At 57.0% G+C, this 127,674-nt stretch overlaps 1 protein-coding gene across 1 annotated transcript; it reads right to left on the bottom strand.

The window, feature by feature from the left end:
- Nucleotides 1–14,737: 14,737 nt before the first annotated feature.
- ARMC9 (armadillo repeat containing 9) lies at nt 14,738–120,803 on the bottom strand. Its single transcript, XM_036022727.1, has 25 exons — nt 120,298–120,803; nt 116,977–117,064; nt 115,552–115,677; nt 113,708–113,878; nt 112,804–112,959; nt 109,609–109,701; nt 105,644–105,668; nt 100,218–100,375; nt 97,836–97,934; nt 86,537–86,571; nt 85,108–85,219; nt 84,697–84,789; nt 81,644–81,734; nt 79,918–80,041; nt 77,207–77,346; nt 75,885–75,961; nt 72,695–72,769; nt 67,252–67,342; nt 64,091–64,146; nt 40,125–40,229; nt 35,169–35,284; nt 29,352–29,488; nt 25,141–25,270; nt 16,038–16,210; nt 14,738–14,904 (listed from the first exon to the last, which is right to left on the bottom strand). Exons 2-25 carry the CDS (start codon nt 117,025–117,027, stop codon nt 14,882–14,884), a joined length of 2,457 nt encoding a protein of 818 aa, XP_035878620.1. The 5' UTR covers nt 117,028–117,064; nt 120,298–120,803; the 3' UTR covers nt 14,738–14,881.
- Between the last annotated feature and the right edge of the window lie 6,871 nt (nt 120,804–127,674).

The following is a 127,674-nucleotide window of genomic DNA, read 5'->3' on the forward strand; positions in this document are numbered from 1 at the left end:
ACACAGACATTCTCACATTCAGAGACACATACAACGCATACACATGTAGGTCAGACGCACCCAGACGTGTTCACACAAAAGCATGCATGTTCAAGAGACACACACATGCACTCATAGCAATATACACTCGTGCACATGAGATATATGCACATATATGAAGAAGTACATGTGCACACACACATTTCCAGTGAGAGGTATACATGCACACCTAGGCACACCCACAGACACACACTCATCACACACAGAGACACACACCTTCGCACACACACTGGCCTATGGCCTTTCCTGGGTGGGAGGGGCCTCTCCCAGCCAGCTCCTCTGCTACTGGTGGGACCCTGCCTGGCTGGCCCTCGGGAACCTGGGAATGGGCTCTGGACCCGGCAGGTCCCACCTGCATCCGTGACTGGCCTCTTCATCTGCCCCGAGTCCTCCAGCCTGGGTCTCCAGCCCGGCCTCCGGGAGCCTCTGGGTGCTGCCCACAGGCCCGTAACACCACCCCCACGTGGCCACCTCGGCCTTCCCCTCCCGTTCAGCAGGACCCCAGCTGCCTCCCGCTCCAGTGCACTGCCCCCTCCTCTGAGCCTACTCATCTCCCACAACCTGCCTCAGATGTCCCCACCCTTGGAGTGGGTGCTCCCCGCCCCCCCGGCCGGCATCCTGTCTGCCTGTCTGTCCCTCCTCTACCTGTCCCACCACACCAGCAGGACGGAGAGCGGGGACAGGCCTTTCTGTGTTCCTGACGGGGCGGGGGAGGGGAGGCACGGGGACCTGCCCGTGCAGTGGCCCAGAGCGTGACCTGCCAGCACTGGCTGCCTGGAGGAGGCCCCGGCGGGGGGCCGTAGGGGGGGGCAGCCGAGCCTCGGCCACATTCAGGGGGTGGCTGGGCGTGCCCGCCTCAGGGAGCCTTGGGCGGACGAGACTCCGGCCCCACCCCCAGCACACGAGTTCTAAGTCACACTGACACGCATTCACACGCGGGTGGGCATCGTGCCCCCTCGTCCTGGGCAGCTGGGCCGCCCCTCCCCCCAGGCCACCAGTGACTCACACCCTCGCCCGCCTGGCGGCTGACTCGGGCACACACAGCCTCCTTTCAGCCCCTCGGCCTCAAACACTGGCTTAGTCTTCCCTCCCCGGCGCCGCCCCCTCCCCGCTGAGCCGGCCTGGCCTCCCAGCCCAGCCTCTCAGCCCCATGGGGAGGCCACCTTCCTCTGCAGAGCACAGGGCTCCTGTCTCTCGTCACTCGGCGCTGGTCCAAGCCAGCCCTGAATGGCTGCCTTCTCACGGCCCGCAGCCTGGCCAGGTGCATTCTGGGCAGCCTTGCTCCCACCAGTGCGGGCCGGAGAGCTGTCGCCCTGGCGCTGCCCCCACCGAGGGGCCAGTGAGGCTCAGAGTCCTGAGGTCCCTCCCAGGCTTGGGTGCGGGCCGCCTCAGTCCTACAAAGAATCTGCTTCTCGTCCTGGCCGGCGTGGCTCGGTTGGTTGGGGCGTCATCCTGTGAACCGCAAGGTCTCGGGTTTGATTCCCGGTCAGAGCGCATAGCTAGGTTGCAGATTGCAGATTTGGTCCACAGTCTGGGTGCGTATGGGAGGTAACCCATTGATGTTTCTCTCTTTCTCTCCTCACCTTCCTCTCTTTCTGCAACAACAACAACAACAACAACAACAACAACAACAACAAAGACTCTTGACCTGGCTGGTGTGGCTCAGTGGACTGAGCACCAGCCTGTGAGCCAAAGGGTCACCAGTTCGATTCCCAGTCAGGGCACATGCCTGGGTTGCAGGCCAGGGCCCCAGTGGGGAACACACGAGAGGCAACCATACATTGATGTTTCTCTCCCTCTCTTTCTCCCTCCCTTCTCCTCTCTCTAAAAAGAAATAAAATATTTTTTTTAAAAAAGACTCTTCTCACATACCTTCCCGTCTGCTTCCCCAGCGGCCTGAGTAGCTTGGCCAGGCATGGGTTGTATTATTCCCATTTTCCTGGGGTGGTAGCTGAGGCCCAGGGAAGGGTCAGCCCGTGGTCAGTGGTGGAGCTGACCCCGAGGAATTTCAGTGAGCACAGGGAGGTGGCTGAGCCTGTGCCCAGGAGAGGGCCCCCCAAGTGGGTTTTGTATCCGACACCCCTCCCTTCTCTAGTCTCAGCGTGGGACCTTATGCCCCTTCCACTCTGACAAGGGGTGGGCCTGTGACCTGCTCTGGGCCCACCAGGGCTCTGCCCGGGGAGTTTCAAAGAGAAACTGGGAGAGGGACCTTCCTTTGCCATCTGGTCACGGAGCTTTTGAGGGTGCGATTCGACATCCTGGGGACCGCAGCACCGCATGCGCCCGCAGCGCCTCCCTCTGCAGTGGGGGAGAAGGAAACACTCAGGGCAGAGCAGAAACGGGTGGCCGGCAGCCACACGGTGTGTGGGGGGGGCGCGCCCTCACCCCCAGGCCCCGCGGCTGTGTGAGGTCGCCGTCACAAAGGACGCAGGCGCAGAGGCTGGCCGGCCTGAGAGTCCAGGCGGGCCCCGTCTATCACAAGAGCCTTGGAAAGCAGAGCAGCTTCTCTGGCTGGGAGCAGCGAGATGCAGCGAAAGGAACATCAGGGAGATTGCAGGTGTGAGAGGGGTCTGACCCGCCTTTACTGGGTCTGAACTACAGGGACCCACGTGTGGCCCCGAGAGACCAGAGGGAGGCCTCTGGGACCTCAGGGCGGCCTCCGGGCTGACAGCCAGTGAGGAGACGGGGGCGTCAGGCCTGTGACCACACAAGGAACCGGAGTCTGCCCGAGTCTCCCCACACGAACGCAGCTGGCCTGCAGCTTGAGCTGAACCTTGGGGAATTCTGAGCAGAGAAACTGGCTGGGCCAGCCCAGGCTTCTGACGTACAGAAGTGCGGGGGAAGCCTGGGCTGTTTCAAGCTGCCGCGTGTGCGGCGGGCGAGAGGTGCAGCGGCGTGAGAAACACAGCCCACCCGGAGAGCTGGGGCCGCCCTGCCTCCCTGCCCTCCTCGGCGGGCGCCAACAGCTTTTTGCTGGTGGTTTTCTGTCACCCATGACCAAAGACTCCTGACTGATGTCGTTGGTTTTATGACTCCTTCTCTGGTTCCCAAGCCACCTGCTCTCACAGGCTGGGAGAAGGTGGGGGTACCCAGAAATTGGGGGTAGCCACCCCCAAACAGGCTGGCGGACAGCAAAGTGTGATGGAGGGCGGGGGAGATAGGCCCTTTTGGACCCGAGCCTTTGAGAGTCCGAGGCGGTCCTTCCAGGAGGCTCAGGGCACCAGCGCTGCCTCGTCCTCACCAGGCTGGACTGCTCCCTCCCCCAGGTGGGGCCGGGGTGGGTGGGAGTGGAGCCGTCACCTGGGAGTCAGGGAGAAATGACTTGTAGACCAGCATCCTGCTGTGGCTGGGTCAGCACCTGTGAGGGTTGGCAGTGGTGCCGCAGCTGGGCTGTTAAAAAGAAGAACGGCCCCAGCTGGCGTGGCTCAGTGGGTTGAGCATCATTCCACAAAGCCAAAGGTCGCTGGTTCAATTCCTGGTCAGCACCCGTGCCTGGGTTGCAGGCCTGGTACCCCCGGTTGGGACTCACGTGAGAGGCAACCGACTGATTTTTCTCTCTGTCTCTTTCTCCCTCCCGTTCCCTATCTTTAAGAAATAAATACAATCTTAAAAAAGAAAAACAAGATTGAGGCTCTGGGAGGAAGTTTGTGGTTCACAGGGAAGGCACAGCCTAGGTCGCTCCAGAGCGTGGGGAGCTCAGGACAGAGCCCCAAAAGGAGACCCAAAGCCCTGGTGCTCAGGGTGTGTGGGGCCCCTGGTAGACACGCAGGTGCCAGGCCCCCGGCCCCGCCCTGCACAGGCGACTCCCGCACACTCAGGTCTGAGCGTGTGTCCACCCGGACAGGGCCATGTGGGGAGCAGCCCAGGCACAGCTGCCTTCTGGGAACCAGCCAGCAAGGACCCACGGTGCGCCTGCGTGATGACGTGGAGGGCAGCAAAAGTCTCCCGGTGTCCCAGCAGAGGCCCAGGCAGTGGGGGTGCATGGGAAAGGGCAGGCAGGGGCCAAGGCACATGCTGGCCAAGGAACTGGAGCCCAGAGCAGCCCAACCCCTTGTCTCCTGGGGCCAAGGCCTCCCCAGGGCCTTGCCGGCCTCTGTCCTCAGCCAGTTCAGCCCCCACATCGCCCACCCCTCTGCCGCCTGGCTGCCGGGCTTGCATCCCTGGCACGGGGTGGGGTCTCAGAACCTGGAGGGCCATGTCCAGAAAGTGACAATGCAGACACCTGTGATACACGTGTCGGGGCTGTGTCCCTGTCCCCTGGAGGCCCAGACGGTGCCAGTCCCTGGGAGGGCGTTCCTCAGCTGGGGTGGGGGGAGGGGAATGACAGGCAGTTGAGTGGGGAGCATGCTGAGACGGGGGCTGGGGGCGGCTCTCCCCACCCCCACACTCCGGTTGGCCCAGAGCAGCTGGGCACAGACAGAGTCATGCCCTGTGTCTGGAAGGTACGTGGGCTGCAGGAAGGTGTGGGGTCTCCCGGCCACCGCTGGGGTCTCAGGCTTTGCAGCACAGAAGGAATGAAGCCGTGAGGCTGGCCTTGGAGGAGTGGACCTCCCTCGAGCGTATGCTGGCTGATCCTGGGACCCTGGCAGCTAAGCCTGCTTGGTGAAGGCGGAGCCCCAGGCCCACACTTGCTTGACCAAGGAAGCCCCCAGCAGGACAGTGACAGCGGGGCCCCCTTCCCACCACCACCCCCCATGGACAGAGAACCCTCTAAACAGCCTTGGGCCTCCTGCAGGAGAGCCGGGCCCTCGGCCTGGGAGCCGGAGCTGCTCCGCTTCCAGGGAGGGCACGAGCTCAGAGCCCCCCCTCCCCACTCCAGAGTGACGTCTTCCCCCCACTCCCACCCGTGCCGCTCTCCCCGTCTACACAGGGAGGGAGGCCCTGCTTCTGGGAGTCACTTCTTCTGGGAAACTTCCGCTCTCTGGGGTTTGTGGCCGAAGCCGCGCTGGCCCAGGTGCGGACGACAGGTCTGTGGCACAGTCTGCTCCTGCTCTGGGGCCGGCCTCGGCCCCAGGGTGCCCTCTGGCTCCCGAAGGTTTACGGAGCAGGGGCCGGAAGGGTGGCAGCAGCCCCTGCAGATGAGAGAGGAGGAATGGCGTCCGTGCAGGCAGGGGAGGAGGGCCAGGGGCGGATGGGTGGTGTTTTCAGAGCCAGGGGACCCAGGGTTCCAGAGAGTGGGGCCCAGGATCTTTCCTGAACGTGGGAAGGTCCCTGCAGGTGTGGCCAGCCTCTGATTACAGATGCAGAAGAACCAACAAAGGAGAAAAAAACTGATCCTGGGTTTGGTGCTGTAACAGTGGAAGCAGACCAACTAACTGGGCCTCCTGAGTGAGGTCGGGGGGCTGGACCCGGAGCCCAGCGCCGGGAGGCCTGCTCTGGGGTGCACTCGGAGGGGGCGAGGCCAGAGCTGCCCCAGGTGGGGCACAGAGGCCGCTGGGGCATCTCCATGCCTGCTGCCCCCTCCCAGGCGGCTGTGCGAAGGCTCGCATTCCAGCGGTGAGCTTCTGTGTAGTTCAGCCCCGGGCCAGGCAGTTTCTGAGAAGCTGTATTTAATTGCAACCATAACCTTGAACTTTTCAAGTCCAGTTTGCTTGGCCTGCTGCTGCTCCTGCCTTACGCTGACCTTAGAATCCTCACAGGAATCTTGATCCACACTTTCCGAGGCTGTGCAGTGGGTCTGCGTGGAGAACAGGACCAGTAAAACGGCGGTGGTTGGGTTAAGACAGCATGAAGCATATAAAACAAAGTGGAGTCGCTTATGCTAACTGAAACGGCTGTCTGTCGGCCATGACACTTCGGTTCCAGAGGAAAATTCCCTAAGTCAGAGTAAGCGCTTGTGGCAAGGAGACAGGTCTGCCCACGTGGTCGGAGCAGAAATATGTGGCAAGGAGACACACTACGGTATCTGCACACGTGGTCAGAGGGGCTGTGTCAGCGGAGTGGGACCACCCACAGCTAGGCTCCTGGGCACATCCCCCACTTGCCAGCAGGGGTGCCAAGACATTTATGGAAAGGACCCAGAGGGGTGGAGGGCACCACTCTCAAGGTATCACTGAGGCAGGCTCCAGACCACTGCAGACAGCTGAGCTCCACACCCCAGAGTGCAGCTCCCCGCCACGCCGATCTCCCTTGGCATTGGCTGCCGGAGGCTCTGCCCTGCTGGACTGAGGATGTCTCCAGCCCTGCTGCCCACCTGGCTCTGGGGGTCCTTCCCTGCAGGACGCTGATGACTCCCGTGCCCACGGTGCCGACCCCTGGACCTGCAGACGGAGACCCTGGGACTCGGGCTCCTTATCCCCCTCTGATTGCCGTGTGTGTGTGTTACATTCCTCTTAGGTTGTTAGCGTGTGAGCAGGATAGTAATGTACGCTGATGGTCTACTCTGAGTGACCCTGCATTCAGTAGACGCTCAGTGAACAGCGTAGTTACTGTGCGTGACTCTGGTCTACTCCTTGGCCGAGCAGTTGCCTGGCTGACTTAGAGGAAAGACTGTATTGCAAACAGACGCTCGTGACAGTCTGGTCCCCCAGGAACCGTGACCGTGACACAGCGGCATCACCATCGGTCCCACCTAAACTCCCCAGCCACCTGGCCTCATGGTCACCTCGCTTGTCCCTCGCTAGTCGTCACTCACACCTGTCACGGAGGGGAGCCTCGGCATTTGGGAACAACAAGGAAGGTGGAACATTGTTCTCACAGGAACAGAGGGTGCGGGGGTCTGGAGCTTCACGAGCGACACGTTTGCTGCACAGAAACCGAAGGGACCCCCACCGGATGCCGTTTCCCTGTGAGGACCTGGGGCTGAGGGCAGGGCCACTGGGCAGTGTGGTGGGGGTGGGGTGGCCACACCATGAAACATTTCTAAACTGGGGTTACCGATGTTTTGTTTTTTGTTTTTTTTTTTACCAAATTTCCTTTTCTTTCTTTTTTTAAAGATTTTATTTATTTATTTTTAGAGAGGGAAGGGAGGGAGAAAGAGAGAGAAACATCAGTGTGTGGTTGCTGGGGGCTGTGGCCTACAACCCAGGCATGTACCCTGGCTGGGAATCGAACCTGCGACACTTCAACACTTTGGTTTGCAGCCCATGCTCAATCCACTGAGCTACGCCAGCCAGGCATTACAAATGTTTTGTCCCAGCTACTAACTTCAGGGGGGTTTGAAGGCAGGCAGGGGGCCATTTGATACACAACCCCCAAGATTAGGTGACAAGGGTCACTCTTTTAGTTTCAAATATTTGGATCACTAGTGGCTCCCAACTTGAAGAATCGTTAAAAAGGAATAATAAGGCCCTGGCTGGGTGGGTCGGTTGGTTGGAGCATTGTCCCTGTACACCAAAAGGTCACAGTTTTGCTTTCTGGTCATGGCACATACCTACGTTGTGGGTTCGATCCACAGTCAGGGCACATACAGGAGGCAACTGACCAATGCTTCTTTTTCACATCAATGTCTCTTTCTCTTCCCCCACCCTTCCTCTCTCTCAAACCAACAAAAATGGCCCTGGCTGATGTGGCTCAGTGGACTGAGTGCCCACTTTCAAACCAAAATGTTGCTGGTTTGATTCTAGTCAGGGCATGTGCCTGGGTTTTGGGCCAGGTCCCCAGTTGGGGGTGTGTGAGAAGCAGCTGACTGATGTATCTCATCCATGTATCTCTCACACATCGATGTTTCTCTCCCTCCCTTCCCCTCTATCTAGAAGGAAATAAATAAAACCTTAAACATAAATAAATAATTGAAAAATCAATAAAAACATATCCTTGGGTGAGGATAATAATAATAATAATAGGCAAGGACTCGTGGCCCAGATAAGCAAAAAAGGACCCGTGTCGCTGGAGACAAAAGCCACCGGAGGCTGTGCAGCCACCACCTCCACCTCTCCCTGGGTGGTGCCTGGTGCTCCCCTCTTGCAGATGGACACGTGGTCCCTGGCGGCCAGCATCGGTGTCGCTGCCCAGGGATGGTGGTCGTGTCCTCACTTCATGCCCCAGCATCTTCTTTTAAAAAAGTACAGTTGACGTACAAGATTACATCGGTTTCCGGGGGCTCCAGCCTCCTCTGCCCACCCCCACTCTTCTTGCCTTGGGATCAGACACTTTATCCATCCAGGCTCCATGCCCCACCTTCCACAGGGAGGCCCATGGTCCCTGTAAAGCCAGTCCCTGCCTCTCTGGACCAGGGGGTGCTGGCAGGAGCAGGGACTGGCAGTTAGGAGCAGAGCCACCCCTGTCGGCGAGCGGGCAGTGCTTCTGTGGCACAGAGAGACGGTGGAGGTGTGAGCAGCAGTGTTCTTCGTGGGATGGTGTCCAAGAGACACCACGTTAACCATCATCACACAGTCCGGGGAGAAGGGCCACAGCCGAGTTCCTGTACGGTGACAGCCAGGACTGAGACAGTGCTGGCACTCCAGGCCAGCACCGGAGGTCTGAGCGTGCGTAGGAACAGGTGTGGACAGAGGCTTCCAGGACAGCTGCCGGTCCACTGCCCATGTCACCCTTTGTAGGGGGCCCACACCATCCCCAGCATGGTTCCCGGTCTACCCAACCCTCAGCCTCAGCCTGCACCTCCTTGCACACTCCTCTGCCCTGGGGCGGGCTAGGGAAAGTTTAATGACCGGCTTTGGCTGGGGGAAAGGGGCGAAGCCCTAGTTTGTCACGTAGTGTGGCCAGTTTCCCTGGTGGGAACATCCCCAGCACGGCCAACTTCCGGCTGCCAGAGGGGCACGGCGGAGCGCAGAGCTGGGCCGAGGTGCACGGCGGCGTCATCATGGCACGGCCTCCTTCTCCGATGCAGCAGATGCGAGTGACCTCCAGGACACAGACAACGGTCAACACAATACAATAATCAGAAAGGGACGAGTTTTGAGTATTTATTATCTTTGTTTTTTTAATTTTGTTGATGTTTAGAGAGAGGACGGGAGAGAGAGAAACATCAATTTGTTGTTCCACTTTTCGATGCATTCATTGGTTGATGTTTGTATGTGCCCCGACCAGGGATCGAACCCGCAACCTTGGTGTGTGGGGACGATGCTCTGACAAACTGAGCCAGAGCCTCACCTTTGTTTCTAATAAAATTTCTTTCTTTCTTTTTTTTTAAAGGAGATTTTTTAAAAAGATTTTATTTATTTATTTTTAGAGAGGAAAGGGAGGGAGAAAGAGAGAGAGAGAAACATCAATGTGCGGTTGCTGGGGGTGGTGGCCTGCAACCCAGGCATGTGCCCTGACTGGGAATCGAACCTGCGACACTTTGGTTTGCAGCCCGTGTTCAACCCACTGAGCTACGCCAGCCAGGGCTAATAGAATTTATTTCATTGTGAGTTTATATAACCTGAGTTTCAGTAATGGCTACGTTCGGCACCTGAGGGTGCAGGCACCCGCTGGCTCGGCACACCCTGCCCTGCTCGAATCCCAGAGAAGTGCCTGATGGCCCCGGGCTCCCTGGCTCCACTTCAACATCCCCCCCCCCCCCCCCCCTTAGAGCTCATGCCATCACCTTGCCCCTTTTCCTTCACCAGGACCTCCCCCAACCTCAGTGCCTTCCGCATCCAACTCCTCTCCTTAGCTTTTCCAGGGGCCAGCTGACCTCCGGCCCGACACTCTGGGGGCGCCGCTTTCAGGCAGCCCACCTCTCCTCCGTCTCCTCCCGCTCTGGTGACCACGGTGACCGTCCTCCACCCTTCCAGCCTGGCGCTGGGGCTCTGCCCTGAACGGCGGCCATCTGCAAAGGCCAGGAGTTCTCCCTAGCAGACGGGGAGCGACTCGAGGGCCCGGGAAACTGCGTCTCCTGTTGAGAGTTTCGCTGGAGGGCTGCCGATGCTGCTGCGGCAGCGACCCCCACTTTACGTGGCCTGCGGGGCCTCGACCGGACGCCGGCCCTCCCGCGGCGCAGCATCCCTGGGAGTCAGAACAAGCGTCAGTCCCTGGAGTGACTTCCACAAGGCCCCATCATCATCGCCACGCCCCCACCTCCCGGGGGTGCACCCCTTAGATGAGACCACCACAGAGCAGCAAAATCCTCGCCCTCCCTGGTTGGAGTGGACCAACTCGGCCGCAGCCCCGCAGCCCTCCTCCTCAAGGCGCATGCCCGGGTCCCGCTGCCGGCACTGCGCCGCCGGAGCCCCGCCCCCCACGCCTCCCCCGACCCCCCCCCCCCACCCGCCTCCCCACGCGGCCCTGGAGGCGAGCCGTGGCTCCTCCAGGACGTGAGTAACACACTTCCCTACTGCACGCTTCCCTGCCGTCTTCCACCCGGGGCTCCGCCTGACAAATATTAACTTAACGAAATCACAACACCGCCCAGCCCAGGGCAGAGCAGCGCCGGGCCGTGGGGCGTTTGCTGGAGGGAGCTGAGGTGGGGAGGACACCCGCGGCGGGAAAACAACCCCGGGAGATGCGGTTCTGACACGTGAGGAAGTTCTGGGCGCCTTCCAGATGGTGGGCTGCTCCCACCACGCCCAGGTTTGTTCAGCTCCCCCGCAGCCTCGTCCTTCCGCCCAGGCCTTGGCCTTGGCCGTGGGACCTGCTCTGGCCAGTGGGAGAGCAATAAGCATGTGAGTAGGAACTTCAATGCACTTGGGCTTGACCTCTCTGACTGCAGTAGGAGCTCCGAGACCGCCGTGTGCATGAGCCTAAGCGAGCTTGCTGGAGGAAGGTTCTTCCCCCAAGGGGGAAGAACGCAGGACCCAGCCAACATCCTCTGCCCGCTGCGAACGAGGGCCTTGACCGCCTTCTGCCCACAGACACACGCCCGGGTCCGGCCGAGCCCAACGGCTCTGCATGTCTGAGCCCAGCCCCGCGGCCGACCCACAGAACTGTAAAGCTGGTCAGCTGTCTTTAGCTGCTACGTTCTGGGGGCAGTGTACGTGCAAAAGCGAACGTAGTCCCATAGCACAACTTACCGCTGACAGTGTCTGGGGAAGTGGGGGTCGGCAGACCCAGCCTTCCCCCACCCCCGACCCCGGCCTGTGGGCACACTGGGGGGACCAGGAGCAGCCCCCAGAGCCCAGATGGGGACAGGAGGCAACTTGGGGAGCATTGTACACAAAAAGGAAGGGGGTGCCCCCAACTCAGTAGCCCAGATAAATATTTTAGTGCCATATTTAAAAAAAAATCAAACCAGTAAATGCTGGCCCGTGGGCTGGCTGCCTGTGTTTGTGATAAAAGCGTTGTTGGGCTCGGGGCTGGGATTGGGGTTTGGCCAAGCGAGGTAGGGTCATGCAGGTGCAGGGTGAGAGCATGTTTTTATGGGAAAGTGTAATATTTTGTCAGGGATTATTTTGGTATCATTTTTATTTATTTGTGTGTTTTTCTCTTTTTATTTTTTAAAAAAGATTTTATTTATTAATTTTTAGACAGAAGAGAATGGAGAGAGGAAGAGAAGGAGAGAAACATCAACGTGTGGCTGCCTCCCACGGTTCCCGCACTGGGGACCTGGCCCAAAACCCAGGCGTGTGCCCTGACAGGGAATTGAACTGACGACACTTTGGGTTGTAGGCTAGTGCTCAATCCACTGAGCCACACCAGCCAAGATTGTTTTTTTTATTTAGCTCTTTTTTTTTTTCAAAAGATTTTATTTATTTTTCGAGAGGGGAAGGGAGAAAGAGGAGAGAAACATCAGTGCGTGGTTGCCTCTCGAGTGCCCCCTATTGGGGACCTGGCCTGCAACCCAGGCCTGTGCCCTGACTGGGAATCAATGGGCAACCCTTTGGTTCCCAGGCCGGCACTCAGTCCACTGAGCCACACCAGCCGGGGCTTATTTAGTTCCTTGGATTTAGGCCAAATCTTCCCCAACTTTCTGAGGGACCCCTGGGAGCAGACTGGATTTCAGACCTCCACCTGACTGGTATGTTCCCACTCGGGGCCGCCATGTGTGCGGTTTCCAGGCACCCCCACCTGCTGTGAATTAAGCAAATGAGACGGAGACCTACTCCGGAGAAATCGGGGGCCAGGTGAGCAGAGAGCTGGGCTCAGCTCCCAGGGGCGGGGGAGCCAGTCTTCCGGAAGACCCGCCATTTTTCTTTTTCTTTTAAAAAGGATTTTACTTATTTATTTCTAGAAACAGGGGAAGGGAAGGGGAACGAGAGGGAGAGAAACATCAATGTGAGAGAGAAACCTCAATCGGTTGCCTCTCGCACGTGCCCTGACCAGGGACGTGGCCTGCAACCCAGGCCTGTGCTCAGACCGTAGATCGAACTGGTGACATTTTGGTTTGCAGGATGATGCCCAACCCACTGAGCCACCCCAGCCAGGGCCCACCATTTTCCAGAAGCCCCACGGACTTCTCTCTGTGGCTTCCCCGGCAGCTTACGGGCCAGTCCTAGGTGCTGGATGGTAAGATCTCCAGGTGACCCGGAAGCAATTGGGTTTATTTGTGTACTGGACCCCTTGCTTTTTCAAGTTTGATTTTACGGAAGTCCTATCCCCATGTCTGCTTTCACTAATCGGAAGAAATCCAAGGAGGATTTTCCCTGTTGCAATAAAAAGGCAAACAGGAAAAAAGGTGTTCAGAGTCCAGCGGGGAACCCTTACAGAAGCGGCAGCACCAGAGCGGCAGAAGCGGCCCTACCACGCTCCTTCTCCGGGACCCACACTCAGCATCGCAGCATCCGGCTGCTGCGGCTTCCAAGGCTTCCAACTGCGTCTGTGAGTACCTGGGCTTTACCTCCAGTTATTCTGTGCATCTGTTAGCAAGACGTGTCCTCAGGTATCAGGGAAACCTAAGGGAGAATGTAAAGGTTGCCTTTTGTGTGCCGCCCCTCCCCCCGCAGGGATCCAGCCCACAACCCAAGCATGTGCCCTGACTGGGAATCGAACCGGTGACCCTTTGGTTTGCAGGCCAGCACTCAGTCCACTGAGCCACGCCAGCCAGGGCAGATAGCTCTATTTTCGCATAGCGGGGGAAACCTGCAGTTGGTTGCCTCCCTCCCCTCAGATCTTGCTCAAACCCAACCGCGGCCAACTCAGTGAGACGAGCAGATAGCTCGGGTGCTCATGACTAAGTTGCTGGCACTTCACAAAGCCCCCTTCTGGCTGTCAGCCTCAGGCGCAGAGGTGCGAGTCTGCACCAGGACCCGCCGGGTGTGGCTCGGATGCCCGGGCACCCTTCACCTTCCCCGGGAGAGCCACCCGCTGCTCCTGATGAGCTCGGTTCAGTTTGGCCCCGAGTAGGATACTCCCCTCATCTGTAAAAGGCCGTCTATTCCACCCCCCCCACCCCACCCCCGAAATGGCCAGACATTTCTAGATCAGACTTCAGCTCATCTGACGGCTGGAGGCAGAAACAGCCTGCACTCCTGCACTCCGGGGAGTGCTGGGCGCGCACGGAGATGCCGCCCACCCCCCTGCAGCGCGGAGTCGGCGCTCCCATGATGCAGCGGGGGAGACGCAGGGGGAAGGCCGTGCCAGCGGGTGGCTGCCTCCGAGGAATCTGGAGGGGGAGGGCTGGCTGCGGAGAACCGGAAAAACTCTTTTCCATTACGTTCCCCTGCCTTCTGCACGGTTCAGCCGGAAGGGAGCCCACTTCAGGGACCCCGTCTCCTCCACTCACACCCACAACCCCGGAGACGAGCCTTTGTGTTTTCCCTTCCTCCGCCTTGGGACAAGCCGGGAATCCCGGGTGCCTGGAGGCTGGTGGTCCCTCGGCGGCGGGGGCGGCGAAGTGCACCCCCGCCCCCCCCCCCCAGCTTCTTCCCCGGGATCAGGGAGGGGCCCGCACGTTTCCCGAGGACCAGGGTGTGGCCGCAGCGCCAGTCCCACGGCCGTGAGGTGCCGCCGTGCCAAGGACCCAGGAGAGTCACCCAGGTGCCGGCCCGTGACCAGGGTACGGTCATCTCACGGGCCGGCTGGCCCCTTGCCCGCGCTCCCGAGCGGTCGGAAGGCCACGGGACGCTGCGAGCTTTTCCTCTCCTGACGTCCGGTGGGGCACCGACGTCTGCACACGGGGCCTGGCCGGGGTGGATGGAGTGCCCCAGGGAAGTCATGGTCACACACACACACACACACACACACACACACAGGTGTCCTCTAAACACTGGTTAATTTATTCCAATATTTCCATTCCAGGAGAGGTCAGGCGCTGCTATTAGCTTGGGTGCCATTTTGGACGCCCGGGCCTTGGTGGCTCTGCAGGAAAGTCCCCTTCCTCCGCCCTAGGACTCGGGCTGTGATGTCACCTCGGCAAGAGGTGCGCACAGGCCTCCCACCGCGGGAACCTGTCATTTTGCCAGCGGGGCTGTCTGTGGTTCCGGTCGGAACGGAGGTGAGGAAGCAGGCTGCGAGCTGGTCGAGCCTCTGGGCCTTGAACCTGGCACGCAGGAGCACAGGGCGGCTCTGGGTCAGCCACATTCTGAGCCGTGTGTGGGAACCAACCACGTTCTTCCCGGATTTTAAAAGAGGAAGACAATATCAAGACTGCCGATCAGGAGTACGGCTTGAGGAGGGTCAGTTCCTCTTACTCTAAATCACTGCTGTCTCCTCACATTTGGTCGAAGGACGGAGAGCCGGTTCACGCCGAGGCCACAGCTGGGCCCTGGGGGAGCTGTCTGGGTCCCGGGTGCACAGGGGCCGGCTCCCGATCTGGCTTGTGAGCCCTCAGGGAGGGACACGGGCAGGACGTCCCAGCCCACCCCATCTGGCCACGCCAGGAGCGGACACGGAGCCTGGGTCACGGAGGCGGCGGTGGCAGGCCTGCTCTGCAGCTGTCTGGAGAGCCGTCCTCTCCTCGGTTCCCCCCGGGGCTCACAGACAACTGTCACTTCACATCTGTCACCTGCGGCTGCTGGCCGGCCAAGAACGGGAAGCTGGCTGGTCCTCCTGCAGAGGGACGGTGGCGCCAGGGAAGAAACCCTTCTCACTTCCTCTGAGAGTGGCTGCCTGGAGAGGGAGAGCCAGAGCGAGCTGCCAGCGCCCAGGCCCGCTCCGTACAGAGCCCCTCTGTCCCTCACAATTCCTTCTTTCAGCCGGCTCTGGGCAAACGAAACACGGGGGACCTCCCCTCCCCGGGGTCACCTGCTCTGCAGCCAGGGCACGGCTTGTTTGGCCACACGCTGTCCTCACCGGAAGCAGGCCGCGTGGTGCGGGGCGTCAGTGAGTTTTGCTGGCAAGCGCTCCTGTGTTCGTGGAGGCCTCGGGACTTATATTCACGGCTCCCTGAGCCCGCTGCACCGGCCTGGGACATGCTGTGCTATTGGCAGCGGCCGGGCCAGCCGGTCAGCTGCGGGGTGCTGCCCCCACCCCCAGAGTAATGTCAGTGGGGCTCCCGCTGGTGCAGCCTAGCCCCTGGCAGGTTAGACAGGGGCTGGTCTTTCCTGCAGGGCTGGCCTGGGAGAGGAAGCCGGTGGCCTGCCCCGAGGGCGGGGCACTTGGGGCTGGGGCCTTGCTGTGTTTCCCAGCAGAGAGGCGTCCCAGTCCCAGCCGTGGCCGTGAGCCACACTTCCAGCCCAGGGGGTCCCCAGGTGGCCGGAGCGCCGCCTGGGCCACGCCAGGAAGGGAGCTGGGGGGGTGGGGGCAGTGCAGTCACAGAAATGCGCATATCCTGAGTGTGACTGATGGACTCAGCGGGACATTCTTTTGTTCTGCTTCTCTTTTGTTCCCCTTATTTTTACCAAAGCTCCGTGGGGGAGTGGAGGAGGGTGGCCAACTGGCTGGGAGGGGACAGAGAAAGGAGAGGTCTTCACTGGAAGCAAAAGGGCGGGAGGGCAGCCCCCCAGGGACAGTCCCTCTGGTGGCACCCCCACCAGCCTGCCTGCAGGGAGGCTGGGCACTGCCAGGCCCCCTTGGTTTGGGGGTGCACCACAGCAGGCCCCACAGGGGGGCTCCTTGTCTCTGAGTGGCACCACCTGGAGGGTCCCACTCCACTGGCCTGTGTGTGAGACCCTGAGGCCGAAGGCGGTTGCAGAAATGGAGAGAGCAGTGAGGAGCCGGCCCCCAGGGCCAGGGCAGACTGACCAGGGCCCTGGTCCTGTGGGCAGGGGGAGCCCACAGCCCGTCCCCCCAAGTGGACTCACTCTGCAGGCCCCTCACGGAGGACGTCGTGGAGCCAGGGCGGCTGGCCTGCTGGGGGCCACACGAGGAGAACTGGGGGGCCAGAGCTGAGGTCTTGGCCTTGGGTGGGTTCAGGTCCAGGATCTCTGAGGTGCGGGGGGTCCGGGGCCTGCAGGTCAGGGCTGATGAGAATTCCCTGGAACAAAACGTGCGATCTAGGGTCACAGCTCCTGCGTGGCTGGGCATCGCAGGAGGAAGGGAGGACCCCTTTCTGAACGCAGACAGAAGCCAGCAGGGCAGGGAGCTGGTGTGGGGATGGGCAGAGCAGGACACCCAGAGGCTTAAGTCCCTGTCCCCAAGGAGCTGCCATTCGAGAGAGAAACTGCGCTAAGGGGGAGATAAGCAGGGAAAGGGAGGTGAGCTTGTGGAGACCAGAGTGTTGGGATGGCTTGGGAGGGTGTGGTCGCAGGGCAGGGGCGAAGCCGTCCAGGTCCTCCTCCCTGGGATTGTACGTGACAAACGGGAACTGAGGTTGCAAATCTGTGGACTTTGAAACTGCTTACCCTGGATTTTGGGGGTGCGGCCCCAAATCACAGGGGTCCTGAAAGTGGGTTAAGGCTGAAGAAGAGTCAGAGAAATAGGCAGGGCCAAAAAGAGATGGACAGAGATGCTGACTTTGCAGACGGAGGATTCCGCCCCCCCAACCCCCTCACCCCCCCCCAGTCCCTCCCTCACCCCCCCTCCCCCACAGAGTGAAGCAGCAGGCGGCCTCTGATAGGGGACTCAAGAGTCGGAAAATTTTAGTTTAAGGTAAACAGTTAAGCCTAGGAGGTGATGCATATGTTAAAGCTCTCGGTTCAGGAACTGCGGGTGCGGCCTACCCTGACTCCTGGGAGAGGCAGCTGGCCTGCTGGGCCCCGCTAAAGACCACAGCTGGGGCACAGCTGGAGACATCCGACCCATTGTGTTCTGTTCCAGGGAGAGACAGAAGACCACCCTCCCACCGGCCCAGGGGACAGCTAGCTGCCTGCGGCGAGAACGCTGCAGTTTTTAAATCTAGTTTTCCCTGAATTTCAAAACCCCTTTCACACTTTGTTCCCGGGTATAAAAAGGCTGGCCTGGAAGGAAGTGTAACATGGTCTGTTAGGGTGCGAACCCAGTATGCCCACCCCCTGAATAAAGGGCCCAGAGATTCAGTCCCTGCCTTTGCTTGTTGGGTCTGGTTGGTGACAGGCAGCTCGAACGCCGGCCTTTCTGGTTTCACCTCTAGAGCCAGAAGAAGCGGGAGAGAGAACCTCCCAAGAACTCTGAAAAGGAGCCTGTCCTTCGGACACCTTGATTCCGGCCCAGGGAGATCGGGGTTGGGCTTCTAACCCACAGAATGGTGAGATGACAAAGGCGTGTCGTCCAGGTCACCACACGTGTGGTGACCTGTTATAGGAGACACATTTCAGGTGGGGCAACCAGGGAAGGCCTCGCTGCAAAGGTGACCTTTAACCCCCAGATGATCCTACGAGGCAGGCACCACCACCCCCTTTCTCAGATGCAGAAACTGAGGCTCCACATTTGTGAACTTTCCCAACACCGCGCACACACAACCAGCAGGTAGCGAGGCCTAGGTCTGAACCCAGTGGGACCCTCACCCTGGTTGTCCACAGACACCCTCTGGGGCCCAGCCCCAGGGGCTGGCCCTGCAGAGTGTGTGCAGCAGCCGCAGCTCAGCACTGTCAGGCAAGAGGTCTTAGGAGTGGGGTCCTGGCTCTGCGACCTCCCAGCACGGTGGCCAGGGTTCGGGTGTGACTTCCCCACCCTGCCCTTTGCTCCCTGACCTGCACACACACCCACCTCTTGCTCCCACTTGACTTCTGGGGCCCCTTCCATCTGTGTGCCCGTTTTCCTGACTCTAAGCCTGAAAGCCCGAGTCCCAGGCTGTCGTCACCCAGGGTAGTTGTTACCATTGAACAAGCAGTGCCAGGCACGAAGCAGATGCTCTGGCAACGGTAGGTCCCCTCCCTCCCTAAGCGGGTGCCTCAGGCTGGGGGCTGCACACAGCTGGCGCAGGGACGGCGCAGGGACGGCGCAGGGATGTTGAGCTTGGCGAGTGAGGGTCCCCCAGGCCAGGACACAGGGCTGGCCAGCAGGCGGTGGGGGTGCGCATGCGTGCAGGTGTGCTGGGGTATGGCGTCGGAGACGGTGGGAAGTGTGGGGTCCAGCGGCCGGGAGGCGGCAGTCGCCTGGAGGGTCCGGGCTCGCAGTCCGGCTCGGCTGCTAACTGGTACCTGACCAGGAGCCAAGCCCACGGGCGTTCGGGAGCCTCAGTTGCCCCACCTGCACGATATCTGCAGGACAGCCGCGCCCACGCAGCGAGGCTGCGCCCAGCGCCCGGCTGTGGTAGAGGCCCCCAAAATGGGGGTGATGGCTCTGGTGGTGGGACGTGGGAGAAAACTGAGATTTTCTATTTGATTCATCCCTATGTTACTACCTGCCTCCCTGTCACTTTTTACATTGAGACTATACTGCTTTAACAATTAGAAAAATACAACAAATATCTCAAAGTCCCCCTAGTCAAATCTAGGAAAAGACTGGCATAAACACAGCCCATACTTCAGGCGGGAAATCTTTCATGTCAGGCTGAAAAGGGGAGAGCAGATTCAACCCTAGCACATTTTTTAAATTTTTAAGATAGTTTTTTCTTTCAAAACAAAACGTACTTTTATATCACTCATATCATTGCCCCGAACGCTTTTCGCGTTTCCACACGCGCGTGTCCTCACACGGCCGCAGCCGTGCACGCTGCCCTGCGCCGCCCCACTTTCTGAGCCTCGCCCCCCTCTGTCTCCACGGGTCCGAGCAGCCTCCCCCGTGGTTACTTACAGCGGCTGCGGGCAGTTCCGCCTGCCCACGTGTTGCAACTCACCACGCCCCGCCCCTAACCATTCGCTTCTCCTTCCCTCGTTGACAATGCGCGTGCGCACTGAGCTCTCTGTCGGGCACCGGGGACCGAAGACTGACCAGGTCGAATTCCTGCTCTTGGCGTTACTGTGCAGGTAGTTAGCGAATATTCATAAGAAGGCGGGGGGGGGGGGGGCGAAGGGAGTTCAACATGGAGCCTGATACACTAGGAAACGGAAGCCTGTCGGCCTCTGCAGGAAGCTGCACTTCACACCCCGGGGACCACAGCGACAGGTGGATTCACACTTGTCCCCCCTTTCGGTAATGAGTTGTTGGGGGGCGCAGGGGCCGGCTTGACCGTAAAGGCCTGTCGGTCTAACGAGGGGGTGGGCCCATCAAAGAGCCCACGAAAGCTTGGGGAGTTCTCTGGTTGTTTTGGAAAAGCACCTGGCCTTTCCCAAATGCACGCCAACGTAACCCCAGGGGAACAAAGAAGCTCTGTCTGTCTGTCTGTCTGTCCGTCCCTCTCTCGCTTGTGGCCTGCACTCACCCTTTGGTCTGTGAGCTCGCTCAGCTGGGAGCACCAGACCCCGTAGGCCCAGCAGCTACCAGGGCCCACAGCAGACTGCGTGGGCTCTGGGAGACTCGGCTGTGCTATGCAGCAGGGACCCCGGACACTGGCTTTGTCTCAGCCTCGCAGAGGACACAGCGGGACTTTCTCTGTGGCAGGATGGAAGGAGATGGGACATGGAAAACCCAGTGGGCAGCTTCTGTCTCCTCCGGAACAAACCCGGCCACACCGTAGTCTCCCGTGCGTGGGTCCTTGGGAGGCTTTCCCCGAGACCCTGTGGACCAGCCCGATTCCCACCGACCACATCAGGAAGCTCACCAAGGGGGCTTTTGGGTCAGGAAACAGAGACTCTGACACAGCGAGGTGGTCGCACCGCTGGTGCTTTCTTACCCAGTATTGTCTGATTCCGATGATTTTTTTCCAATTTTTCTATTTTAACCTTGATTTTTTTAAATCATTATTTTTAAAAAAGATTTTATTTATTTTTAGACAGAGGGGAAGGGAAAGAGAAAGAGATGGAGAGAAACATCAATGTGTGGTGGCCTCTCACATGCCCCTTACTGGGGACCCGGCCTGTACCCCAGGCATGTGCCCATGCTGGGAACCAAACCGGCGACCCTTTGGTTCGCAGGCCGGCACTCAATCCACTGAGCCACACTAGCCAGGGCTTTTTTTTTTTTTTTTTACCATTCTTATAGCAGTTAATTATTTTTAAATTGCAGTGAAATATACATGACATAAAAATGATTGGGTGACCACCCGAAGAGGTAGCTGCACTACATTTTAAAAAGGAATGTCTGGGAGAAATTGGTAAAAAGGCCTCCGGGCAGTGGTGATGGCGGAGGGCGCGCCTCAGGCTGCCTGGGGATGTCCCACCCCGCGGTCACAGGACAGGGAGGCCAGGGTCTGAGGGGCTAGCCGAGCAGACCCGGGACGGCTGGCCAGCTTCACCACGTGGGGCCTTGAAGCAGCAGATGGGCAGTAAGGTCAGGATGCAGGGGTGGGGGCAGCCGAGCGGAGCTGGCGAGGAGAGGAGCGAAGGAAGAGGACAGCCCACACAGCAGGGGCTCAGGCGTCCGTCAGCTGCCAGCCCCAGGGCGGCCGGGAAAGGGCCGCATCCCTCAGCAGCGCAGCGCGGTGGGGCGCGTCAAAACCCTTCCGTGCGGGTCAGTGTTGCTCGTCAGCGTGGCTGGGCCGTGGCACCCAGGTGGCTGTTCGCCGGTTACTCTGGCTGGTTCTGTGCAGGCATTCTGTGGGTGAGAGTGCCATTTCAACAGGGGGGCTTTGGACAGAAAGCAGATTGCCCTCCGTTACGTGGGTGGGCCTCGTCCAATCAGTCGAAGGCCTCAGTAGCAAAAGACTGACTTCCCCTGATCAGGGAGTTCTGCCATTAGGTCACCTTTGGACTAGAACTTCAGCCCGTCCCTGAGTCTCCAGCCTGCTGGCCCACCCTGCAAATTCTGGACTTGTCAAGGCTACAATCACGTGAGCCAGCTCCTTAAAATAAAACTCTCTCCCTCTCTCTCTTTCTCTCTCTCTTTTTTTCTCTCTCGCTCTACACACACACACACACCCTGTTGGTTCTATTGCTCTGGAGAATCCTGAGTAACACACCTTAAAAGCCAGCCTCCTTTTTGCTGGAGAACATGACCTTTGTTGGCAGGGGTAGCGTTGCTGCGGCGGGAGAGAGCACCCTCACACCGGGGCCTCCTCTGGCTGGCTCCTCCCATTAGCACTGGAGGGAGCAGCCTTCTCGGAGCACCAGGCAGCTACCGCTTGTTGCCAGGCAGAACACCTCCCCCGCCTCCCACTGTGAGGTCCTCCAAACCACCCAGGGGCTGCTGTGGGAGGGGCAGTGTTGACCGAGGATGCCAGTCATTGTCATTAAACTCTGCAGGGATGATGGTGTCAGGGCCTTCTGGGAAGGACACTGGGAGGCACAGGGGGGGATGGCTGTTGGGAAGGGTCAGCCTGGCCCCCAGCAGCCTCCGCCGGGCTCCCCATCCCCCCAGCACGGTGAGCTCAGCGGCCTGGGCAGCCAGGAGCCGCAGCCAGGAAATGGCGATGGTTTGGCAGCAGATGAGGCCAGATTAGGGCAGAGCAGCAGCAGCACGTGGAAAGGAAGTTCAGGTCGGCAGTGCCCTGTGACTTACAGAGTAATTCGCTGCAGAAACGCGTGGTGCTGGGTACTAGATAGAAAGGTAAACGCCAACATATGTGCAAACTGGGAGGTGTCCTGAACGGCCGGTAAATGTTTGCTGAAAGGCCCAGCCCACGGGAAGGCCCTCTGCTGTCAACAGAACCTCGGGCGGGAAGGGAAGAGCAGTAAAGGCTCCTGGAGACACGGAATCTCCACCTGTGTCTGGAACGGCTGAGTCACCATCCCCAGGGCAGAGGCTCCTGCGATCCCTCCCTGCTCCCTCTGCGTGGAGGTGCACGTGAGGGTCCTCAGGGGCCCGCAAGGGCCTCTGCTGTCTGCCTCGGTCACTGCTGAGTGTGTTTCCCCGGGCTGCAACAAGCCCGGGGCAGGGAAGGGGGTGGGGTCTGGGGAGAGAACACGGCGTGAAGCAGGAAAACCTGGTGTGAGGCTCTCACGTGTAGGTGCGCGGCCCTCCCAGCCCCGTTTCCTGGCCTCCCGGGCTGCAGCTTCCTTTGGCTGGAAGCTCCCATATTCGTCGTCGAGAACTGCCGTGCATCCTCTCGGGACAGATGTGGGGGGGGACACGGCACATGTGCAGATACATGTAGAACTCCCCTCCTTGCTTATTTTTTTAAAAGCTGAAATACTTGTAGAAGAGTCATTTCCTGTCGGTGGCAGGTCAGGGTCTCTGACACTGTTTGCCTCTGACCCTGCCCCTGGCCTGGACCTGAGACGCCCATCCCTCGCGTGACCTGAGGCCACCTGGGGGAGCATCCAGGCAGAGGCCTTTCCTGTCCAGCTGGGCTCTAGTCCACGAACCAGCGCTTCTCTCAGTGGACGGTACGCGGACCGAGGGGTGCTGGGCAAGACCGTGCGACCAACCCGGGCAGTATGGTCCACCACCTTCCCACAGGGGATGGCTGGAAACCACCCCCCTGCATGTTCCAAGGTGCAGGGGCCCTCGTGGTCTGGACTGACAGATTTCACGGGGGAGCCCCTTGGCTCTTTTTAGTGAAATGCTTCTTAAAAAAAGTTTTTTTTGAAAGCCTGGTTAACAGTATTGTTCCCCAGCTACTCAATGATAAGGAGTCTAAGAAGCAAATTAAAAAAAAAAAAAAAAAAAAAGCAGCAGCAGCCCTGGCTGGTGTAGCTCAGTGGATTGAGTGTGGGGCTGCGAACTAAAGGGTTGCCGGTTCGATTCCCAGTCAGGGCACATGCCTGGGTTGCCAGCCAGGTCCCCAGATGGGGGCACATGTGAGGGACAACTACACATTGAGGTTTCTCTCCCTTTCTTTCTCCTTCCCTTCCCTCCTCTCTATAAATAAATAAATAAATAAATAAATAAATAAATTTAAAAAGGAAAACCGAGAGCCACTATCCTCATCCTTCCTCCGACTGATTCATCCAACAAATATGCTGAGAGCCCGCTCCGGGCCAGGCGAGAAAACACGGGGACAACCGTCCTGCACGTAGCCCCAGTCTCTGAGGACGCTGGAGCTGGTCACGGGTCACCTGACCGCAGTGGGCCCTAAGGCCCTGGAATTCATGGACTCTGGGGTCAGACAAGAGGGAGGACCAGTTAGCTGTGACACGGAGCAGCCCGGGGAAGAGGAGGCTGAGCCATGGAAAGAATATTCCGGGCGGGGTGATGACCCGTGGGGGAGTGGACAGTGGAACAGCAAGATACTGCCCCCTCTTCCATCCTCCTCTTTCTCAAACAGGGGCCCCCACCCCCAATAAGAGCTGAATTCAAGTGATTGACATGAGGGAGAAGGGCACCCATGGGTGTGACCCCGAGGGGGCATTTGTGCCCAACAGAAGCTTGGAGGGCCCACTGGGTAACCCCACTGCGGGTGACAAGGGGAGGTGTTGCTACAAAAAGAACCTTCGAGGTCCCCTGTCTGCTCTGGAAACACTTCTTTCTGGGGAGAGAGGAGTGCCCCAGAGGATGAGTCTCAGAAAGACACTCAGCATCTACAGGAGGGAACAAGGCCGGGCCCTAGCAGGGCCGCTTTGGCCTGGCTGGGCCTGGGACCCGGGAGGCCAGGGCAGCGGGGGCCCAGCCTCGGCACTGGCCCACCTGCTGAGGTCTCTCATTTTGAGCCCCCCACTTCAGGAGGGTGACTCGAGCTGGAGAAAGCTGACCGGCTGGGCCTCGGGCATTTCCGGCCTCAGAGCTCATCTTCAGCCACCTGGAGGGAGGTGGGTGCCCAGGTCCCCCTCGTGCCAGGCAGGTGTTGGGATGGAGGAGACCAGATGCCTGGTGCCCCTGGTCCCTCGCTCCCGCCCTGCCCCCAGCCTCGGGCTGGCCCTGCCTTCTCTGCGCCCTCTGCCCCCTAGCTATCCAGAGAGGAGTCCCCACCACAGCCCAGGTCCCTAGTCCGTCCTGCTCAGCCCCTCCCGGTTCGCGGTCCGAGGGGAGGGGCTCCAGTCCCTCCCGCCCCTCCTCCTTCCCCTGCCCCTCCCTCTGACTTTCTCCACCGCGGGTGCCCCGCAGGGCCCCTGCCTGTCCTCGGTGGCAGCGGCAGCTCCGGGTGTTCCTTCAGCCTCTGGAACTCAGCAGAAATTCCTGTGCCTGTGGGTCCCACCAGTGGGGCCTGCGGGATGGCCAGGAAGGGGAGGGCCAGCGGGGCCGGCTCCCTGACCCCTCTACCCTGTGCCTGGGCGGGGCGGGGGTGGGGGGGTAGCATCTGCAGGGGGCGGGGGGGGGGGCTTCAGGCCCGGGGCCTCCAGGGTCAGACCCCGCTCCCTGAGGCCCCCGCCGTCAGTGGGCACGCTGACGAAAGTGCTTCCCCAGTCTGGAAACACGTGGGCACAGGGGGCCTGCCCGGTTGCCATGGCGCAAAGCCTCTAGCTCAGAGCCTGCGGGGCGTGGTCCCACTCGAAGTGCCGCCAGCCCGGTGCTTCCGCGCAGTAGGTTGGCCGCTTGGACTCTGCATACTCAGCCTGCCCGGCTCTGCGCGCCCAGGAGGAGGTGGGGGGGGGCAGCTGGGGTGCCTGGCGCTGCGGAGACGGGCTGGGTCTGAGGCTCCTCTCTCTGAAAGGGCCTTTCTAGGTTCTAAAAGGCCCCAGAGTGACCCATCGAGGTCCGGTCTGTGCTCATTTGGGGCCGAGGAAGAGAAAACATCTCCTTTTTTTCCTGCATGGGGGTGGGGCTTCAAATTCCGTGCGAGGAAGCTGCCAACCCACTTCACTGGGCTCGTTCTCCATCCTTCTCCCCTCCGCCCCACCCTCGCCCGGGCAAGCAGCTGAGACTGGACGCTGCCCTCACGGCACCCTGCATCACACGTCGTCCCGCACGTGTCCGCCTGACAGTTCTTAGAACTAAGAGCACGTTTAGGAGCTTCCTCTCCTTCCAGTCTGAGGACAGACGGGCCCCTCTGCTCTGAGGTTACCGGGAGTGGTGGCCGCACCCCAGAGGTGTCTCGGCACCTGGATTCAGGCCCCAGACGAACGCCCCTTTCCTTCCACCGTCAGAGGCGGGGCCTCGGAGGTGCCTTCTCAGGACCACACCCATCCCTACCTGGTGGTTCCTCCGCTGCTGCCCGGGGCCCAGGGCATCCCCCTCGGCTGGGCGGGGTTCGTCGAGGGCGGTGGGCGAGGCTCTCCCCGATGTCCTGGCGACCACTCCCCCGGCTTGGCATCCCTGGAGGCTGGGAGGAGAGAGGGCTCAGTGGGCTTCTGCCCCGGAAGCTCTTGGAGGAGGCTCTTTCCCGGGCTGGGCCGCAAACCCTAGAAAAGCACGTGCCTCGGGCCAGCCCCTGATGGGTCCCAGCGGCGACGGATGGGGACCTGTGTACTGGGGCAGCCTGGGAACTCTCTGGGCAGCCACTTGATGTACAGCACTTACAACCTGGGGGCGCGGCGGGCGTGCTGCCGGAACACACGCAGCACAGGAACGCGCGGACCACCAGCCCCCTCGCCCCCCCAGGACCCCTCTGCGTCTCAGGGAAAAGCCACGACAGCATGGGACTGTCTCCGTGGGCCTCTGCCCGGCACCACCACACAGGAGCACAGACACACATTGAAAAACTACTGGTGTTTTTCTGAAATGCAGGTTTGCCTCGGTGTCCTGTGTTTTCATTGGCTGAATGTGGCGAGGAGCTCCCCTCGGGCCTGGGGATAGAGGACCCGCCCCGCCTCTCTCCCCTTTCCACAGCCAAAGGGTCCGGGGCCCTGTCGGAGCACTGCTGCGGCCACGTCTGGCTTTGCTGCTTCCTCGACGCTTCCCGTGTCTTTAAAAACCGCCAGCGTGACTGAAATTGGCAGTGTGGCCCCCGCTTTACCTTAGATATAAAAGAGTCTCTCTGGCAGGTCGCCCCAAACCTGCAGCCAGGGGTGCAGCTGACCCTCGGATAACCCCCTTTCGGCCCACACGAGGAATCTGTTTCTGGTAGGAAACCCAGTGGGCGGCTCTCCTTGCTGGAGCGTCTCCACTGAGAGCTGGGCCTGGAAGTAGACTCGCCGCCGTCTCTGATCCGCTCTCCTGCACGCGCCCGCCCCCCCCCCCCCCCCCCCCCCCCCCCCCGCTGGCCTGTCCCAGCCCTCCGCTCAGCGGGCTCCGGAGGCCGGGAGGCCAGACCTAGGTGTGGGGGATCCTAACTGGGCGGAGCCACAGGCAGCGCTGGGCTCCAGTCACTGGTGTTGTCAGAGGGCACCCGGGGGCAGGTGGCCCCTCCCGGACCACGGGCTTCCTCAGTGGTGGGGGGTGGCGGTGGCTGGGAAGGCCGCCCCACCCCCACCCAGCCCCCTTTCCCGCTGGAGGGAGGAGGGACCCAGCTGAGCTCTCCCTTCGGTTGCGGTTCAGTTGCCGAACAGCCGTCGCCCCTCCTCCCACTGCCGGCGGCCGGTCAGAGGGCTGGCTCACTGCAGGACGAGGGGCCCAGCGTGGCGGGAGCCCGGGGAGAAGGCAGCCACCTGCGTGCCTCCAGGCTTCCCGGGACAAAGCCCTGTGTTCCCGTCCGTTCCTTTCCCACAGGGCTCGGCTGGGCCTTTGAACTCCAGTCCCCTGACTGGCATGTGATGTCCAGATTCAAGATTGTCTTGGTTCTTGGGGAAATGAGAAAAACTTCCCTCGGGCCACACTCTTGGCTTCTTCCCTGGACAGCGATTTCCTTTTGGCACCGGGGGTTGCGTCGGGCCTTGCGTTTCACTGATCCCGACGCTTGAGAATCCCCGGGGCTCCTCATCGCGAGTCCTACCTGTCTGTCGACTGAAGGCACAGGTGGGAGGGGGGCTTCCGTGCAAATTCACGGGCAGGTCGTGGTGCTGGGCTCCCACTCAGGGTCTTGAGATGGGGCATTCATCCCCCCGTGTGGGTAAAGGCCAGGGGGCCGGCCCAGTGGCCAGTCACCTGTGAGGGCACCTGTGGGGAGTGACTGGGCGAGGCCAGAAGGGCTGGGGGGACCAGGTGAGCACGACTCGATATGTGGAAGAAAGGGCTGGAGACGCAGGACCATGCGGACGGGAGGGCCAGGAGGAAGTCGGGTCAGGCTCCCAATGGGGACGGGACGGACAAGAGACACCGAGGGTCAGGGTGGCTGGCAGCCCACGCTGCCCTCCTCCACCCCTTGCTCATCGACACGGGGCCGGCGAGCCCGGCTGCAGCCTCCCAGCCTGTCTGCACACAGCACCCCGGGCACCGCAGCCGAATGCCGCCCCTCCGCATGCAGAGGCTGGGTGGCCAGGGGAAGGGATGGCGGTGGCGAGACCCTCTGGGAGCTGACCCTGGTCCAGGGACAAGCGTCCTGGGTGGGGGGCGGGGGGTGGCTGTGCTGGGCCAGCCTGAAAAAGGGCAGCAGGAAGAACAGAATCCACGCCAGACACGGAGTCAGTGCCCTGGAGGCTTAGGCTTCCCCTGGGAAAGGACTCCTGTTGAATAAAAGGATTTCAAAGGGGAAATGCGGCACCACCCTGAGACTGACTGATGGCTGACAGCAGCCCGGCTGGTGGTCTCGTCTATCAGGTGGGGGACAGACAGGGGTCCATCGAGGCGGGGGCAGGGAGGAGTGGCTGGGCAGCGGATGCACCCAGAGAAAACGGGAGTGGGTGGAGGGTGGGTGGGGCACACAGGATGTGGTCCCTGTGGCCTTCGGAGCAGGCAGACAGGTGCACTCCCGCGGGCCTTGGGGAGCACAGCGGCTCTGGCTCCCCCTCGTGCATCTGGAGGGGCTGGTGAGCTGCTGCGGCCTCCCAGGGGGGAGACACGGGACTGCTGGTGATCGCCGGGGCTGGGGCCCCGGTGGGTGCCCACTGCCTTTATCCGAGGAGCCAGGCCTTCACCTCGAAAGGGCTAATATCAATTGTTCTAGAAAATAACATGGATGTCCACGCAGCCCAACACAACATCAGCGGCCACTCGGCCCTCGCTGTCCAGGACCACCTCCCACACAACACCTTTCCGAAGGACAGGACACACTGGCCACCAGTGGAGGACAGGGCCACCCTGGCGGTCATGTTGCTGACACTAGGAGGTTACCGATAAACAAGTTACTCTAAATGCAACGTTTTGGAGGTCCAGGCCTGCAGAACTTGAAACCATCTAAAACTCGGTGGCGTTAGGTCAAATCCGCGAGAGGGGTTAGACCGCCCGCCACGTGCGCCCTGGCGGCGGAAGCCTGTGGACAGGTGGAGCCCATCGCCTCTGAGGGAAGGTGTGTTCGAGTTCCCAGCTGTGACAGAAAACAGGTAAAACAACAGATGACCACAGTGGCAGGACCTGTGAAAGCGCTCAGCTCCGGGAGGCCCTGCCCCCGAGCCCACACGGCCTGGCCTTCTCCGCACTCTGTGACCGACGGGCCTGCTGCTCGAACCCGGGCCCGGAAGCGTTTGGGCCTGACAGTGCACGGAGGGTGGAAGTTCTCCGACGTCCCTCACGCTGGAGCCTGGCCCGCTCCCCTGCTGTTCTTCCTACTGGAACGGAGGTTCGAGTCTTGTCTGGTGTGCTCATATCCTTTTAATTTCCTCTTGAGAATAAAAAACAATACTTTGTCCATGTCTGAGGCGATGCATGTCTGTTTTCTCTGGCATCTGAAAAGCCCTTTCATCCTGCACCAGTCGGTCTCTGGCGAACTTGACCAGACGGATCGGGTCTGGAGACCAGCCCCGCAGTGGCTCTCGCTCCCAGCCACACACGTCCGTCGCGTGGCTGCTGAGCCCTCAGCTCCGAGCGCGAGGGACCCACGTGGTCGTAGATCTACATCGTTCTGAGGGTCCCACTCGGGGGCCTCACGTGAAACAAGGCTTCCCCAGCCCTGGCAGGCGTAGCTCAGTGGATAGAGCGCGGGCTGTGAACCAAAGCATCGCAGGTTCGATTCTCGGTCCGGGTACATGCCTGGGTTGCAGGCCATGGTCCCCAGCAATCGCACATGGATGTTTCTCTCTCTCTTTCTCCTTCCCTTCCCTCTCTAAAAATAAATAAATAAAATCTTTAAAAAAAACAAACAAGGCTTTCCCCAGTCGGAGATCTGGCCCAGCCAGCTTGCAGACATGAGAAGAGGTGGATGCGGCGCTCTGAGAGTCGGGGGTCTGGAGGAATAGCCACGGCAGGTCTGGTGGGGGGACCGCAGGCCCACGGCCTCGGACACAGGGGCAGTGGCGGAGCTCCGAGGGCTCCCAGGAGCAGGTGCGAGGCCCAGGCTTTCTGCATCTGTACCTGTGGCTGCTTTGTTCCATTCTAGAAGTCAGCCCCCCAGCCCCCCCCGCCCCCCTGCCACATGCTGCCAGTGCTCTTACGTGAAGCCGACACTCGGGGCTCCGCAGCACCCGGCTGCCCCCACCTGCAGGCTGGACGGTGGGCCCTCGGCGGGGACGCGAGGCAGCCGTTCCTGGGGTGTCGGGGCGGCTGGGGGGAAACGGGATGGTCTTCCGGCCTGCAGGAACACAGCGAAAACCGTGGTCAGCGCAGAGAGCCGGGCTCACTGGACCGCTGACCGCCTTGCAGCGTCATGGGCACACACACAGGAAGGGGAAGTACCCAAAATTCTTTGGCTAAACTGATGCTGGCAGATAGTTCACCTTTTAAAAAACTTTATTCATTTTTAGAGAGGGAAGGGAGGGAGAAAGAGAGAGAGAGGGAGAGAGAGAGAGAGAGAGAGAGAAACATTAATGTGCGGTTGCTGGGGGTCATGGCCTGCAACCCAGGAATGTACCCTGACTGGGAATCGAACCTGCGACACTTTGGTTCGCAGCCCGCGCTCAATCCATTGAGCTACGCCAGCCAGGGCAGATATTTTACCTTTGTGAGGGTCCTGGCAGGAAGTAGGAAGTACCCTCACCTCGCTCACATTAATTAGCTCTTACACATTTACAGTGATAATTGACTCGGCATCTTTCGAAGGGGCGATGCTATCTTTTGGCTTTGGGGGACGTGGGGCATGGTATTTCCACCACTTTGAGGCACAGTCTGGTTTTTCTCCTCCAAGGACGGAGCAGATTAGTGGAGGGAAGAATCTGGTCAGAGAAGACGGGGCATGTCACATCAGCCATGACCCCGGGAGTGAGGTGGACACAGGGCCGGGAAGGGCTTGGTCTCTGGGACTCTGCCCACGTGGTGCGGGCGTGGCCTCGCTCGGCACCTGGGTGGGGGGAGGCAGAGACCCACTCACCCAGGGGGCATCTCGTGGGTGTTTCGCTGCTCCCGCCCCCAGGCCAGGCAGGAGGGGTGGGGCCTGGGCCAGTACGTCACAGAGGGGCAGGCAGGGTGCTCTGGGTGGGCCCTGTAAGCGCAGCAGCACCACGCTCGGTCCCCTCAGCAGGGAGACGCCAGCCGCCTGCTCCAGCAGGGGCTTCCAGGGTGGGCCACATCGCAGCGAGCCTGTGCCCGCCTGTCCTCGGGGCGGGTCCCACGGAATGGCTGTTCTGGAATGTCAGTGCCAGCAGCGAAGACAGACAGCCGCCCTGAGAGGACAGCAGGCACCGTGTGTGTGTGTGTGTGTGTGTGTGTGTGAGTGACTCAGCCAGCCCTGAACTCTGACCTGGGCCTGCCTGGGGCCCAACGAGGGATACTTTCCCAGCAGAGGTGATGCCATGAGCAAGGTGAAGAGGCCAAAGAATTACTCAGGCTGCATTCATACGGAAAGAGTTAAGGCCCAGGCTGGTGCAGCTCAGTGGATTGAGTGTGGGCTGTGAACCAAAGGGTCACCAGTTCGATTCCCAGTCAGGGCACATGCCTGGGTTGCGGGCCAGGTCCCCAGTGGGGGCCATATGAAAGGCAACCACACATGGATGTTTCTCTCCCTCTTTCTCCCTCCCTTCCCCTCTCTCTAAACATAAATAAATAAAATCTTTAAAAAGAAAAAGACTGAAGACACCACCCAAACTGGCCGCTGCAGGGTGCAGGGTGTCTGGGGGAGCTTCCAGGGCTCAGCTGGGGGAGGGGCCCATTGGGAAGCACCCCGTGGGCTGGGTTTGACTGACTTTGAGCCCTCAAGGAAAGAGGGGTCACAGGAATGACATTCCATGATGCTGTGCCCGGGAGATCACTCATTCTGTCTGTGCTTCTGGAGGGTGGGCCGTGGCGGGGAGGTCGCTGGAGGCCCTCCTGGGCCCGGGGCCGAGAGTGGCTCTGGAGGGCAGAGAGAAGAGCCAGGGCTGGGAGAGAGCACGTGGGACATGGGGCGCGGAGGGCTCCGGGTGCAAGGGTTGGATTCTGGCTCGGGTGCCTGGGGGCAGCATTAATGCCCCGCCCTGAAGCCGGGGCCCAGAGGACGGTGGTGTTCATCTAGGAAACACTCAAGGGGGGGTGCTGGGGGGACAAGTCTGGGCTACAGTTAGAGATGCATTGTCAGCAGTGTGTCATGGAAACCAGAGAACAAGCAGGATGGGGACGGGGACCTTAACTGGGCCTGCAGGACACGGCATTCAGGAGGGAGAAGGGCAATGGGCCGGGGGCGGGGGACCAGCCCACAGTGGTGGCGTGGTGGCCAGACTTGGAGTGGGGAGAGCTACCAGGGGAGGGGTGTCTGCGGTGGCCTCTGGGAGAGATTCGGAGTAAAGGTCAGAGCAGGAAGGCCACCGCAGACTAGCCTGGGCAGCAGTGACTTGCTGAAGTCATGGCCAGACCCCTCCCCTGGCAGGGGTCCCCGTGGGGAGAGGGGAACGGGCCAGGGAAGCAGCCAGAGGGAGGCCCAAGGTGAGGCAGGCGGGAGGTGCGGGGAGGCAGCAGGAGGGCAGGTTGGAGATGGAGCAAGAAGTGTTAAATGCTGGGGCCACGTTTGGGCCCTGAGGGGGGTTGGGGTTCTGGAGTGCACGGAACAGGGAGGCTGGGACCTGAAGGAAACGGGCTGAGAGGGTGGGGGTCAGCGAGGGGGGGGAGGCGTGCCCCCCCATGTGGGGACGGGGACATCCCTGCACAGGGACCACTGGGTTTGTTTTCATTTCTACCATTCTCTCCTCGATCATAAAACCTGTGCGTATCATGAAAAACCAGGAAAACACAGAGAATCTTGCAGCATGGCCTGCCCTCCCAGCACCTAGACATAAACACTCCTACCATTTGGTATCTTTTAAAAAGTGCAAATATATACACTAGAAAAATGCAAAAAACTGGGGATGATTTTAAGTCCGTAGGCTAGTAGCAAGTCAGTAAGGCCAATAGGCTAGATCCACACTATTTTTTTCCTTTAAGTTGAATTTACTCAGCTGACACTGGTTAATAAAATTATATAGGTTTCAGGTGATCCACATTAGTCTTAATTGGCTTTTTTCACTTGGCTATCGTGAGGCTTTCCCCACGCATTAAATGTTCTTCTAAAACAGCATTTTCAATGCTGTTTCGTGTGACTATATCGTTTATGTCATCAGCCTCCTGCTTTGGACATTTAGATTATTCTCGTTGTGTAAGCGACACCCTTTCCTATGCATCTGCACAGTTCTGATTCTCCCCAGTATGAAGTCCTAGAAGGGGGTCACTGTCTCCAAAAGTGCCAGGACCTCGGACGCGTGTGTGACGCAAGTCATCAGGGTGTCCCGGCAACGCCATGGTCTGGGGCGGGCCAGTGTGCATGCACAGTATATCCACTTTCTCAGGAGGCCGACCTAAGGCCCCGGAATGTTCCTCTGCCACCCCCTCCTGACCGGACCCCACCTATCGTCTCTCTGTCCCCCCCTGGGGCTGCTGAGGCAGGAACCCCCTCACTTAGTCTGCACCCCCACGGTCGGCACACCCTCTGGTGCGGTCGGGCACACGGGCGTTGTTGGGCGTGCCCAGCGGAGGGGGCCGGGGCGGGCACTTGCTCCGTTCCAGCGGGAGGGCCCGCCGTGCAGGACGAGGTCTCACACCCCTTGTGGTGACCGCTTCCACAGTCAGGGGACACCCGTGCGTGCTCCCCAGGCGTGGAGCAGTGTCCTCGTCTTCCTCTACCAAGGAGAACACGGGACTCAAGAATTAACTGTGCCCGTTGGGCAGATCGGGTCTTTATTAGGCTCCTTCTCCGCTTCTCTCGGATTACAATATCCTCAGGTCATTCCTGCCTGTCTGTGAAGCCAGGGTGTTCGTAATTTTAAAAGATATTTTTAAAATAATTTTTAAAATCGATGATTTGGTGTCCCCTTTCCCATGTCGACCAAGATGAATGTTATTCGTTCCTGTAACGTCTCATTCAAAAAGATGTGATGTTTATAAACTGGATTTACTAGCAGCTGACACTTGGCTATATTCTGGATCGAACCGCCACAGCCCCGGCAGGTGTGGCTCAGTGGGTGGGGCGTCATCCCGTGACCCAGAGGTTGCAGGTCTGATCCCCAGTCAGGGCACGTGCCTTGGGTCGCAGGTTCGGTCCCCATTGGGGTGTGTACGGGAGGCAACTACTCAGTGTTTCTTGCTCACATCAGTGTTTCTCTCTCCCTTCCTCTCTCTCTAAAATCTATAAAGGTATCCTTGGGCGAGGAGTTAAAAAAATCCACCAAACTCCTCAGCCATAAATGACATTCTGTGGACAATCAGGGACCCTGGACATACTCTACAACATTATTAAATTCATGCTCCCTTTCTCAGGTGAGATAATGTGGTTAAGTACAGGACGTTCTTAGTGGCTTAGGGGATGCATGCTGAAGGTCTGCAACCTTTCCCCGAACGGTTCAGCAGAAAAGTGCACACGTGTATACAATGCACGCAGAAAAGAGCGCGAGTGCGAAAAGCTGAGTGTGCAAAGATGGAAAATGTTAACAGCTGGAAGTGCTTCATTGTAATACTCTTTCAACTTCTCTGAGGGCTAAAAAATACTAGTTGTCGGTTTAAGAGAAAAAGGTGTTATGTTAGCTAGTATATTACTAGTTAAAAATAAAAACCTTGACATACGAAGGACACAATGACTAGTTTTGAAATCAAATCAAATGGGATTCAGAGCGCCGACCCACGGCGTGGGCCTCGACATGACAGGCCAGGTGCCGGACGGGCATCGGCGCTCGGCATCCGCGGCCCCGTGCACGGAGCTCCGTGAGAACGGGCGTTTTCTGGGCCTGCCCTGTCTCCTGAGCCTGGCTGCTCATTACAAATTATTGAGGAGTAAAACTGGAAACAACCAGGACGCCCAGGTCTAGGGGATTTCTAAGTAAAACAGAGCGTATTCATTGGAGGTATTTTATGGCCAGTACGTGCTGAATGAATGAATGCAGCTCTTTCTGCTTGCTCTCTCTAAGCCCCTGTTTGTACCTGTTTCTCTCCAGCATTCTCTCTAGACGGGAAGAGGCCACAGAAGACACATCTCTCCTGCTCGTGCTGGGCTGCCCGGACTGGTGCTCCCCCCGCCCCTCCTGAGCACACAGGCGTCTGTCTAGGCCCTCGGGTCCCCAGGGAGACCAGAGGCTCTGGGTAACCAGACTGAAGTTTTGTTTATGTAAACAGGGGAAAAGCAAGGCTATGAAGAATGAATAAGGCTTGGCAGCTAAACACGCTTATAGTTGCTTTAAAAACCCATCTAGCCCTGGCTGGCATGGCTCAGTAGATTGAGAGCCAACCTGCGAACCAAAGGGTTGCCGGTTGGATTCCCAATCAGGCCACGTGCCTGGGTCGCGGGCTAGGTCCCCAGTAGGGGGCGGGTGAGAGGCAACCACACATTGATGATTCCCTCCCTCTCTTTCTCCCTCTCTCTAAAAATAAATAAACAAATCTTTAAAAAAATCCATCTAAATATAAGTTCATTTGGTGTCTTAACGTGTGGCACTCTATCAAAGAGCCTCGCGCTGCAGCGACAGGCTGGGGAGGAGGAACCACCCCTGTCCCTTCTGGGTGGACCCGCGACTCCTTCCGGCCCCTTCCTGTGCAGTCACGTTGGCCCACACTGGGCTTCTCCTGGGGGGGGGGGCGACCAGAAGCGGCCCCGGAGATCCCAAAACCCGACCACTTCTCTTTTTTGGGGGAAAAAAACCTGGGAGGGGGAGGAGTGGGAGACTCGAGCTCCCTTCAAAAATCCCCAAAAGGTAAACAATAAGCAGATAAATGCTTTTCCATAGGAACAGTTTATTCTGAAACTTCATATACACACATCTTACACTGCAGTTAATGAAAATGAAGCTTAAGCAACCCCCCCGCCTCCGTCCGCCTGGACTTACGCGGGGTACCCGCTCCGGTGGCCGCCGGGCGTGACGGGCCGGCGCAGGGGCTCGTCGCCACCCCACTGCGTGCCAGGTGGCCCCCTGCGCCTCGTCTTCCCTGTGTTGGTCATGATCTGGGGGAAAGAAAGAGGAAGAGGGGCTGGAGAAAGCACCTTGAGAGCTGACCTGGAAGCAGAACTTGCTGCGTGTAATAAATTAGTCTGCGGTGACGCGGGGCTTTGCCGAAACATGAGGGAGGATCGTGCCACAGATGGCGGAAAATTTCCCCTGAGGTTTGCATGGTAGACCATTTAGAAGTATAGATTTTTAAAAAAACAAACCGTGGAAAAACGGAGACGAAAACAGTTAAATGGAGTGATATCACGTCTCTGCAGAGGACTGACTTGTGAAAGTGAGAGGGGGAAAAAGAGATCGAGTTTCATGAAAAATCAACATTTCCACGTAGACAAGTATTTTAAAAGGAAGCCAAATTAACAGGTAAACGACATACTCACAAGAAATCTTCGTGGTAAATTTAACCGATTAAAGGTTAGAATCTGCATTAGATAAGGAGCTCTTACAACTTAGTAGGTAAATGACTAAACAGATAATTGGGCAAAGGGTTCAAATAGCTAAGCCGTAAAACAGGAAATACCAGCAGAAAACAGAAAAATGGTCAACCCCACGAGTGAAGAACAGAGTGAAGACACATAATATGAAGACACCAGAGTCCAGTGGCTGCATTACTAAAACCCAGTAGGTTGAGGCCTGAGCAGACGACTCCGTTCTTGCTCGAACTGGCCTGGGAACGTCAACTCTTGAACTCTCCGGTCCTGCGTTCCTGCGTCAGCGCCTGGGTCTACGTCAGACGGCCAGATAACCCCCTGCCCCCGCAGGGCTGGGGAAGAGTGTCCAGCATCCAGACCATGGGCCATCCAGAGATGGTTATTGTTTCTGACCAGTCCAGCGTGCAGGGCCGGCTCTTCTCAGGAATGTACTTTTCACTGTAGGAACGAACCAACCAACCTTCCTTCCTTCCTTCCTTCTTCCCTCCCTCCCTCCCTCCCTCCCTCCCTCCCTCCCTTCTTCTGAACACTCCAGGTCTTGCCTAGTTGTGTGGCTGGTTTGCAAATCCTAAGACCCTTGAATAAATCTTTATCAGTAATTTCTAGCCAAAACCTCTGGGCTCCTTTTGAGTTTTCAACGCAAATAATTACCAAGAAGAACGCATTCAATAAGTGACAATTAAAGAAATGGTACTCCCCCCCCAATGCTAGCAGTGGTTTGAAACGTTAGTGGCATGGAAGTTTGAGACCAATCTTTTGGAAAGTGATGTGGCATTTTATATCAAGAGTTGAAGCCTTGCTGGTGTGGCTCAGTGGATTGAGCACCGGCCTGTGAACCAAAAGGTCACAGGTTCAATTCCCAGTCAGGGCACAAGTCTGGGTTGCGGGCCAAGTCCCTAGTGATGGGGGGGGGGGGCGAGGTGTGAGAGGCAACCACACATTGATGTTTCTTTTCCTCTATTTCTCCCTTCCTTCCTCTCTTGAAATAAATACATTTAAAAAAAGAGTCGTAAAAATGTTCATATCCTTGGGTGTCAATTCTAGTAAAAAAATGCAAAATACGGAGAATGTTAAATAAACAAAGTTGCTTGTGACAAAATTATTGTAGAGCAAAACTGGAACAATCTAGCTGTCCCAGTGATAGGGGAATAATTAGGTAAAATACGGCATATTCATTCGAAGTATTACATAGCCATTTGCCATGATGAAGACTAGGCTATAAAGAAAATGCTCATTCAAAACGTTAAATCAAAGTTGACTTACAACCCTGCACACAAAGGCTGCTTTCGATCACGCCACGAGCGCGCAGAGCGCGGAAGGACTCAGGGCGACACGCAGAGGTCACGCAGGATGACAGAACCGAGAATAATTTTTCTCCCATTTGCCAAGGTTCTGTGAGGTGGTCGTGTTATAGTAATAGTGAGGACAGCTGCTGAGCAAAGAAGCCTCTGCGCAGCGGGTGAGGTCCGAGAGAGACGGCTGCAGCAGCGGACCTAGCCGGCAGCAGGGGGCGGGGCTACAGCCAGGACGGCCCGGGGGCGCCAGAGGGGGGTGGGGGCGGGGCTCTGGGTGAGGGCGCAGGTGAACTCCCCACACTGTTTTCCCAACTCCCTATATGATTATTTCCAAGGAAACAGTTACATTTCTTAAACTGGAGTCACACCGGTGATTTCTTGGCTTGTACTGAGAAGTCATTTGGGTTTATATACTACTTGGAGGCAGGGAGAAGAAAAAAAGGGCCACTTTCCTGCGGCGGGAAACATCAATAGGCGTCGCCTGGGCTGGGGCACAGCTACCAGCTGGGGCAGCGGGCAGGCGGGGCCCAGCCTGTGGGGGCCGAGGGGGGGCGGGCGGAAGGAAGTGGGAAGGGAAAAAGACAGGAGCGAGAAGGGGGGGGGCCCTGGGGGGGCCCTCCCCCCCCCCGGAGGAAGTGGAAGGTTATGAAGCTAACCCGAACCCTCCACCCTCCCCTCCAAGCTAGTAGTTTCTCGGTGGGTCGCTGGCGTGTACAGTAGCGGATCCTGGGAGGTGTGGGCGGGGCCTGGACTCTTTTTAAGCACACTGGGCAGTCTGGGACTCGGGGAAACCCTAGGCTCTCTCTGACATCGTGGGGCAGCACCTGCTACCCCCCCCCCCCCACTCCTCCCTGCTGTGCGGTTCCCTCACCAGCAGCGCGGTGTCACCGGCCCTGGGCCTCCCGTGTAAACGTCTGGAGGGCCGCGGCTTCAACTTTTTCGGCTTTTTGCTGTGTGTTAGGCAAAGGGCACCCGTTGAACAAAAACTTTTTGAATGTAATTTTCTGACACAGTGTTTCAAAAAGCCATTATGTTTGGAATGACCCTGAAAGATCTGCCTAGACACTGACTGGGAGGCGTGAACGACACTTTGGGGGCACGTGCTCCCCAGTGAGGTGTCTTGTTTGTGGCCCGCCCTCCCATTTGGCACAGGCGGCTGCGAAGATAAGAGGTTAAAGCCCTTCCGTTCCCCATTAGAGCCAAAGGCGTGGCAAGCAGGACTCCTCCTTTGAAACCACTGGCCCAGCGCCCAGAGGCCGGTGATTTCAGATCAAGGTCGGGTGGGTGACGAGGGAGCACAGGCGGCGCACGAAACCGGGCAGGCCCCGCAGCCTCCGGGACTGCGGCTCGATGGTCGGGTCTCTGGTGAAACCTGTCTCTACCCTGAGACCCCACGGGGGCCTCACGCGGCAGGCGGAACGGGGGCCCCCAACAGATGCTTCCTCGTGCCTGAGACACCCCCCCCCCCCCCCCCCCGGTATGGAAGAACGGTCCCTGCAGATCTGACCCAGGGAGGAGCTCGAGGCAAAGAGCTCATCCTCCACTGTCCCAAGTCCAATGGCAGGTGTCCCTCTGAGACGTGAGAGAGGGCAGAAGAGCAGGAGGCCGTTGGGGGGGGGGGGAGGCAGAATCTGGAGGCAAACAGCCCCAGGCCGAGGAGCCCCCTGGGCCCCGGGCCCCTAGAATCTTCGGAGGCGGGCGCCCACGCTGGCACCTTGGTTTCTGGAGCCCGGCCCCTAGAACGGCATGAGAATGAACTTCTGTGGCCTTAAGCCGCCCTGGTTATGACGATTTATTCCTGCAGCCCCAGGAAACGGATAAACTGGACCTTCACATCCGTATGGTGAATTCTTTCCGTGCTCATCCTTATCACTCACGTCCCCGCTGGAAACACCCGACCCCGACCAGAGGAGCAAGGCCACGGGGAGCCTTCCTGCGGGCTTCAGGGCGCTTCCTCCCGCCAGGAGGGCGGTACCAGGCCCTCGGGAGAGCCAGGGCTGCCTGCCGTGCTGAGGCGACACCTTTCCTGGAGGCCACCGACCGGGCGATTGATGGGCCGGTGAGCTCTGTCCCTTTGTGCCTTGCCAGTCTGCCGATTAAACTGGTCCCAGCGGGCTCCGGTCTTGTTTTTCGTTAAAAGTCCTCACTGTATCGAGGGAGGCTGTCAGCCACGGCGGTCCCCCGGGTGGAGGTGCTGCCAGCTGTTTGGCCGAGGGGCCGTGCTCCGGCTGTTGTCAGCACAGCTGTGTGAGGGCCTGCGGACCCGCACACGCCAGTGCGGGTGTGTGTGGGGAGCTGGGTCCCGAGTGCTGGCAGTGCCCTCAACAGCTACTTTTCAGAATGCAGGTCCCACTGCACGGACCTCACCCTTTTCCGGTCCCTGTTAGCTGGTGTGTGCTCAGCAGTGGCTCCTGGAGCCGGCGGAGGGTCAGGGCCATCGGGAGCTGAGTTCAGACTTCAGCCCGGTCATACACACACGACTCCACAGGCCACTCAGACGCGGGACCGGCCTCCCCGTCGACCCCGACACACCCCTCCCGTCTGTCTTCGGAGGCACTGCGCCCCCTGCTTCCCCTCGAGCCTCACTGCTCGCTCTCTGCCCTCCCACTCCTGACCTGCCGGCTCAGCCTCTGTCCTCAGCCCCGCCCTCACTCCCTCTCCACCCTCCGCTCTGCCAGGCAACCTCCTGCGTCCGGTGGTTTGGGCCATCAGCCGTGTGCCAACGACCACCGCACCCACCTCGATCCCCGCCCCCCCCCCCCCCCCCCCCGCGCCCCCAGCAGATGAGGCGCACGCACAGGAACACGCTGCGCGGCCAGGTGACTGCTGCTGAGGACGGGCAGGCCTGCAGATGTCACGAAGGCCCCTGGCGGGCACCCCGTGGCTACAGTCTGACCCCTCTTCTGCTCACCAGCAGGTCTGCTTGTGGCAGGGAGCAGGACCACTGGGGACGTCAGGGCCCCGGGAGCAAACTGGCCAACAGGGAGCTTCCCGTAACCATGGCGTCGCCACAGACCAGACCAGACCCTCGTGTGCCACGGCAGAGCCTCTGTCCGTCCACGGTCCCGCTCTCCTCCCTACCGCAGGACCCCGCCCCGCCACGCGGTACTCACGCCCAGGTACTCCGTGGTCAGGAGCTTCTCGCCCGAGAGCTCTCCGAGCTGGGGCTGGATCAGCTCGTCCTTGTCCAGGTCGGCCTCCATGGTGTCGCGGTCCTCCTGTTTCAAGGGAGACACGGGTGACTGCTCTGGACCCCCTGCTGCAAGTTCACGGACGGCGGGTCCCCCACACGGGCGCCTGCCACGGACGAGAGGGCCTTAGTCCAGCCACCGCAACGCGTGGGTCGGCATTCCAAAGGGTCTCGGGGCCGTGTGCCCGCTGCCCGTGGCGTCCCCATGACGATGGAGGGCGGACGCCGGCCCACTCGTCGGGACGCTGGGTGTCTGCAAGCGCTTCCACGGCCGCAGCTGTGAAGAGGGTCCACCCGACGCCCCCAGCCCCGCCTCATCACAAGTTCCAGACTTTCTCTCTGCACGAGGTCAAGGTGCCACCTGAACAGCCGAATCGGTCGGCCTGCAAATCACTACTGAGCACCGTCCCCATGCAGAGGACGCAGAGAGCCTAGACCACGCGCACACCACTAGCGGGGACACACAAGGGCCACGGCCGCCCAGGACGACAGCACGGCGGTCTCGCAAAAAGCAGCACGTGCAACACCATGCCCCTCCCCCCCCGAGCGAGGGGAACTGTCAAACACACGTGTCTGCACACAAGCGTTTATGGCAGGCAGCCTTTCTTCGCACCCTCCACGAACTGGGGGTGACCGCTGTCCTTCCAGAGGAGGACGGCTACACAAAGGCGGTGCGCCACACCACGGACTCGGGACACGTGATCGAACCCGGGCGAACCTCCGGGGGCAGGGCTGTGCGGAAAAGGCCAATCCTTGACGGTTATGGACTATTCCACGTATACAACATTCTTTCTTCTATTTTTAAAAATATTTATTTTTTGAGAGAGGGGAAGGGAAGGAGGGAGAGAGGGAGAGAAACATCAATGTGTGGTTGCCTCTCATGTGGCCCCCACCGGGGACCTGGCCCGCAACCCAGGCCTGTGCCCTGGCTGGGAATCGAACCAGCAACCCATTGGTTCGAAGTCCACGCTCAGTGCACTGAGCCACACCAGCCAGGGCAACATTCTTTTTTTTTTCTTTCTAATATTTATTTATTTTTAGAGAGGGAAGGGAGGGAGAAAGAGAGAGAGAGAGAAACATCAATGTGTGGTTGCTGGGGGTCATGGCCTGCAACCCAGGCATGTGCCCTGACTGGGAATCCAACCTGCAACACTCAGGTCAACATTCTTAAAAAAAAAAAATGTTTAGCCCTGACTGGTGTGGCTCAGTGGATTGAGCATGGGTTTGCAAACCAAAGGGTTGCTGGTTTGATTCCCAGTCAGGGCACATGCCTGGGTTGTGGGCCAGGTCTCCAGCTGGGGGCACATGAGAGGCAAGCACACATTGATGTTTCTATCCCTCAATTCCCCTTTCTCTAAAAATAAATAAATAAAATATTTAAAATAACTAAATAACAAGTTTGTTTATTTTTAGAGAGAGGGGGAGGGAGGGAGGAAGAGAGAGAAACAGCGGTAGGAGAGAAAACATCGGTCAGCTGCCCCTCCCACGAGCCCCAGCTGGGGACTGAACCCACAGCCCCGGCATGTGCCCTGACCAGGAGTCGCACCGCGCCGGAGCAGGTGACCTTTTGCTTTGAGGCACGGTGCCTGACCGCCTGAGCGCGCTGGTCAGGGCCACGTCTGTAACATGCTTGACGAGACAGAACTTTGTGGATGCAGAGCAGATGGGTGGGTGCCAGAGGAGGAGGAGAAGATGGAGGGGGAGGGAAGTGGGTGGGGCCACAGACACCGGTGATGGCAGGAATCTTCTAGGTCTGGAATGTATTGATGTCGGCATCCCCGTTGGGGAATCATACTAGTTTTTCAAGGTGCTACCACTGGATGGAACTGGGTGAAGGATACATGGGGTTTTTCTGTATTATTTCTAACAATTGCACGTGAATCTACGAGGATCTCAAAATAAAAGTTGCCGACTATAAAAAGAGAGGAATTACAAACAAAATATTAGCATACATGAGATGTTACATGCTTGTGCACAATCAAATGCCAGCTGAGCACTGTGCACAGCGTCAGGGACCCTGGGGTCCTGTTCGCCACCCCCTGCCAGGACTGCGGGGATCGCGCTGTCCCTTGCAGGTTCAACGACAACGGTTAGTACGAAGCAGGCCAGACAGACCTCTGTCTGACCGAGGCACTAGGGGAGGGCTGTGTTCCCATGCGCTCCGGGAGCTGGCCTGCTGTGGAGGTGGGGACGTGGGGGAGGGGGCGGGTGGGCCCTGGAGGAAGCCGGCAGTCCGAGTGCCGGTCCAGGTTCGGGGTGGAGGGGTGACCCCAGCCAGCACGCCCTGGCGACAGCGGGCCCTGAGATCATCCGACTGATCCTTCCTGACTCCCCGTCCACTCAACACCCTGCAATTTGGCTCCTCTCAACCTGCCAACAGGAAGAGAAAGCTCTGTTCTGCAAACACGAGTGCCTTGTTTTATTTTCAAACTAATTTCCAGCCATCCCGGATGCCCTTGTCTTTGGTGAATTGGATTTATCGGAGTCGGTTTCCAAGGGATGCCAGGGTTCGGATTCCCCGGAGGGCGGCCCCTGGGCAGGGCCCTTGCTGAGGGGGGCGGGGCTGCAGCCCTGTCTCTCCAGGCTCTTTTTAGGGCCCAGACAGTCGGCTCCTTGGGCCATCACGAGACAGCATCACCCAGGACGAGCTGTCTTATAAACAGGGGATTTGACTTGTTCTAGGTGGTCCCCAAAGGCAGACCACAACCAGCGGGCTCTGGACCAACCCAGAACCCTCCCTGATGGGCGGCCGGTATCACCGGTGGCCTGGGCCGCTGGGACACCAGCATGCACACCCAGAGAGTGTTTCTGGGCGCCCTCTCGCCACAGAGCCTGCGAGGGGCCCACCTCGCATTCTGCAGAGCTTTGCACCTCACCTCTCACAGCGCCGCTGTGCGGGCCCTTCCACTGTTACTCTGTCTCCAGCAGGAGCCGAGCCCGAGAGAAGCGACAGTGCACGTGGCAGCCCGGCCTTGTGGCTGGGCCACGGGGGGCCCTGCAGGGAAGCCCGTTTCTGCAGAGGCACCGGGTGGGCTGACCAGGTCTTCTGAGGCCTGAGGGTCCCCGGGGCCTGAGCTCAAGGGGACAGGGAGGAAGCGGAGGGCCGCCGCGGCACCCTGGAGTCCCGGTCTCTTCCCGCTCCCTTCCTCCGTCTAAGCACAGAGCAGCCACTCTGGTCCTCCCCGGAACCCCGGGTGCAAGGTCAACCTGACCCCTGGTCCTGACTCACTCTCCCCCAGCAGGGCAGCGGCCTCGTCCTGCGCCCTCGCCCGCGCAGGCAGCTCTGCCAAGCGCTGGGTGCCCACCGTCCTGAAGTTTCACTCGGGGACCCGCGGTGGTAAGGTGATCTCCGAGGCCCTCCCCGAGGTCGGCACGGGGACGGCTGGGTGAGACCCGCCCCGCCGCCGTGGCTCCGCGTTCAGCGCGCTACAATGCCCACCCCTCGGAGGAGACCGAAGACCGGGCACCACCTGTGACGACTGCAGGGAACGGCTGCTCCCTGGGGACCGCGCAGCGGGCTCCGCGCGGCGTGAGCGGCAGGGCGCTCTGGGCCGCGGGGGAGTGTTTCAGCGCTTCTCCAGGGCGCGAAGCCTCGCAGGCACCGGTGCCTGGAGCGCGGGGAGCGCCAGATCTCACAGAGGTGCCGGTGACGTGCCGCTTCCCCGCCAGGAAGGGACCCGAGATGTGTGGGGGGCAAAGCCAAGGTCCGCACCCCGCTTCGACGGCTCACGGTGGTCGACGGCTCGCCCTGGTCACGGCCGGCGAGCAAGTCAGGCTCTCTGCCCTGGGCCACGGGCACCTGGGCGAGACCCTCCCCTGCAGGCAGCCCGGACCTGTGCACCCTGGGAGTCCACGCGAGAGCCTGACTCACCCACTTGTTCAAGCACGAGTGGGTGAGAGAGTCACGCGAACCTTCATTTAATTTTGTTTTTCAGTTAAAAGTACTGTAGAGTTGGGTTCACTGGTAATCGATTGGCCTTCCCTAACCTGCAAACACACAGGCCGGCTCTGCCTTCGGTCCCCAGTACATTCAGCCCTTGGATGAGGGTTGGCTCCGGCTGCCGCTGCGGTTGGCCGGTAGGTGTGGGGCTGGGGGAGGAACCGGCGCCACAGCGACTCGGAACCCCTGGGGAGGTTGCGAGCTCTGCCCCAGTTTCTCTACGGAAACACAGGCAGGTGCTCTCCTGCTTTGGAGAATATACCGTGTTGACCTTAAAGGCATGCATGTGAGAAGACGAACGGGAGGCTCACGTTTACACGGACGGCCCTGGGGTGAGGAGGGCTGGAGGCGGGACCCGGAGGGCCGCGGCTGTGCCCAGTGCCGCGGTCCCTCCACCCTGCAGATGAGACCATCTCGCTGACCCCTTTAGAACCCCAACTTACTGCCGGAGGGAACTCCTTCAGTTCTCTGATTCTGAAAAGCCACACACTGTACAGACACTAACAAGTCACCATCACTGTTTTTCCGAGAAGCGCTACTGTCGGTGGAAAGCAAATGGAGGCGGCGTCAGGGCTCCCGAGACCTCGAGAGCCACAGCCAAGCGCGCCGAGCCGGCTGGGCTGGAAACTGCAGCTGAAGCAAGGGAAGCACAAGCCCAGTTCAACGCTATTCGCTCCAGCAACACCTGGGAACCTCCCCGTGGATGGGAGGGCGGAGGAGACCGCAAGGGGAGGTGGACGTGTGGGCACGGGGCCCACTAGGGACGCGGCTGTGGACGGCAAGCCCTGTGGCCCAGTGGATCGGAACACCCGAGGACCACGGAGAACTCGGCCACGGGCGATCCAGGGTGCATCCAGTGCAGTTACAGCTTAAGCACGCGAGCTGGGGTGGAGGCAACGACTTCAGTTTCGCTGCCCCCCCCCACAGCCCCCCCCACAGCCCACCCCGTGTCCATGGGCGGGACGTTCTCGCCTCACTCAAGGGCGCTGATGCCTGGGGGCCGGAGGAGGAGGAGGAGGAGGCCGGTGGGAAAACGACACCAGCCACCCTACCTAACCCTCCTCCCCCACCAGCTGCTCGGGAATGCCAAACAAAACACATTTTGAAGTCTCCTTTGGGAAGGAAGGAGGTGATGAATAAGGAAATACTCCGAGAACAAACGCCTCAGTGGGGCGAGGTTTTAAATGCCATTGTTGGGAGGAACGGGACCGAGGCGACCGGGTCCGCATGCACCTGAGCGGTGCGCATCAGATTTCGGCGGGCGGGCCTGGGGGACAGCCGGTCGCTGCGGGGGACCCAGCGCGCCTCGTGGAAAAGGCACCTGAGGTGAGATGAATTCAGGTGTTCTCACACGAGGCTTCCCCGTGGCGGCTCGGCGGGGTCTCATGACACGAGATCCTTACCCGGAGGCTCCCGATACGCGATACTCCAGACAAACCAGATCCTGAGCCGTCGTCGCCCGAACACAAAACCGAGGGGAACCACTAAATGCGTCTGAAACCCCAGATTCTCAGAGATAGGGAGAGCGTGGAGAGCAGAGTGGGTTCAGGGGGCTTCACACGTGACAAGCGAAAGTATCGGGTGTGTCCTCCCCTTGAAAGGACCACAAGGCCGCTGCCCACTGTTTGAATTTGAGACCCCTGGGCACACTGAGCTGCAAACCTGCCTCTCTGCGGCCTAAGGGGGAAGCACTCCACACGGGAGGGAACGGGTGGGCCGGGGTGACGGGGCGGGCCACGGGGCCAACGGGCGGACCTCTCCCCTTTCTGGGCGTGTCTGCCCGGGGCTGGGGGCTGGGGACGCAGCGGGAAGCTCTGAAGTTGTCCTGACAGCTGGAGGGGTGAGGAGGCCACTCTCCCGAGCCGGCCCGGCTCGGTAAGGGCCACGTGATGGGAACCCGAGGAAGCCCGAGACCTCCCCCTCCCTGGTCCTTCTGATCTAGCCCGGGGTCTCAGCTGCTCGCCTCGATGGCTGAGACTGAGTCTGAAGTCTATGTGAAAAGAGTAAGACGCAGGTGGTGAAGGCAAACCGCCCCCTGAAGAGCCAGGGTCATGAAAACACGCGACACACAGGGGACTGGCGGGCTCAGCGGGGCCGGGAGGGACCGGCAGTGGGAGCTTTGGGGGCACGGGGGGGGGGGGGGCGGGGGGAGGGGAGAAGGCCGCCCTCGCAACAGCATGCAGACACCAGGCGTTGCTGCTAAACAGAGGTCACCTGACTGCTCAGCTGGGGGCGGTTCAGCGGAAAGACAGACTCAGGGACCAAGTGTGCCCCCCCGCCCCCCGCCCCTGAGTGGGTAGAGGAGGCGGCAGACCAACAGGAAATTGCACCCTCAGCCCTGGCTGGTGCAGCTCAGTGGATTGAGCACCAGACTGCGAAGCAAGGGGTCGCTGGTTCAATTCCTAGTCGGGGCACATGCCTGGGCTGCAGGCCAGGTCCCTGGTGGGGAGCACTCGAGAGGCAACCACACACTGATGTTTCTCTCCCTCTCTTTCTCCTTCCCTCCCCCTTCCTCTAAAAATAAATAAAATCTTTAAAAAAGAAACTGCCCCCTTCCCCAGAACTGCAAACACACCCCTGGCACAATGAAGGTAGTTTCTCACACGCCTGCAGGAATGTCCTAAGGAAAAACTATTTTACGATGAACCACGTATGTTCTGAAATAACGTTTAGGCGAACCTCAACGTCCTGAGAGAATCTGGATGAAGCAGATTTGAAAAGTAAGGATTTCTCAGTGTTTCTCAAGCTCCTGGGCCATAGTGGGGAGTAACTGTGTGTGGGGGGGGGGGGGTAGTAGGAGTTTGAACTTGGTTTTTCAGGAAAAACCTCACAGGCCGGCTGTTACTGGAAGTCCACACAGAACAGCCTCCCTCCCCTCCTTTTGCCCACGGGGGGCGTCCAGCCTCTCCCTGCTCCCACCCCAGCTCTGCCCTGCCCACCCGCCTGCCCCAGCGCCAGCTCTGGCTGGGCACCGCACGGGAGCCCCCACTCCAGCAGCTTCGGCCAGGGCCCGGCCAGTCCGCCTCCAGACTGTGGCGATGGCGTTAAAACTCACTGCAACGTGCGCCCAGCCCGTGTCATCACCGTCACCCGATGAAATGGGCACAGAGAGGCTTCTGTTCCCTTTCTGTTCCCTGTCACCTTGGACTTGGAAGCAGGATCACATGCACACGGGATCACATGCGCACATGATACAAGAGTCCGACCCAAGACCCCGTGAGCCGGCCTGCCAAGGAGACAGCTCTCAGGGACCCTCCCCGACAGCGCCCCGGCCTTGCCGCTGACACCTACCCGAGTCCTGGATGAGACTTACCCGCACGGCTCCGGGGGAAGGAGGGGCTCGGGACTGCCGTGTGGACAGAAAGGAGGGAAATGAAACTATCCATTTCGTGTGCCCGTTGTTTGCCACAGATTAACTCGCTGATCTCACAATTCTGTAGTGAGTATCTATTTATTCGTAGAGAGAAAGAGGAAGGGAGAGAGACAGAGAGGGAGAGAAACATCCATGTGCAAGGGAAACCTCAATCGGCTGCCTCTCTCATGCCCCCAACTGGGGGCCTGGCCCGCAACCCAGGCACGTGCTCTCACTGGGAATAGAACTGGCGACCTTTCGGTTTGCAGGCCGGCACTCAACCCACTGAGCCACACCAGCCAGGGCTGAGTTCATTGTTATGGACGGAGAAACAAAGCCAGTCATGTGGAAGAAAATGTAAAGGTGGCTGGGGTCTCACTCAAAGGGACTTTGAATGCTGCCTTTAACTTGAGTAGGTGACGACGGGCACAGGAGTGAGCTTCGAAGGGGCCGTGTGACGTGTAATCTAACGGGGCACTTGGCGGCATCTCGTAAAGACGAGATGCTTGAGCCCCCCGACTCGGCAGTTCAGGGTCCGTGCGTGAACCTCAGAGAAGTGCTCGCTCACATGTGGGCACTGCACCAGGAAGGGGGGACGGGGAGGCTCTTTGCTGCTTGGTGACCAGCAGGAGCAATGTGCCGTCTCTCAGAAGGGACCGGACAAAGCACGTGGTTTCGTCTTACAGTGGACATTACTGCTACTGTTACTATTACTACTGTTATTCGGCATTTAATGGGCAAACTCGGGCAGCGTGCACTGGTGTGAATAAGTCTCCAACATGTAATGTGGAATGAAAGAAACGCAAGTTGGTAAATGAATCCTACAGTACCATGCGGCTTACGTAAAACTGGATACCACGAGACAGAGTGTATATTGTTTATGAAAACACAGGTATAGATTGAGCTTGGGCCTGCAAACCAAAGGGTCGCTGGTTCGATTCCCAGTCAGGGCACACAACTGGGTCATGGGCCAGGCCCCTAGTGGGGGGCATGTGAGGGGCAACGACACATCGATGTTTCTCTCCTCTCTTTCTCCTTCCCTCCCCCTCTCTCTAAAAATAAATAAATAAATAAAATCTTTTTTAAAAAAGCCCCAAACATACAGGTCTTACAAAGCACAGAACTCTTCGTGGAATTCGCACCACCTTCAGGACAGTGGTCACTTCTGGGGAGGGAGGGGTGGCAGGCAGATGAGGGAACAGACCCCCCACTGTTCTGTTATTTTTTTCTGTGCTTTTTGGAATGTTTAAGACGTCCCCCAGCTTAGAAAGGACGTGATCACGTCCCGAGTGACCCAAGCTCTGCTTCAGGAAGGTGGTCTGGGGGCCACGTGCAGGGCAGGCTGGGAGGGAAGAGACGGGGGCGGGGCAGCCCGCAGAGAGGTCAGGCAAGGCCACTCCAGGACGTGCTGTGGAAAAGGAAGTGAAGGGGCAGGTGGACGTGACCTTCAGCATGGTGGGCCGCAGGGCCCGGGAGACGACAGTATGGGGGAGAGGGGACCATCACAGATCCCCGGGCAGCCCACGGACGGGAGCCCGGGGCCGTCGGGCAGCCGGTCGACTGACCTCGGTTTTGGTTCGCGCCGCCCTGGGGTTGACGCCATGTACTGGATGCACACCACGGGTGTCCGACTCCCAGCTGAGCGCCGCGCCGGGTCTCAGACGTTGGGGGCTGGCCCGTTCACGGAGAAACCGAGGCTTGTGTGTGGCAGAGTCAGGACCCCAATCAGGGCCCCTGATTCCAATGCCACCTCAGCCTAGAAATTCTTGGGGTCCACAGGCCGCCTGGCCCCAGTGCCTCAGAGCTCAGTTCAAGTGCAGGAGTGACGAGGGCCATCAGTGCCCTCCTGAGTTCACGGGAGGCGACCTCGGAGGGTGACCCCGCACGGGAAGAGACGGAGAGCAAGGGGGTGGGGGTTGGGGGGGGCAAACGTGTGGCTGGACACGCACATGTTTTCTTTCCTCGAGCTCCTCTGAGACACCGATGGTTCGCAGCTGAAACCTGTACCACGGGCTTGACAACAAACACAGACACGGTGCAAACGGCCACGGGCGCACGAAAGGGGAAGGGAAACAGAGGTGCACCGGGGCGGGGTCTCCTGTCCCACCAGACCCCGGCCAGCACTTGCCCACAGTGGGCTGTGACAGATGCCAGGCGTGTACGAGATGCCCAGATCCGACTCAAAAACAGAAGGGCAAATACAGCTAAAAAGCTGAGTAGTTAGAGTGGCGTGTTAAAACTTTGTTTAGCACAAGAGAAGGCAGGAGGGATGGAGCAGCACACAGATGAGATCAACAGGAAACAGAGGGCAAACAGTGGAATCAAACCCAACCATTAGGTTAGTGTGACAACCCAATGGTTGTCACACTAACTGTTAACGAACAGGAAACAATTCTGAAACAGAACGAAGTTGGCGGACTCATTTTCAAACCTACTGTAAAGCTGCAGTAATGAAGGTCACGGAGTTCCGGGATACAGATACACATACAGGCCGTGTGGACGGACACGGGGTCCAGAAACCAACGCTCACACTTCCGGCCGATTAACCTTCCCCCCGGGTACCACTGCACGTACAGCCTGACGACGTTTAGTCCAGTGGATCGAAGCTCAGCCTCCTCGCCGAACGGTACCCGGGCAGCTGGGTGTGACGCGCACACAGGTTAGCGTAGGTGTCCGTCTCGCCCACACACGGAAACTGACTGAGAACCATCCTCGATCTCAACTAAGAGCCAAAGCCACAAAACTCGCGCCGGGAAACACAGGAGCAAATCTCGGCAGCGCTGACTCAGGCCCGTGGTTTTCAGCCGGGTGTGGTTTCGCCTCGCCGGGGACATTCGGCAATGTCTGGAGACATTTTCGGTGGTCCCAGCTTTGGAGCGGGGTGCAGGACACGGGCGTCTAAAGGGCAGAGGCCAGGGGTGCTGTGTAACCGTCCTACAATGCACGGGACAGCCCCCGCCTCATCTGGCCCAGAATGGCCCTAGTGCCAAAGCTGATCAACTCTGGGTTGGGCCAGGGGTTCTTAGATACAGCAACAGAAGCACAGATTGTAACAGGAAAAAAAAAAAGAAAAGATAAATTAGACTTCACCAAGATAAAAAACTTCTATGTTTCAAAATGCACCACTCAGAAAGTGAAAAGACAAGCCACACATCGGAAAATATTTGCAAATCGTGTATCAGGAAAAGGACTTGCACACAGAGCATATAAAGAACCCACGTGACTCACTAAGAAGACAACCACCCAGTTTAAGAAACGGACAAGAGACGTGAGTAGGTGGCTCACCGAAGGGGACGGATGGACAAACGGCCAGTGTTGGCACCGGGTCGCGTCCGCCGGAAGGGTGTGTTGAAGTCCTAACTCCAACACCTCAGAACTCGACCTCAGCAGAAAACAGGGTCATGAGTTGAGATGAGGTCATGCTGAAGCAGGGCGAAACCTTCATCTGGCCCATGACTGGCGTCCTCACAACAAGATGGTGTGAAGACACGGGAGGCAGAAACGCCACGTGCGAGAGAGACAGAGCCGGGGCTATGCAGCTGCAAGGGGGGGGCCTGCGACCCCAGGAGCCGAGGGAAAGGCAGGAGGCGGGCTCTCCCCGAGAACACGGACAGCCTGACGACCACCTCGATTTCGGGCTTCTGGCTCCCAGAACCGTGAGACGGTAAGTTCCCGTCGCTGTAAGCCTCCCGGTTTGCAGCACTTCGCTGCATTAGCTCCAGGAAGCTAATTCAACCGGTGAGCACACGCAAACCGGCTCAACGTCCTGAGTTATGGGGAACTCGACGTCCAAAACACGGCATGATAATCTTCTCCTCACAGCCACCAGGATGGCTACGGTTCCAATGACAGACAATAAACTCCGGTGAGAATGCGGAGAAATCGGAACCTTCATAACTGCTGGTGGGAATGTAAACGTAAGTACAGCCACTTTGGAAAAGAATCTGTTTCTTTAGAAGTTAAATGTAAACTCGCCGTACCCCCCGGAATTCCACCCCTGGGCAGTTAACCCGCGGGGAACGGAGGCGGACGGCCACACGAAGACCTGGGCACAGGCGTGCGGAGACGCGTTACTCGCGGCAGCTAAAGGAGGGTGGACACAGAGCCAACGCCTTCCGACCAGCGAGGGGATGGACGGAGAGTGGCAGATGCCTGTGACAGAACTATTCACGGTAGAAAGAAATGAACCGCTGTACACGCCACAGGACCGTTCAACCTCGACAGCATCACACGCAGGGAGAGCTACCAGACGCCGAAGACGACGTTCTACACGGAACGGCCAGAAGAGGCTCGTCTACACCGAGAACAGCTTGCGCGCAGCTCGGGCGCGGTGGGGAGGGGAGGGCGGGCGGGGCCGACTGCGCAGGCGCGCGAGGGGCCGCTCCGCAGCGCTGGAAACGCTCGCAGGTGAAGTTGCGGCGTTGTCGGTGCGGCTCCGCCAGTGCAGCGACACGCGCTGAAACGCACACTTCGGACAGATGGACTTGATGGTGTGTACAGTATACCTCAGTAAAACTCCTGAAAAACGTAACTGCCCTAAAGAAGCGCTGCAGCCGAAGGCAGAGACTGTCAGAGGGATAAACGAGCAGCCTCCGGCTGTATCCTGTCCTCAGAGAAGCGCTGTCATTCCAGGGGCACAGGCTCTTGAAAGAAACGAAAATGCACCGTGCGGCGGGGACAGCCGGCACGCAGCGTGCACCGGGAATGTCCCCGGAGACCACGGGGCTACTTTGTAACAAGGGAGGGGCCAACCTTGGGGGACGATGCAGCAACGGCAAACCCACATGCTTCAAGCAAACAACTCCACACTGATAGGACTGAAAGCAAAGGCGGGCAAAGCCACCACACAGTCGGAGAGTTCTCCGCACTCCTCTTTCGGGAGCTGGTGGCACCAGCAGACGGGAGAGTCAGCCAGGACCTGGAGCAGAACCTGGTGCAGAACCTGGCCCACGACGGGGGCTGAACAAGCATTTGCTGCACAGATGAGTTCTCGCTGAGTCCGTTTTCGTGAGAGCCCCAGAGCCCACCGCGACCTGCGTGCGGCGGGAGGGAACACGGCGCTTCTGCACCCGGGCTCCCTGCTCGGGTTTCGTACCGACTACTTCACGCACTCCTGCCAGCTCTCCTGTCTGGGTGCTAGAAAAACACAGAGTTTCTGATATCAGGGGCTGAGGGTAGCCGTGGGTGAGACTGGTGCAGGGTGAGATTCAGGCTGAAATGGGCCGTTGGGTTTTCCCGCTCGGTGAAGCTTTGGTGGAAACACAGTCGATTTAGATTGCTAGAACTCTCACTTCAATTGTAAACTTCTCCTTAGGGGTTTTTTTGTATGTGTGTGTGTGTGTGTGAGAAACCACAAATGTTATTTGTTGCGTATGGAAAGTCTGTCCTAAAAGGGTTTGTTCCGAGCCAAGTCTCGCCTCGGTCGGGGGATGAGCAGCCACAGACACCCCCCCCCCCCCACACGCCCCTCTGCAAAGCGGACCAGCCTCCCACGCCGGGGTGGAGTTGTTTCCTTGCCTCTTTCATCTGGGCTGGCGGGGCCCTTGACCAGTAGGACGTGACAGAAGCGAGGCCCCGAGCGTCCCAGGGCCTCCGCCCTCTGGGCGAGGGTGGTGCTAGAAAGATGCCCTGCAAACCCACTGGAGGGGAGAGGCCCAGCTGCCAGACCCAGAGGGGGGGCCCCCCAGGACCTTCCCGCTCTGCTGACCCCCAGCCCGAGGCAGCCAGGGGAGCGGGGTGGAGCGAAACCAGCTGAGGGAGCTGCTCGGCCGACCTGCGGACTCAGGAGGAAAAGGCTGCTGCTTTTTGCAGCCGTCAGGATTTGGGGGGGTTTGTATCGGTTAGCGAAGGCTAGTGGTGCACTCACAAACACGAAGCCGCTGAGCGACTCAGAGCACCTCAGCCTGAGTGATCCCCTGACACGGACCCGAAACCAGGGCGAGGACTTGCGGGGCCTCTAACGGCCCGAGTGGCGGCGACACCGCTGCGTGCGCTCCGTGAAAAGTCTCTGGGGCTGGGCTGGGTGGCTCTGCCTGCTCCCCCCGCCAGCTCTCGGGGGGCTGCTCTGCGGAGAGAAGCGGTCAGGGCTCCGCCCTGCGGTCTGCTGTGCGCCTCTGCCCCGCGAATCCCGTCAACAGCCAGTGTGTGCCACGGCCACGCCAGGCAATGGGGACAGGACACAGCGGGCACTGTCCCTGCCCTGGTGGCACTTCCAGGTCACTGGTGGAGAATAAAAGGCAGTGTGAATAAATGGCAGCTAAAAAGAAAAAGATGAATCCGTCACACAAGACGCTGTCAAAATCAGTGCCGAGAAAGAGCACGTGGTCGGCCGCTGAGTTCCAGAACCCAGCCTCCGGAGAGCGCCCGCCACGGAGCAGCGTTCACTTCCTTCCGCTCTGCCCCCGGGGTCCTCCCATCGCAGGTGCGCTCACCCCGACCCGAGACTCAGCAGTCCGACCCGAGTCTGTGCGGCTGCTCTTCGTGGCGCCCCACAGCCGAGGCTCCATGCACCGTGGCTCCCACCTGCCGACACGTGCCCATTTTGTAGTTTCTGTCCTTCTGCAAAAATGGGCATCACTCATGTTGTTCACTGTGAACCGAGAATGGCTGCTACTTCTATGCTTTCTAGAGTGCTCACCAGCACTTTGCACATCACGTGTGGCACACGGAATTCAGGCACAGGCAAAGACACGTCCCAAGTGACGCAGATCCTGGGTCCCCACCACCAAGTCACGGCGATGCAGGCGAGGGTCGCACTTACTACCTGGGACTCCGGGGTCTGAGACTCTGTCTGAGGTTGGAAGGGATTGGGGGGGGGTCACGTGCTATTTTTTCCCCCGAGTCACATTTCCAGACCCAAGACACTAAGTGTTTGGTCTTTGAACGGCAAGCGAATGATCTGGGTGGGTAAGCAGAAACAAGCTTATCACAAAAAATTGTAAAGTGCAATAAGGGAGAATGCACTTAAGTGTAAGGATGTATCAAACAGGCCAAAATTAGAAATATACATGTCTAACTACAAAAAAGTACTATTATTCCAAAAATCGGTGTTAATAGGAAAAAGCCATGCACTGTTTTGGTGTTTGTAAAAAAATTAGATAAGAAAAAGTTTATGTAGAGCACTGGTCAACCCTTTCTGCCCGTTTCCATGGAGACAGATGGTGGGCAAATAAGGTGTGTAAATGCCCCAGAATCGCCAGGTGTCTCGGAGCCGCCACCTTGTTTTGAGCCGTCGTCTGTCCCCATGGAAACTGCTGTGGAAAGGGGGGCTGTGCCATGAGTCAGCCTGTCGGGGGGCTCCTCCCCGCCAAGGTCTGAGCGCACGGGAGCCGTGTTCCAGAAATACACGAGTTTAGAACCAGGAGAAAGCAGAAGTTTTAATTGGGAACACTGTTTTTTTCCGGACGTGGTTGAATAATGGAAAGGCCCGGCAAGCAGTGCCGACACCGGGCAGACGGTGCTCTGCCAATTAGGTAATGGAATTAAAAGCGTGCCCGCACCGCGCCAGGCAAGCTGACCCCAGCGGGGCCCAGCGGAGTGGCTCATGGGGAGCAGCACGAGGCTGGGTCTCCGGACGCACACCTGAAGCAGCTTCAGGTGGGCCGGCCGCCTCCCAGCGTAGGCGCAAAGGTGGCTGAGGAGAAAGGGGGCCCTGGCGGAGCACTCGACCTTGACCTTGACCTCGGCAGGGGGGCACTGGTGAGAAACAGGCTGGCTCTAGGTCCCTGTCATCATCTGTTCCAGCCAGATAACAGCGTGTGCCTCCCACGTAAAACCAGCCTCCCCCTGCCCACGTCACGCCCCCCACCCCAGGGCAGCACCGCCCTGCCAGCTCTCCGGGGTCCGAGGTTCCAGCCGCAGTGCCCAAGGACACGCCCCGTCGGTCCCTCGTTCCTGCTGGTCCTCCCCCCTTCCCCACCCGGGAGCCCCTGCAGACCGTCTCCCTGCCATCGGCCAGGGCTGACCCCGCTGCCCGCGGAGCCCGCGGGAGAAGCGGGGCGGACACACAGGCTGGCACATCGGCCTGGCCTTGACTCTCAGGAGGGAGTTTCCGAACCTCTCTCAACCGGTTTCTCAGCCACAAAGCAGGGCACACGATAGCACCCACTTGGCAGACGGGGTCTGAGGAATCCATGGAAGGAAGCTGGGAAGCTCCTGGCCCCGTCCTGCACCCCGGAAGCACTGCTGAGAGTTTCTGAGCTTTCTGGGCCTTCAGCTACGTGAACACTGGCCCCAGCTTACCCTCCCTGAGCTGCGGCCCTGCTCACACCCCCACCCCCGCCCCCGGCCCACAGATGCTCAGTGTGTCTCCACTTTCAGCAGTCTGGCTCCAGACCACCTTGCCTGCTCATCTTCCCCCCACCCCCCGCACTGCGTGCCCCACGCTGAGGCCAAAGTGAGCTGCCCTTGGCTGGTGCCGGCCCCCAGCGCCCCCCCCCCCCCCCCCCCCCGCCCAACTCAGCAGGGGTGCCCACCTCCTCTGCCCCACAGCTGGGCCCGAACAACTCAGACGCTCTCTTACTGGCTGAGTTTTTAAATCAAAGCTCCTTCGGAGAGGCTTCGGCCTTGAACGGCTGGGGTGAGTACGGAGTGGCTCGGTGTGAATCTCCGGATACGGGGATGGCAGGGATTGTCCCCGACCGGGATCCGGCAGCAGCGACGGTGGGTGGGGTGGAGGACGAAGGGAAAACCGCAGGGAAGGTCTGAGACCCCAGAGGTCCCCGAGCCTCGTCCTGCTCACAGAGTCCGTTTCTGGGAGGAGGGGCGTGAGGCCAGAGAGTTCGGCGGGCCGGGCTCTGGGAGCCTCGTGGGTCAGCCTTGTCATTCATCTCCTCCGTTCTGACACCGACGCCTGGGGCCTTCCTGACCCTGGAGGGACCGCCCCTCCCGGGCCGGCGGGTTCCTAGGGACAGTCAACAACTCACTCGGGAGCACACGTGTCAGACACCAACCGACCCATCTGGGGCCCACGCCCCAGCCACCGACCGTGGGCTCCGGGCCATTGCCCACCTGCCCTGACCACCGAGGACAGGCGCTAGCCAGCCAGGGGCAGCCGTCCGCCCGGGGCCCATGGAGCTCGCTCACACCAGCCGACCCCGAGCCCGTCCCCCAGCCTCGCCCCGTCTGCTGCCACGGAAGCCACGACAAAGGCTGCTGGCCGTGCCGCCCTTCTCCCCCTCTGCCTCTCGCTGACCCTGGTGCGACCCTGCACAGCCCCCAGGATGTGGCAAGCCCCGTCTCTTGAGAACCGTAACAAAGTGTCTCTTCAAAGGCAGCTGTCTTTTGATCTGCTTGCCTCAGGGAACCTCACGTTTCCTATGAACAGACTACACTGTAGAGCACCTGAGGCTGCATCCCTACCTGAGGCTCCTCTCCGGCGCCCACGCTCTCCCAGAGCCCGAGCACAATGGGGCGCCCGGTGGGGGGACCCTGGGAGTCGAGGTAGTTCCCCACACCAGGCGCGGGGCCCGAGGGACAACGGTGCCAGTGCATTGACGACCGCAACGGTGTCATCGCTGTGACCAGGTTACGGGGGCTGACAGGCACCCAGGGCCTGTGGTGCTCTGTGCCCAGCGCTGCGGTGCCGCTTCTCCTCGGCAAAGCCAGGCGCAGCTCTGCTGCCCGGGGCTGCGCTTTCCGTGCACACGTGCCCACCCAGGGCCTTGTACGGCCAGTGCCTCTAAGGAGAGCACCGCATGGAGTTTGACCTTGAGAATCAGCGACACGGAGCTTTCGTAAAGGAACAAGTGGTGCTTTAGGAAACATGACTGAGAGGAAAGAAAGCCTGGTCTTCCTGTGTCACAGTCAACCACGTGAGAAGGTCACCGGGTCCGAGTTTACCGCAGACACCTGGTGGGCGGGGCACTCGGCGGCAGACCCAGCCACCAGCCAGCCTCCGGCCTGCACCTGGCCGGCTTCCTTTCTCAGAAGATGCTCACACCACCAAACCACGCTCACGACAACACACCGCTATGGTGCACATCGCACAACACAACACGTTTACGTGTTTATCACAACTGCACTTCAGGGTCCGAGAGTCCGAACCACGCTCACGACAACACACCACTATGGTGCACATCGCACAACACAACACGTTTACGTGTTCATTACAACTGCACAGCATAGAACCATACGTGGTTATTTCCGTGCAACAAGCGGTGTCTCTCTCACTGCCTCCTCCGTGGAGCGACGTTTCCCAGAGGCCCCAGGACAAGCGGCGCTACGGCTCCGGCGGCTCACCTCAGGTGTGCCCTGGTGTCCCCGTGTCCTCTGAGCATCGCTCGCCTCTCCTGGCTGTTTTCTGTCATTCCACTGTGCCGTTCCTCGCAATCCTTAGTTGTATCCGCTGTCATCTGCATGCTTCCTCATCACCCAGCGGTCAGCGCTTCGAAGTCCCGAAGTTTTCCTCCTTCCTCTGCAGAAGCAGGCGCGAAGCACCCTCCTTGCTGTGTGTGACGCCATCAGAAAAGTTCTGACGAGACTCACGGAGAACTGACCTCGGGGTCCGAGCACATCCCGTCCAGTGCGGCGAAGAAACGGAGTGCTTAATGCCATTTATTTTTGTGTTTGATGCGCAACTTATTATTCATATTAAAATAATATTTTTATATTGTTCTTGTAATTTATTTTTACATGTGACACGTTCTCAAAGTGTTTTTATAATCAAAAACAAACTTTTTCTGGGCCTTGAAAATTTCTCCAAAACTGTGACTATTTAAACATTTAAGGCTCATTCGTTCCAAAATAAAATATAAAAGAAAAGAATCTGTTCATGATCATCTCTGTCTGACTTTTAAAGGGTGGGTCACGGGTTTCAAAAAGGGGCGATCGGAGGGTCTGCCTTCCTCGCCTCGGCCAGCCTGCGCCGCGGACGTGAAAAGATGCCTGAGAAAATGGACCTGACTCATCAGAGAGCTCTCTGACTCATGCAAGGGAGGGGCCGTGCCAAGGGCGAAACCGCAAATAAAACCCAGAAATACGATGGACACCGTCCCTCCCTCCGTCTCACAGATGTCAGTAACTGACTTTACGGTGTCGTATGTAACAGAGCACAGGTGAAGGGCGTTATGAGCCGGTTAAAACGAGGTATCCTTTGAGGCCCACGAGGTTATTTTAAAACCATCGACACGCTTAGATTTCCTTTGCCTCCCTTCTTCACCATTCTCTAGAATCACGCTGTCCCGAGGCCCTGGGATGTTCGCTGACCTCGGAGACCAGCCGGTGAGTGTGCACGGCGGATTTCACCCGGCATTTAATCCTGTGTTGCTGAGAGGGGAGGACATCTGCCTTACAATCCATCTCCGGAGTGGCACGGGAAGGCCTTTCATCCCCAGCAGAAACCCACTCTCGAGCCGACCCGCGGAGACCCGAGCGCTCTGGAGCGAGAACACGGGGCCAGGGCCCCTTGGGGGGAGGCGTCACCCACGGCTCATGCAAACACAGATCGCACTAAACCCTCCACTTCTTCACTGTGTCGGACGGGATGTGCTCGAGCCCCGCCGAGGCTGCCGCTGTGTTAGCCCGTTCTCCTGCGCGACCTTTCCGAGCGTCTGCGATGACGGTTATGATGTTTCTCTGGAGGTTTAAATGGGCCCGGAGCTCGTGGGCCAGGAGGGCGCAGGACGCGGTGCAGAAAGGGACGCAAGCCCTGCCCCGGCGCCAGCCGCGCTCTCCCCTCCTGCCTGGGGCGGTCAGGCCCCCGCTCTCTGCTGGGTCCTTCCCACCGGCACTTTTTTAGAGCTAGAATTTTTTTTCAATCTTCACCTGAGGAAATTTGTATTGATTTTAGAGAGAGAGAGGAACAGATACGTTGATATGAGAGGAACATTGAGGGGTTGCCTCCCGTATGTGCCCTGACTGGGTATCGAACCTTTAACCTACCTATGTGCCCTAACCAAGGAATGAACCCCCAGCCGGGGACTGAACCCCTGACCTTTCGGTGCAGGGACGATGCTTCGACCCGCTGGGCCACTGGCCAGGGCACAGCTCCTTCCCACCAGCATTTTAGCATGCTTAGGTCTCTCTCAAATTAAAACAAAACAAAACGCTCGGTCCCGCTACCACCCAGCTCCTCTCATGCTCGTGGCTCGCCTGATGTGTGCAAAGACCAAGAGTGTGCACACACTCACAGCTCCATTCTCTCCCTCCCCACGTGCTCGGCCTTTGCCCCATCTGTCTGACAGGGGCATCTGACCTCCAGCCCGCAGCTGTGCGCCACCCAGGGTGGCTGGGATCGCGGCCCACCACAAAACCGTAAGTTTACTTCAAACACGATGAGACTTCTCTGTGACTGTGTGTCGCGATGGATTTAACGTGTGGACTGAAACAACTCTTCTCCTTCCAGTGTGGCACAGAGACGCCAAAAGTCTGGACACCCCTGGACAACAGTGCCCAGGACCTGGCCTCCGTCCACTAGCCCCTGTGCCCTGGTCACGTCTCACTGCCCACCGCACCCACGCCCAGAGGGCCGGCCTCGCCTCACCGCGCACCCACACCTCGCCCTCCCCGCCGCCCCACGGACGCACGTCCAGTGTCAACAGCGAGGGAGTGGCGCCCACGCCTTTCCGCTCCACGGCTTTACGAGCACACACGTATCTCATAATCCATAAGGACGTGTGTGTGTGTTTGCCTTTCCTGAAGTGGAATGGTACTGGGCGCAGTACTTTGCACCTGCCTTTTTCCACCTGACGTTATATCCTGGACGGCCTACAAGGCAGAGGAAGAGGTTTCTGGCTCCAGCTTTAAATTTTTAAATTCTGGCACATGCATGCATGTGTGCATACTCGGTCATAACGAGGTGTTAACGTTCAGAATGAGTCGTTCCATTTCTAGAAATTAGAGGGAAAACATCAGCTCTCGCACCTGGCGGGGCTCTGGAGGGGGTCCTCGGAGCTGGACGGGCGGCCGAGGCTGTGGGCGTGTGGGCTCCGGCTCCCGTGAGGTGCGGCGGGCAGGACGCCCCGGCCTCCGGCCCCTCCCAGCACAGCCGCTGCCTCCCGTGAGGGCCGAAGCGCCCACCGCAAACAGCGGCTCCACTATCTGTGTATTGGTTCTAAATATTGACTTAAAACAGTATTTTATGTTGCTGAGCAGGACGACGGGTGACTCTGAGGCTCTGAAAACCACTGTGTAGCCGCCGTCACCTTTGAAGGCGCCGCCTTGGGAGGTGACAGCCACCTTCCAACGACAGGGCTACCTGCTGCTGAAACGACTTTCGGAAATTTTCCTTTCGTCCAAGCACCTTTCATTTTCTTTCCTTCTCTCTGATTTCAGAAGCAGCGCCTGCCCTTGGTGGAAGCTGCATCCAGTAGACCGGTGGCCCCGGCCAGTGCTCTGCGGCGAAGGGTCAGGGTGGGTGAGGGGGGACAGCCCAGGATCTGCGGGCCGGGGCTCATCGCAGAGAGTCCCGTTAGGGCCCCAGACGACGGGTCCTTTCCTTAGAGTTTCCCAAGTAAACCCCTCCCAGGAGCCTTCTGAACACTCGAGCCACCACGACAAGTACCCTCAAACCCAACCCTCTTGAAATAAAAATCTGTAGAGTTGCAAAATGTCCAGAAAGTGAAAAGATCTCCATATTCCTTCATTTATACAGCATAATTGCTTCTATAGGGAAATTTCCAAAAGCTGAACTTCTACCATTAACCAGAAAGCTGAACCAAATGAATTTCCCCATTGCAACACAAAAATAAAAGTGTTAATAGCAACAACACGAACCCCAAAGCGGGTAACACAGGAAGGGGAAAAAATAGATCTTAAGACCAACTTTTTGACACAATGACCAAAAGCTACTGAAATTAAATAAATATTGACTCAAAATACAACGTAAAACGGTGCTGAAGGGCCGGGCACAGAGCTGGGGTCTCACCCCAGTCCCGGGGAGGCTGACGGGGTCAGCGCTGGCTTCGCTTCACGGGCTGGCCAAGCATGGCTCTCGGGCTGAGAGGACAGTCAGTCAGATGCTGGGAAAATTCCTTGGCAAGGTGGAACAGGGACAGTGAGACAGATGGCTGAGCACAACAGCCAAGCGACCCGACAGCCAGGTGCAGCCAGTCACCAGGCCCCAGCGCCTAGCACAGGGGGCGAAACTAGGAAAGCAAGGACCTCCCCGCAGGGCAATCTCTTCCCCTTCAGAGATAACATCTAGGCCTCAGCTGGGTGTTAGCTCCAGGCCCAGAAAGGCAGCAAAACCAGGTGGGTGCCGGAACCAACCGCAGTGACTGAAGATCCCGGCCACTGACCAATCAGTGGAGACCATGGCCCTGGAGGGCCAGACCTGGAGAACTGAGGAACAGTCTGTGAAACCCTCCCCTGAGACCTCCCCTGAGCTTCCCGCCTGCAAGAGGGAGATAAAGGCCTCAAGACGTGGATGGATCTGGAGAGCATTATGCTAAGGCAGGAGGTGAGAGACAAGTACCATATGATCTCACCTTCAACTAGAACATAATCAGCAAACAAACAAACAAAATATAACCAGAAACACTGAAATTAAGAACAATCTAACAACAGAAAGAGGGGAGGGGGAGGGTGGAAGCAAGGGAGGGAGGGGGTTTGGAGGGGGTGGGGACAAAATGCAGACAACTGTAACTGAGCAACAATAAAGTTAAAAAAAAAAAGAATCAACCAATGAATGCATAAGTAAGTGGAACAGCAACAAAAGCCTCAAGACAAAGGACCCAGGGCCCTATGCTCCCTCCTGGGGAGCAGCCCTTGCCGGTCCCTTCTCCTCTCCTCTCCCCCCCTTCTCTCCCCAAGGCACTCATCTCCTAACCTTTCAGGCAGCCTCCTAACCTTTCAAGCAGTGGGCAGCAGGGCAGCTCGTCCCAGGCTGCTCCCCTGAGCCTGCCCCCACCGCCCCCTTGTCTCCGACTCCCCAGTGAGCTCGGACAGCCCAGCCTGGGGCTCCCACTGCCTCTTCTGGGCTGAGCCCTTCCTCGTGTTGCCGCCCCAGCTTTGACGGGCACACACTCTCGGAAGTCACCTGGACGCGTGCTGTGAACTCCCTCCGACCCCAAGGGCAGAACCCCCGAGCCAGCCCCCTGCTCTGGGCCAGGCCCCTGTCCCGTGACAGGGCCAAGAGGCCTGTTTTTAGAAGACCAGCAAGATAAGAACACCTTTTATTCTTTCAGATGTTTGAAAAAACATTTGGTGACATGTACAAATCATACGAAATTCAACTGACGGTCCACAAATAGAGTTTCACGGGAACACGGCCCGTCGGTAGCTGCCTTTGATGACTCACGTGGCATCTGAGTGGCTGACACACAGGCCCTGGGGCCTGCGGGGCCTGAAACATCTACTCTCTTCTCTTCCCGGAGCAAGCCTGCTGACCCCTGCTGAAACCCAGGTTTTACTGCCACCCACTCTCTGGTGACCCGGGGCCGGTCTCCTCAGGTCTCCCACCCACCTTTCTGGAGGGAGGGGCCTAGAGGGGGTGCCGGCCTGGGCCCCCCACTGAGGTCCAGAGCTGCACGGGTCTCACAAAGCCCAGGGAGCAAGAACACCCACTGGCGCCACCTAGAGCCCAGGAAGAAGGTGGCAGGTGGGAGGCCCGTCTCAGCAACGCCCCGGAGGGGCGGAGGGCTCTGACCTGGCCTGTCTGCCTGAACTGGTGACGCCGGTGAACAGAGACTTGGCTTTTACGCACACTTTAAGCGGCAGGGCCACAACTCCAACCGACAAGACGCCCACTGCCCACAGGACGAGAGGAGCGCGCGTCACTCACTGCCGCAGAGCACTAGCGAGGCCGCCGCGTGTCTCTTCTGGGTCCGAAGGGTTTTCTCGTCTGAACGCCGCCCCGGCAGCCCACGAGCACCCTTCCCCACACCGTCTCACGAGACGCACCCACACTACTCCCGAGCCCGGACGCCCCGGAGAACCAGGCAGGCAGGTTCTGCACGGCTGGGGAGACCCGTGCCAGGGGGACTGCGAAGTAACAGAGCCCAGCGGCTGGTCCCGCCAGCTGTGAGCCGAGCCCGAGCCGCCCCGCTGCGGATCCTCACCGGGAGCCTCGGGCCGGCGTCCCGTCCAGGGGAGACAGGCAGGTGGGGGCTCAGGCCCCTCAAGGCAGAACGCTCCTGCTGGGGAACTGTTACCTTTCGACGCCTCACACGTGCCGAGAGCCGTGGGGCGTGGCCTCCCGGGCGGCTGCAGACCCCCGCACTGTGCGGCAAATGGGCTTCAGACCTGGCCCCTTCCCCGCCCTCCCCCAGCCCTCCCGCCGGCGGAGTCGAACCGCCCGCCCACCACCCCGGGATGCACCCTGAGCAGAACGCAGCGGCAGCGACGTCCTGAGAAGCTTTCACCACCACTCCCCCCCCAGCCAGCGGCCAACCGACAAGGAGGTCCAGGCTGGCCGGCCGGGGGACCGGGGCCACGTGGAGAGAGGCGGAGGAGGGCGCGAGGCCAGCGTGGGCGCGGAAAGAGGCAGCCGAGTGACACCCCAGGCGGGCCGGCAGTGAGCCACCCAGCGGAACGCCAGCCGGCCCACAGGGTCGTGAGCAATGCGGCCGGCGGAAAAATCTCCACTTCTGCACTGACTTTTCCAGGCTAGGAAGAGACTCACGAGTTTCCTACGCGGTGGCAAGAGCCTGCAACTTACTTCATCATCTTCGTCTTCATCGTCATCCGATTCCAGAACCCCATCCGGGAGCTCTTCTATAAAGAGAAAACTCAATGAGTGACTGCAAGCCGAGTTAGAAGCTTCGGTCCACGAAGTCCTTGGGGCCCTGCGGGACGTGCAGAAACCCTAACGACAATTAGGTCACATCAAAGTGATCGATCACCTTCCTGGCACCATTTCAGCCACTGTCTGAAATCACCCCAAGCGATTTAAACAGGTCTCTCCGTTTCTGTCAGAACCTACGAGTCGCAGCCAAAGCTCGAGTGCCTCCACGCCCACCACGGGCCACGCCTCGGTCACGGAACCCGCGTGGTCGGGAAAGTGGCCGTGAGCACGGGAGGATGTGGCCGTGAAGCTCGACCACCTAACGGCTCCCCCCTTCCGGTCCACGACTCCATCCACCTTCGGCGAGGGGCTGGCAAGCGAACAGCTTTCAAAGTAGAGATGCCGCGATACTCCTCAGCGATAAACCTTTCTTTTTCAAGTATGAAAATACCTTTTATTTATTCATTTTTGAAAGACTCTCAGACATTGTTATGAGGCCAGCCTACTGGCCCAGACTCATCCCGTCCCCGGAGCGACCCAGGCCTGTGAGCTGAAGTCCCTTGCAAACCTGGGCTCCTCCTTCTCCCCGGGCTGGCAGGACTGGCGGCCCCCACGAGGCACCCTCACCCCAAGAACCTGCAAGGCGTGGCACCGGAGTCGCCAGTCTCCTTCCATCCCGAGGGCCCAGCGGTGAGGCCCGATCCGCCTCGCTCCCGCCCGGGGACCGAGCTGTCAGGCCCTCCCACCCTCTCCCCAGTGACCGGCCGGGGTCTGCTGGTCCCCTGGCTGGGGGCTACGGCTGTCCCTCCGGCTCCACCAGGGAGGCCCTCCCCCACCTGTGGGTGGGGTTCCTAACACACGCCGGGATTTCTGTACTCGAAGACCTTGACGCTCACTGGGCAAACACACTAAAACAAAACAAGAGGGTCAGGACTCCACAGGCAGGCGGGAGCAAGGCCATTTCATGGACCCTAAACTGGACACTACCACTGGGTCCTGCTCCACGGCTCATGTGCCCCCGAGGGTGCAGCCCAGCCCGGGCTGCGGGAATGCTCCAGGTTCCCACCCGGGCCGGCAGATTCCTTCTGACGCCATGCCCCCGCCACCGCCCTCGAAAAGGTGTCTGTGTGCCTGGGTCTGCTCCTCCGTCCAGGGGGTCAACGACTTTCTAATTTTGTTTCAAAGCGGCGGACTCCTGAGTGATCGGCTTGGGTCCTGCCATTGTCGTGTGGGTAGAGCAGAACCTAGGTGCCCGAGACAGACAAGAAGTACTTCAGACGGCCTCCGTTTCAGCTGGAGCTCACCGAGTTACGCAGGTGTTTCCCCAGCCCTGCCCGAGTACACAAGGGCGCACGGCTTGAGCTCTGCCCAGATAGCCCGTTGCCAGGGCACATCCCCGACAGAAATGTAAACCGACCCCTCCCTCCTCACATTCCTGGGCGTGCTGGTCCCAGGGAGGGCCGGGGCCGGTTTTACGTAAGAGAGAGAGAGAGAGGGTTTTTTTTTTTTTTAGCCAGGAGGTGGGAAGACTGACCAGGAAGTGGAGGTAGTGAGTCTCAACAGATAAACAGTAAACGAATCGGAGCCTGCCTTCAGGGAAGAGTCCCAGCCCAAGAGTGACCCTGTGGCTGCAGAGGACCCTGGCTTGGTGGCTTGGGAGGGAGGTCTCAGCAGAGTGGGCGACCACGGAGAAGATAGGGAACAGACGAACCCCCCCCCCCCCCCCCCCCCCCCCCCGGCATTTCGCCACCTTCCCCCACTGGGGCCTGCCTCCCCGGGGGAAGGTTAGGGAGCAAGCTCAGCCGGGGCTGAGGGTAAGGTTTCCTTTCCCTTTGTTTTTTAAATACGCCCACCCAGCAGACCGGGGGCACGAAGGCAGAATCGGAGTTGTAGAAAATAGAGCTCTCTAGTCCGTGCCTGCCTGCATTAGGGGCGGATGCTACTTGCTCCATAAAAACCAGAGGAAGGAGGTTCAGATGGAACCGAGCCCCCGGCCTGAAGGGAGCCGAACTCTCGACCCTGCCCCCCATCCCGGCTTCGTCCCAGCTGCCCCCTGCTGGTCGGGAGCCCCTGCTGGATCCCCGAGCTGCTCCGATTTCTGCATCCGTCCCAGGCAGGGGTTTGCCGCCCTGGCTGCACACTGGAATCGTCTGGGAGCTCTGAACGCCCTTCACACCTGGGGTCCCCCCAGAGGTTCTGAGTTAATTGGGGGGGGGGGACCGCCTGTGCAGACAGGCTGTGAACCGTGAGCCGGAAGAGCCACCTGCAGGCTTCTTCCGGGAAACGGCGTCCGGCATCGCCTATTTGCTTGGCTGCAGGTCAAGCTGCTGACTTGAAATCAGAGCAGAGGTCAAGAGACTCATTTCCTTTTTACCGAACAGGATTTGCACTCTTGGACTCTGGGTGGTGTGCACGGCTGGGTGTTGAGGGAGGACACGCAGAGAGACGTAAGCGGCACGTCTGGCCCCTGGGCTCTGGCGGCGCCAGGCGCCTCTGGCAGGCGCGGGAGTCAGGATCGAGGTGTCAGGAGTCCACAGAAAGAGCCGCGTTTCCCCACCACCCTGGTCCCCTCTGAGCCTTCCCTCACAGGCCTATTCTGCTTATTATGGGATGTGGGTCGTCAAGGTAACGGAGGAAACTGGAGAGGGAGCTCACACACCTCCCATGGTACCAGTGGCGACATAAACTTTCCTGGAGTGAAGAATGACTGTGGAAGGAGGAAGGCATTTCCCATACTGGTGCTAGGAAGACCAGCATCTGTCTCCATCCTCTACCCTAGGGCTGCAGAAGCCACTCTTCTGAGGGGGGGAAGGATCGGGAGGGGCAGACCGACAAACAGAGAACTTACGGGTACGGCAGGGTTTCTGTAACTGCTTTTGAATTCTTTTTGCTGACTGTGAGCCCACACTGTGGTAAGTGATTGCGGGTCTGAGGACGATGCGGCCCATATTACCTGGCCCAACATTTGTTTCTACGGGCACCTGGGCTCTTGAATAAACTCCAAGATATCACTAGCGCTCTGAGACAGCCCACGTGTCTTTCTGGCATACGTGAGAGATTCAAAATCCAATCACAGATTCCTGCATTAAACGGACCTGAATTGAGCTGCTTGATGATGAACTCGATCTGGCGGATCATTTCCGCGTTGCCTTCTTTGATGAAGCAGCGAAGGATGTCTTCCATGCCCTAGAGCAATGGAGAGGGTCACTGTTAACATTTCGGTTTGTTGGCGGGGGATACCCTACTTTTCCACGGGGTACTTTCAGCTAATCTCCCAAAGGCACTTTCTGATATACGCACAGCAACCATTCCTCTGCTCAGACCTCTAGTCAAGTTGGCGGCACAGGTAAACACGGCTCGCCTCCTCCCAAAACCACATCAAAATTACAGCTGAACTACAGAACCACCATCACTCGGAACTGTCAGAGACCGAGCTGAATGAAGTCTGACAACTGCGGAATTAAAGAAACCACATCCGTCCAGGCGGTAGGAGGGGTGGAGATGCACAACGGGCTGGTCCCACATCCACGTGCGGTGGATACAAATTTTGGGGGGAAATCTCGGGAAGGGGAGTCCCAGACACATACCAGGCCCCCCCAGCCCAGGGTTCCAGCGCCAAGAAGATAAGTCCCCATAACTTCTGGCTGCAAAAACCAGTGGGCATTGAGTCAGTGGAATAAACTCTGGAGTCCTGAGCAGTTCCTCTTACAGAGCCCACACACAGACTCACTCAGGCTCACTCCCTCTGAGCTCCAGCACCAGGGCAGCAGCTTGAAAGGTACCAGTGCAGCCCTGGCTGGCGTAGCTCAGTGGATTGAGCGCGGGCTGTGAACCAAAGTGTCGCAGGTTCGATTCCCAGTCAGGGCACATGCCTGGGTTGCAGGCCATGACCCCGAGCAACTGCACAATGATATTTCGCTCTCTCTCTCTTTCTCCCTCCCTTCCCTCTCTGAAAATAAATAAATAAAATAAAATAAAAGAAAGGTACCAGTGAAACACAGGAAGGAAATAAAGTGTCTGGCAACAAGGCAAGAATTGGGGGACAGTTTTCTCCCAGACAGAAAGGTGGGCAGAGGCCATTGTCCCTTTTCTGAGACCTCCCCTGCAGAGCCACAGAGCTGGCAGGCGGTGTCATATCTGAGGCTCCACCAGCCCGGCTGACACTGTTTGCACTGCACTGGGGATCCCCTGAGACTCTGTCCCAGCCAACTTATGGGCCCACCTGAGCTGTCAACAGTGGCTTTTCCATTTGAGTGACTGGTCTCGGCTCATGCTTCACACCTTCCTGAATCCTTTCAAACAAGCAGCAGCTGGCCTCCGTCTCGACTTCCTAAACTGATCTCCTTAGTCCCCATCTGCACTCAAGGTAAGGGCCAGAGGAAGGATGTATCTAGTGAAACAGTGTGATAAACCCGAAAAGGCCAATGGTCAGGCTCACCACTGACCAGTCGATGTCAATGTCTTTGCCGCCCCCACCAGTGGGGTGGGACATACACTGTGTTCAGGCTCCCCTCCACTTTTTTCCTCCCAGGGGTTACTTTTGCAAATGGTCACCTGCTCATATATCGGAAGGTCTTTGTATTTTCATTTGCTCTCTTTGATACAGCACCGGCTCAGTCGTTGCTTAGGAGTGGGGGTGGGGAGGAATCACAGATCTCTTCTCTGTAATTAGGGGGATCATCTGGGGGAAGATTTCTTAATAAAAAATTCCCCAGGCACACGCCCTAGGTTCTGTCAATCCAGTGTAGCGCGTGAGACTGATCTGGGAGTGGGTGATGTGACCGGTGGGTAGCAGGGGCACCCAGCCCTTTGGGGGCAGCACAGGCAGAGTTTCTGGCTTTGCAGGTGTGAGCCATGGGCCGTGGGGTCACGGTACCAGCCGCCGTGGTGCGCCCCCGGAGGAGCCAATGGAGTCCGTGGCTGGGTGGCTTCTAACGGAGACCCTGGGGGCCTTCCCACCTGCCGGGGCATCGGTCTGCTCCGGCCCAGGGCAGACGTTTGGCTGGGTTCTCCTCCAAGGGCAGAGCTCCATGGCCCACAACTACCCGAGCCCTAGGCGCACAGCGGCCCTGGGCGCAGGAGGTTGCGTGCGGAGAGGGCTGCGGGCAGCCCTAGTGACCGGACCTGCCCCCCGGCCCCAGCCCTCGGTGGTCTCTTCAAGTTCCAATGGGCTCCAGGGCGCTCATCTGTCTTTCTCTCCTTTCCCCCTCTTACGTGAGACCACCCTAACGGCATTCAGCACTAACACAATGTTCATGTACTCTTTGGTACTTCCCACAAGTACACGAAGGTCTCACACAGTTGCAAAAACAGAGTTCTTAAGACGCCACGGTCAGCTTTTATCTCTCATCCCACTTTTCCACACTGCTTTTCCCAATCGTCATCTTCAACAGCTATTCCTGTTTCGAGCAAAAGAGCCATAATTTCACCAGCAGCCCCTGTTACCGGACCCTCACGTTGCTCCTGCCTTTTCACGTGAAAATACAGTGAAAACGTTGACGTGAGCGTCTCCATGGCAGCGCCCCTTCTCCCGCGCGCCAGGGACCCGAGGAAAACGCCCGAAGGGACACCGCGGAGGCTTCAGTGGTTTCTCCCGCGGGCTGCCCGCCTGCCCCCAGGCAGCCTGTGCACGGCCCGCAGACCCGGCGGCCGCTCTGCCCCCACGCGCCCAGCACCGCCACGCGCCGCTGTGCTGGCGGCGAGACTGTGGTGTTTCCTTTCCTCGTTGTCTGGTTACGTTTACTGTTGTTCTGTGCAAACAGAAGGTAATTCCTTGATCAATCTAAACACTCCCTCAAGGGTAAGAGTGGAGAGTGGGAAAGTTCGGGGTTGTGAGATGTTGGCCATCACCCCCCTTACGGGCCTGTCTTACAAAGAGCTGAACAGGCAACTGCTCAGGTGGGGTGTCCAGAGCTTCCTCGCTCAGCCTAACAGGCTCCTCCAGAACCGGTGACTTTAATGCCCGTTAAAATGCCAGAGGGAGACTGCCGCCGTTTACGCTTTTATCTAAGTGGTCCAAGTTTTCTTCTTCTTTTAAAGATTTTATTTATTTATTTATTTTTAGAGAGGGAAGGGAGGGAGAAAGAGAGAGAGAGAGAGAGAGAGAGAGAGAGAGAGAAACATCAATGTGCGGTTCCTAGGGGCCATGGCCTGCAACCCAGGAATGTACCCTGACTGGGAATCGAACCTGCGACACTTTGGTTTGCAGCCCGCGCTCAATCCACTGAGCTATGCCACCCAGGGCCCAAGTTTTCTTCTTAAAGTCAATAATTCAATCATTTAGAGGCTGGCCCTGGCTGGTGTGGCTCAGTGGATTGAGTGCTGGCCTGCATGCGAACCAAAGCATCACAGGTTAAAATTCCCAGTCAGGACACATGCCTGGGTTGTGGGCCAGGTCCTCAGTAGGGGGCGCTCAAGAGGCAACCACACTTGGATGTTTTTCTCCCTCTCTTTCTCCATCCCTTCCCCTCTCTCTGAAAATAAATAGATAAAATCCTCATTAAAAAATAACTTAAAGGCTGTCTAGCAACTTATGTCAGAAACTATAAAGGCAAATATTAACAGATTCAACTATAATGAAAGCTACCAGATAACCTAAAACATCCTAATGAAAAGACAAGTGAAAATGTGGACATATTTTTAGCATATGTCAAAAGAGTAATAGCCCCTTATTCCCCTCATGACTTCTTAGGTCCAGGTGGCTTGGAAATGGGTGGCAGCCAACCTCCAAGATGGCCCCAAGGATCCCCGCCTCCTGGAATTCCCGGTCTGGAGGCCGCCCCCCACCCCCCGCCACTGTACAGGGCTGGTCCGTGTAAACACCAGAATAGACGTGGCGGGACAGCACTTCTGAGGCCAGGTTATGAAGGACACCCCCGGCTTCCGCCCGCTCACTTCCTGCCCCTCTGGCACCGCTCACCGGGGAAGCCCGCTGCCGTGTGGAGAGAAACACTATGAAACAGATTCTCTAGCCCCGGTCAGCCTTGGCCGTCCTGGCTGAAGTCTTGACTAAAAACTAGTGCGAGACTCTTAGCCAGGACCGACCAGCCTGCTAGTCCGCCCTTGCGCTGGGTCCCACAGAAACTGAGAGTAGTGATTAAGAAGTGTTTAAGCCGCTAAGCTTTGGGGTGACTTGTTACACGGCAACAGATAACTCTTACAAGTGTCAGCACTTGAGTTTCCAGACGTTTGGGGATTCCTAGGGACCTCGTTAGGTCAACCTTTTCCCAGCCCCATTATCCGTCTCTCCTCTCCTGCTGGGGCTCCGACCGCAGCCGAGTGAGGCCTCTGGGCACGGCCACGCCGGTCTCTGACATGCTCTCCCTTTCCTCTGCCCTTCCCCTCCCCGCCCGGGGTGGCCGCTGACAGCCGCCCTCCGAGGTCCTCCACTGCGAGCCTCTCCTCCCCACCTGGTCCCGGCCCCTCCCGCCTTCTCCGCCCTTTGCCCGCAGGCCTTCCCCCTCGCTGCCTCGCACGCTTTCCAGTCCACGTGGCTTTCTCTGCGGCCCACACGTTCTGCTCCTTGTGTTCTGCTAGGCCCGCAGTTCCACTCCTCCACCCGAACGTGCACAAACACCACGATCAAGTGCGTGTTTTCCCTGCTCTGTACTGAGAACGCAGACTTTTTACTTAAAAGCAGCAGGCAGTTCTCATGGTTGACGGACCACAGAGAATGGTTCTTAAGTGTTTGTCCCCGGTGGGACGGGCGACGGGACGCAGACGACCAAACAGGAGGCTGAACACTTCTTCCAGGAAAGGACAACAGCGCGTGAGACCGTCGTGCGGGTCTCAAACCGCACGTGGCCTCTGGGAACACGCTGGGTCCTTTCCCCATGGCATCCAACACGCGCACCGTGACCCTGGCTTCACACGCGGCAGGGAACGCGGCCAGAACCCCCGAGGTTTGGGGACAAGATCTGGGCACACCTGCCGCCTCCGAGCACGACGCCCGTCACCCGTGGCCCGTGCCGCGCTTCCGACACGGGCGCTGGTGCAGACACATCAGACCCGCCTCCGCCACCCGGCAGACACACCAGGTGCGCACGGGTGCCCGTGGTCGCCAGCCCTGCGTCCCACCCGGCTGCCGCCGGAGCGCGGGCAGGGGGAGAGCGCTGGCACTGCAGCGACCCCCACGCGGCCGCCATTCCTCCAGGAATCCTGGACGCGAGCCCGAGGGATGGTTGTCTCCACTTCACCATCTTCCTACTAAGCTTCTGCTACTATGAGACCCATGAGCATTCCCCAAACTCCAAATCTGAATGAGTCGTTTGAATTAAAAGCAAAGAGTCTACAACTTTCCAAAAATAACCTGCTGGAAACTCTCTAGCACTGTGGTTCTCGATCACCGAAGGAGCCGGGGTCCCTTGAGAATCAGATAAAAGCCACAGAGTCTCATCAGAAACCGCAAAGATGGACCTGGTGCACCATTTCGGGGGCTTGTAAGCCGTCTGAGAGCCCCTCCCTGGGGCCCCGTCTGGGAAGCCCTCGCTGTCACACTCCTGAGCGGCGGCACGGATGGCAGCTGACCCGCTGTCTTACCATGGCCCGCGCTTCCTCGCGGATGGACGGGATGGAGAGGATGCTGTACAGGGCGCCGTTCACGTACGGCTGTATCTGCGGGGGAGGAGAAAAACAGTCATCTGCGAGTTCTCAGATGCCGCACGACTCGATTATCAAACAGCCCATCTTCGCGACATCCCGGCCGAGGAGGACAGCGAGTGTCTCCAGACGACAGTTGTCTCCGTTAGCACGCCCCAGTGACAGCCACAGCAAAGGGTTCCACGCCCGAGTCCTCACTCCCTCGCCAAGGGAACTCCTGCCGCCCGTCACTCAGGCCAGAGACTCTGGCGTCATCACTGGCTCCTCTCCTCTGACTCCCCTCTGGGGGGTCTCCACGCTGCCTTCGCTAGGAGCCCCTCCTTCCTGTCCGCACTGCTGCTGCCCTTGTGGGGACCGCGTGCCCGCGACCCCGGCCCGGCCACATCTCCGAACGGGCCTCCGCCGCTGATGCGCACCCTCCACTCCAGCTGCCGCGTCGCTGCTGAAATCCCACCCCAGGCCCGAACCACAGCCCCTCTCGGAGCCTCGGACGCCTTCCGCAGCCTCCCCGGCGAGTCCTAACTCCTCAGTTCAGCCCCCAGGACCCCTGCTCCCCCTTCCCTGCCACCATGAAACCCGCACTGCCGTCCCACGCGATGCGATGCCAGGGACGCCCACCCCACGCTGACACGCCACGGCCCTGGTTCTCACTGTGCGCTATGCCGAGTGCCCCTCCCACACGCGTCTGCCTGAAACGCTAGGATTCGTCCTTCAGAACGCAGCTCAGACCCGTCTCAGGGGGAGCCCTTCCCGAGCCCGGACGGGTGCTCCGCTCTGCTGCCACGTGTGCCTCCCCCCCCCCCACGTCTCCCCCCGCATGGTCTCCCCGGGGCAGGCCCCGCGGGTCACTCACACGGGTGGCCCCGACATCAGGACGCGGTGCACTCTCCCCGCAGCACGGGGGGGGAGGGGCGTCTCCCCGCACCACTTCCCAGCACCGCACTCGCCACCCCTAAGTCTCACCAGTCCAGCGGGCAGAAAAGGCCCCGCCACAGTTGTTTTTAAGGACAACTTACAGGTGTTTTTAGCTTCCTTCCCCTGACGACTAGCAGAATGAAACACCTCTCCATGTTTGCAGATCATGCAGACTTGCTGCTCCATAACCTGCCAGGCTATGGCCTTCACCCTGTGTTTCTGTTGGCTTTTTTTGGGGGGGTTTGACTTTTGCCGATCGATTTATAGGAGTACTTCAGATATTAGGGGTATAACATTTTTGTCATATGTGATGCACATTTTTTCTCAGGGTGTCATTTGTCTTTTGAATTTGATTGTGGCATCTTTTTCCACATGAAAAAATTTAATGTGCATATGGTCAGTTGTATGCCTCTTTTCCTTGTGGGTTTTCTTCTGGGTTTTGTCCTTCAAGAACGCAACTGTCTTGTCTAGGACACGTGTGTGTAGCATGTGTTTGGGCAGCAAAACATCTCTAGGCTCTAAGGAACACGCAGGCACATTTTCCAGCTCATGTTCAAAGCAAAGGCATGGCCAGCCGTTCACAACGTGGTCGGGATCCTCCGGTCTATTTGGTTTCCGGGGCCGACGTTCTGGCTGCAACACTTGAAACCGACTGTTACTGTCAGAGGCAGCATGGGCCCCCGGCAGGTCTAACGGCCTGAGCTGAAGAAAAGGGGGAGCAGAGTCCCCTCAGGCCCAGGAGTTCACTGGTTTGCAAGGCCAGGGCGTGGCACACACTGTGACAGACGCCCAGGTCTCTCAGCTGCTGGGGCCCCGGGAACGCATGCCGGGAAAGGAGGGGACAGGACGGAGCTGTCTGCCTGAAACGGGGCAGACTGCGTGGGGACCTAGAGTCCCCCAGTGACCCAGCAGCACTCAGTCCCGTCCCGCCATGGCCCTGACCTGGCGCCACAGGTCACGTGCTTGTGGAGGCTTGGGCTTCAGGTGAAATCGTGCTGATGCCACGATTTTTGCAAAGGCATTTGTAGAAATCGGTTGGGCGATGTATCATATTGTTTATTAGTGTAGCCATACCTCTACTTGATTTTTTTAAAGATTTTATTTATTTATTTTAGAGAGGGAAGGGAGGGAGAAAGAGAGAGAGAGAAACATCAATGTGCGGTTGCTGGGGGCCATGGCCTGCAACCCAGGCACGTGCCCTGACTGGGAATCGAACCTGCAATGCTTTGGTTCGCAGCCCGAGCTCAATCCACTGAGCTACGTCAGCCAGGGCTTACCTTTATTTTATTTAGAAAGAACTTGTGACCCTAAAGCTAAAGAACTTTAAAAAACCACACCAGGGTTGGGGCAGACACCGGTGACAGTGGAAGCCGTCCTGGGGGACGATTTCCAGGACTCTGACTGACTGACAGGTGGGGTCAGCCAGCAGTGACGAGTGTCTGAGCACCCAGGGACAGGGTCTCTGGGGTCAAGTGCAGGGCTGTCCACAGAGGACCCATGTGGCAGCAAAGAGTTGGGGGCAACCAAGGTACATGCCCCTGGGGAGTGGGCAGCTGCAAACAGGAGCTGTTCTGCAGGGGTGAGAGCTGCTCACCACAGAGATGCATACACAGAAACACAGAAAGATCCTGAAAACGCAGTGAAGCCCCGGCCCATGTGGCTCAGTGGGTTGGGAGTCGTCCCGCAAACTGAAAGTTGCTAGTTCAATTCCCAGTCAGGGCACATGCCTGGACTGAGGGTCGGGCCCCAGCAGGGGGCACACAAGAGACAACCACACATTGATGTTTCTCTCCTCTTTCTCCCTCCCTTCCCCCTCTCTAAAAATAAATAAGTAAAATCTTAAAAAAAACACGCAGTGAAAAAAGGTAAGAAAACAGGGCTCTGGAGAGCAATACTGTTTATACACATCAAATACACACACAACAGTAAACCCATCTGCAGACTGCCCACGTGCCCACAGACACACATCAAACCCAGCAGAGGAGAATCCATGGGGGGGAGGAATGAAGCACGGACAGACAACAGGGAGGAAAATGTGGTGCACGGGCCAGTGCCGGCAGTGTGCGCTAGGTCAGGAGTGAGGACAGGCCCCCAGCCTCTAAGCTCTAGAATTTGGAAGCTGGAAGTAGCGGATGCAAATGCATGGGGGAAGGGGAGGGGCAGTAACTACCACGGTCCAGCCCTCCCCAACCCCGGGGTGAGCCGCACTGAGTACCTCGTGGTTCTCGTGGCCCAGCAGATCCGAGAGAACTCTCAGCACGAGGCCTGCCACCTTGGCACACATGTTCTTCCCTAAGAAAACAAAACAAAACATGACATGACATGACGTGTCCACACTCAGAAGCACAGCTTCAAGTCAGGCGGACCGGAACACAAATCTTGGCGCTTGTGCTTATGAGCCGTGTGGCCTTGGGGGCATCACTTAACGAACCTGGGCCCCAGTTCACTGCCCTGGGACGCCGTGGGGATCATTCACATCTCCCAGAAAGGGTGCTGTGGAGTGCAGCAGTTCGGCCCAGGCCGGCACCCTGCTGTGTGCAGGAGCGGGGGTGGGGGGGGGGCTGTCTTTACTCAGGCCGAGCACACAGCTACCCCCCGGTGAGAGCACCACCGGTCACAGAGTTCCTCCCCCGGCAAGTAGAGAGACTCGATGGCACCCGAACAGTTACTGCGAGTGCGGTGATGACCGTGAGAGAAGCCGATCACAGCCTAATGGATACTTTAAAGCTAGGACTGCGCTCAGGCTGGTTTTAAAAAAGAAGGTTGACACAGTCACTTACTCAGTCAACAACAGGTGCTCCAGGCGACAGAGCATCCGAGGGTGAGGGGCAGCTAACCAACAGCCCTGAGCTTCTCGTCTGGGCAGCCGGCCAACGCCGGGCCGCGCAGGCAGCCGGGCCGCAGGCTGCACTGGGCACCTCCTCTAAGGAAGCTTTGCTCCTCCCAGGGAGCAGACCCTTAAGTGGGACGGAACCCGCAGACAAGCTGAAATCACTGCCCGCGTTGATCAAGAACGTAAACGACGTGACGTCCCTGTGGGCACCCCCTTGCCAGGGGGAGGTGGGTGATTGGGGCGGGTGGGATGGTTTGATCCCCCTGCTCAGCCACCAGCTCCATCCTGTACAATTCCGGGAACATACTTCTCTGCCTTGAGACCAAAAGGGATCCTGATTCTTCACTTCCTACCTTTCAAAAGTGCAGTGAAGACGAAGAACGTAAACTAACTTAATTTCTTCCTAATGTGGGTGCTACACATGTATTATACATGTATATGTGTGATTATACACATGTATTTACATGTATCTATAAAACATTCTTTGCAATGGCCTTTCGCAGGCCGTTCTTCCCTGGGCTTCAGGGATTCACAGCCTGATACCCCGCTGGAAAGCGCTCTTCCTGTTTCCGCTCTGCATGTTTGCAGTTTTCTATCGCAGAGGCGGAGACGCGGGGAGCCACGTGGGGTGCTCGTGGCAGGACCCCTGCCCTCCCCCACCCCAGAGCCAGGGGGGTACGCGAGGGGACGGGAGGCCGTGGGACCTGCGCTCCGCAGGCAGAGGTTCATGAGCAGAGCCACCGAGTACTCCAGCGTGTAGTCGGACAGGCCGTCGGGGTCCTTCAGGGTGTCGATCAGCCAGAAGATGAGGCCGTCCCGAATCATGGCCGTCTGCAGCGGGCGCCTGGGAGGAGAGAGCCCCGGGTGAGTGAGGGCCAGCGGGGAAACCGAGGCAGAGGAGACCGAGGAGTGCGCCAGACACGGAGGCGGAGGGGGCTTCCCCGTCAGGCCCAAACGACTGAGACGATGGCACACTCTTCACCTCTCCTCTCAGCTCTGTCACTCAGCTACAGCTACGGAGTTTCTGCGATTTTCCCAGTCTGCACCAAGCCGTTATCTTTGTAACCATCAGAAATGAAGTGTTCATAAGACCCGAGGAAGTAATAACGCCGGAGGGTTATTCCTCCGTTCTTTGCAATTCATAGTTAGAAGACGAAATTTTCGTTGGCAGGAGTCTGGCTACTCACCGGATATCATTAAGAGTTTAAGGAGAGATAGGCAGTAAGCAGCCTCCTACTTTGAATATTTAAAGTACTTATTGATAGCTTGTGGTCTACTTAATCCAGGAACACAGAGCCACAGAAATAGTTCACTGACAGTAGGTTTTTACTAAACTCGAGCGGATTATAATCGAGTGTCGACACTTTGAGCTGCGTGAAAAGAAAGAAAAACGTAACAGAAAAGCGAAAACCCAGCTGGATACCACTTTGATTCAGAGGTCCACAGAGTATGGGTAATCTAACCACCGGGGTGACACAGCTGACACAGAACTGTCTTCCACCCCCGGGCAAGGTGTCCCGTCGCACGAAGCCCAATGCCGCACGGGCATGCGCAGTGCCTGCCACCATGCCAGCCTTCGGAGCTGGTGAGACTACGCCTGGTATCACCCCGAGAAGGCTCCGGAATCCTCTGCAAATCAAAACACCGCGGAGGAAGCACCTCCACGGGTCTGCCCTGCACGCCTCCTGGTGGACGGGTCACGGCACCACCGCCGTGCGGGCGCGCTCAGTGGCGGTTATCAGAGAACGGCAAAGACAGCGTCCTCCCGGTAAGCCTAACCTGACCCGCACGCTCTGTAGAGACCCTGGAAAACTGCCAAAACATGAAGCACGTTTCCAGAACAGAAAGCTTAAACGATTGCTTGGAGGAAAATAAAAACCTGGCAGGACATACCCGCATTACTGGGCAGAAGCATTTCTTCACCTTATCTTGGCTCTATGACTCAACCTACAGCTATTGGATTTCTAACATTTCTCCAAACAGCCGGCATCAAGCTGTTATCTTTACGAGCAAACAGAAATGTCCGTATGGGCGGAGGAAGTAATCATGGGGGATTACTCAGAGCTCTCTTCGATTCGGAGTCACAGACACTTTCACTGGCAAGAACCTGGCAAGTCGCAAGAACGTAGACCTGCCGCTTTCCCCACTAGACACGCCCACCCTCGGACCACGTGACCTGGCAGGCTGGCGCGTCGCCCCCTGTTCGTTCGATGGGAAGAATGTATGATGGGAAGAGGGCCGACGGGAAGGGCTGAGGACTCGAGGCACTAGAAGTTTCAATGAAGCCAGAGAGAGAGCGAGGCGGTCACGAGGGACCGTGCACGCTGGAAGCATCAGCGCATGCCACGCCCAGACGCCCGCCCGGGAGGAAGGACGCCACGCCCACACACAGACCCGCGTGCAGACAGATGCTCACAGCGGCGTTACGCAGCAGAGCCAGAAGGTGGAAGCCACCCAGACGTCCACCGGCTGACGACAGGCTAAGCCGAAGGCGGTCTCCTCCTAACGGAACAGGGGACGCTATTGGGCTGTACCAAGGAACAGGGTACCGACAGGCTGCACACCAGAGATGACCCTCAGAATCACTGCGCCGAGTGAAAGACGCCAGCCACAAAAGAACACATATTATCTGATCCCACTCGTATCGAATACCCAGTGCGGGCAAGCCTACAGAAAGTAGATCAGTGGTCACCTGGGGCAGGGGGTCGGAACGGGGGCTGACCGTGAACAGGCGTGAGGTTTCCCTTTGTGGGGACAGGGATGTTCTAAAGTTGGATTGCGGCAATGGCTGTACAACTCCGAGTATACTAGAACTCGCTGCCTTGTACACTCAGGATGGATGGATCCGGTGGTATGTGAAACACACCTCAGTAAAGCTGCCGATTAAAAAAGAAAGCTCTGTGCAGACACCAGACCTGGCGAGAGAAGGGGCGTCTGGTGCTACACTTCTGATGGGGAGCAGCTCCAGGTCACAGCAGGCTCCGGCTGGACCGGAGGGTGCGTTGCTGGGACGTGTGCTTGGGGCCCTGGAGGCGCCACCCCGGCTCCCGAAGCTCCGCCCCCACACCCGTGGGGACTGCGCACTGGGGCCCAGCTGTGCCCCTGCCAGCCTCGCTTGTGGGTGCAGCTCTCGGCCTCTCGAGTGGCTGAGACACAGTCATGCTCATGAGGCCACGACCCTGGACACGGGCACTTTTAAAACGTCCTTCTCCCTCCGCAGCTGCCGGAGGGGGAGGGTTCAGGGGGCTGGAGACGAGCTCTCTAGCTCTGTCTTAGAAAGGCGCCAACCTGCCCTCGGTGCTAGCTGAGAAGCATCACCCGCCCCTGGCTGGGAGGAAAGAAACACATGACCGTGGCTGATAAAAACCCCAGTTTGCTTTCCCAGAGGCCACCGTGACCTGCTGCGTGTCAGCACCTGAGGCTGAACTTCTGCAGGGCGCCGAGAACGTTCTCCCGCGTGATGACGTCCTGGTCCTCCTCCTTCAGCCTCTCTTCCAGCATCCGCAGCACCCGGGTGTTCTGGGCCAGGTAGAGGCGGCCTGGTCACGCGGCCGGAGACGGGCAGGTGACAGAGGGAGAGAGACGATCTGGCGTTAAGGTCATGCTCCAAAACCACCTTCCTTTTGTTTTTCAATTGTATTTTTCCATTACCGTTTACCCCCCTTGTCCCTCCCTCGCCCGCACGCCCCACGCTGTCATCCACGACCGTGAGTTCTCTCTTCTTGCTCAGCCCCCCCACCCTCCAACCACACGCCTTCCCCGCCCCTAGAGCTGCACTTTTTCCTGCGAACCATTTCCTACGAAAACCATTTCCCCAAACCCATTTCCTATGAGAGCTTTGCATGTAGCTCATGTAGAGTTTGTATAATTTTAGGTTCTAAAAAAAACTTACTAAAACATCTCTCTTCTGCAGAGTTGGTTTTAGTAATCACCTAACAACAGAAAAGCACTGTTCCAATTCATCGCAGTGTTCTTGTGGGGAGCGCTGCCTTTTACTTACCTGAGTCCTGAACCCCAAGTCAGGTCTATGAGGAGGAAGGGGGTGGGGAAGCTCGGGGAGGAGCCCATTGGTCTTTATGAGACGAGCAGCCACCAGTGCTCTCTGGCCACAGCCCCTGTTCCTTCTGGACATGCCCGCGGCCTGGAGAGGCGGGGACCAGACCCGGAACCCTACACTATGGCATGAATTGCCACTGGCCTGTTGTGGACTTGTGGCTTTGACACAGACACGAAATTGACACATACATTTGCACAGTATTCTATGACTGGTCCCTGGCACGTACCCTGGCTCGTGGTAACTGCTTGCTAAGTGGATGGAAGAACGTTCCGATAAATGAATGGACAAATTTTCGATATAGTCACAATTTGAAACTCCCTTCATCCCATTTAAAAAGAGCACAAATGACCCTGGCTGGCGTAGCTCAGTGGATTGAGTGCGGGCTGCGAACCAAAGCATCCCAGGTTCAATTCCCAGTCAGGGCACATGCCTGGGTTGCAGGCCACGGCCCCCAGCAACTGCACATGGATGTCTCTCTCTCTCTCCCTCTCTTTCTCCCTCCCTTCCCTCTCTAAAAATAAATAAATAAAATCTTTAAAAAAATAAAATAAAAAGAGTGCAAACGAGTCCACACAACGGAAGACAGTGACGCCCAGTAAAACCACTGCAGCCACTGGCTGTGGTGGCCTGTCATCTCTGGGGCCGTTACGTCCTCAAGCCCTAAGAGGTGACAGGCACCTTTTGAAGGAAAGGGTGCCGTGCTTGCTGGGGTCGGCTTTGACTGTGTCACCACCCTGAATGTACCTGAGGCAGGAAATGTGAAAAAAAAAATAAAAAGATGTATGTACATCTGACAGCAATCCAAAAAGGACTATGTTACGAACCAGAAAGCTGAGAAAATGAAACCAAGCAGGCTTGCAGAAGAAACCCCCAACAGCCAAAATTTGCTCTGACGTAAACCACAGCAGTATGACAACACCCGATTTTCACACACACACACACACACACACACACTGTACATGCATGACACAGGAACAGATTGAGGAAACACAGGTCATCGCTGAAACACCTGGGGAGGGGCACCGGTTTCCAAAGGGAAAAAGGCGTGCCCCGGTGAGACCCCGCCCCTCTCTGCGCCGCTCACCTTCCGCCAGGGACGCGATGGCGTTGACCAGCCGGGCGGTGTACTGGCGCACCACGTCGCTCCGGCCCTGCAGCAGCTGCAGCACGGTCCTCTGCGGGGACACAAGGGGGTCAGGGGGTCACCGAAACTCAAGGGGGGATGTGGCTCCTGCTCTCTCCCCCTGTGTGACTTTACCACGGGTGAGACCAACAGGCCGAGACCAAACGGTTCGTCTGGAAATCCTGGTTGCCACGGGATTCTTCTTCTGGATTTGATGAGTATCAGTCACTCAGACTTTTAAATGAAAGGAAGTGGATGATGGATACTAGGCTTATGGGATGGTCATGTCTGAAGTCATATACACGTCTGATCACTGCGTCGTACACCTGGAACTACTCTGAGGTCATACGTCAAACATAACTGTAAAAACTTTCAGTTATTTTAAAAAAGAAGCAACCGTACAAAGCACTAGAACACCGACGGACACGAGGGCAGCGATGCCGCCTGCTCTGCTGTTGACGGTTTCCCAGGCCGGTCCGCCAGAGCCAAGGAGGCTGGTGCCCTGAAGCCACAGTAAAACCACAGGAAATGGGTTTTCGAGGATGACACGGACTCCCCGGATCTGGGAGAAACTGTAACGACCCGGTCAGGACGGTGGGAGTGCAGAGGCGGCGGACTGGGCAGACTCCAGAGCACGGCGCAGGCAACGCGGAGGTAACGCATCCGATCGCTCAGCCTCGAAAGCTCAGGGCGTGGGAGAAACAAGGAATGAGAGTGAGTGAATGTTAGCTGGCAAAGAGGCTGCTCCTGCACGATCGTCCTCCTCTCACCAGAGGTCCGGGGTGTCCTCTTGTTGGGGTAACACAAGGGTCCCAGGATGGGGGGGTGGGCACCAGGCACAGGTGAGCAGGGCTTCTGCACCAGAATGGGGGGGGGCGGCCCCAGTCTCTTCCCCTACAGGCTCCCCGAACACTGGTGCCCAGACCCTCAGCCTTCCGGCGGGAGGGGAGAAGACTCTCCTTGGAGGATAAGGACCAGCCCGAGGGCGAGAGCTGCACACAGATCCTGAAATCAGCAGCTCCTGACAGATGCCCCCCTGCCCCCACCCTCAGCGGAGGCCTGTCTGCAGGCCCCGCCTGCACACTCGGAACTTCCTCTCCGCTCTTCGGTCCCCGCTCCACGAACAGACGACTGTGGCCCCCCAGAAACCCAGGGCAAGTTCCCAACGTGGAGAATGGGCAGCAATCAACAGGACGGCGGGTGGGGGTGTTGAGGGGGAGGGGGCGAACTTGGAGGAAATAAGACAGCGGGGATAAGAAACTAAAAATAAACAAAAGTCTGTCACTAGTATCTTTAGAGATACGAGAAGCTAACGGTATCCGTGAAACAACACAACACTATAAAAAGGAAATGAAAAAATGCAACAGAATGGTCGTAAAATGAAGATCAGGAAATCTCCTGGAAAGCGCAGCGGAAAGAAAAATATGGAAAATATGAGAGGAAAGATAAGGCAACCAGAGAACCAGTTCAAGAGGCCCAGCCCCGGGCGGGGAGCAGAGCAGACCCAGGGCCTCACCGGCAGCGCGGCTCCGGAAAAGGCCCCAGAAAGGGCAAAGGGCGAAAGGGCGCGCCAAGTGCCCGGCAGTGAATCCAAACACACCTCGTGGACGACAGCGATGGGGCCCTTGACTCGGCGACAACGTGCAGCTAGAGGGAGAAGCAGGTCGCACACAGAGGACTAGGGATTAGAACGGCTTTGGATTTTTCAACCACAACATGGAACCCCAAAAAACAATGGGGTACTATCTTCAAAAATCTGAAGGAAAATCCTTTCCAACCCAGAATTCTGCACAAAGGATAAAGGTATTTCCTGACATACACGGTCTCAAAAAACACACTGCCCACCCACCCGTCCTTTCCCTAGAAGCTATTCACCCAAGGGTGTGCTCCGCCAGCCACCGAGAGACTAAGTCAAGAAGGAAAACAGTAGGGGACCCCGGAAACAGATCAGGGGCGGGGGTGATCAGCAGGCACTGGTTCAGGGGTGAAGAGAGGGTTCGGGGAGGCAGCTGCCCACGGGTCCAGACTGAGCCGGGCTGACTCAAGAGGGCGACACGGGGAAGGCTGTCCACCCCAAGGTGCTGACGCCACTGCACCGTCCTTATCCAGGTGAAGGTTTTACTGAAGGGTAACGCCCACACAGAAAACCACACAGACCGTAAGTGTGCGGCCCAGCGATCCGAAACGGTGCTGGCACTCCACTCCGGGCCGCACAGCGAAGCTTCCTGACGGGAGAAGTACCTAGAGCACCTGGAACAGCTATTTAACTGCAACCATGAGACGCAGGGTCTTCCTGACACAGAAGCCACACGGCAGCCCTCCATCCGCCTCCTGGCCAGTGAGGCTGGTGCTGGCGACGGGTGAGACGGTGGGGCCGTGGGGACCGGAGACTGACGACTCGGTGCTGGGCCCGGGGTTCAGTGCTTCCCACACCTGCCCCCCCGCGGCCACCCCAGCCACCTCCCGACGCTCCTCCCCAGAGGTGGGGGCGCTCCGGAGGGGGACCGGCTCAGACCCTGTAACAGGCGGGGGCCGAGGTCTGGAATCAGTCCGTCTCACGGGAATCCTGTACCTTCCCCCCCATCTGGTCCAGAGTCACAGGCAGACGTGTTGTTAGAGACGCATTTTAAGGCCAGGCCCAGGTGAAAAAAAACACTGAATTTGCTTACTACCTACATGGCCTGTCCTGAGTCATAGCGAGTTTTCAGGACTCATGGGAAACGGGGGTGAAGGAGAGACTCGGGGATTTGAGAAAAGGGAACAATGGCAGACCAGAGCCCCAGCGTGGAATCAGGCAGTTCCAACTTGTTTAGGACTCGTGATCAGAAGTGACAGGCGGGCCACACCCAGGCTGGAGAGCAGGTCCACAGTGCTAAGGGAAGCTCAGGGCTGACGCACACGACGCACAATCACCAGATGGACCCGTGCAGGGAAGTGGAAGCCCCCACCCCCGCCGCCCCCTACCAGGACCACTCCTGTGCAACAACCCTGCCGGCGGCCCGCCGCTCCCCCACCTGGCTGTGGCTGTGGCAGTCCAGGAGGTCGCTGCTGATGTAGGCCTGCAGCACGGTGTCCCTCTGCTCTCCCGGATGGGACGTGGTCAAGCGCTGGGGGGCGGGGGAGGGGGGAGAAAAGCGAGAGCAGTGAGGTCTGGCTGTGGAGGACACGTTCACGGAGCAGGCATGCTTTAAACGGCACATTCACCCACACAGAACGACGGCTACCCCGGGGAGCGAGGGCGCAGCCAACCAGTCGGCTAGTAAGAAGTGATGATGTACTTTCAAACGGGTGGTGTGGGGGACGAGGAGTCAGAGCGGTTTTCACTTTAGCTCTCGGTGGCAGCAGGACGAAGGGCTCTGGCAGCTGGTCAGAGGGTGCTCGCGAGGCAGCGGCCGCGCACGCCAGCACACGGGAAGGGCACGTACCCAGCGCAGGGCCTGCAGCAGGAACGCCTTCAGGCGGTCACTCCCCCAGATCAAATCCTTCTTCAGCTTCTCATAATCCAAGGAGGGCAGTAACGGGACATCCTTCGGTTTCCTGCTCAGCAACACAGGCCCACAGAGAAAGCAGAGGGCAAAGGGCGAGTTCGATCCCCACTCAGGGCACGTGCCCAGGTTTCGGGCCAGACCCCCGGTATGGGGTATGTGACAGGCAACCACTTGATTTATCTCTCGCCTGTCAATGTTTCTCTCTCTCTTTCTCCCTCCCTTCTCTAAAGATAAATAAATGAAGATCTTTAAATTTTTTAAAATGTAAAACGTAAACAGCTCTCGCTCTAGACAAACAGGCCCCGTGTGTGGAGCTGAGTCTGACAATGCCGGAACACGCAGCTGGGGCGCTCCTGTTTCGGGGAAGGAGCGCCGTCACACTCGGGTCCTAATAACGGCAATAAATCCAATTACACTGATGGCCAGCTAAGTTGCTCACCGATCCCCCATTTCCGAGGTCTAGCCCCCTCTGCCCCTCCTCCAACGACCCACCTTTACCCTCTGGGAGCAGCCCTGCCTCCTAGGCCCCGGGAGCAACACAGCAAACACTGGGGGCGCTCTTCACGTCCCCGACACCGCGCTGCGTGCTTTGTACTTAGTGACTCGTCCTTATCCTCACCACAGCCCTGTGACGCAGTCACTGTGCTTGTCCTCATTTTACTAGCGAGGGAGGAAACTGAGGCAAGGAGGAGTTGTAGGGGTTCACGGTCACAGAGCAGGTGGCACAGGTGGCACTTTTACCAGGCAGCGTGCTCCCAGGACTACGTTACACAGCCGCCACCTGCGGAGGGCCACGTGCAGGGTTCTCTGGCGCAGGCGGGACGGGGGCAAGAGGAATGCTGTGTCCGCACCTCGGGCGTCGGAGTCACCTCCCCGCACCCTCCCCCAGGACGGGCTCCGAGCGCCTCTGGAGGCCACGCCGAGGTCCTCAGCGTCCTCACCGGTGCCACACACACGCCCGAGGAAGTTCCTGCGCACGGGGACAGCCTAACGCATCGGGGTAGCGGCGCCCGGGCAAACCCGGGGCTGCGCTGCGGCCCCTCGTCCGAGAGCGTGAAACTCGGGCTCCGCAACACTCTGGCGGCCCTATGCCAGTAAAGTGATTCAGGGACTGTCTACCCAGCGGTTTTTTCCATCTGACGCCGCCTCACCAAAATAAATAGAACTAACATTCAGAGGTGATTCTGGTTCCACACTGCCACTTAGGGTTCTTGGTGCCTCCTCCGCTGTCCACCCGGAGCTCAGCCAACCAGAGGCAGCTCTCCAGGCGCGGCTGCTCGGGTGGACATCTGTGAACGTGACTTTGAGTGCCGGTTCTGCCCACCGCCGCCCTCCACAAAAGCAAGTTCCGAGAGCAGTTACTTACGTGGGTGCCAGGGAGGCTCTCAGCATGGTCGACGCCTGGAAGGGTGGGGGCGAGGGGGCGGAAGGAAAACAGAGCATGTCAGACACCAATGGGTAGAAGCCCGTTGGCCCTACATCCCTGTGACGGCCCCAAATCGCCAGAGTTGCGAAGCCTTGGGTCCACCAGGATTTTCTCGGCCACAATCACACAGGGTTTAAGAATCAGCCCGAGCCGAAGTTAACCAATACACCGCTGACGCATCTCCCCAGCCACCCACCCTGGGTCTGCGGCCACGCCACTCCAGGGAACCATCTGTAAAAAACGGGTGGGTTCTCCGGGCCAGACTCTCAGAGCCGCCTAAAGCTGCCTGGTGGAGACAGTGGGGAGAACGAAGCAATAAAAATCATTTAATTATCCTGTTTCTTATTAGGATTTTATGTTTGCAGGTACGCTGTACTTTGTACCAAGTCCAACACTACAGAAGTGTCCGCAGAAAAACATAAGCAATCTCCCTCCCACCCCGCTCCCCTGTGGTCCTGTCTGCAGGCCAAATCCTTGCCCAGGCTGTGAGCATTCGCGTTGTAGATATTTTTTTTTGGCTACTACAGGCAATGCTATATTAAGCATTTACTAAAGTAGAAATAACCAAATGCTGCGCATGGCGCTTGTTCGGGCTGACGCAAACCAACGGTAAAGAGATATTTTGAGAAAAACAGGGAACTCTGAATATGGACTGCACTGATAGGACAGGACACTAAGGAATTAGTGTTTGTTTGTTTTTAGAGCTGTTGTCTGTGAGAGATGTGTACTGAGTTACCTACAGGTAAGATGAGACAGTGTTTGCAGTAGGTTTCGGAGAACTCCAGAAGAGAATGCATAAGTAGAGAAGAGAGGAAATCTCAGCTGTCTGTGGGGCCTCGACGCCAGCACAGACCTCCAACGGCCACTGTCCATGCCTAGCATGGTGCTCCGTGGTTGTTCTGCAAGTGTTCCTGTGTCTTTGACTTTCAGCAGACGCAGAGCTCCATGCCGGCTGGAGGTGTATCGCCCACGTGTCCCCAGCACCCGGGACAGTGCGTGGACAAACAGCGGCACTAGCCCACATCTGCTGTGTGATGAGTGAACAAAGACTGACTCCCATGAGTGGCAGCTCCGGAACCCTGGACCCACTGGCCTTGGCTGATGGCCCATCTCTCAGCTGCTTCCCAGGAGTACTTACAGAGACTCCCGGGCCGGCTCCCACCTGGAGTCATCAAACCCTGCTTTAAATGGCTCCTGATCATGTATGTTTTTGTACTTTTTTAACCCTCGATTTTTTTTATTGAAGGAATCACCTATTCTTGTTGTCAGTTTAAATAGCAAGGAATTCAGAAAATAAGTTTGGAATGTCACCTAAACTACTCGTCTAACCCAGTAAGAGGACCAAATAGCATGATATATACATAAGAGAAAACATTTCAGTGTAGTGATATTGGCTAATTCACAGTTCCACAAATAAAATGCATCAGCATTCTCCTTTTGTCATAGTTAAGAAAATGTTCTCTTTTTTAACCTTTTTTAACTGTTTTATTGATTATGCTATTACAGTTGTCCCATTATCCACCCTTCATTCCCTTCCACCCTGCAAACCCTCTCCCACCCACATTCCCCCCTTAGTTCATGTCCATGTGTCATAAGTTCTTTAGCTTCTACATTTCCCATACTATTCTTGCCCTCCCCCTGTCTATTTTCTACTTACCATCTATGCTACTTATTCTCTGTACCTTTTCCCACTCTCTCCTCCTCCCACTCCCCTGTTGCTAACCCTCCATGTGATCTCCATTTCTGTGGATCTGTTCTTGTTCTAGTTGTCTGCTTAGTTTCTTTTTGTTTTAGGTGTGGTTGTTAATAATTGTGAGTTTGCTATCATCTTACTATACATTTTTTATCTTCTTTTTCTTAGATAAGTCCCTTTAACATTTCATAAAATAAAGGCTTGATGATGATGAACTCCTTTAACTTGACCTTATCTGAGAAGCACTTTATCTGCCCTTCCATTCTGAATGATAGCTTTGCTGGATAGAGCAATCTTGGATGTAGGTCCTTGCCTTTCACGACTTGGAATACTTCTTTCCAGCACCTTCTTCCCTGCAAGGTCTCTTTTGAGAAATCAGCTGATAGTCTGATGGGAACTCCTTTGTAGGTCACTGTTTCCTTATCTCTTGCTGCTTCTAGGATTCTCTCCTTCATTTTCACCTTGGCTAATATTATTATGATGTGCCTTGGCGTGTTCCTTCTTGGGTCCAACTTCTTTGGGACTCTGTGAGTTTCCTGGACTTCTTGGAAGTCTATTTTCTTTGCCAGAATGGGGAATTTCTCCTTTATTATTTGTTCAAATAAGTTTTCCACTTGTTGCTTTTCCTCTTTCCCTCCTGGTACCCCTATAATTCAGATATTGGAATGTTTAAAGATGTTCTGGAGGTTCCTAAGCTTCTCCTCATTTTTTTGAATTCTTATTTCTCCATTCTTTTCTGTTGGTTTCTTTCTTCCTTCTGATCCACTCCATTGTTTTGAGTCCCAGTTTCCTTCCCATCAGTATTGGTTCCCTGTGCATTTTCCTTCATTTCTCTTATGGTAGCCTGCATTTGTTCATCTAGTTTGCAACCAAAATCAACCAATTCTGTGAGCATCCTGATCACCAGTGCTTTGAACTGTGCATCTGATAGGTTGGCTATCTCTCAGTCGCTTAGAAGTACTGTTTCTGGGGCTTTCAAATTCTGCTTGAGCCATCTCCCCCCACCCTTTGGTCTGGTCTCGCCTGTTATGTATGAGGGGTGGAGCCTTAGGTGTTCACCAGGGCTGGGCACCCCAGTCACTGGGTTGTGATGTTGTATGTGGGGGTGGGGCCCAAGAGGGCACAATGGTACTTGCTCCACTCTCCGTCGGACCTCAGTCCCTTCCGCCACTTCCCCCAAGCAAACTGGGCCCCTCTGGTGCTGATTCCCACGTGGGTGGGCTTGTGCACCCCGTGGGACTTTCCAACGACTTCTCCTGAGAGGCTGGGAGTCTCTCCCTGCGCTTCAACCCCCACAGGTGTTTTCAATCAGTGTCCCAAGGCTCTATTTCCCAGCACTGGGATCCTGGGTTATGCGCAATGCCTTGCTTCACAATTGCCACCTTGTTGGGTCTGCCATTTGCCACCCCTCGGCCAGGGTCTGCCAGCTGCCACTTGTGCGCTCAGGGTCCACCTGGTGAGGTCTTGCACGCCCTGGATGCCTTATGCGCTTGGTCCCAACGCTCTTTGTTGACGCGACCTGCGCCCGTCTGCCTGACCCCACCCCTCCTACTAGTCTGGATGAACGGGTCTATTTTAACTTCTTGGTTGTCCAACTTCCATACAGTTCCATTTTCTGTCAGTTCTGGTTGTTATTCTGTTTCTAAATTGTTGTCCCTGTGTTAGTTGTGCGAGAAGGCACAGTGTGTCTACCTATGTCTCCATCTTGGCCAGAAGTCCTTTTTTTTTTTTTTTTTAATTTCAAATACTATTCTGGCCCTGGCTGGTGTGGCTCAGTGGATTGAGCACAGGCTGCAAACCAAAGGGTCGCTGGTTCCATTCCCAGTCAGGGCACATGCCTGGGTTGTGGGCCAGGTCCCCAGTGGGGTTCCTGTGAGAGGCAACCACACATTGATGCTTCTCTCCCTGTCTTTCTCCCTCCCTTTCCCTCTCTCTAAAAATAAATAAAATCTTAAAAAAAACACCCAAATATCATTCTGCTTGCTCACAGTCCGAGAACATGCAAACGATAAACCAGAAAGAGACAGATGTGAAAGACTGGCCCTCAAACATCCCAGCCAGTGGAGCCACGCTTGCCTGTGATCTCCCTGATGTAAAAACGTACCGGTTCGGCAGAGCTTCCTTAACTGTGAGCTGTTGGAGGCTACCAGTGTGAGCACTAGTGACTATTGCTGTCAAGCTCTGAATAGCTTCGGGGACCTCAGCAGGGGTTGGAGGATTCAGCTCAACCTTGGCACAGTGCCGAAACCTGGCCACCGGAGGCTGCAAGTAAGTCAGAGCAGGATTTGCTAGTGGGGGGATTCCCTGAGAGGTCACGGACGACCTGGGCCACAGGAATGACTCCTGGGGGGTTAAGGAACCCAATAGGACCCTCAAGGAAGCGTTCCTTAGCCCTGAACAAAGCAGCATGGGAAACGGAGAACCAGAGGAGCATCCTGCCAGGTGGAGAAGGGAGGTTGCTACGGCCACCACTGTCATGAGGAGGATGACTCACAGCTCGAAGGGCAGGGTTGTGCAGGCGGGAGGGGACAGCTGGGGTGGAAAACTGCAGCTGAGATTTGAAAATGGAGCTCAGGAGGTGGAGGAGAGTGCTCAAGTATCCGAATGTGCTCGTAAATTCTACAGAAGCTTCTGGGGCAGGAGCCTCTCACTGGTCGCCAAGGGCACCTGCTTCGGAGAGCTGGGAACTTGGAGCTGGGCAAGGTGTGTAGCAACGTCCACATCCGGGGAAGTGCCAGGGGCTGGGGTGCTGGAGCGTCTCAGGGTTTCTGTGGCCAGGGCTGGGCCTGGAGGGAGGGCTGGGCATCGGATCCTGATATGCTCCGGACTCCACGCCAGGCATGTTGGACCCGAAGCAATGACAGCTATTGTACTAAGCAAAGGAGTAATACGATCAGACGCCTGCATGTACCTACATCCTTCCTGAAACACGAGGGCATAAATAAATAAGACACATCCAGAAAGGTCACGCCAGCTCCCCAGTGAGTGAGCCATCAGAAAGGCGAGAGCTCTGAGGCAGAGACCAGGTGAGAAATACTGCCTTAAGCCAGGACAGAGAGAGAGGAAGCCTGGACAAACATTAAGCAACAGGGGGAGGGAGAGGTAGCCGGCTCAGATCCCCATGACTGACCGCCTGAGCGCCCGGAGGGGGAAGGGCAGACGGAAGGGCCCTTGGTGACTCCCAGGCAATCCCTGCAGTCAGTCCTTCAGGAGACAGGAAATATGGGAAGGGGTGGGAAGACCAGCTGGTTGGAGGAAGAGATGGGCCCGGATCTAGCCTGATTTAGGAGAAGGCCCCGAGTCTGAGCTTAGAAGTCACCCTACCAGCTGGTTTGAAAGGGAAGGTGTCGGAGCCTTGCTCACCAGAGTCAGTTCAGGCACATGCCAGGCAGTGGTGAGTGAGGAGCAGCAGGGACGGGAGCCTGGGGAGCCTCTGCTCCTCCACGCAGCAGGCACTGCACACAGGCCCGGGGAGGCTGCCTGGCCCTGCGGTGAACGCACTCAGAGGGTGGGCCCCTTGCCAGGACTTAGGAAAGCCAGATGCAGGGGAGTCCTAGGGCTGAAGATGCTGGCCTTCCAGCCGAAGCCATGGCCCCCACGGCAGGGAGCTTCGGGAAGTATCTGTCTCAGCAGAGCAACAGCATCAGGTTTCCAGAACAAGTGCACCAGGTGGCCCCGGGAAAAGGGCAGCCCCCACCACTCCCAGCCCCTGCTGGTTTTCACTGCGAACAAAGGTGGCTGTCCCTGTCCCGGAGTGGGTGCCCTGGGCCTTTGGGAGAGTTAATGCTGTCACACCAGGAAGTATTTTAACTTGTATTTCCAACGCGGTCCACTGGGAGTCGTTGAAGGCAGAGCTAAGTCCCAAATGGGCTGTTTTTCCAAATGAGGATGCACTAACATGGAAACCCGCCCATCCAATAAATCCACAAACCCAGACAGAGGTGCCTTTTGGGGGACCCAGGATTCGCCCAGGGGGCTACGCTCGGATTGCCACTTTCAGACTATTCCCGAATCCGTGCTCGCCCAGTGCAAACACGGGGCCAGTAAGAGAGAGACAGAGTGAGATGCTTTCAAATGCTGCCTGCAGCATGCAGAGATGGACGCTGGCCCTGGCCGGGCAGCCTGGTGGGTCAGAGCGCCCCTACACGCCAAGGCTGCAGGTTCTTCTTCCGGTCAGGGCACACACAAGAAGCAACCAACGAATGCATAAACCAGTGGAACAGCACATGGATGTTTCTCTTTCTCTCTCCCTTCCTCTCTCTCTCAAATCAGTTTTTTAAAAAAGATGTATGTTGCATCTCTACAAACGGCAAAAAATTAAAATAACCCACCTACACTCTGGTAGAATAATGGTTACGTGTACCATAGTCTTCCACCTTAAAACTCTGGGAGACAAGGGCCAGGCTAAAAGAATACAGAAGACTTGAAAGGTACTGCTAAGAGGCAGCTGCAGAAACGCTGAGTGTGATGAAGCCTTAATCGTACAAAACTTCTAAAGGGCTGGCCGGAGGTGCAGGAACCGCAGTGGACAGGGTCACCGAGCGAGGAAGACGAGACGGGGTGAGTGCGAGGGAGGGAGGGAAGGGGTTTGTGTTTTGCTTCCTCTTGTGCCCAGAGGAAGAAGTTTCTCCTCTTACTCCTCACCCCCAGGTTCCTGGTAAGACAGAAGCACATTGATCAGATGACCTGGTGAAGACTAGGCAACAAACCTCAGGGCAGGGTGGTGGCAGGCAGTCCACCGGGGTGAGGCCCCTGGGAGAGTTCTATTCTCAGAAAAACTGACCCCTCATTATCAGTGCCCCCGGGGTGCCCGGGTCTGCCAGCTCTGACCGCTCCGGAAGCTGCTGGCTACAGTCCACGGGCGTGTGCTAGGTGGGGTGCAAACACGTTTCTCCCCACTCACAGCATTTCCGCCAGGGGCCCTCCCCCAGGGTCATCTCTACCCCCAACCCTGCCTGGCCCCCTTGTTCCAGACAAGGAGCTTGCCCAGCGAGCACGGGGCAGTTCTGCTCAGGCTGTCCAGGACTGGGTGGGTGTGTGTCTTTAATTCCAGGGTTCGAAAGGAGGAAACCATCGGTTTCCTGGATGTACCTAGATTCTATAGGTAAGCCTCTAAAGAACTTAAAAAGGAATGTTCGTGTGCTAGAGATGTATGTATCTCTTCCGATAACCGCTTGTCCTGCTTAGAGACAATGTTTCACATGCAGCCCACTGGCAGCCACTGCCCAGACCACCGGGCATCTGGAAGATGACCATCCACCACTGACTGTCTTCAGACGCGGGCTTTTTACTATTAAAAAAAACTGTTCTTCCTCCTTTGGAACACTCTAGGTATTTCCTAGCTGTGTTATCAATTTGCAAATCCTAAGACCCTTGAATAAAATGTCATTTAAAAAAAAAAAGTGAAACCCACCTGCCTACAAATAAAATCCATATTCTCCAATACAGGCTTGTCAGTATCAACGAGATATTTTCAGCTACTTTTCCCTTTCTTCTTTTGTCCTACTTTGCAATTGGTACAGAGCTCAGTGGGGAAGAAGGGAGCTATTTTCTGAGCCCTTTGGAACTCGCCACAGCAAGTGAGGTTGCAGGAGGCCAGGTTTCTAACGGCCAGATTTAAAAGCCAGGGTCGGATATACTGCACTTCACAGCTACTAGCGGCTTTCTGGCGGGCACCAGCTGAGCCCCCTTCAGAGGCGACGGGCTGGAGTGCTCCAGGCCGACAAAGCGCCCCGGGACACGCCGCCCGAGACTTGCTAAAGAAGAGGCTGGCCTGTGCCCACCTGTTGACCTTGCAGTTGACGGTGCTGTTTGGACCTAATGTGGACTTGACTCCTTTCAAATGTTAAAAAGCAGCTTTCTTCTCCTTCCAAATCCTGAATCCCATCCGTTCGGTCACGAGGCGTCCCGTCCAAACTGTGCCCTGACTTCCTCTTCCCACGTTACAAATCCGACGTCAGACATCGACGTCAGCTGTGCCTCATCGGCCCCAGGGGTCCTTCGTACCCTGGCCGTGGCCCCACAGCCATGCCTTACGGCCTGCAGAGAAATGGACTAGGAGCCACAGAAGATTGTTTGCAGCTCTTGCTGCCTGTTCCTAAGGCCACGGCGCAGGACAAGGGGAAAGGACTCCAGCCCAGGTGACAGAGCTCGTCCGCTCCACCGGTCTCTGAGGCCGAGGACTCGCGCCGTCGTCACGGCTTGGTGACAGGGAAGGAGGGCCGGACCAGCTGTGGACAAGTGTTGGCTTCTGACGGGGAAAAGGTCAGCGACGCTGTGCCCCTCTCCCCTTTAAACTGCTCTCATCGACACGACAGGGGTTTTAAACAGGCTGGACGCCTCACTCCACCATCGGAAAGTGGAAATACAGGGATTCCTGTACATTCAAGAGAGGATGGGATTTGATGACACAAGCCTGAAATAAACTGAGCATCTGCTGAATTAATAAGTACATGGAAGGCAGGGCCCTGGCTGGTGTGGCTCAGTGGGTTGAGTGTCACCCACAAACCCAAAGGTCGCCGGTTCGATTCCCGGTCAGGGCATAAGCCTGGGTTGCGGGGCAGGTCCCCAGTTGGAGGCGTGCAAGAGGCAACTGACCAACGTTTCTCTTGCACATGGATGTTTCTCACCCTCTCTTTCTCTCTCTCTTCCCTCCCCAACAAGAAATAAATAAAATCTTTTGGAAAAAAATCTTTAAAAAAATAACAAGTAAGTGGCAGGCAGGGAAGAAAGGGTGGTCCTGCTAGACACAGACCCTGCTAGGCTACGGCTGCCGGACAGCCATCACCTCCGGCAGTGAGCACACTCTGTCCGAGAGCACCTTTGCTCAGCCAGGTCCTCGGGGTGTGGCTTGACGCCCCTCCCTCGCCCTGGCACGCCCACGAGGGGGTCCCTTTTCTGAAGCCCGGACGTCTGTGCGCTTTACTGACATTTAAAAAACAGCCTCATTTCTCGGCTGGAACCCACATGTCTGTGTGTGGGGCGGCCGCCCACAGGCCACACAGCTCTGGGCACTTCCGCAGGCCCCTCGGGGATGTGGTCAAGGACGTCTGCGCTTCGCCCCGTCACTGAGTCCTTTCTGAGAAGACCCACGAGAGACACTGCCCTCGGGCTGGGCAGCAGAGCCGCCACGGGGAGCAGCCCGGGCCACCCGCCTCCTCTCAGAAATGTGCTTAGGCTTGTTTTCAGGTGACGGCAGTGACACACCCGCTTGGGACAAGCTCCCGGTCTGAAGGGCATAGCTGGAGCCTCGGTGACGTGGGAGTGGTCTGTTTGGGGGATGTGTGGTGGGCATTCGGGAGTCCCTTCCAGGCTGCACGAGCACTTGGAGGCAGCAAATACTACGTGACACACATCACAGAACTATCTTCTCTTCCCGTGGAAGTCAGTCATGCACCAGCCCACTCGACCCTTCTGGCTGCAAAGCTCAGAGCCAGACCCGAGCCTGTCTCTCCAGGTGCACAGCAACTCACGGCAAGTACTCGTGTGCTGGCCTTAGCTCTGGCTTCCTTTCATTATTCCTGCCCTGATTTTCCTGAACCGCAGTTTATTTTTCCCAGCGTCGCCGAGATAAAGACAGATACGCTGCGTGAGCTTCAGGTGTGCAACGGGGCGATGGGATACGTGCGTGTGCTGTGAAATGTTCACCACCGTGAGGTGAGTTAACACCCCACCCCACACCTCACAGAGTTACCTTTTATTTCCTGTGCTGAGCATTTAAGATCTATTCTTGGCAACTTCCAAGCATAAATACAGTATTGCTAACCAGAATCACCATGCCGTGCCTTCAAGTCCCAGAACTCACTCATCTTACAGCCAGAAGGCTGTGCCCTTTGACCTGCATCTCCCCAGTTCCCCTCCCCTCAGCCCCTGGAGACCATCAGTCTACTTTCTGTTCCTGTGAGTTCTAGCCACAATTTTTTCCTTTTATGTTCTACTTTTTTTCAGTGCACAGGCTGACACTCAATCCACTGAGCCACCCCAGCCAGGGCTGTTTTCTACTTACTTTATTTTTCATATTGTAATAACAAGCTTCTTCAAACCTACTTGAGAATGAGGTAAGGAATAAATTATTTTAATACCATAAAAGGCCCTAATATGTTTATGAAGACCCTAATATTAATATGCAAACCCTTAACTAAAAGTCGTGGCTGTGACCCACGGGGCGCCTCCGGGTCCCCGGCACGTCCTTCCTCATCTAACGCACCCGGCACCCGGCCGCACCCGCTCGGTCTCCGGACCAGGTGGGCGTGAGCTCCGGGCACATGGGGTCATGGACATTGAAAACGCACCCAGGAGACATCCCCGGGTCCACTGGTGTACTCAGTCCCCCTGGTGAAGAACCACAGCCCACCACCATCCGCCACCGGGGGAGCTACCTAAGAAGGTCACAAGGTCACCTACGTAACAGTCGGCCTGGGACGCAAACCAGAATCTAATCGCAAGGAAACGTCAAACGTGAGAAGAAAAGTGTTCTATTTTTAAAAGAGGGGAAGACCCACATTCCCCTAGAACCTCAAGTGTCATGAAAGTCAATGAAGGTCAAAGAAGTCCTCGGGACGTTCAAGAGCAAAGAAGACTAGAGACATGCGGCGAGTGCGCGACACCGGACCCCCGCTGGCCAGGAGGACCCCGTAAGGGACGGGGTGGCCCGGCTCACACAGCTGGAAAATGCACGGCTTGGGCAAGAATGCTGGATCGGTATTCAATTTACCGACGTTGATCCCATGCGGTTATAGAAGATGATATTCCTGTTGAGGAAGAAACTCTTGCCCTGATGGGTGTGGCTCGGTTAGCTGGGTGTCAGCCCGGGAAGCAAAAGGTCACCGGGTTCCATTCCCGGTCAGGGCACCTGCCTGGGTTGCAGGTCCGGTCCCCAGTCAGGGGACGTGAGGGAGGTGGCCGATGGATGTTTCTCTCCCTCCCTTCCCCTCTTCTAAAGGTAAAGAAATAAAAGCAAAGAGAAAAAGAAATGCACTCTGCACTGAAGAATTTATTCCTAGAAACGCAGCCTTCAGTAATTTGTCCTCACATGGGTCAGGAAACAGATTACGTGCGGAGAGAAAGTAAACAAACAGAATAAACTGCGAACAGCTGAATCTGGCTAAAGGGCACACAAAGTGTCCTTTGTGCTATTTTTGCAACTTTTCTGCGTTTGCCATTACCCCAAGTAAAAAGCTGTAAAAGAAGAAAAGAAAGTCCCTGCCCCAGGCGGCCCCACTACCCACACTTAGAAAGAGAATGCGGTTTCCTCCTTGCCTACTGGTCTGCTCTTGGGTACCAGCCCCTGGCACCCCCGGCTGCTCCAGTGGGCGGGGCACAACACCGGCTCCACCCCCACCCCGCCCGCCCCTCCCCCAGAGGCTGTCTTCCCACTGCTCGCTCTTTTCAAACAGCTTTCTTTTCCTTCTGGGGGGTTTTAGACCCCCAAAGACAGCTGAGGTGCAGACTCCTGAGTGTTATTTTTCTGCTGCTCTTTCAGTTTTCTAGTTTCGTTATTTTAAGGGGGGGCAGGGGTGCAGACCAGGGAGGGGCTCGGGGCCTCACCGTCCCGGGCCTCGTGAAGTCCATGCTGTGCGCCAGGCTCTGCCGCATCTGGTTACTGAAGAGGCGGACGCAGATGCTCTGCAGGTACTCGGGGGTGATCTGCGAAGAGGACACGAGGGCGGCCGGTGAGAGGGGGCGGCTCACCCGGAGACCGCGGAGGCGCCGGGCAGCCGCGGCTGCTCCCCAAAGGCTCTCTCCGCAAGGGCCGGGATGACGCCTGGCTTTAACGTCCTGGGAGCCCTTGGGGGTTACCGCACCGCCAACGCCCTTCTCAACACGGAAAACCTTGGACGCTTTTCAGCGCTACAATAGTTTTCTAGAGTTTTCTGTGGCTTTTGAGGCTTTGGATCAACCCTTTAATCCTGACACTGCTTCCCCCTTTGACTTCCGGAGCCGCTCCTCTCACAAGGAAAAGTGACTGTGCTGCCTTCCCGCTCAAGACAGGTGACCGAGGAAAGGATACGAACAACCCGGCGACAAAACAAAATATAAACAGGCAGCAAACACAGGAAAACACACTCGCCTCCTACATGATAAAGAAAGGTAAGCTGAAACGTTCAGAGTACTAAGTTTTGCTTACCCAAGTGGCAGAGATCCCACAGGACAATCATTCTGTGTTGATGAGAGTGCGGAGAGACAGGCACTGGGGCACAGTTCGGGGGTTGGGGGCGGGCACTACGGACGTCTGGGGTGGGGGAAACAGCTTGGGGCCTTTGACCTACCGATGCAACTCTGGGGCCTTATGTCCGCTTGTTCAAAAGCATACAGCCCATACAGGAATGTTCGTGGCCACGTTGTTGCTACAGCAAACAAGTCTAAATGCCCGTCCCCAGAGCGCCGACAAATCTCTGCTGGCCCTTACACAGTGGGGTGCGGTCCCGGCATCACCAAGAGTGAGGTGGGTGTCGGGGAGAGCTTCGAGATACACGGGGAGAGAAACAGCAAGTTTCAGGAGAGTGGTGGGTCGCAGGCGCCCAAGTAGGTACATGTGTGCTGCACGCACGTGGGTTTCTGGGTGCACACACACAGGCCTGTGCCCAGAAATGTTCCAGAACGATACAGGAGAAGACCTTAATCTCGGCTATCGATAAAGAAGGGAGAATAAGGCACTGCGTGTGGGAGGTGGCGATCGCTCCCCACTGTCTGCTCCTCTGACTTATTCCAATTCTCCACCATGGGCGGGTGTTTCTGTCACACTGAAAACGAGCCAGTTGGGAATCCTGTCTCTGCCCCGTCTCTTCGTCTGACACCTGAGCCCACCACCCCCCTGCCCCCGGCCCGGGGCCTGCCAGTGGGTCTGCGGGTCTCCACCTGCCACCCCCGCTGTGGAGCTCACAGGCCACCTCTGGTCAGCACGTCACACCTGGTGTCCGGTCAGGCCCAGCTGCAGAGGCACACCAGGGTGACGGCAGGTGCAACCGATGAACACGAGCCTTTCTCCCCGCCCCCAGCCTCGCCTGCCCCTCCATTTCAACGGTGGCAAGGCCCTCTGAGCTGTAGCCCATTACGTCCACTTCAAACACTGGATTACGTTTTAAAAGTTACATCCAATTACACCCATTTTTAAAAGTTATGTTTCCACAAGGAGATTTTATTATACTTTCTACTGTCTATCATGCAGAACACTAGTCATTCCCAGGACAGGCACAGACGGGCCACAGGTGCCACAACCATGCCCTCCAACAACGTCCCTCGGGCTCAGTCAGCATGCCTGCGGCGAAACATCACAGCAAACAGTGGAAACCGCAGGCCAGAAATATCGTTATTCGAAAACATGACTGCCAGTCCGGAACACAGGAGAATCGATCAAGAGAATCTATCAGATTAACAAGAGTTCAGGAAGACAGCTGGATATAAAATTCAACAGATGAAAATCTAGGCCCTGGCCAGGTAGGTCAGTTGATTAGAGCATCATCTCAATACATCAAGGTTGCAGGTTCGATCCCCGGTCAGGGCACATACAGGAAGCAACCAATGAATGCGCCCATAAGTGGAACAACACATCGATGTTTCTCTCTCGCTTTCTCAAGCCAATAAATAAAGAAATTAGAGAAAAAGAACATCTATAGCTTTCCTATCTACCAGCAGGGTCCTGCCCCCTTATTTTTATGCCACTACAGAGTTTTTTTCCTGTTGCCAATGTATCCTTTGCTGACATGAAGAGTCAGGCAGAGAAATAAAGATGCAGGAGGCAGTGTGTCGGGAAGAAGGTATAAAACACTGCGAGCCACACAGTAAACAGCGCAGCTCCTGTGCGCGTGCTGGTTTGTGAAGAGTGGGCAGGGGCGTGGCTGGGGTGGCCGGGAATCGGTGTCAACAGGGTCCGTGGCCGTGGTGCATCTTTATCTCGAAAAGACATGAACGGCCGGGGGGCCTCCTTACCATCTTGCCGCTGACCGTGGCCTCCAGGGAGTCCACCAGCTCGGCCGTGACGCCGATGAGGTTGTGGTAGTCCGCCTGGATCTTGTTGTACCGCTTCAGGTACGTCATGGACCTGCTCTCGGCCTCCACCAGCTGCTGGTGGAGGTGCTGCAGCATTTCTAGGAAGACATTCACATTTGAGTTAAAACAATTAATAACCCCGTAAAATAAAAAGTAATCACATTCCTCTCAAGGGGGTACCATGCATGCTATCGTATTTTTCTGTAACAATGAACTTGACACTGTTTGTGTTTAACGCTTCTACTTCAGGCTGCATTTAGTTACACCATGCTTTGCAATCACTGATTTTTTATTTCTCGTCTCTGGTAGTTCAGCTGAATCATCTCTGGTTTTCCTGAAAAGACCGATTTCCTGGGCCGAACCCCACGCAATTTCTTTCAATTCTCCTCTTTATGTACAAGAAACAAACTCAGCATTTCTTTCTACAATCAGCTCACAGAGTGGTTGAACCAAACCTGCGTCTTTTCCTCTGATTGTGCCCTGAGAGGTGTTTGGGGGACGATTCATAGCTGCAGGGCGGTCCTTCACGTTGAGTGAAGGTTAGGGCTGCTTGGCTGACGCTGGAGAAAACTAGATTCCAGAAGATTCCGGGTGCTCATTCTGCCAGTCTGATAAAGCACAGACCACCCCACTGAGGGCAGGCGGCCTTGGGGGGTTCTAGGGTTCCCCCTCAGGCTCTCCCCATGTCCTCTTCACGGGCAGCACCTGCTGGCCGCACTGGGCACCGGGAGCAGCTGGAACACGCAGCTCTTCAGCGGTGCCCGCGCCCCCTGGCCCCACTCCCTTCCCTGCTTCCCAGGAATGCTACGCTTGGGATGGGAGAAACCCAGGTTAACTCACTGCTGTCCCAATCCAGGCTCCGTATGAAATTAAAAGTCTTTGTTTTAGAACACGCTGCATGCATACAGAAAGAGATTTTAAAATTATAAAGACCTGGACTCAAATCCCCACTCTATCACTTTCTTTCTGGGTAAACTGAGGCAAGATATTTAACTTCTCTCATCCCATCTCTTAACCTATAAAAAGGGGGAAATGATGATAATCTCAAAGGGTTACTGGGGATGAGCACAATGTTAGCCCATAGCAGGGGGTCCACAAATAGCAACTATTATTATTATTTCTGGAAAGGGGTAAACATTTTTCTAAATGTGTTTCTATGCAAGTAGTTAACTTGAAAAAGTGGCAGAAAGGTTATATCCTAGAGCAGTGGTGTGCAAACTGTGAAATACATCAGAATCACCCCAAAATAAAGATGAATAGGCCGCACCTGCAGAGACCGAGATTGTGGATAGTGGGTGGGACCTGAGTGTCCGCACTGTCGGCAAACACACCTGCCCAGCGGCTCGGACACAGGACAAGCCTGAGTCACTATCCTAACCAGCTGTGACAATCACTCACATTCAAACAGTATTTCAACTGCTTTAAGTTTTTACTGACGTGCAGGAGTTAAATATTTTAACTCTTAAAATGCCAAATATCACATGATAATGAATTACTATTATTATTCAGCACCCATCAAATCTCAGTATTGCAAGACAACTCTGAGAAGTCATCTAGCACAAACTCACATTTAGTACTTGCACTTCTGAGGAACAGCCCTGGAATTCATGTATCAAGCGTCTCTTTAAATATTACCAGGGAGAAGGAGTCCCTTGCCTTCTCCCTATGCTAAGTATTATGAAAGCTTTTCATATGTACAAAATCCAAAATTACATAAACTAGACCTTCCAACAATGAGAATCCCACAGAGTACTGATCATCCCATTTCGTGGTGACAAGTGTTAGGCAGTATCTGTGTGAACTTTCTCAACACGGACCAAGTGGCAGACACCCAATGAAGTGCTGAAGTCCCCTAGCGGGATCGAATGACCTCGCAAACACCAATGCCATCAAAGCAGTCCCTCCTGCAGCGGACGCGTGAACTCTGAAACTTGCCGCAGCACAGAGACCTCGCGTAAGGGACTACTCTTGCTTTGGGAGCCTGGGACTGGAACCCGGGACGGCTGCAAAGCCTGGCACGCCGCGGGGAAAGGAGGCCCGACGGCCGGCAGCCTGCAGGGAGGGCAGGAGGCCACGGGCCGACACGTTTATGGCCACTTCCAATACGCCACTTAGCGAACGGCCCGCTGCCCGCAGACCTCGCCTGGCGGACACCGCGGCTGGCGAGAGGCGGGGCCTGGCGCTACTGTGAGCTGTGCCCGAGTCGTCACAGCTCTGCACCCCGGCTTGACTCGGGAGCATTCGCCGGGGCTCGGACGCCGTCACACGGGTGAGGAGACGAGGGAATCTCCGCCGAGATGCCTGGATCCGCGAGATCGCGACTGTGACGGGGACGTCTCAGTCCGCGTTCTTATAATGGGGCCGCTGCCTCAGTCACGGCAGGGGAGTTGACTGAGATTCTTCGTACTTTGCAAGGCCAAAGAGCTGCACCCCAACTTTCAAACAAGCAATAGACACACTGAGAGAATGCCGGTCAAGGTCACAGGCAGTGTTCCTGCTGTCCCAGCGTGCCATGAAGCTAACAAAGGTGCTGAGGGCTTTCTCACCACCCAGCCGCCCAGCGCCCCTCGCCAACACCCCCCTTTCATTCAGGCGCGTTGCTGTCTTTCTCTTTCTTATTTTTTTTAAGAGTAGGTGAGATTTCATTTTATAGACCCGTTGGCTGCTCAAGACAAAATGATGCATTTTTAAAATACAGAGCTGTTTTTCTAATCTCGTGTAAAAACCTAAAATGAACCACTCTTCGCAATAGAATACACTCTTCCTTCTTCACATTCAGCTACACATCAACTTGTTATTCTGCGAATCCACAAATACCGATGAAGTCATGACTGACAGCCATAAATGTAGGTCATCATTTTAAAAATAACTATTTAGGGCCCTGAACTCTAGAAAATGGAGCTATTGTTCATTTTCTGAAAGGGCCCAATCAATTAATGCCAGAAAGGCTAAAAAAAATACTATTTCTGTATCTTTTTTAGATGGCTGGGTGAAAATGGTGATCCAATATGCTATACTGCCAACCTGAGCTTTTATTCTAAACACCATTTTTAATGTACAGTAATTCCTTTCGAGAATTTCCCACTCCAAGAATTCTTCCTGACTTCTTCGAAAGCTTCTGGAAGTCTCACTTTACCAGTGAAACCTTCTTATCGAGACACACAGAATAACAATATTACCCAAACGTTCCATTAAAAAAAACAACACCTGAGTCTAGAATTAAATTAAATCGGAGGCAGGTCTGTGCCTGCGGGCACCACAGCCGTGGTCTGGGGAGGAGGCGACAGAGTGGTGACCCCTGGCTGTTGTGACCGTGGCCCGGGCTCGGCCCTGAGCCCCGGGTCCCAGTGCTCTGCGCCCGGGCAGTTCTCTGATCGCCCACACTGCTTTTCAGGATGTATCCGGCCACAGAAACTCGCTGTGCCCGCCAGACTCAGCTCTGCTGGGCCATCCTAAGAAAATGCAATTAAAATCAAGCTTGAAGGGGCCTCGAGAACCCTGGTCTCCTTGCTGAAATCCCAGGTGAAAGATCTGTAGAAAAACACAGGCTCTTCTATTGGTGCTCTCCATCCCACGCTTACTTTGTCTGCAAAATTGGGCCACTTATCAGAGACGTAACTGGTCCCGGCAGAACGCTGGGCCTCCCAAGCTGCAGAGCATGCTGGGTGGCAGGGCTGGGGACACTCGGGAAATGGGAAGCAGTTTCTCACTGCCTCTCCCCCCCAGCCCCGCCCCCGCCAGGGCCAGGGAGCGCAAAGCCCAAATCTGAGCCGGGGCCGAGCAGGCCGTGTCCAGAACTAAGGCAGTTCCCTGGGACCCAAAGGGCGCGGGTGGGGTGGGGGTTTCAGAGTAAGACCGCAAAGTCTTTGACACGCCTTCCCACCAGGAGTGAGGGCGCTGCGGGGGACAGTGCTGCCCAGAAACTGGACCCGCACTGCAGCGGGCAGGCCCGAGGAGCTGGAGAGACCGCTGGGACCTGCCCTGGAGCAGAACCGCAATGGGGCACAGCCCCCCCAAGGCACTCCGAGGCTGCAGCCCAGAGGCCCTGGGCCCACTCCACGTCAACCCCGGGAGGCCCCATCTGTCCCCCTGCTCCTCTGTGCTCAGGCACGGGAATGGGGACCCTCCTGAAGGGTCAGCGGGTCTGTCCCCTCTGAGCTCTGGAAGGGGCGGCACAGCGGGCAGACCCGGAATCCAGAACCGCGGGGCTGGGACCTGCCAGGCTCCCGAGGGCAAACACGAACATGTAACTTCTCCTCGTCTGAAGCTGCGAAAGCATCGGTCGTTTGTCAGCTCCCTGGAAAGCAAAGAGCTAACTCATGTACCAATCCATCCTTTCTTTAGAAAACTCTGACTCTCTAAAAAGGAACACGAGGAAAAACGGCAGGGAGTTTTGCAGCCCTGGCTCGCGCTCCTCTGCTGTGGGAAGGGCAAATGCCCTATTTCGTGTGGTGACACTCCACCTGCTGGGTACTATGGATGGTGCCGGCGGTACCCAGGCGCACGCAGCCTGAGGCACATGGCATCAGCTTTCCAGCATGTGATGGGCCCGATCGCTCGAGCGGTTCTCACAACGCCGTGTCCAAGACACTCAGGCAAAGCACCCCGATTCGGGCCAACTTCACATTACCTAGTTTTTCTCGCCTTTCTGGAAAATGAACATCTCTGGTGAAAATGACTCATCATGGAAAGTCATCAATTTTTGCTAAAAAAAAATTAAGACTGGAATTCCTACTTTGAAGTAAAAAATGGAAATGCTTTCTGAAGAATGGGCACTCCGTGCTGCTAGTAGACTAGTTCAAGGCAAGTTCAGGGGGAAAGTAAAGACGCTAAAACAATTCCTCCCCCCACATGGCGGTGCCCTAACTGTTGCTGCAGTCACGTTGGCACAGTGCTTGGGTTCGCTTCTTCCTCCCCGTCTCAGGTACCTGACACGCAGGACGAAGCTGAAAAAACACCAGCCTTCCTGGGAAGCGAGCCTCAAGGAATCCAGATAAAAATGATTGCAAAGCACTTCACAAATATTTAGACATTTAAAGTCCTCCTCCTCTAAGCTGTGGAATTCTCTCCATCTCACTACTTAAAACTTCAGGTGGCAAAGCTGATATTTAAGAAATTTTGATCCAGCCCTGCCTGGGGCGGCTCAGTTGGTCAGAGCACCTCCCACAAAACGAAAGGTCACCGGTTGGATTCCCAGTCAGGGCACATGTCTGGGTTGCGGGTTCTATCTCTGGCCTGGGCACATGAGGGGCAACCAATTGATGTTTCTCTCTCACAGGAGGTTTCCCTCCCTTTTTTCCTCCCTCCCTTCCCTCTCTCTAAAAATAAAATAAAATAAAATAAAATTTTTAATCTAGATGATTCACCTTTGTGACTTTGTCCATTCTCCCTCTGGGATGAGAAGGAAGTTCAGGAAAACGGGCATCCGGGATGCAGTCCTCAGGGCACTGACCTTCGGGGGCCAGTCTGAGGAAGAGGATTCTCAGGACAGCGAAGGCCGCTTCTTAATGCTGCTCTACACAGCTAAGACAGCTGCAAGACCGTTACCAGCTTCTCATTACCTGGACGGCTCGCTCCCAAATAAACCCTCTTCTCCCCACCTCGGTTTCTTCTGGGTGCATCCAAGTCTGGTCCCATTTCAACACCCCTGCCCTGGCCTCCGTACTCCCTGCCCAAGACCTTCCCCGCTCTACCAAGACATTCTACTAGAAATGCAAAGCTGAGTTCACACCCTTCAACTCGTACCTTCAGCTTTACCCTGAGGAAGCTGGGGTTGGGATGGAAACCACACGCACAGCGCCGCCACGGCGACCGCAGACGCCGGGGGCCACACTGCCCGTTCAGACCTCAGCTGCCGCACATGTGGCAGCGAGACCGAAGGCAAGGCACTGGACCCGTTTGGTGAGGGCTTCCTTAATTTCTTCGGTGACAGCTTTACTGAGATGTAATGCACACACTGCAGAATTCACCCATTCGAAGGGTGCATTTCAGTGGTCTTCCGTATGCTCAGAGTCGTGCAACCGTCACTACAATGACCAGCAGGACACTTCCTCCGTCACCCCCCAAAAACCCTGCAACCGTTAGCATTCACTGCCATCCCCCATCCCCTCCCCGGCCCTAGGCAAGCGCTGGCCCGCTGGCCCGACAGACTGCACTCTTCTGGACCCTTCGTACGAACGGAACCACACAATATGCAGCCTGTGGTGACCGGCTTCTCTCACTTAACACCATGTTTTCAAGGTTCAAACATGTTGCCACGTGTGTCAGTGATTCTCTCATTTTTTATTGCCAGAGAACGCTCCACTGTGTGGCTGCACCACGTCTTTTCTATCCGCCCACCAGCCAGTCGGTGGACGCTGGGTTCTTTGCACTTTCTGGCCATTCTGAGTAACACCAGTGAACCTCCGGGCACGGGTGGCCGCCTAGACGTGTTTGATTTCTCTCGGGTGTACAGCTAGGGGGTGTCCAACCTGTTGGTGTGTCTGGGCCCCACTGGAAGAGTACGAGTTGTCTTGGGCCACACAGTAAATACACAAACACTAACAAAAACTGATGAGCCAAAAAAAAAAAAAAGGATTTTAAGTAAATTTGATTTTGTGTCAGGCTGCAGTCACAGCCATCCTGGGCTGCATGCGGCCTGCAGGTTGGACGCCCTGCAAAGAGAATATTTTTTTAAAGATGTTATGTATTTATTTATTTATTTTTTAGAGAGGGGAAGGGAGGGAAAAAGAGAGAGAAACATCAATGTGTGGTTACTTCTCATGTGGTCCCCACTGGGGACCTGGCCTGCAACCTGGGCATGTGCCCTGACTGGAAATCGAACCTGCGATGCTTTGGTTCGCAGCCCGAGCTCAATCCACTGAGCTATGGCAGTCAGGAGGATATTTAATGATATTAGCAAAATGCTCTCTTCATCTGATAAAAGTATAAAACCACACACATATATACGGGCAACTACCCTCTTTATCGTAAACACTGCATCCTTTGGGGTGTGTGTATGTGCACAAATGCATTTCTGTGTTCTCTAAATCGTCTACAGGGAACATGATCAATTTTATAATCAGGAATGAAAAAGTGATTTTTTAAAATGTTATTAACATGAGCATGTTATTCTCCTTAAACCTTTCGAAGGCGCCCTTCGCCCATGGGCCCTCACTCACACGTGCCACCACGGCCCCGCCCCTGGCTTCCGCTCTCCAGCAACAGTGCATCCCCTCCAGCTTCCCAGACCTCCGGCCTCCCGCTTCCGCACCAGCCGTTCCCTCTGCCTGGGGCTCCTGTCCTCGTCTGCGCCACAGACTCCATTTTATTGATTAAAGCTCCAGCTTGGGCCCTCGCTGGTGTGGCTCAGCGGATTGAGCGCTGACCTCGAACCAAGGGGTGGCCAGTTCAATTCCCAGTCAGGGCACATGCGTGGGTTGCGGGCCAGGGCCCCAGTAGGGGGTGCATGAGAGGCAACCACACATTGATGTTTCTCTCCCTCTCTTTCTCCCTCCCTCCCCCTCTCTGTAAAAATAAATAAATAAATAAATAGAAATTTAAATTATGTTTAAAACTCCAACTTGGGGGAGGGGATACAATGGGACTAAATGATAATAGAAAAGAATACAATAAAGATTAAATTTAAAAAAATTAATAAAACCTCCAACCTGGCCAAGAGAAGTAGGTCTCGGCCTTTTCTTTGGATCCCTAATTCCTAGCACGGACCTCAGTTTAGTGCGTGCTGGCCTGAACTGCAAATGTTTCCGTGGGACGAGGAAAAGAAAGGAACGTTTGTAGTTACCTGCTATATTTAAATGTACTTGCTTCAAAGCACGCTGAATAGGATGAGAGGTGACAAGTATTTGCAAACATTTACAATGCTAACAGCTATCAAGCACTTACTATGTGATGGATGTTTTAAGCAAGTTTGACGTGTTAACTCAATCTTCGTATTATTCCTATAAAAAGGTGTTATTATTAACAGAATATGATTTAGTGTGTAAATAACTTCTTTTAGAATCTTAACACATCGGCGCCATTACGTTCACGCTGAGGAATGCTCTTTAAAGGGGTACTAAAAATAACCATGGGCCAGGCTGGAAAAGTCCTCATTTCACTGACAACTGTCACTTTGTATGGAGCTCGGGGAGGAAAACAGATCGGCTATGCAGACGCCACGGTGCGGGCGCAGCGGCAGGGGCCTGAACAAACCCTGAGGGCTGTAAAAGCAGAGAGAGGAGCTGCAGCTCAGCCCGGCTGGGCCCGCCTCGGGCGAGGCCTGGGGACTGCACTCGGGCAGCCGGAGCCTCCAGAGGCTGCGGAAGCTGAAGAAGACACGGGTCACGGGATCCCAGGGACAAAGGGATCAATTAGGAGAAGGGAGTCCTGTGCTTTGGAGTCGGAAAGGAAGCAGGTATTAGACAGCCAAGTGGCCTACATTTTTCACTAAATTAGAACAAGTACCCGCTTCATAATTCCAAATGTTGTATTCTTTTTATGAAATAACTTTTGATACAGCCCTGGCTGGTGTGGCTCAGTGGATGGAGCGCCAACCTGCAAACCAAAGGGTCGCTGGTTCGATTCCCACTCAGGGCACATGCCTGGGCTTCGGGCCAGGTCCCCAGTGGGGGGCATACTAGAAGCAACCGCGCGCTGATGTTTCTCTCCATTTCTCCACCCTTCCCTCTGTCTAAAAATAGATAAATAAAATCTTTAAAAAAAATAACTGATACATTCCTGTTCAGAATAAAAGGAGACAAACGTCTTTAAAGACCAATAGGCTCTGGGAAACCAGCCTCCCAGGCGTGGGTGACTGCTGCCCCACCCTCCCCGGCCAGCCAGTGCCCTCTTACACTCTCGGAAGCGTCCTGCCAGGAACTGCAGTGTCAAGATAGACGCTGCACAACTCCACACATTTGCTAAAAATCATTCACTTGTACGTGTTCATGGTGTGCAAATTACACCTCAATAAAGTTGTCTTTGAAAAAGGCCCAATTTGAATAACAAGTCACTTGGTCCAAATGCTGGGGCCTCAAGGCCCTTTAAAAGTGGTTGAACATCTTCTACTAAGAAGGGACAGTTATTCCAAGGAGTTCTCTTCCAAAAAGACGGGCACTTTTTCCCCCCTAACAAAGCTTCTAGCACACGACACAAAAAAACGACCTGAGCCGGCCTCAGAGATCCATCGGCACAGACACCCACCCCTACGGGCCTCGGCACGCCCTCCCGCTGGCGCTCTGTACCACGCAGGCACGGACAGCGCCTTCCCCATCGCCCGTTTCTGCGGGGCGGTCTAGGCCGGCGCGGTCCTCCAGCACCACGGCGCTCTCCCTCGGCTTTGAAAGGATACATATAAGGCTAAAAGCTTCGGCGTGTTGCCAGCTTTAAAAATGAAAGCCAGAAACTTTTCCAACTTCAACTTCAATTCTGGAGTCCAGGAGTCCTGAAGAAAACAAGGAAAATAAAATAAAAGCTCAATCGGGAAATGTCAACAACATCGTCAAGCTGTGCCTTTAGGGTGAAGTATAAGCAAGACCTGCTGGCAGAGGTGAAATGGGGGTTTCAGGACCACCGACCAGTTCATCCACCGAAGCGCCGAGCTCCCACGGCAGGAAAAGGAAACGGAGTTCTTTCATGAACAGGGAAAAAGAATCCTGCGCGTGATTTGAATACTCCGTGTGATTTAAACCCGAGCACGACAAGCAGCCTTATTAGGCCGGATACCGGGAAGCATGCGGGCCAGCTGAGGCTCACACGGTGCCAGCCAGCACGCACAACAGTCACTGAGTCACTGACGGTCTCCCGAGGAGAGGGGCCGCTTCCACGGACCCCTCCTCGGTGAGGGAGAAGGACAGCGCCTTAAAGACCCCACCATGCCAAGAATCACGGGGTACGTGAGTGTGAGTTGTCCCTTGAAAAGAAGGACTTGTCTCACAGAGGGCTCCTGGGGAAGGAAAAGGGATGAGGTAAGCAGTAAGAGAAGAAAGGGTGACGAGCGGCAACCCTTCTCAGGGTGTCTCCCTGAGCGTCTTCACACAAAGGACCCTGCCACCCAAACTCAGAAGTCCCACCGAACCGAAGCTGTTTACCCCGGAAAATTCCCATCTGCTGGCCCCGCCTCCCCCAGCCCACACACCCTCCCACCCTCCCCACCCTCCCCTCCTGGCTGGGCAGCCTCACCCCCCTCCCGCCCCACCCAGTCTGCCCAGGGTCTTCCCAGACTTCCGAAAACAAACTGCCAGATAAACAAAGTCTGGTATTTTAAAAAAGACTTTGTCATTCCCTGACACGGCATGACAACTTTATTTATGATGTGTTGTGGGCTGGACTGTGTCCCCTGAAAAGGTGCGCCGAGGTCCCCATCTCGGAACGTGAGGTCACCGGGGACGGGGTCCTGGCAGGCGTGACCAGTTAAGAAGCGGCTGGTCTGGAGCAGGGCGGACTCCTAGTGCAACAGGAACGGGGTCTCTGCGAGAAGGAGGCAGCTTCAGACCCAGACACGGGGAACAGACACCACGTAAAGGCAGATCAGAGAGACCCGGCGTTAGGCTGCCACAAGCCGAGGAACACTGGAAGCTTCCAGAAGCCGGAACAGGCAAGGAAGAAGCCTCCCGGAGGCCCAAGGAAGAACGGCCCTGCGGCCAGAGGCGTGGGTCTCGGACTTCTGGCCTCCTAGGCTGGGAGACAACACAGTTCTCCCTGTTTAAGACGCCCCGTCTGTGGTCCTCCGTTAGGGCGGCCGCAGAGAACCAACGCACAGTTGGGCTCTCTGTGCTCAGCTCCAGGAAGAACCTCAGGGAAGGGCAGCGACGTTGGCCAACACGAATCAACACAGGTGAGAAAACAAAGCCGAACAAATATTCGGTGTCCCTGGACACTGAAGTGAAATGACGCGATCCTAAAGGCAAGAGAAGGAGGCGGCAGTCAGACCGCGGGCCGGCTCCGAAGTGGCACCTGCCGTGGGAGCTGGGAGACGCAACAGGGACACCTGCCGCGGGCCGGACGGGGGAACTGAAGGGAGGGATCTGCAGCCGCAGGAGAGGTAGAGGAAGGTACTCAAGGTGGGGCAGGAAGTGGTCCCAGACGGAAGGTCCTCAGTGCGAGACGGAGAAGGAGCAGCGCACTGGCAGGTGTGAGGGTGAAGCTGTACACACACCGATTGCATAAAACAGCAAACAGTTCTAATTTGTGGCATTGAAGTAAATAACTGAAACATTTGACAATGATAGCACAGAAACTGGAAAGAGGATGAACGAGGTTAATGCACCCCAAGACCCTTGCAATGGTCAGGAAGGGAATGAAGACATGAGCACCTGAGGTTATGGTGCACACGCACTGAAGTACCTACGACAACCACTAAAAGGGCGCGGTGGAGAGCAGCCAAAGGGAAGGAATGGAGTAAGCCGACTCCACGAACACCAATGCTCTCTTGATTCCTGAACGCAGCCGCAGCCTCATCTAGGCCCCGCCTGCTTCCCTGGCTGCCGGCTCCACCTCACCTCACCGTGAGCGAGGCTGCAGCCCCACTATTTCACAACCACAGGTCTTCACTCTTCACTGTGAGAACACCCAACGTCCTTTTTTTTTTCTTTAAAGATTTTATGTATTTAGGCCCTGGCTGGTGTGGCTCAGTAGATTGAATGCTGTGCTGGCCTGCGAACCAAAGGGTCTCTGGTTCGATTCCAGGTCAAGGCACATGCCTGGGTTTCAGGCCAGGTCCCCAGTAGGGAGTGTGTGTAAGAGGCAACCACACATTGATGTTTCTCTCCCTCTCTTTCTCCCTCCCTTCCCCTCTGTGTAAAAATAAATAAGTGAATCTTTTTAAAAAGACACACATTTAAAAAATAAGTTATCTTTAAAAAAATAATAAGCTCTGGCTGGTGTGGCTCAGTGGATTGAGTGCAGGCTGCGAACCAAAGCATCGCAGGTTTGATTCCCAGTCAGGGCACACGCCTGGGTTGCAAGCCACAGCCCCCAGCAACCGCACATTGATGTTTCTCTCTCTCTCTCTCTCTCTCTCTCTCTCTCCCTCCCTTCCCTCTCTAAAAATAAATAAATAAAATCTTAAAAAAATAATAAAGTATAACAAAAGAGATATAGGCAAACCATCTGATGGAAACAATAGTACAAATCAGGTAGCCAAATGTATGCCAAGTAAGTGAGAATTTTAATACAAATTATCAGTAAAATACATATGGCCAGTGATTGTGCAAAATACTCTAGTTCTTTCTCAGGCAACTTATTGCCAATATGCCGAATAAATTATCCTTGCAATACTGAACACATTCACACGAAATGCCTTAAGATGTTGTATATTAAAAAGTTATGTGGGTCTGGATTAATAAGTCTTGGTGAACCAAAACAAATCACGTTTTATGGCACAAGAAAAGTTGTGGAAGCAAGGTATCCAAATAGTCTTTAACTGCAACAGAAGCCCATGTTGCCCATTTTTAGTTTTTTGCTGCTTCATTCAGAAACCACCAGCTCGAACAAGGCACATGGCTGCTGCGTGGGGCGGGACACGCGGCCACAGGCTGTCACTGACCTGGAAGAGCTCCTTGAACGAGGGGTGCACCGCTGGGTTGGGGACAAAAGGCAGGGCATAGAACGGGAGGAACTCGGTGGTCTGGCTCAGCGCCGCCCCTCGGGTCTCCAGGTAGGTCTTGAAATAAGAAATCCTTTTGTCCAGCTCCTCTTTGTCCTACAAGGAAGGGAAGACACCCGCTGAGGTCCCCTGCCTGATGCCCAGTCCACCCCTCACCCCAGACCCTCGCTGCAGGCACGTCCCGGGCTGCCTCCCCACCTGGCCTGGTGGGGGTGCTGTCTCGTCATTCTAATGTCACCCCCGATCCACCCCTTTGTGACACTGTCAGTAGGTTAGCACAGGTCCTCGGGCGGCAGGCCAGGCACGGGGAAGCCACTAACCAAGCACACGTGGTCGAATGCCAGCTGGGCCCCGCTCCCCCGTTGTCACCTGCTCTGCACTCAAGGCCTCTCCTCCCCTCTTTCCCCAGCCCGCGCGTCCCCAGCCCCGCCCGGGGAAAGGCTGCAGAAGCTAGATTCAACTTAGCGCTCAAACCGACTTGCACAGCTAGGCCTACATTTCCCCACCGTTTATGCCTGAATTTCTCGTCTAATATATGGTCTAATATGTGGTCTCCATACGTGTTCTCTCAGACATACATGTATGCATACAAATGCTGAGTTTTCAAACACTCGAGGTATTCAGGAAAACAACACAGCTTACACAGAATCGTTAACTCTCCATGTAAGTCAGAAAAGAAACTGGGAATGGGGTGCAGCACCGCCCGTCGGACACAGACACGAGCCCTCCCCCCACCCCGTGGGACGAGGCAGCCGTGAACTACAGTGGTGCTCACTGGCGAACAGCAGCCGCCGCTCCCCCCAAACGCGCCGCTGGGACCGGCCGCCACCCCCGCGGAACCTACCGGCCTCCCCGCGGAGCGTTTCAGCAGGTAGATGGCAAAGTGGATGTGGAGGTAGAACTCCAGCTTCCGGGCGAGGGCGTCGCCGTCTCGGAGGGCGCTGGGGAGGTGCTCCTCCCACAGGCCGAAGAACGCCTTCTGGTCCCCGCTGTCAAACGCCGCGAGGAGGTCCTTCTGCGGGGAGCACGGCAGACGGGCGGGCCGTCACAGGGTGCCCGTTCCCCCAGCACGCACAGCTCTCACAACCCTCCCAACGCCCCGGGGACCCCATCGCTGCGGGGTCTCCGAGTGAGAAACACAAGCCTCCTTCTTGAAGCTAAGGGACAGAAAACGGGAGATCCAGGGGGCCTCAAGCTCCATAGGCCGAGGTTCCTGCAGACCGACCCTGCCTTCCCACCCCTTTGCAGGTTCGAACCTGGGCTTTGTCAGAAACAGACGGGACGTCTGGGGCCCCGGAAACAGCTTGGCTCGGCGGCGGCCAGAGGCTGGCAGACGGAGCACTCGCAGGCACATGAACGCCGTGCAGCCGCCCTCCCGCCTCGCTGACCCTCGGGCCTGCTGCAGGTAACACGGGCGGCGGAGAGCCGCCAGGCTGCAGCGGAGCAAACCGGCTACCTCGGTAGCTTGCAGACAGCACAGTGCCGAGTGCCCCTGCGGCAGGAGCTCACACACTGACCCCATCGAACCCAGGCCTGGGAGGTGGCATTGCCATCTGCCCTGTTGCTGGAAGCACAACAAGCTGAGATGGCCGGGTGGGGAGCGGTCACCCAGAGGGAGCCTGGGCTTCCCAACTCGCCACGCAGTAGCTGAAGTAAGAGACTTTTGCAGAAAGGAGGTGGCAGTGATCACGTCAGCTGCCTCACAAGAAGAACGACAATGGAGCCATCACAAATCCCTGCTGCACGGTTTTTCGGATTTAGGTACAAGGCAGAATTGAAAGTTCTTAACAGTCCCGATGGGGGGGGGGCCAGCAGCTCAGTGTCCAGGTGCCCGGGGCCCGGAGGGGCTCTGGGCAGAGGGCGCAGCCCTGCCTGGAGCTCCATAAGCCACTCTGACGGCGCCCCCACTCACCGGTGCCCCATGCCAGGCTGCGAGGGAGCCAGGGACCAGCGGCAGATAGGCAGTTGTGGTGCCCTAACTTCTATCTGCTCAGCGGGCCTCTCAAGACAAGTCTCAAATTTTTCTTGGAAGTGGGCATATTGAAACGAGTTAAATTTATGAAAATACTGAAATCACGCAAAGCTGAAATACACAGCCTCCTCAAACACTATATTCTCCCATCCCTGGATGCAGCCAGGGTGAGCTCACACCTAGAGGTCACAAGTGGGACGGCAACATCACACAATGGCTGAAGCGAGGACTTCTGAGGTCCTTCCAACTCCGAGAGCTGAGGACCGTCCACCACCTGCCCTCTGCAGCCCGCTCGTGCTCACCGAGCTGCTCAGGCCAGGACGCTGCCCCGGCAGCAGGACCTGCCCCGCCCCGGCCTCCCGGAGCTGGAGTGCAGGCACTGTGAGGGCAGAGGCCGGGCTCCGGTTTGTTCACTGCCGTGTCCCCGGCACTGGAACTGGCAACCTGAGACACCTCACGGTGGGGGTCACGTCCGTCTCGGTGTGTTTAAGCCCCGCCAGGTGTGCCCTCTGTCTTCTTCCCTTGGAGCATCTGTGAAGGACCTGCGTCACCACCCCCTGCCTCGGCGGGGTGCAGAGCCGTGAGGGCCCCGCTACTGATCCACACCCCAACACCGAGGACTCTGAAAGTGACCGGGTCTCCAGAAAAGATCCCACAGTTCTCAAACGGCAGCATTTTTTTTTACAACAGAGATTTGAAAAAAAGGAAACCCTTACCTGGATTATCAGCGACCTGGAGTCCCGCAAAGAGCCACCTGCTGTTTTACATAAAGGTTTCCCCTTTATTTTGCATTCTTTTGAAAATGTTTTCGAGGTCTCTTCAAATTCAGCGAAATCTAGATACTGTAAAAGAAAACACAAAAGCATACAGAGCTCTCTGCTCTAACACCCGCAAAGCAGCTGCAACTGTGCTGGTTCGGTATTGGCCCCGATTGCCACTGGGGTTAAGGGGCTGTCACTTTGGTGGAAGTAACCTGGGACCCAGCTTGGAATTCACTTCTCCACGCACCCACTAAAAGCCTAGAAAGACAGTGACTCGGAAGATGTTTCTTTACAGAACCAGGTTCGCTCTGGGGAGGAAGCTGCGAGCTCCGTGGTTCCTTATCACGGCTAACAGGGAAGAAATCTCGGGCTCAGCAGTCTGGAAAAGTGAGTGACAGGCAGGCAGGGGGGAGGGCAGCCTGATGGCTTCGGCTCTGGTTGGCCCCTGGGACTTTGTTACTTGGAACAGAGGGACTAGAAATAACGCCTGTCCCCGAGAGAATAAGTCATTAAAAGGCGGGCTGTGGCATCGGCGAGCGGTCCTCAGGCAGGCAGCACCACGGAGCCCCCTCTCCCCTTTGTCCCCACCCTGCGCTCCGTGGCCGTGCGTGACACTCTGCCCTCCCTCTGGTCTGCTAGTCACACCTCCCTGTTTCTGCCTCCCCTACCTGTGGCCACCTGCCCAGGCCCTCTCCACAACCCTCCCCGGGGACAGCACTCAGAATTCATTCACTATCCTGCCGACAAATGCCAGCCGCACACCAAACGCAGTACAGCAGTCTGACAGGCGTCAGGGGTGGTGGGTCCTGTCCTTCAAAGGCTGCAGCGTGGACACCTAAGCGTCCATTCATAGGCACGAGTTCAGTACTCGGGAGGCTACCACTCAGGGAAAACTACAGCATTCAAAAGTGTGAGGGTCACACAGGGAGATGTTCAGGCCACGTCACTGCTGACAGGTGAGAGACAGGCTACAGAACAACGTGCGTGGCACCATCGCAGTTCGTAAAACAAACTGCAGACCCGGGAATGTGTTCTGCACACTCACAGAACAAAGTCTGGAAAGGTGATGTGCTGGACCATCAGCTGCGGTCGGTCACTGCAGGAGAGGGGCAGGAAAATTCGATTTTATACTCCCATATGTTTGACTCTTTTACCCTACCCACGAGTTGCCTTCACAATGTCCTTCAAAAGGACTCTAAAGAAACCAGCTGTAAGACGCCAGTTTAGTTACGAAAACAAAGCATAAACACACGGAGAGTAATTCTGTGACGGACCACACAGACACGAACGCAAGGAGGCGCTGCAGAACGGGCTGCACGGCAACGCCAGCTTCACGAGTTGTCCGTGTCCTTCCCCGCGACCGGGGTGGGGCACACCTACCTCTTTCACTAGTCCAAGCAACTCGGATTCGTGAGCCAGGATATCCCCCATACTGCAAGGCTACCGCCAGTTCTCGCAGCAAAAATCTCTGCAAAGCCAAACAAAAGCCTTCGTTTTAACCATCTGCGAAGCCACAAAAAGGCGGCTGCGCTGGGCAGGACGGCGGCCCCAAAGGCACCCCATCCTCGTCCCAGGAGGCTGTCACTGGGTCGTATGACAAGGCCAGGGGGAGTTAAGGCTGCAGATGGCATTGAAGTTGACCTTAAAGTGACCTTAACATGGGGAGAGTAGCCTGGGCTATCGGGGGCCCACTGTAAGCCCAGGGGTGCTTACCAGCAAAGTGGGGAGCAGGAGGGGTAGGGCTGGAGTGGTGCACAGTGAGGAAGACTCGGGCAGCCACTGCCTGCTTTGAGGGTGGAGGAAGGGCCAGGAGCCCGAGAATGCAGGAAGCTTCTAGAATCTGGAAGCCCTGCAAACGCCCTGACCTGTGTTCAGCGAGACCCATTTCAGACCTCTGACCTCCAGAACTGTAAAACAAGAAACCCGTGTTGTGTCAAGCCATTGCGTTTATGGCAGTTCGTACAGCAGCACCAGGGAATGGGGGGGCTGAAGTCAAAGGCAGTTCCTTCCTCTGCGTAAGCAGTGATAGGAGGTTCTTTCTGCGTGTAAAATGACGTGGACAAAGACTGGAAGGTGGCGTGAACGAGAAAGTCAAAGATCGCCGCTGAGACCGAGGAAGGTTACGTTTCTTACTTAGGGTTTTCCTATGTGCTGTGATGTGGCGTGTGTAATCCAAGTAGTCAAGGCCGCACAGTGTATTTAGAACGGAACAGAGTTTACAATAAGGTCAATTCATCCACTTTGAGGAAGGCTAGGCATTAGAATTAATCTGATGTAAATAAACGGTCACTAATCCCTTGCTCTACACTATCCCAAGCAGGAATATCAAACGTTGACAAAATGCCTGCACGACTTTCGGTTTTCTCCAGCCACTTCCCGAGTCTGAGCTAGGCTCATCAGAGTGCAGTGACTCCAGAGCACAGGGAAGAGAGAAAACAAGTGGAGCAGTGGCGGGGCTTCGGAGCTAAGCCTCGTTGAGAAGGGGGAGGGGAGGCACATAAGGGGCGCTGTGCCCGGTGGAAAAGCTGTGGGGTCGAAGGCCGGCCCAAGAGGGCACATTCAAGGGAGCGTGAGAGACAGAAGGTGGTGGTCAGAGCGGGGGGTGGGTGCTTCGAATCTAAATCTTGGAGAGGGCGCAGTACCAAAAAGTTCATGACCACACAGGGGGCGGATGAGGACGATGGAGAGAAAGATGCCTAAGAGTAAGGAGGACGGAGAAATGTGTGTGGCCAGGATGCGGAAAACAAAAATAAAGTTGCAAAAGTGGAGAGGCAGACAGGGAGCCAGGAGCTCCAGTCTTCAAGGAGAACAGCTGTGCCCCTCGTAGGGGACGGCCTCGAGGAGGGGTGGCCCGAGGGAAAGCCCGTGGCATGTACTTCAAAGGAGGGCAACGGTGATCTGGAAGTAGCGATGAGGAGCAGGGAGGACAGCGCTCCCCCCACCCCCACCTCCAGGCCTGCCAGATCCAAGGGGCCAGGAGAAAGACAGCTACTCTGTGAGGACCACCCACTGTCTCACCTTTCCCTGGACCCCCACCCCTGTCCCTCTCCCTGCTCCCTGCCACCACTGCCCCACGTTGGCCCCGCCAATAGTGAACTCCCAGCCACTCCCCCAAATGACATGCTCTTTCTAAGCCGTCTGATCGGTGACCTCCCCCCACCTCCCAGGCAAGCTCGGTTCATCATACCAGCTGCGTTCAGACCTGACTCCCTTTAGGAAGTCTTCCACGAATCCTTCCCTTCCACCCCCACCAAGGCAGTTCTCTCCCCTCTGGGGTACCTCTGCACCCCGCACCTACTTATGCTGTTACACGCATCGCCCTGTTTACCAAGGCAGGGAGCTGCATCTGAGTTTTGTATCTCTGGAACCTAGCAGAGTTGGCGGGACAGGCACCCAAGACATTTAACGAATCACTGAAGCCCAAGCAGAGGAAACAGCATTTTTGAAGGTCCTGGAAAAGGGAAAACTGTTGTTTCTGGGAACTCGAGCTCCTTCCCCCCTCGGGGACTTTGTACATACTGTTCTCACTGCCTGGTGACAGTTTCCCCATCTCTTTCTTCACCCGGCAAACCCCTGCACCCAATAAACATCACTTCCTCGGAGAAGCTCTTTGGGACCATCCTTTGACCAGGAGTCTGCTGTGACCTGTCAGTGCAGGTGAGCCACTCTCGGCTATTCCACGACTCTTGACCTTCTCAGAAAAATTTCTCTAAACTCTTAAATAACAATAGGTTTATGGAAGGTTTAATGTATGCCACTTACGTGCAAAAAGGTTCGCATTTAATTTTCACAATAAACCTGAAAGGTGAGCATGATTTAAATTCTCCTTTTACAGATGAGACAGCTGATGCCCCAGGAGGTAGAAGTGCTCTCAATGACTCAGCGAGGACGGGACAAAGCAGGAATATCAATCCAGACCAACCTTAACCACTACACAGCATCACTCCAAGTTCAGACCACCTGATTCGGAATCCCCTGCAATGCTTGTGCAAATGGAAATTCCTAGCACCACCCTAATCTTACTGAACAAACACTCTGGCAGGCACGATGCCCCCAAATCGTTTTAAACAAGCTCTCCCGATGACGTTTATGCACATTCAACTTTGAGAACTGTTGCTCTACTTTCTGCAGAAACTAGAGAAAACTTCTTCACTTTGGAGCGTTGTAGTGGCAGCTTCAGAATTTCCGTATTATAGGGTTTGTGACTAAGGGTAAGGCTACGGGATGGGTCTGGAAGAAGAATCTGCATAGCAAGCATCTTGCTTTTGCTTAGATTGGATGAAATCTGGATCTAACCGGGGTGTCTGGGAAGGGAGATCAGCTGATGGAGAAGACGGAGGGGGTGGAGGGCGGATCGAGAAGTCCCAGGCCACCCGCTCGCGCCTTCACTGCCAATCTGGAGGACTTGGGGACCCCTCCAAGCGTAGCCCGCTGCAGCAAAGATCAGGGGCTACTGGAGGGAAGTAGCTGGGCCTGTCCTCGATACGTCCCGGTGGCCGCCTGGGGCCCACGCCGCAGTGAGAGCCCTGGACCGCGGGAGAGAAGCGGAGGCTTCCTGCAGCGGCTGCCAGGCTGTCGCATCGGGGCTTTTCCCCAGGCGAGGGCTCAGCAGAGCCGCGGCCCTCGGGCCCCACCGCTGCTCCTCCCGCCCCGGGACGGCGGGCTCGGCGGTGGATCAGCCGCACCGGGGGACGTGCTTACCTGCAGCTCCGCCGCTAGGGCCCGCGCCTGCCAGCCGGGCGGCCACTACTCCAGCCGTCTCCCTGGCAACCGCTGCCGCCGGCTTGGTGCCACGTGAGGAGGAGCAGCCAATCGCGGGACGCGGCGGGCGCGGAGCATCCTGGGAGGAAAAGCGGGAACTTTGGGAACCCCGGGGGCGAACTTTCTTCGGGGAGGAGGTACAGCAGAGCTGTCCGCTGGAGGTCGCACGTTGCGCGTCCGCGTCTCCGCTTCCACCCTCCACCGCTTTGCCTTCGTTCATTTCCACTGACGTTGCTCTTGGCCCTGTTCCCAGCCCTCTTCCCAGCCCTGGGGATGAGCCCGAGCAGCTCAGCCGCTAAGGTCAAGGAGCTCGTTGTAGCCCAGGGAAAAAGACGGGATTCGTTCTTCCCATTTTACTGGAGTGACCCAGGACTACTTTAGAACCAAAAATGTCCAAGACCTGCCTCAAAGCTCCAAGCATCAGGGTTCCATACCGTAGCAGCAATTTCCAAAGATCTCAGAGGAACCCTTTCTCCCCCCACCCCCACGTGGTACTTGGATCTTTAGAAGTAAAACGAAAACAAATCCTACCTCTCCTTGCACGTGGTGTTTTTGAACTGAAGTCGCTCAGCTCTGGGCTGGAGGCTGGGGAGGTGGCTAGAGAGGGAGAAAAACCCTTCCCTTCCAGACGTTGAGGCTCTGCGGTGGGAGCCTCTGTCCTTCCACGTCCAGGTTTCCATCTCCACGCATCCGGGCGGGTGGAGACATGGAGGAGGGCATGGAGAAGGTAGGTGAGCCTGCAGTTGAAGAAGCCCTAAGATAAGTCTGTGGCCACCGTCCCCCGAGCCCCCAGCCCCGCCCAGCCCTTTCGAGTCTGCCTTCAGAGAAGAGCCATATTTAGCAGGAGGAGACATCCTGTCCAGGTAACATGTATTGAAAAGAATTTTCGTGTTCATGATAATAAAAGTTAACATTTGCCCTGGCTCGTGTGGCTCAGGGGACTGAGTGCCAGCCTCCGAACCAAAGGGTCGTCGGTTGATTCTCAGCCAGGGCACATGCCTGGATTTCGGGCCAGGTCCCCATTTGGGGATGTATGAGAGGTAACCACACACTGATGTTTCTCTGTCTTTCTTTCTCCCTCCCTTCCCCTCTCTCTAAAGATAAAATAAATAAAAAATAAAAATAAAAGTTTAACATTTATTGTCAATTCACTGTGCCTGGCGTTGACAAAGTAGAGGATACCCAGTTAATTTTTAATTTCAGATAAGTTTTGACATGAGTATATCCCAAAGATTGCCTTACTTTTTTGCAAACAGAACGTTATATTGTCCCGTATAATATTTGCCAAATATGGTGACTGTGTGTGCCAAGCATTTCGATAAGGAATTGCACAGATCATCTTAATTCTCATACCACATCTATAACGTGGACAGTGTTTTCACAGTTTTACAGATGAGCAGTGTTGTTCTGTATCTGAGCCTTGTGCTCGTGGAGAACAGTGATGGGTAAAAAATACCTTTTTGTTCTAGGAAGTGGTTTACCAAAAGGAACTACCTTTCCTTATGTGGCCTGGGTAAGGCTCGCTGCCCACTCAGCATACTTTACCTATTTAACCTGGTGTGAGTACAAAGAATACTTTCGTTACAAAGGCAAACTGCTCAGGCCTGCCCTGGCCAGTGTGGCTCTGTTGGTTGGAACATTGTCTCATACACCAAAAGGTTGGGGGTTCAATTCCCAGTCAGGACATATAACTAGGTTGCAGGTTTGATCCCTGGTGGGGGTGTGTATGGGAGGCAACCGATCAATGTTTCTCTCTCCCTCCCTCCCTCTCTCTCTAAAATCAATAAACATATATATTTTTTGAAACTGCTGAGGTCTGAAGCTTCCTCTCGGCGCGACCCAAATTGGCTCCGCTCTGCATGTTCACGAGTTCAGAGCAGCGCGCTGAGCCGGCTGCCTCACCTTCTCAGTTCTTAAGACTTGCCAGGCATCCCATTGGCTGTCAGTGGAATGTCCTTGTTTGACTTCTCCAGGTTTCAAACTGCCAGTGGGCCCCCGATGACTTTCTAAAATGTTTAATTATGAAAATTTTGAACATAGGCAAAAGTAGAAAGAATCCTTTAATGAATCCGAATAAATCCAACACTCACATTCTAGGATTAAGACGACATGGCTGCTGGGAAAGACTCGACGCTAAGTTTAATTCTTGGAATGTGCGGAATAGCTCAGGGGGGCCAAGCAGCCTTGCACCGGACCGACCAGGCTCAGCACTCGTGGAGAGGCAAACCTGAGTCCTCTGCAGCCCCCCGCCCTCCGCTGGCCCAGCGTTTGTGCTCCTTGGGGTGGGAGGCCGTGCGTCTCGGAGACATGTTGCACGGCCCTTGAAAAAAGTCATCTTTGCAACTAGCTGCCTGGCCGCTGTCTCTACTCAGGACAAAGAGCTGAGATGAAAGCAGAGGAAGAGGGTGCAAATCCCCGAAGAGCCGGAGCTGGAAAACAGCGCCTCCTGAGTTGGATGAGAGGGGGAAGCCACCTGCATGAAGGCCCGTAGGGCTGACCTGCCCAGGCAAACCTGGCAGCCAGCCGGACGGAGCCTGTCTCAGAGTTCCTGCAGAGGGACTTCAGACTGAGAGCACGTCTCTGAGCAAGCACAGGGTCTGGGTTTAATCAGCGGGTTGGATGGGGAACACGCTGAAATAGGAGGCACAAGTCAAAAGATGAACTATTGCAAGATGCTGCTTAGGAAAAAAAAATGTCCTTCCAGGAAAATTTTGTTTTGGTCACGGCCCAAAACTCATGATGCGTGGGGGACGCGGCTCCATCTGTCTCCCCAGCCCAGAGTCGACCACAGAGGTGGAGGGTAAGCTGCCCGATTTCTTGCAAGAAGAGCACGCCCCGTGGGGAATGCCGCCCCCCGAGGGAGCTGTGAGTGAGCAGCAGCCCAGGGCGGCCTGGAAGTTGGGGAGTCCAGAGTCCCACCGGGCTTTGGGTGCTGTCCTTGCCCTGTCCCAGGGACGGGAGTCACATCACAGCCCCCAGTAGTTCTGTGGTCTGAATGAGGTTGACAAAAAGACCTGGGCCTGAAAGCGGACTTCCAGAAGAACAAACCCGGATCCAAGACATTTCAAAGCAAGTGCCCTTCTGCCGGGACTCTCATCGGGGGTGTTTGTTCCCAGACACAGTTGTTAGTAAGGAATATCACGAGTTGCTAAGCAAGTTGAAAAATGTACATTGTGGGGCACGTGATGAGAGCATTGGGGGGTATGCCGGCCTGAGCTGGAAGAGAGGGTGCTAAAGTGACGGAAGTGGCAGGTCGACCCACCTTGAGGACCAGCAGCCCTGGCACACACAGGACATCTCAGGTTGGGATGAAAGCACAGTTTCAAAAGCTCTTATTTCCCAGACAGTGGAAATGCTACGTAGAATTTCAAGGGCTTCCCTCCTTCCCTGTTAGCATGGTGTTTCCTGTGGTGTTGGAACACCTGGCAGTATTATCAGACCAGGCTTGGGACTGCTGAGTCAGTGGGGGAGGCCTGTCTCCCTCCCCTGCCCTGCCTCGGTTTGCTGTCCATCCTACCTAACAGACCAAGTTCACATGATCATGTATTGGCTTCACGGGAGGCCTGCTTATGGACTAGAGATGGTGCATTGGACCAAGTGGTAACTGGGCTGCCGATGAACAGGTGATGGATCTGAACAATAAAAAGAATAATTCATGATGGTAGAAGGTGCACATAGTAACATTAGATCTTCCTTCTTACCCTTCTCCCCACCAATAATGAAAGACCTACCAGCTCGGTGGATTGAGCGCTGACCTGCAAAGCACAGGGTCACTGGCTTGACTCCCAGTCAGGGCACATGCCTGGGTTGCAGGCCAGGTCCCCACTAGGGGACTCTGAGAGGCGACCACACATTGATGTTTCTCCTCTTTTCCCCACCATTCCCCTCTGTCTAAAAATAAATAAAACCTTAAAAAAAAAGAAATAAAGACCCACCAGCTCAGCTGAACCTGAGGTCAAGGCTAAGTGTAGAGCTCCTTCCGCCCCTAGGATGAAGCCTTTCACACACACACACACACACACACTCTCACACACACACGAAAGGAAAAGTGAAACTATAGGGGGGCTGGGAGAGAATCTGGGAGAGGCCGAGGCCTCTCCGAGCGTGCCCCCCTGAAGCAGGAGAAGCATCGGAAGAACTCTGAGACTGCAGTACTGTCACGGGCCAGCATTTAGCACCCCGGTCGCCAGGAAACACCTTTTACCAATTAGGATGACTAAATGGGGTCTGGAGCGAGGTAAGAATTCAGGCTAGCAACCCCCCAGGAAAGCTGGCACCACATTTACCCATTAGTCAATATGTGACTTTTCCCCCTCCTATCCCACCAACTATGTAAGTTCTGGAGAACAAAGGACTTTGTCTCTCTCTCAGGGGCTCAGGATGCTCTCTCTCTCTCTCTCTCTCTCTCTCTCTCTCTCTCTGGTACTCAGGGGGCTCTTGGCTCTCCGGCCACAGGGCCTCTGGCCACGGGGCCTCAGGCTGCCCAGGGGCTTGCCACCCTGGTCTCCAGCAGCTCTTGTTTTTCTCACCCTGCTTTGCCCTGAAACTTTCCCTTCTACCCCCTACTCTACCCAGTCCTGTTCTCCTCCGTGGAAGCGAGCCACTAATAAACTGATTACATACTACTAGGTTTGCTGATACATAATTCTTTACATGCGTCAGCAAGACCCCAATGGGCTGAGACGAGCACACCCCCAGGCCCCACCCAGACCTGCCCAGTCAGAAAGCCTGAGGAGGGCGCAGCGACCTGGGCGGTTGGGGTGGGCGCTCCAAGTGTGGGCCTCGCTGGACTGAAGGTGCCGGGGAGAGCGCCCGGAGCCTCTCCAGCCCTAGGGCCACCCCGCCAGGCAGATCGGGCCGAGGGAGGGGAGCGGGGCCGAGCCCCCCCCCCCCCCCGGGACTGGCGCCCCGCGGGAGATAAATCTTTCACCCGGGGCTGCCGGCCGCGCAGCGGGAGGAAGCCGCCCAGACGGGCCAGCAGGGCTGGCTCGGGGGCCAGGTGGAGCCGCGGCCGCTCCGCTCCCGAAAAGGAGCGAATCTGGGGCCCGCGGAGTTTCCACCCAGTGACCCGAATCTTGGGCGTGGGGGTCACTGCGGAGACCTCCGCCCTGGGAGGGATGGGATCAGCCTGGGGTCTTGAGTGCAGCCGTAAGGCAGCAGCCATCCCACCCCGACCAGGGCCCCGCCTCGGAAACTGGGCCTCGGCCTGGCCCCCGGAGCACCCTCGCACCCCCCCCTCCCGCCCGCCCCCGGCGGTCACTTCCAGGAACGCGGCCTCCGGCGGTGCCAGCCCAAGGGTGGTCAGAGCGCGGACAGGTTCCCAGAAATCACACGCGCCCTGGAGCGGAGACACTCCCCACCCGGAGGCCTTGGCATCACCGTTTTCCTCCCATCACTGGCCCCCAGGCCACCCCAACCCCACCTCGCCGGCTCCGACACCAAGCCCCCGCCCCCAGCCACGAGCCTGGGAAGAAAGAAAACAGCAAAGACACTGCAGCCGCCTCGGGCACAGCCGCCTCGGCCGCCCTCGCCTTCCTCCCTGCAAGCTCCCTCCCTTTCGTGGGGCCCCTGCCCTTTCCTGCCCTTTCCTGCCCTCCGATTCCGGCCGGGGCAGACACCCGTCTCCTAACAGCTTAAACTCCAAAGGACTTGGTTGGCTCCCATCACGGGGGAGTCAGGGGGGGAGCCGGCCTCGGTCAGACAGAGCTGGAGGTGGGACCCCCAGGAGGGACCCCGGTGATGAACCGGGTTCTCCGCGCCTGTCTCTCTCTCTTCTCAGGGCTCTGCCTCGGGCTCCGTGTGGGGCTGCGCCTGCAAATCGGTTCCTGCGGAGGCCGAGCCTGTACCACGGGAGCCCAGAGCAGAGGGTGGCCTGCGGGGCCAAGGCCCCCCGGCAGGGTTCTCCCTGGAGTCTGGGGACCCCATGTCTGACTCCAGCGCTTCCTGAGGAGGCTGCGCCCTGCCCTTGGTTTTCCCAAACACCTCCGCGTGTGCGGAATAAAGGAGCCTAGCAAGGAGTCTGGACTCCCGCAGGCTTCTGGGGGGCAGAGTGGGCTCCAACCCAGCGGTCCCCAGCCCCCAGCTCTGCGACCCCCTCCCGCGTCCTACGAGCCAGGGGAGTGGCCTAGTTTTCCTGGGACTCCACGCTTGGCCTAGGTCCCAGGGGGGCCCGCCAAGATCTGGGGGGAGGTGCTGCAGCAGGCAGAGATGTAGGAGCAGCATTCAGTGTAGCAGCGTCTTGTCCAGGCCCAGATGTTTGCGGTGGATACATTTAAGTCGGCCCCTCCCCTGCCTATTTGCAGCCCCTGCTTTGAGAAGTTCCAGGAAAGCAACAAGATAGAAGGAGCTTGGGTCCCTGACTCAGGGCGCCAGGCCAGCTGAGCGCTAGCTACCCGCAGACTTGATGGACAGAGAAAAAGAAACATCTGTTCTATTTAAGCTGCTGTCACCTTGGTTGTTCACAGATCTGTCGTCCAATCTAAATCACAGTAACACAGCCCCTCAAGGCCTCTCATACCATCTTCACATTTCTCTGGTGGGACTGGGGCAGTTCTGGGGGGGGCGGGCTTGGAGAGGGGAGCTTATTTCTCTTTAGGGATGGGCACCGGCTGGAAAACTGGGAGTGCTTGGTTGCCGGAGCCTGAGGAGGAGCAGCTGGCGCCCGCCTGGATGAGTCACGTGTATCTGTCCGCTGAGCAGCACTTCCTGCTGAGCACACGGGTTTGAGAGGACAGGGCAAAGGAGTCAAGCGTCCAGGGGTGGGTCCGAGAGGTGGAGCCTGGATAGGGGTCCTGGGAGCGTCGGGAGGCTGACCCCGGCCCTCTGGGAAGGTGGGGTGCTGACTGAGCCGCTGCTGCTTGCAGCCGCCCCCCCCCCCATGTGGGGCTCGAAGACGGCCCTGCCCCCGCAGCGTCTGGGTCTCTGTCTGGACACGGAGGCCTTTGTGTCTAAGCTCCTTGGCCTCTGGGAGGCCCGGTCTCAGGCCAGGCCGGCTGTGGCCACACAGCCACCCGCCAGGCCTTTGCCATCTCCACCAGAAGTGCCAAACCCTGTACACAGATCTGGGGAGACGGCTGAGGCGAAGGACAGTGTCCCCTCCCTGCCCTCCATCCTGGTCCCACGAGTCCACGAGGCTCTGGTCTGTCCTGACTCCCATTTTCTGGAACCCTCTGTGCTATGGAAAATACGCGCACACTTGTCTAGAGGAAAACAACAGGGGCTGTGGATGGGCGAAGCTCCTTCCTTGCACTTGAGAGTCTGGCACCCTCCGACCTTCTAAGCAAGGACCCCTCAGGGGCCAGGGGCACAGTGGAGCAG

The sequence above is a fragment of the Phyllostomus discolor genome, chromosome 4 (assembly GCF_004126475.2).
Source record: "Phyllostomus discolor isolate MPI-MPIP mPhyDis1 chromosome 4, mPhyDis1.pri.v3, whole genome shotgun sequence".
NCBI lineage: Eukaryota > Metazoa > Chordata > Mammalia > Chiroptera > Phyllostomidae > Phyllostomus > Phyllostomus discolor.

Bases quoted from the DNA above. Each gene is read 5' to 3' on its own strand.
- ARMC9 (XM_036022727.1), bottom strand. From the start codon at position 117,027: ATGGGGGATATCCTGGCTCACGAATCCGAGTTGCTTGGACTAGTGAAA. The intron at 25,271-29,351 runs GTAAGAGCACTG...CTCTCCTCCCAG, and splicing joins GCCCCGAGTGTCGGCTTCAC to CCTCCAGGGATGCCAAGCCG. The intron at 14,905-16,037 runs GTGAGTCCACTT...CTCCCTCTCCAG, and splicing joins CTCCGTGAGGGGCCTGCAGA to GCAGCCACTCTCAGAGGAAG.